Raw genomic sequence first — 144,179 nt, 5'->3', positions numbered from 1 at the left:
ATCTGCACTTCAAAAACTGTAAAACACTTCACTTAGTAAGAGTGAATAGATTGGTGTTGCAGATCATCCGTGTTGTGAAGCATGGATCGTTGAGAATCTATAAGGCCCAGTGCATTTCACACTAAAGAGCGAACTGATCTAACCCTGGTGGTCTCTGAGTAAAACAGCCTATTGTTTGGAACTCAGATAACAAGACAGCAAGTAAAGCATTTGAAAATCAATATAGAATAAAAACCGGCTCTTAGAAGCCTGAAAGTATGTCCAGGAGCTACCTCGCTTCCAATTCACCCTGCTGCCGCGTAGCCTGTCTGTTCTCAGTTGTTCTTTGCTCCGACTATCTTTCTTTTCCCCCTCCCTCAGTCCTGAGGGCCCAGAGGCCCAAGCGGTGCAATCTTGATTTGGAATGCGCTCTTATTTGTAAAGATTCCTGACAGCTCCACGCGTCTTGCCAGCAAAGTGTTGGAAATGAAGCGCGCTGATGATGTACAGAGACAGTCTTTCACGGCCCCTCAGTCTTTGTTTCTGTCACTCGTTCTCGCTCCCTCTCTCTCCTGACACTTTTGCATGCGCTCAGTCTTACCTGTCAGCTCGCAGCACAAAAGTTGTTCTCATCACTGTAGTCGGCCACACCGAAGATGCAGCATATGCACTCTTGACGGAGGAACGCTGATTGATGTTCCACTGTACCACCATCATTTCCTATTTAGCTCCATAGCTGCCTCTGTGTAACCCCTGCATATATTACACACCACACTGGAGCAGCATATCTGACTTTGCAGTATATGGGTTATACGCAGTATGTAACCACATTTGATTATATAGATTTTAAAAAAGTTTCCCTTTTAAATGTCAATGGAATTTCTCCTGGGGCTTCTGGTCCTTCAAATGACACAATTATATTACTTTGAAGTTGGTGGTGTTAAAGCCTAATAGTGCTCTCTGGGCACTCTTTGTTTTGCTCTGGCATTATCTAATTCTACTAATTTTGTACCAGCTATGCCTCAAGTTCATTATTTTACAGGTAAAGCTGGGGATATGTACACTACAGTTAAAAAGTGGCTCATTAGAAAAACATACCTGTGTCAAAATTTTAAAATAACGTACACCTACACTAAACCCTAAACCTACCCAATAGTGTTAAAGCTGCTGTCCATAACTTTTTTTGGTTAAAAATAATCCAATATCAATTTTTGAGCATGTACATAACCAGCCAGTGTTCAAATCTATCTCCTCACCTTAGCCTGATTCACAACGGTAAGCTTGTAATAATGTTTTATAATTCAGGTGGTACTGGTGGGTAAATTTGAGCAGGTCACCGTTTGTCTTTGCGTCATTGTGTCACGTCTGTATACATAAAGAACGAGTCCCAGCTAGTAGGCTATATCGCATGTGGATCATTTATAGCCTTTTCTCACAGCAGCTGCAATAATTAAACTTATCATTTTGATGGCGGATTGTATGGTATGACAAATTAATGTTAGAGATAAGATTGTACAGAAATTGAAATCTACAGGTAACGCTAATACACACTAAATACACATAGTCGTGCAATGCTGATGTTGTTAACATTAACAATTTGAGAACAAAGTATAACAATAATAATAATTTGCATGGTTTGATGTGATCCAAGCTAAGCGATTGTTAGATTTAATCACCAGTGTCAGCGCGATTTATTGTAATGCTTTTATTTTTTTATCTCAGTTAGTCAGAACAAAAGTGGCAGACATGTTACTTACTTTTTCAGGTGACATTCTCCGGTGAAAATTCTTATTTTGGTCGTACTTCCAAGGCTACAATCTGTGATTCCGAAGTACAGTATCCACACCGATGTGGTGATTGAAAGCAAACATTACATTCATCCGCGCTGAGGAGCCGTGCCGAGGCACAACGCACGTAAAGATAATAATTCCGCAAACAACTGCAATTGAAAGTTTCAAACAGAGATGGCGACAAAGAGGCAAAATTACGGACTGCAGCTTTAACAAAAGCAAATGTGACAAAAAACGCAATCGTAAACATGCCATTTTTTTGAACTCTTATCTTTGAGCTCTTTTACCATGACTCGTCTTTCACAGGATTACCCTAGCTCTTCGCATCGCATGTACAATTTTGTACCAGCGAGCTACCGAGCAAGCTTAGTACGTCATTAAAACTGAAGTGATGCAAACTCCAAAATATATTCGTTTACAAATCATGCACTATGGTAAAAAGTGTTTTGAGTTCATAACATAATTGTGCAAGGAGCAGCGTGAAAATAAGTCTTTATTAATCCATAATCTGGCCCTGTAATCATAATTGTGTGTGAAAACGATTAAAAGTGCTTGCTGTTTTACTGCCTCTAGTGTTCATTTATGTTAGAAACTGCAGTTATGTGTACGTATTGGTACATATTTTGCGTTTTGCAAAAATGTTGACACAGGTAAGCCTACGTTTTTCCAATGAGCCTGTGTTGAGCCCCATTAGATTTATCAGAAGTGACAGTAAAGACATTTATAATGTTGCAAAAGATTTCTATTTCAAATAAATGCTGTTCTTGTGAACTGAAAAAATGTCACTGTTTATACAAAAATATTAATCAGCACAACTGTTTTCAACATTGATAATAATAAGAAATGTTTCTTGAGCAGCAAATTAGCATATTTGAATGATTTTTGAAAGATCGTGTGACACTGAAGACTGCAGTAATGATGCTGAAAATTCAGCTTTGCCACTACAGAATTACAATACATTCAAATAGAAAAGAGTTCTTTGAAAATGCAATAATTTTTCACAATATTACTGTTTTTAAGTGCAACCATGGTGAACATAAGAGACTTCTTTCAAAAGCATAAAAATAAAATTGTACCGACCACAAACGTTTGAACGTTGATGTACATTAAAAGGCTTTTTGTCCACCTCATGTACTGAAAGACTAATGCAGTGCTTGCAGTTTGAAAGGGCTTTGTAGTCAGTCTTTGTTGCATTTAAGATTAGTGCTCTTTGCTGGGATTCCTGTACGTTGTGGATTAGGAGTTACAAGTATCCTGTTTATGAAGGGATTTGAAGAATTAGGGATGAAACAGAATGGTATACACGTAATGCAAATGTGCCCATTACCTTCTCCAGCACAAATACATATGTAAATGAATGCAGTTTTGTAGAAACCTCTTGTTATATCTATTTGCATGATATAAAATGTGCTGGTGAAACTTGCAGCATGTCAAAAGAAGGTTTTACTGTACTGCTTGTGAGAAAGCAGCTATTATTCAGTTGTCTTCTCATAAAGGTTTCATTTGCAGTAAGACGTACCACAACAATGCACAGCCACAAATGGAGGTTATTGATTCAGTCAATTGCCATAAAATCACATCCATTTCCTGCCTATTCAGCAGTCAGCTGCATAGAGTGTGGTGAATGAAATATCCACACAAGCCCATTACCGAGCCAAAATCCGAATGGAAAAAAGAGCACATCAGGCCATCAAGACGAGAATAATCTAATATCTGCCTGCAATTGAAAATTCCTCCATTCAGCGAAATGTCCCTTTTTAAATTTGAAGCCTGACTAGATAGATTAACAGAGCATATTATAGTGGTAATTTGTGTGGAGAGTAAAAGCTTTACCTAGACCTATTACCAAGACAAATAGGAAGGCTGATGCATTTTGCAGGAGAGGATGGTGGGGCTAGGGAGGGGAGGCATCTTGGCGGTCGGAAAAGATGGAGAAATCAAACTGCAAATAGCATTTCTCGAGCAAACAAGATTTAAAAGCCTGTTGAGTCCACCTTTGTTGATGGCCAATGATGATATTTTTACTATGCAAATATGTATTATGGAGAGGTATGTACTTGGTTTCTTTTCAACAGCATGGCGACTGGAGTGTGTAATTGCTTTGTTTAAGATGGGAGCTACATAAGTGTATCAAGCTATTATTTTTCCTCATCTGTTCCCATATTCTTCTGTTTTTATGATGGTTAACTACGGGCAAAACATTTTATTACTTGGCGACGAGGGGGATGAGGAATATGTTCACTCTAGCATTATCACTATAAAGCTCCATTTACTTTCATGAGATCCAGCATGACAACGCGGGGCCGGACGCGGGTCGTTATAATTATATGATACATAGATGATTCCACTCAGGCTGAGAATTGCCAGCAACAGCAAAGCTGGAGAGCATGACACCCACTAGAATGAGATCATTAAATGAGATGTATTCTGGGAGGGGAACCATCTGTCTAGTGCGCACTGGCTGGCTTTTTCTTCTTCCATTACCAGGGATGGGTCGCTGCCACCTCACAACTCTGCAGCCACTTTAAATGCGAATGATTGTGTGGCCTGGGCGTGCCTTTGGCACAGCTGAATTAGATGTTCAGTTTGAACCCAATGTTTCTCTTTCAAATATTTATAGAGTCTTTGACTACTTTTATGCGATATCCATGGCTAATGTAAGGAGAATTATTTAGTTCTTGAGAAATGCTGAAGCAGAGAATCTGAAAGAAAAATAATAGCGTGTATGTGGATATGTTTACAAATTCTTCTTTTAAAGAGAAGATAATCTTTTCTTTCTTTTTTTTTTCTCTTTCTATTTATTTATTTATTTTTGTACTGTGAAGTGAACTTGATAATTATAGTCAAGGAATCAAACATACTGCAGTTCCACATAACCATTTTCCCCTTTTGGTACTGTAGCTTTAAACAATTCTGTCATTTACTCACCTTCATGTAGTTCCAACCCATATTTTTTATTAAATCTGAGAGCTTTCTGTCCCTCCATTGAAAGTATATTAGACCAAAATTATGACACTTCAAAAAGTTCACAAAGAAATCATAAAAGAAATCCATATGAATTAAGCTGTTTAATCCAAGTTTTCAGAAGAGACGTGATCACTTTATATGATGCACAGGTTTAATTTTGGCTTTTATTCCCATATAAACATCGACCAGCAGCGCACATATAACAAAAGTCTTAAGGATTTGGAACGACATGAGGGTGAGTAATTGATAGAATTTTCATTTTTAAACTCCCTTTAAAGTGCCCCTGTTATGCTATTTGTAAGGTCCCTAATTCTGTTTAGGTCTCCTACAAAAGGTTTACATGCATCAAAGATAAAAAAACTTTAATTTTCTCATGATATGCATTGCACATCACATTTTTAAATGATTCTAAAACGACTCGTCAGATGAATCAGTCTCTCTAAATCCCTCCTTTCCGTGAGCCTGCTCTGCTCTGATTGGCCAGACGGCTCAATCTGTTGTGATTGGTCAACCGTTTACACCACAAGTCAGAAACAAACGTCCATTACCATAACAACCGATTCAGCTCCGGAGGCTTCCTAAAGCTCAGCGATTGTACACACTGTAAAGACAGTAACGATGGCGTCGATTTTACCATATCAATCTGAGCGTGAGTCCCATGATGAAATATTGAAAGAACTAGTTATTCAAACCGAGCCTCCATCTCAAGGACGACTTGAGCAGGACGTTTCTCAGTGATACGCTGCTTAGTTTGACTTTCATCATGAGATGTTGCAACTGTAATTTCTCATCATCAGCATTAACAAGTGTATGTCCATCAACAAACCAATTTGTATATTTCTGATTTATTGCAGTGCACATGTGGGAACTGTATTATTAACAGTATCAATAAATGTATTTAAATTAGTGCGTGAAAATAGAGCACTTTAAGTACATTATGGAAGTGTACTTTTTTTTCACCTGGGCTAACATGAATGACTGATGAACATTAAAGTTTGTCTCCAACCTTTATCATTACTGCATGAAAGGAAATTTTCAAAAATCCATAATAGGGGCATTTTAAGATAAATGTAAATCCCTTTTATTAGGAATGGCATGTGAAAGTGATCATGTGAATGGTCATGTGTTAACTTGCTTATAATTCTGACATCATAATGATTCCACATGATAATTGAATTTTGTGAAAGGAGCTGAATGATTAAAATATGTCTGCACAGTATGTTGAATTGATTTATTTAAAAAAAGGAAAATCATACTTCTGTGATATGTTCCATTTTTAAACATTGAGCAAACATGTTTACCACCCATGGTTCGGTAAGCAGTTCATCTCAGGTCTAAAGACATGTATGAAAACGTGTATGAATTGTAAAGTGTCACTTTTCCAAAGTATAATTACAGATAATGTATCGAAAACAAAGACAAAGAACATATGAGTAGCAGCAGTCAAGACCATGTGTGCATCAATACAAACAAGTTTTCATTCATACAAATGAAAGTCAGTGGGATCCAGAACAAAAAATCATCTTAGTGTTCCAGTGAAGAAAGGTAAACAACATAATTGAGTAAATCATGACAGAATTCCCAAGTAAATGTGATAAAATGAATTAATTTTTTGTTAATACTACTACTACTACTACTAATAATAATAATGTTGGTATGAAATTAAAATTCATCCTATCCATTTTGTAAATGGATGTTGTTGTTCTTATTGTGAGTAATTCATCTATGTAGTTTCTTTTTTGACCTTTGAAATCAAAGTACTTAAATTGATCTTCTGGTGAAACCACTGACTTCTCTTTGGTGTTGTATGCCAGACTTTTTCCAATCATTTGGTTAACTTAAACCTGCCATTTTCTTACAATTGACTGCAAATTCACATTCAGATCTCCCTCCATCCAATAAACAACCAATAGATATTGCCAAATCCCACCCTACATTTTATTTTTCACCAATCCATTACACTCAGAGAAGAATAGATCTGATGCTTCTTCTGTTTCATTGTAACTAAAAATAAATATTGGTTATCGGTACAAATTTTCTAACCGGCACACCCCTAATGGCGACATACCAAGCATTTACCAAACTGTGCCACAACCGTGACTACTGAATCATGAAAAATCTGAAGCATTACTCTTGAAGTAAACAGACTGAAAGGAACCATCATGAAACCTCTCTATGGGAAAAAAAGTTTCTGAGGGAGCCCATGTCTAGACTGGAGATGGATTCTCACGATCAAACATTTTCATTGTTGCGGGATGAATTGTAAGATTAAACTCTTTGACCACAGAGTATCGTGTTCAGTCTGGCAGAAGAAACATGGGTCCCAGAGTTAATGCAGGACACCAGGCATCGATCAGTCTGTCTGAGCCTGAGACTGCAGCCCAAGCACTGGCTATCACTTTAGGTATTGGTTGCATCAGGGGGAGATAGTGAGTAGCTTCCTGTTTTCTTCCAGGTTGTCTTGCATTGATTTCTTTTTCTCTCCTCCTCTTGATTTTGTCGCGGGATTGAAGGCTGACGCCTCCTCTCTGTGTTTGAATGTGATATCTCATGCCCGCTGAGCACAAAGGGCACGAGAGGGGGTTGTTTTCCAGCAGGATCAGGGTCATCTTCAAACAATCACCTTCACCACAGCATTTGGCTGTATTGTTTATATCCGCGCATACACGACCACAGGCATTGATCTGCTGTCAATACCAAGGCACTCGCTTCTGAACACACTGCCATCTGATTCCTTGTGTCTTTCCCTCTCTATCTCTCCCATTACTGCGCCATCAGTCTCCCGTGACCTCTGCTTATGTCGCTGGATTTTTTAATCATGTTCTGAGCCTCAAATCCTAGATTCTGTATTGAAAACCACAAGAAGAGCTGCATGTGTGCTTAATGAAATGACATTTGAAGTGGATATTCCACAAAATCATATTCAGTCGCAAAACAGTAACCTCTCAATGGATATTTGTACAATCAGTCTGCCTTCCTACATGGTTGTGCACAGAGCTTGATTATACTTTAGAGGTTTTATTTTTTTAAAGTTTAAATATTGATTCGTTTTCAAATTCTTATTGATTCTTTTTCAATTTTTTTTTTTTTAAACCGTAAATTTCATGTAAAGTAAATATAAATTCTACAGCATGTGTTATTCACTGTGTTTAAATTATTGTCACGTACGGTTGCAGGAAGGAGAAGGTGATGCAGGATCTACATGCAGCAGCAATCTTAATAATAGTAATGAACAATAAAACAAACAAACAAACACACAGGAGCTTGGAGAATACAGACGCACAGGAGAATAACAACAACTAAACAAAGAAGAGAACGGACAAATGAGAACATGAAATGAAGGCCATAAATGGACAGAAACCAAATGGCATAACATGGAGCAGGTGATACAAATTAATCAAAGAATGAGTCACCATAGAAACAAAGGGGAACATGCTTTGAAACCATAGAAACAAAAGGGAAATACAGAGCTACAAACTAATAGTTCAGGAAAACAAAACTGCAACTGAACCTAACTGTTACAGTTAGGCTATCTACTAGTGTAATTTTAAATATAACAGACATCAGCCACCCTGCTATCTAAGATATCGGCAACGGCCATCAAAAAAAAAAAAAAAAAAAAATCCATATCAGTTGACCACTGTAGTTTAATGTATTGGCCACCTATTTCATATTCATGACATTGAATGTGAATGGATAGTTCTTAGATTAAAGGGTTAGTTCACTCAAAAATGAAATTTTTGTCATTTATTACTCACCCTCATGTCGTTCCACACCCGTAAAACCTTCGTTAATCTTCGGAACACAAATTAAGATATTTTTGATGAAATCTGAGGGTATCGGATTCACACGTAGGCAGCAACGTCATTGCACCTTTTGATGTCCAGAAAGGTAGTTGAAAACATGGTTAAAAAAGTCAACGTGACTACAGTGGTTCAACCTTAATGTTATGAAGCGACGAGAATACTTTTTGTGCGCAAAAACAAAATAAAAATAACGACTTTATTCAACAATTTGAACCGTTGTCTTACGTAGTGAAGTCAGTGCAGGCTTTCTTGCTTACGTCCGAACGCCAACACTAGCTGGTGTGAGTCTTTGTCTTTAGTCTTTGTCCAGTGGAAGCAAGAGGGTAGACTGTCTTGTCAAGCAGGTACAGAAGAGAATACCGACAGTTTATGAGTGCCGGCAATATCTAAGGATAATTTCCGGTCCTGAATAGAATAGCCCAAAATTGCTGGTATTCTGTTCCTGCGAGTACCGTCCCACTTCGTGTACCAGCTGTACATCAGTAGACATATATTGCTGCATAAGCAGGCGAAGTATATTTTTCTTTTCCCCAAGCATGTTTTTGTTGGAGGATTTATTGCCATCAGGCAAATGCCATAAGTCCCCCATCAGTGTAGCAGTTGTGCCCATTGAGATCATTTAGCGATGATGATTTCATTAACATGGTGGTAATTGTCATATGAACAGATACAATGACAATTATGAAATGGATTTGTTGTGCCACGTGCGCAAGTGGGTATTTTTCCAGATCTCTTGGGGTTGTCAGGTAATTGCTGCTTTACTTAGCTGCCTGGTGTAATCGGTGCCACAGCTTACAGTACAGTATGTTCATAAAGGGCTGATTTTCTCTGAGCTTAGTGAGTGCTGCTATTTTTGTACCGACACAGGTCTCCACAATTACCATTTGCTATCTTAGAACTAGTCGACTGAACTGAATGGGAACACGCCGTAACAAACCATTTTCATAATCAGTATTTTTGTCTTGTTTTCCAGTACAAATATCTAAACATCCTTAAAACCAGTTTCAGTTACTAGAGAAGCAAAATTGTGTATGATAATAAAACATGTTTTAAGAAAATATAATATGTATAAGAATATTTAATAATAATTAAATTTTATTACCCCAGTGGCAAATTTTTTAAACAAGAAAAAAACAAGTGAAAAAAATATAATTTTTTTAATTCAAAACATTGTTTTAATTCAAGATAAGTTCTCTGAAAACAAATTATATTGTCCATACAATCTTTATAATCTGCTTCCAGTAAAATTGTAAGGGATAATGTACAGTTAGAGAAGTGGTGGGGTTTTGTATATGCCTTAAAGGGGTTTATTTACTAATAGTCTAGAGATAAGAAAAAAGTTTTTGCAGTACATGGATTCCCTAGCTTCACTGTATTCATTTCCTTATGATGAAGAGAAGTGAAAGATCATAATATAAGTGCTATTTGAATTCGGTTGTGAAATTATATGTGCCACTGTAGTGCACACAGTTGATCATCTTGCATATTGAATTCTTCTAAGTGCTTTTACTCTCCAGTCAATTCATTTTATTGACTTCACACATATGTGCTATATTCATAGCTTGTAGTGTTTCATTTAAGAGCAGGCACACAGAGCTTGAAGAGACATGCAGTTGTAGCTCTTTCATCTTTAATATAGTTATTTTCTCACTTCCTGTCACTTGATATATTCCTCTCTGTCATATCCTCTTCTGGGACCTGAGTACAATGACTTAGTGTGCTGCTTGGGTTACAACATGACAACTACAGCCCATTCACAAAGCTCTTTTTTTTTTTTTTTTTTTTTTTTTTTTTGTGCATATTTACAGAATTTTTGCACTCTTGATACTGGGCTCTTGGTTGGCTATAGGCAATATAGAAAGGTTAGTATTAGATTATGTGCAGATGCTTTTTATCCAGTGGAATTTACAGTATATTTGATAGGGAGCAAAGCCCCTGGAGTAACCTAGGGTTAAGTGCATTGCACACGGACACAATAGTAATACAGAAAACCAACCATTCCCCAGTTCACATTCACTTCCTCTTGAGTTTGAATCTAAGTTTCCAATCTTTACCCCCACATTATTACCATTCATTGAAGAGAAGAGATCATATAACACTAACCCAAGATAATGTATATATAGCATATTGGTGTTTGCAAATTTTTTTCATATTCAGGTTTATTCAATTTTAATATTTTTTTTATTGATGTCTTTTATTAATTTATTTTATTACATTTTACCTTATTACCATATTACCTTTACCAATCTTATTAATCTTTTCTTGCTTTAAGTTACAAGATTATTCTTTTACGCATAATCTGATTTCACCAAGTGCAACGTGTTCCTGGATCAACATCTTTGTTGATCTTGGAACAAAATTCCAATCAACCAATCAGATGTGAGGGACAAGTTTACAGTTTATGTCAAGTTTACACTTCACTTTAAGCTTCAAAGCTTCATGAAGCAGTGTTTTGAAATCGCCCATCACTAGATATTGTGGAATAAAGTCACTATTTAGTTTTTTTTGCCGCACAAAAAGTATTCTCGTCGCATTATAATATTAAGGTTAAACCACTGTAGTCACATGAACTGTTTTAGATATGTTTTTTAGTAGCTTTCTGTGCATTGAAAAAGGGAGTGTTATTGCTGACGATGCAGGTCTCACTGAGCCATCGGATTTTATCAAAAATATCTTAATTTGTGTTCCGAAGATGAACGAAGGTCTTACGGGCGTGGAACGACATGAGGGTAATTATTGACAGAATTTTCATTTTTGGGTGAACTAACCTTTTAATCAATTCTCATTTTTGATGAACTGATATAGATTCTTAAATCCCATCCAATAAATCGCAATAAACTTTGTGCTTTATTAGTTTTAATATGAAACAAAGTCTCCACTTTCAGTTTCAGTAACTTTTTGGTGCTCTTTAATGTGGCTTGACAGATCGTTGTAGCCGCCTCAGTTCAAGAGAAGCGGCAGAACGAAGCACATGTGAACTGATCATCTGTTCTTATTTACTACTAGTTATAGCACAAAATAAACATGAATGAACACCAAAAGGTATGTTGAAAAATACAGTACAACCTACTGAAATATAATATCGTGCAATCAGTGTTTAAACGTAACTTTTACCGCAGAAAAGCCATTTAATGACCATTACTGGCATTCTGACACAGTGAGCTTCATGCTTTCTAACCTTAACTCCACTTTTCTTTTTTTTTTTCTTTTTGTTTGCATTATTTGCATGCCTTCTTCTACAACAGCCCGTGACAGATGACCAGACCAAAAAATGGATTACGTGAATAAGTTTCACGCTGTGGCTCAGATGAGCCACAACCTGTTGGACTTCACTCATTGTTTTTATCGTCTTCTTGCCATCACCCGTCCTTACGATGACGAAACACTAATCATCACAGCTGTTCATCTTTTAGCTCATCACCATTGTGTATTTAAGTTCCTCCTGTTCACTCAGTGTTTGTCTGGTCACCGTTACATTTAGTGTGTGTTACCCTGCCTGTTTGCCTGCCGTTTGGATTATTGTCATTAAACTTTGTGTTGGAACTTATTCTTCATCTTTGTGCCTTATTCTGCAACAGCCCGTGACACCTGTACAGTTTATAGCATTAGTTGAGAGATTTTTATCCTTGGGAAAAATTTACATGTACTGTACTTGATGAAATGAATTGAAATCAGAATTGAATTGAATCGCAAGCTTGTGAATCTAAATCAAATTGAATCATGAAATTTGTGTCAGTGCTCTAATATAGTATATGTACCTATACAACAGTTTTAGATTTTTAATTGTGCATGCTCATTTATCCTAATTTTACATTTAGATTACCTTTGCTTTAGTCAAACACCTTATTTAAAAGAACAGTTCACCCCATCTTTTACTCAGCCTCATGAGGGCTGTTCACACTGAGCTTAACCCCGGGTTATTGTCGTTCTAAACACTGCTTTTAACCCTGTGTAAAGGAACATTTCACACTTGTAATTTAGAAGCGGGGTTAGCACCGCTTTTTACTCTGGAGCAGGGTTAGCACTGTTTTGTGGTGTTAACCCCGTATTGCAGTGCCAAACTTGTACAGTGTGAAACAATGCAGTGTTAGAATGTTACAGCTAGACGCTTAGCAACAGACAACCAATCGCATACTCATATTTGCCTGCTTTGGACAGTCAAGGAAAGACTGCACATATAAACTGTAAATTCAGAGTTTGAGAGAAAAAAATTCAAATGCTGACAGAAAACGTGACAATTTGAGTGAAGTAGAGATAATTTCATTCTTTCCCTTTATAGTCCGAAATGTCCATTGAGTACAAACTTGATAGTACAGAGGATGCGCAATGCTAGAGCTATGTAAACAGGTCGCGTGCTATGTTTATCTAATCAATGACACTGACACCGCAAATATGCAAATAAGAATGTTAACCCAGGGTTCAGAAATGTACAATGTGAAATGTCAGCTTATGAATACCCAGAATTAATTTTTAACCCCCGGGTAAATTATGAGCAGTGTGAAACGTGAATCAAGATAACCCAGGATTAACGTTTACCTGGGGTTTAAAATGACCCAGGGTTAACTATTTCAAGTGTGAAAACCTGTATGACTTACTTTCTTAAGTGGAACATAAAATATTTTTTTTGAAGACAGCACAGGGCCTCTGCTCCTACAGTAGACACACAGGAACCTAGCAATTACAGAAAAGAGCAATTTCACAACATCAAATGTTTAGATATCACTAAACATAAATCTCCTATCAACTGATATTGATCCATCATAATCTGTAGAAAGACATTACACCTTGAGAGAGAGAGACATTATCAATAAATGGACGTTAATCTGTCAGCAGTATATCTGTCACTGATGGATGCTACCAAATCCTCTCAGTGTTTGTTAAAAGCTTCTCAGTGGTCCGTTTTTCGCTGTTTTGCCCAGGGGGTGTTATAGCAATATACATGACTGTGGTCACTCAGTATGTTTGTTTTTGGGAGGTGCAGATATTCCATTACCCACAGCTGCGCATGAACACCTCCAAACTCTCCAGCCGGGAGGATCAGCACTCCTTTCAGTGGTAGATGAATGAGATGAACTAAGATAGGGCAGAGCTCTGGGGGAGATGCTATCATATAGTCCCTGTTGATGCAGAAACGATAAAAATCCCTGCTGCCTCAGAGGAAGAGGACGCATTTAACCATGGACTCGTGGCAAGAATCCTGAATAACATCCAGTAAACCATTTTAGGTTAAATCCCAATGGACATGAGTAGGTTTACTTATGAGCACAGATGTTATTAATTGGCAATATGTGATAGGAATTGAATCTTTGGGTAAGTTAGTTTAACTTGCACTGTGCTTGTGTAATTTCCCATTTTTAATGGTTTGTTAAAAAAAGAACATTTTTCTTATTTTACTCTGCCATGCATAATTTAGATAGCTGAGGCGAAAGTCTTCAGTGCTGCAAATTCCACCAAATAATGTGACAATGTTCAGTAAACAGAACACATAAAAATCCTTTAGCTTTATATTGGGTTACTGTGTCTTACATCACTTTTTTTTTTCTTTTTCATTCGCCTCTAAAAATGCTTTCTGTGTGTATTCACTGAATCATGCACATGTAATGAATGATTTGGTGCAATTTGAATTTTAAACCACTTGAAAGGATTTAGGATTTTCCACAGGAACATGGCAGTTGGCATGTTTCCTGTGCTGGCTTTGCTCATGTTGTATGGATATTAAACAATGACAAAACTAGTATGTGCAGAACAAAACCCATTTCTGGAGGATGAGGAGGTGTTGGGGTTTCTCCACACTAGTTTCACCTCTGTAATTTGTGTCTGAACCCCTGAGGACTTGGAAATGGAAATACTTGGGAAATATTGATTAAAAATTGAAAATATACATATTGAGGGAGGAATGGGGGTCCTATTGTAATATTTATTTGATTAATTGTATTTATAATTATTAAAATATAAATGTACTTAAACTAAATGATTAAGGCAAAAACATTTTGATGTGAAAGACTGGCTGTGTGATGCCTTGAATATGAAATGGCTTTTAGACAATCAATATTGTTGATTAATTTTTGGTGTCTCCCCCGCTCACTTTATTATGCTTCAGCGTCACAATTGATTTGTTTTTCTTGTTCAAGTAGCAAAACATTAATCTGTTTCCCTGACATACCCACTTTGAATATTGATAGAGATTATACATCTGCTTTTTTCTCCTCAGATGAACATTCCTCCAGTGATGAATGTGAGATTTTAAAGCAAATTATAAATCACTTTTATCCACCTTAGCAAAATCACATCACCTTTCACTGTAATTTATGTAAAAAAAACTGGCCTCTGTTCATTTTTTTTCCCTCAAAGTGTTTGAGAGCTCATGAGTGTCACTGCTTGTATGTTAAGAGGATGACTCTGCTTCTTCTAGACTCAGGAGTCCTGACATGGGGCCATAGACCGATTCAGAATGAGGTGATGTCTTTTTAACATACATGTTTGCTCTCCCCAGAGACTCTAAATGGAGGCACAATATGTATGCTAATGTGGCCTGTCTGCTATGATAAGGATGATATTACTCAAATGTAAGAAATACAGCACAAAAAAGACATTGCACTGCAGGAATTCTGTTTCTATTCACTTGTGCATATCCAATATTTTTTGTTATGTCTTTCAACCACTGTGTTGTTTTACATTCTTCGTGTAATTTATTCCCATATAATAGAAATTTGTTATAAAGTATGTTTGACAACAGTGTTGGGGAGTAACTCCTTAAAACTGAATTTTTCAGTAACTTGCCAGTAGCTCGGATGTTTTGAAATGATTATAATATCATATTCCCAGTAACAAGCTACAAGCCCTTTCTGTCGGTCACTTTCGACATTGTGTCAAAATACTGACACTAGGGGTCACCCTTGAGAGCCCCGAACACCTCTGACGTATTCAGAAAAGGCCAGTGGAATTGGCGTGTGGAATATGCATGCCAGGCCATGCCCCCCGGGTATATAAGGCAGGCCGGCTGCACACACATTTCAGGTTTGTTCTGAGGAGCCTAAGCACAGCGTCTCTTCACCATGCGAGCATGCCACCTCTCCGCGTTCTTCTGCAACCGGTCTTCACAGAGCAGGTAAGTGTGATTAGTATCGACAAGGCCCGGCTTCTTCGACTGTCAGCAGTCAGCGCCACAGCTGACCCAGAAAGCAAGGTAGGTGTTTCAACACATCATTTGCTACAAGTAACGAGGGACGAGGAACTCCCCACCTCAGATACTACGGATATCGTTCTGTTGGTGCTGCTCGTACAGAGTTTGGATGCATGGCTAGAGCTGCCCAGCCCATCGTACTGGTTTATCAGAAAGATCCATTTTGGCTACACAATTCTATTCTTCAGGTGCCTGCCCAGTTACAGTGGAGTACTTTCCACCTCACTAAGAGGCAAGAACGCTCCTGTCCTTCAGGTGGAGATTGCTGTCCAAGATGAAGAAGGGGTTTTACAGCCCTTACTTCATTGTACCAAAGAAAGGAGAAAGGTTGAGACCAATCTTAGATCTGCAAGTTTTGAACCTGGTCCTCAAGCACCTAGCCCGATTGGGACTTCGGGTCACGCTGTCTCTCTCACGTTGTCCTGAGACAATCTGTCTAGTGCTCCATATGTAGTGGTTCCCTAATGGTGACCCCATACAATGTATTTTCTACTGTTCAGTTTCCCTAGCAGTGAACCCAGTGTCTTCTCCTGGACGGAGATAGCTCTGTCACCAGTCGATGTGAAGCCGGTAGTCTCCCCCTCGTCAGGTGGGGCCCACCAAAGGGACTCTTCCCTATGTAGTACTCCCCTCTGGTGAGTCCATAGGATGTACTCTCCACATATAAACCTTCCCCTTTGGGTAGGATGTGGTCTCTGTAGTGTTCCTTTCTCAGCAAGAAGGAGAACACTTCCCAAAGTTAATAACCAGGTTTACTTGGGCATAAAAAAAATAAACTTTTCTCTGAAAATCAGAAGACTTGAGTGACCTCTCCCTAGAGTAGATTCGGAGACCTGAGGTCATTACCCTAGACCTTGGTAGGTCGCGAGTTAATGTAGTTGTACTTGCTGTTGACAATTGGAGGCTTGCCCGCATTTGCACCGCCATGCCTCGTGAAGCAGTTCAAGTTGCGTCGTTTAGTATACGGACAAGGGTTTAGTATAGACACAACATCGAAAGTGACCAACAGAAAGGGAATGTCTCGGTTATTAGTGTAACCCTCATTCCCTGATGAAGGGAGCGGAGACATTGTGACCCTCCTGCCACAACTTGAACTGCCTCTGAGGGGTTAAGATGCTTTCTCGGATCCTCAGAACAAACCTGAAGTGTGTGTGCAGCGGGCTTGCCTTATATACTTGTATGTTGGGGGCATGGCCTTGCATGCAAATTCCACACACCAAATCAATTGGCCTCTTCTGAATACGTCAGGACTCTCAAGTGCGACCCCTAGTGTTGGTATTTCGACACTCCATAGGGAACGAGGTAACCAAGACATTTTCCAACAAGAAATGTCACAAAATGCTACGTCGCTATTTTTGTCACATTGTTTTGTCACATTCAAATTGCTTTAATTTCTAGCGATATACAAAATAATAACAGGCCTAAAAGTAATGTTGCTGTTCATCATAGTTTTAAACTCTGTTTGCAAGATATGGATGGTCATGTGATCACAATATGGCAGCACCCATGAGAGAGAAACCCACTGTAGAGGAGAGAGGTCAGAGAAAAGAATGGCCAGACTTGTTTGAGTTGATAGAAAGGCAGCAGTAACACAAATAATCACTTACAACCGAGGTATGCAGAGGAGCATCTCTGAATGCACAACATGTCAAACATTGAAGCAAATGGGCTACAGCAGCAGAAGACCACATCAGGTGGCACTCCTGTCAGCTTCAAATGGGGCAACAATTGACAAAGGAGCTCACCAAAATTGGACAATAGAAAATTGAAAAAATGTTGCCTGGTCTGATGACGGTTTCTGCTGCGACATTCAGAAGGTAGGGTTAGAATTTGGCGTAAACAACATGAAAGCATGGATACATCCTGCATTGTATTAATGGCTCAGGCTGCTGGTGGTTATGGTTTGTTGCTAACCATATTCATCCCACAGTGCACCCATCTTCTGATGGCTACTTCCAACAGGATAACATGCCATGTCACAAAGCTCAAATCATCTCAAACTGGTTTCTTGAACACAACAATGAGTTGGCCTCCATAGTCACCAGATCTCAATCCAGTAGAGCACCTTTGGGATGTGGTGGAACAGGAGATTTGCATCATGGATGTGCAGCTGTGTGATGATATCATGTCAATATGGAATCTGAGGTATGTTCCCAGCACCTTGTTGAATCTATGCCACAAAGAATTAAGGCAGTTCTGAAGGCAAAAGTGTGTACCCGGTACTAGCAAGGGTGTACCTAATAAAGTAGACAGTAACAGTACAAAGACTCCAATTATATCAGTGGCCTAGGCCACTGATATAATTGGAGTCTTTATCTTATGCAAGTGCATGTTATTTTAGTAGTAAAATGTCAAAAGTACTAACAATTTCTTCATGTATCAAACTTTTCTAATTAGGAAAACAACCTATACTGCATGCATTTCAATCAATTCTGCTGTCAGCTCTGATGTGTTTGGATGTACTGACTCAATCATTAGTCATCTTAACAATCATGCTGAGAATGTAAAGAGGTGCTTGCTTAGATCTGTAGTGCTTAAACAATAAATAATTCAGAAATAAAGTGAGGACATTGTGTGTCTTAAATTGGGGCTAAAAACTGGTGTGACCACAGTCAAACTCAGAAAAACACATGGACAATATTGTGTTTGAAAGGACATACATTCTACTTTTTTCGAAGGAAATAATTATGCAGTATGTATACACATTATACAGATTTTTTGTGTGCATAGAACAGTTGGATGACCATTTGATAAAATGTAAAGTACTGTATTACATGCAATGCACTTGATTGGTCCTTCCATTTCCATTGAGAGGTATTCACAAGAATCTATATCAATCTATTTTTAATAATGCTTTCTTGTCTCATTATTTAGTTCAGTTGCCAGAAGTTAAGAGAAGATCACAAAAATCATGTTATTTTTGTCAAGAGTGGACATTACATTAACTTTAATACAATAACTGATGTGATCCTGTTATCAGCATGATCACAGAGGGTTTTTTCACATAGCCTACCTGACTGAAAGGGCTCATTATGCGGGTCCCTGTCTTCTCAGGTGTGAATCACAGCATTATTCATGAAGATTCATGCCTCCATGCATACTGTGTTTCTTGACAAAAAGTGTCTTACAAAATTTAAATGAATATATTGTTTTATATGAACGAGTAGGCAGGATAATTTCACATCATTTTGAAGCAAAAACTCTAGTCTACAACCTCCAATACCCAGATGTCTTGTGAACACATATATAATATTAGTTTTGTGGCCTTATTTCAGTGACTTAAGTTTTTTGTTTTTTCAATAACCACGCATAAACGTTATTCCTTCAAAAATCGAACATGTACATACATGTTCCTCACATATTATGGTAGCCTAGTTTGTGCTGAATACAGTGTAATGACACCTTTTCCATTAATATGTTTATGAACAACTGAAAAATGCACAAATGTCAGGGCATTTCAAAACTTCTCCAGGGCCCCAAAAATCCTCAGACCCCAGAGGGTTAAAAGAGACATTTTCACAAAAGTGGAATAAAAATGTGAAGTTCATTACTCAACACCATTCACTGAATCGAACATGCAGCAAAGTGGAATCATACAACAACAACACAGCATAATTTACTACTGTTCAAAATATTTAGCTTTGCATAATGCATACGGTTTCACATACTCTAAAACATCAAGCAGTATGCTAGTAATTCTGAACATGGCATCACACAGGGCAGTAGAGAGCACCATATAGCTTGCACGCATTTCAACTTGTGTTGAGGAAGATGGAAGGTAGAAACCACCACAATACCAGCAATTGTGTGACAAAGACACTTGAAGCCACTAGCTGTCATTTTTTTATGCCATCCTGCCTGAATCACTCCATCGTCAGAGAAGATCCTCAGTGCTGTGAAGTGTCATTTACAGATTTCTTGCATGCAGGGAGGGTGTGCGCTTTGTACAGCCACTGCTGAGTATTTTTAGTATCCACCTTTGTAGTTGCCGTGGAAGCTGTGCTAATAAACTGCTCGTCTCTGAGGCCCGTCAACTTTTCTGCTCAGAAGTGAGGCGAGAGCGGCTTCGGTGATGCTAGATTAGCACCCATAGGAATTTCAGACTCTGATATCAAGTCAGCCAGAGACGACTGTGTCCAGATCAATAATTTTCTAAAGGGTAAAGTGATTACTGTGCGTTTATTGAATTTTAGCTGCAACTGCAACACAGAAGTCCATTTACGCACCAACTGTAAAACTGGGTTAGAAATGACAATTTTCCGATATGACTTCACCTCAGATGTGGACCCATCCATTTAACTAATTAGTTTGTCTCTGTGCTTTTCGCTTTAGCTACCGTCATAGTTATTTTCATAAATCGTAATAAGGCTACAGACATGTGTGGCATCAAAGCTGTTTCCCTTTGAACTCTGTTTCTCAGGGTTTCTTCAAAGGTTCAGCTGACCTTCCGTAAGCGACTCTATTAAGACTCTATCAGAGTTGTTTCACAGGCTGTCACGACCCATTATGTCAGACTTGCATGATAGCATTAGGACGACATCATGACAGACATGTTCAAATAAACTTGAATACGACAGACTGTGACATGAGTTAAACAATTTTCAAATGTTCCCTTGTGCTACAAAATTAACGACTTAATTAATTTGGGAGCAGGCTACGGTTCAGAACACCACAGCCTGATGTCCATATGGCACACCGAGAGGAAAGCTTCCGTTCTTATCTGCCATACAGTATAAAACAAATTCTGCAATCCAAATGTGCTAGAAAATGAGTTATAGTTTTGCTCTTGGAAGCTATTATTGGATAATGCTGTTCGACTAATGGAACACCTCAGTATAAAGTGGCTACAGGGTTTCTTTAGTTGCTCTTACACTAAGATCTTTATACCCCAGCACCTCGAGAGACTTTCTGCAAATATTTCTGAGATTAAGTGGGGTAGAATCTTCCAGCTGGTCAGACCCTCTGACATTGTCTGTTCTCCTGTCAGCTGGGTGAAGTTTGAGTAGTTTTCCCCGAGCAGCGGTCGGCTCATTGCTCCATATGTACTCTTGAGCTCAGAGCTTTAAATCTGTCGGAGCTGTGTGGTTGTTGCCAAAAAGTTCCCTTGTTTAACAAAGCTCTCTGTGTGTTATCCTTTTAGATTCACTTCTCTCCCTTTGCCAACAAGAGCCACTGTAGCGAAACAACATGGCATAGCTTCTGTTCAATTCAAAGGGAGAAAATACCCCATGGTTATGCATTTTTAGCTCTGAATCTATATATTTAGATGTTAGGATGGTTGCACACACTCTACATTAACTCTGCACACTGTAAATATTACAGCAGTATATGCGTGTTATTATGGTTGTGCTTGAAGCCTGCACGCAGTAGTGGTGTTTCATTCATGAATGAATCAGTGTTTTAGAAAAAAAAAAGTTATCAAATTGAATAAAAATAAAAATAAAAAAAGATACATCTTTGTTAGATCTTCTTTGTTGTCATTTACAGGATGCTTAAACACTTTTTTTCCTGGAGTCTCTTAAAATTTGTACATATAAATTTTAATAAAGGATATTAAAGTCAGCATGAAATGGAAATCTATTCTCTGAATGAATGGTATAGATCTTATTGTGAATGAATTGTCCATGGCATGTAGTTTTTTTTCTTTTTTTTTCTTTTACTTTATACATCTAAATCCGGGTGATCACTTATATCAATGTTATATACATCGTCATATCGTCCAGCCCTAAAACTTGTATAGTTTTTGTCAGTGTTCATTTAAAAACACCAAATTATGCAGAATATAAATATTTAATTGATGAGTTGTCAATACAATATATAACAATACAATATATAGGGTGTGATTTTACCCCAAAATCCTACATAACTGCAAATCCATGTTTTGCTGCCTGGAGTCCAGTTGTTTCTGTGAATTGCAGCGATCCATTCATTCAGCCATTCTTTAGCTTTCGGCAGTTTGTAAAAATATACCTCAGATTTCGTGTCAAATCTATTTGTACAGTCAATCGCAAAGCTTTTTCCCGTTTTAGATGTGTTTTGTGTGTGTTTCGCGGCATTCACGGTGAAAATCATTGCTGCCACTCAGTCTTTTTGCCACTCAGTGGGCGTAACCGCAGTTACAACGGCTGTCACGTGAATACCCTCTATAACGCTCGTGCACACACACACTCATACTCGCACACGCTCTCTCTCTCTCACACACGCTCACATGCTGTAAATGTTAAAATAGTGAGTGCATTTTTTTATTAATCGCTTTTATATTTCGCCTCCCTCTGCCATTTTTCTCTAGCACGAGAAGCGCGTATGTGACGAATGACATCAGAGGCTAATCGATTATGATCTGTTACTACATCGATGCAGAATCATCCACGTCCGCATCGCGATGCTATGTCGAAATGATTCAACACACCTATTACTTAATAATTTTTTAATAAAAATGTCAAAACCTGATTTTCCAGTGAAACGACAGACTTCTCTCTGTTAATGTATGCCATACTTCTCCAATCATTTATTCTTCTTAAACCTCGCCCCTATCTTACAATCGACCACAAGCTCACATTCAGATATGCCTTCATCCAATCAACAGCCGATGCAATCCGTTACAAGATCTGTCAGTTGCATCGTGACTTTAAGAGTTGTTTTAGTTATGAATGAACCAGTTGGGTGAATGATTCCATGATTTACTTGTGCAACAGTGTGGCATCAAAATAATGCCATAAATTACATGCATATTGGTTTAACCCGTAGTAAGGATCAGTGAACAAATCTGAACTAATCATTTTACTGAATGGATTCAAAAGAATAGAGTTACTGACATAAATTAAAATCACCACGCCACTTAAACACACCACTCATTTTACATGTATTAGCTTTATTTTATATAAACATTATAATAAAGAGTAAATCATTTAATTTATTATACAAGGAATTTTTTCTATATGGACACTACAAATATAGTAGTTACACTACGTGGTTTAAAGTCACCATGAAATCAAAATTGACAATTCTTATTTTTTTTTAATGAAATATTGCTGTATTTATAATAAACCATTTATCCATGAACGTCATATTTAAAAAAATAAAAAAAATAAAAAAAAAATTTAATTTGCCCTCATAATCTTTAATCAAAGTAACTTCCCTCCTCTTTTGCAGTGACATCTCTTCTCTTCTGATGTTTACTGGCATGAGGGCGGGACTACCTGTCACTCACATGACATCACAGCAATAGCAAACCACGACCATCCAATGATTCAATCAATTCCTGTTGGACAAAATCAAGTCCCACCCTAATTTTTTTTTCGAGAAGCCTTTTCACTCGGATATATCCCATTAAGGAAGAAAAGACTTTCTCGTCTTTCCCTTCATGCCAACTTTAAGCCCCGTCCACAATTGGTTATGTTGGAATACAGAATATGAACCTCTCAGCAGAAATCCTGTTCTTCTAACAACATCACTTCTGTTGAAAGTTTTCTGTCATGCTGGCAAAAACTTTTCTACTACCTCTGAACCACACAGGGGAAGATGACAGCAGATCTGTTTAATTGCCATGTTCACAATTCCTGGAACTGCTGTGCTAACACATAAGAGAAATGAAAGTTGTTGCATGCATGGCTGCATATTATAGAAGAATAATGGGGTTTTGTAATTTTCTGGTTTATGAAATGTCATGCATGTTGGGTGGGAGGCAGCGCCGAGGCGATCGCACAGGTAGCAATCAGTCAAAGCTAATTTTGTGTTTGTGCACTCGGCTCATTGTTCAGATCTGAATGCCATTATTATAAAGAACAAAGCCTGTCCTTTCCAACAACTGTGCTTTATCATCAGACCATGAAACAGCACTGTAGTTACAAGATTTGGCTGTGTAGCTATGTCTTTGTTGGGGAGTAACTGAGAGAAATTACTTTGGATTGTGTCTGTATGTATAGTGGATATTAAAAAATAAAAAGACAGCACCTTTTACTGCGGGTTGTTGATAATGAACAGACACGTCCTGCTTTCCAAGATATAGTCATCATAAGTCTGCTGATTGCAGAATATATTAACATTGTTTTCTGAGAAGAATCGAACCACCCACACGCAAGTTATTTCTAAAGCCTTTACTGGTTGCACATTATCTTGAACTGCAGAGGTTGGTGGGCAGCTCAACGAGTATTGACAGAAAGACAGATGGAAACAGGGGCCCAATCTGCCTTATGTGCATGCCCTTAACTGAATACCACTGTATGCTGCATGACCACACCAATAGCACCAGCGAAGTGCAGCTTTTCACTTGGAACAAATCTCCCTGACAGCTGACAGGTCAAACTATAGGAGTTCTGAGGAAAACTTTCTTCCTCCACTTCCTTACGGTTGCAGTTATTATTCAGTGGTATTTCTCTCCACAGAATTGGCTGTTACTGCAAGGAGAGTGGTTCATTCGACGTTGTTTCCATTAGTTTACTAATAATGGTCTCCTTGTGGTTGCAGTTATCGGCTGGTTAAGGGGAATAGATGCTTCTTTATCGGAAATGCATTTGATGTTTTCTCTCAGCGAAATGGTCCACACCACACTCATTACAAACCTAATGATTTAGTGGTCAATAAATGCATTTAGATAAATGAATGATGATTTGTTTAAGCAATTTATATGCCATCTCAAAATCATCAATCTTTTGAAAATACGATACGTTTTCATTTTTGTGTAGGTATTGCTGAATTTAATCAAAGCTGAATGCTGTTATTTATTAGGGTAAATCTGTTTTTGTACATAAGAACATAAGCATCGCGCTGGGCTATATGATATGTGTTAGTAGAAATGTGTTAACCAGTAAATATTCTGCTATACTATTTATACAGCAGTATATACATGGTGAGATTTTAAAAATCAGCTACTAAGCATAAAGCGGCAACTTAAATATTATTATATGTGACCCTGGACCACAAAACCAGTCATAAGTCACACGGGTATATTTGTAGCATTAGCCAACAATACATTGTATGGGTCAAAATTATCAATCTTTTCTTTTATGCAAAAAATCATTAGGATCAGTGTTGGGTGTAATGCGTTACTAAGTAATGCATTACTGTAATTAAATTACTTATCCACTGAAAAAGTAAAGTAAGGGATTACTGTTCATTTTAAGGTAATTTAATTACAGTTACTTATAATGTACTTGCGTTACATACTGTAAATTAGTTCAACAGTTCTGTTTAAATCAATATTGAATTTAAAATCTAAATTTGTCGTCTAAAGGTAAAAGTGAACGCTGCCTCTTTAAAACCGTTAGCGGCAGTGCAGTTGCGCGTGAGTTCGCAACTTCGCACCAGTTGGCTGCGTAGTCACTGAAGATGTCGGCAGAAGCGAGTGGCTGTTTTGCAGAATGGAAATATTCCAATTACTTCACTTTTTGACACAGGTAGGCAAGAACATTACGGTAAAATGTAAGCTATGTCCTAGAGAGAAAAAACTGTGCGCGCTCCTTGAGAGACGTCTTCAGTTAGTGCGCTCTCGACCAAAGCGCACACACATAGCCGCCTCTCGCGAGTGTCAGATTTTCGCGGTTTATTACATATAAACGTTCAAATACACGCACAGTTATGTAAAAATGCCCGTCTTGGCGTATATTCGCGTTGGTTATGTGAATGTGAACAGCATGTGTAACAGCATATTGTCTCCGTCCATTAGGTCTTAGTGACAGCAGCCTTAAAAACATGCTATTGGCTGTCTGTATTATAAATGATAATCAAACAATAAAAGAAAAGCTTTAATAAGGATTAATCTATATTTAATTTATACAGTTATGACTATGCAGAGTTATTTTATATTTGATTATTCAATTTCTGTGGTATTTTTACTTACTACTATTAGACCTACCTGGAAAAAAAAAATATAGCATTGTTTTATTTGTATTTTATATATTTTTACCGTGGTATCGAGTAATGTGCACGTTTGGTGGTATCTGTACTGTCTACTAGATTTTTGGTATAGACATCCCTATTTGTTACTAAAAAAAATGTAAGTATTATAATGTAAATAAAAGTATTATAGTATATGTTTTAATAAAGTTAAAATGTTTTAAAAAGCTATAAAAGGCTAAACTATTCCATGTTTGACTAAATTATTAAAAGTTTCCTTTCTATTGTCTATCCGGTCAAGGTTAGTAATTAGTAATTAATTACTTTTTTGAAGTAACTTACCCAACACTGATTAGGATATTAAGTAAAGATGATGTTCCATGAACATATTTTGTAAATTTCCTACCATAAATATATCAAAAATGTATTTTTGTGAGTGGATATGCATTGCTAAGGACTTCATTTGGACAACTTTAAAGGCAATTTCTCAATATTTTATATATATATTTAAAATTACTAAATCACCGTTTCAAAGTTCTCTAGGCTGTTCTAGGACGAATTTTCTTTGAATTGTCGCCTAGACTCCCTCTGCATTAAAGAACAATTTTCAAGAGCAGGTTCAAACACTTATGAAACGAATAACAGCATTTGTTCTCTCATTTGAAATCAGCCCCTGATGGTTCATTCTAATTGGCAGTTGGTCACAGTGCTTTCCAAGATATCTGTCTTCCACTCCAATCAATTATGCTGCAGTCTCAAACATGCCAAGACGTCTTCCTGTCGCTGTAGTTTTCATTAATATAATCCACAAATGACATATTTCCCATCGTTTTATTTTTTATTGCAAAGTTACCAGTTACAATGTCTCTTACCATATTGAAAGACACATTTGTACACATTTGTACATGTGTGCACCCACTCGTCTTGCCCCTTACATCTGCCTCTCCTACTGTATGCAATTTAGAATTGATTCAGAAACTGCGTTGCTTAGTTACGAGGCTTTATTGCTCTTCTAAAATTGGGGGGTGGGAAGGGAACTCTCTTTCTCTCCCTGGCATGTTTCATGCATCCACATGCTCTGTAGAAGCTAGTACTGTTCTCTTTCTAACTCGTTCTGTTTAGTGCTGCAGTCAGTGTAGTCCTTAAATAGGCATGCAATGCATCTAGAGAACTCTGACACAGGATTCCTAATACTCAAACAGCGCTCTGTTTTGAAGCTTGTTTTTTCCAGTCTTCATTAAAATAAAATGAGTTAAAAATTGCTGTTTGATCTTTCTTCAGTTAGCATCTATAATGTAATTTTCTTCATAAAGAAGTCATGAGTCTTCAGTTCCATCATATCAGCATGTGATTATAGCAGTGGTTTTATAGATTTCTACAGTTTCTCATTAGGAAATACCCTTTGTGTGTAAACTTCACCACCTGGGACTTTTGATTTTCAGGTATCTGTGTCCGTAGAACATATAAATCTTTTTATAGCAGCTCTCGCACACATTAACCTGATAAAAGATGGATGATAGTGGATGTAACACATACCGAAGCGTCTCTCTCAGCGCCTCAGCCTTCCTTTACCTGCTCCTGAGTGCTGCCTCAGCTCCTTCCTGAGAAAGAACGCGCTCACGAGAGAGAGAGAGAGAGAGAGAGAGAGAGAGAGAGAGGACTAATGAGGGAGAGAGAGGGGGTGTGTGAGAGGAAAAAGATGCCGAATCCTGGTTGGCTGGAGAGTAGAGGCTGACTCAGTGTATCTGGAAAAGCAGCATGTGACAGATGCAATTCTCATCCCAGTCCTCGCCATCAGACCAGGGGCTTGTTCGCCATTGGCCCCGTTCATTGGACCGGCAACGCGCGGTGCGCTATAACACCATGCTTTCCTTTGCCAGACCCAGCGGAGCTCTCTCACTAGTGCGTATCACTTGCGCATCGAGCAGGAGACTCAACCCAGACACACTTCAGCCCAGCGCAGAGAGCCGAGACTGAGGAAGAGGAAAGAACGAGTGAGCAGCTCTGCCTTACTCTCATTGCCGCTGTACGGAAGAGAAGAGAGCGGGATAACGCATTTGCTGGAGGCTACTATAAGAACCAGAGGCACACCAGATAAAGCCCCCAAAGTGACTGTAACAGACCGAGCTGAAATGACTGATGTTTGAGGATCCGAGAGGATGAGGGAACACACTCGCTCCGTTCCTGACTGAGGGAAAGTGAGCTTGTGCCTTTCATCTGAAACAGAGAAACAAAAGAAAAGGCTTGTTGGGTGGACTTGTTTCTCTCTCTCTTTGGCTGGACTCTGTGCATGGAAGCTTCGGGTCCCCCATGGCGTGTTACTACATTGTCATCAGCTCCACTCACCTCAGCAATGGACACTTTCGAAACATCAAGGGAGTTTTCCGAGGTCCCCTCAGCAAGAATGGCAACAAAAACTTGGTAACTACCACGTCTCCCTTACGAATGTGTGTTTGATCATGTGCTTAGGAAGTGTTTGCATCTGTTTTGAAGCCAGGAATCTTGCCTCTGGAAACTTTTCTGTACTGTGGTAACACATCTTATACATTTGACTATAAATAATAAGTATAGCAAGAATACTGTGATTACTATAGTACAACAATCTGTATAAGTACACTATAAAAAGTGGTAACCTGCAAGTGTTACCTTAATGAGCTATTGTTGGTATGAATGAATGAATTTAGGTTGATTCAGTGATGTTAAATAATGTTTTTGACTTGAATAAAACCAGTTAATTTAGATGTTACCATTTTTTTCAGTGTAGATGGATCAAATTGTAATTATAATGATAGATTATAAGTGTTCCACAAGCAATCACACTGTAACAGAAGCACTAAAATGAAACTGCTCAAGGAATGATCCTTCTAGAAAAGTGTTGCGAAATGAGTACATTTTCAGTACTTCCTGTTTATGAGGAAAGTTGCGGATGGAGAAAGTAAGTGCCGCTCTAGTCTGTGACCATAACTAAATTCCTAACAGATGGATAGGGATCAAATTAATCTGTACTCACAGTCATGGCCTGGGATTTAGTCTAACCGTACTTTTCTGGCCTTGCCCTCGAAATAATCCTCCTGTTTGTGCTCCCACAAAACTGCCTCTATTTCCTCACAAACTCTCTGATATAAACCCGCCATATCTAGGGCAGCACAAAAGGGAATTTTAAAACAAAATCAGTGTTAGTAAAATATTATTTTTCATAATTACTCTAAAAGCAGTCTGAAGATTGTTTTTCAATTCGTTGGCGAGTTAAGCAGGATTATAAATACAAAGTAATACGATGCATGATGCAGCCGTACAGTGTAATTTAATTAAAGCGCTCTGCTGCTGAAAGGAAGCATCTTTCAAAGCTTTTAAATGTGGAAGTGAAATTTCATACTCTCTTTCACCGCTTTCTTCTCAAGCTTTCCCGTGTCATCTCTGTCAGTTGGGGGGGAACAGAGATTTCTTGACAGCAGCCTCCTCCTTTCAAAAGAATCAAAAATGATTGGAGATGAAATATTGAAGCTCTTGGCTCAGGGATCAAGCGCCAATCCTGCTCATCTGCCTCCCGCCTCCAGCTGAAAGGCTAATGCTGAGGGAACATTTGGGTGGCGTAACTGTGAATGCAGCAACAGATTGTTTCTTAAGCATGAACGAAAATTAGAATGAGGTTTCAGTGGCCGTTGTCGGCTCGATCTCAATGCAATTATCAGATTTGACACATCTCCCACTCTGTTGCGGGGAGAACCTGGTGTCAGTGAATGTAAAATTACGGCGGAGCATTGTGTGCATCGCTGCCACTGCTCTGTAACAGTAAATTTCGTTCATTACTCCCTCTGCTGCATAGAGCAGCTGTAAATCTCATATACTTGTGCACACACACTCTCAGATGTATGGGTATGAAAGGCAGACTAAGAAAGCTGTGCTTATCCCAGCGCTGGTGCAGTGCCATCTGGCTCTCTTTCCTGGTGCAGTGATATTTTAGTCCAGAAGAAAAGCTTTGTGCTGTAGAACATTTGTTCAGCGTGGCTCAGATGCAGAGGAAAGGAGAGGAGGAAGGATAATAACGATATAACTGCGAGAGTGTGAGTGCTCCCATAGTCACTCTTATGGTTCTGTGGACTTTTGCGCTATGAAATACAGAGCCACTCAGTGAAATCCATCTCTGTAATTAGAAGTATTGCTCTCCCGGATTGCTCTCCCGGCTTTCTCAGCGCATTAAACAAAAGAGTTAACTTGTTGATTATGTTGAGAGAAAAAAGAAAACAAAACAAGTTGTGCGTATCTCTATTGAATGACCCAACAAGGAATTTGAACTAGTGTTGTCATACTCAAGACCGGTCTTAAGACAATTTTTTGAAGGTCTTGGTCTTGTCTTGGTCTCAGACTAAAAGGACTCAGGATTATATTTTAAGACCGGTCAAGATAGCAAGATATTGCTAAATTGCCGTTGCATTGTCTGATTTCTTTGTTAACATCATTAATTTGATTGGATGTAAAAACTTCCTGCTTCAAATGCAATCAACTTATTTCTAATTTCATTTGTTACTGTTGTGCCGGTCAGAAATCAACAAGGCATTATGTCAAAAATGTCACCAAAATAAGTACAAATGCCCACAAAATTCAAGGTATGATTCCAAAAAAAGTTTTTGTATAAGATCTTGATATTTATATTATAACATGATATAATTAAGCAATATCACAAGAAAGAGGGCTGTTTTTTTTACAAATATGAGCACAATTGCAAACGCGATATTGATTTTTTTTTTACAAATGTTCAACAAAATTTTATTTATCTCAACATTATTTATGCATTTGTAATTGTACCAATTCAGATGCAACTTCTGTTCCACCTCTGCAGTGTAAAGATGAATTTTGTTGTTAGTGATTCCTATTGATTGGTAACAGCTCTATATAGTGTCTTATTATTCTAATTATAATTATTGATTAAAAATAAGACATTTCTCAGGCAGTAAATGTGGATCTTTCAGATGAATTTGAGGAGTGTTAGTCTGGTCTTGGTCTTGACTCTGTCTCGACTTGTCTTGGTCTTGTCTTGGTCTCAGCCCCCCGAAGTCTTGGTCTCAACTTGGTCTCGGTTTAGGTGGTCTTGACTACAACACTAATTTGACCCTAACCATGTTCTACTTTAGACAGCTGTCGAAAAAAGATTAGAAAATTGCATGAAACCCTGTTATATATATATATACCCTGTTAATATAACAAATTGGAAGAGAAGCAAAGAATTAACTTAATATTGTATATTGTATACTGTCTTTGTTTTGTTTTGTTTTGCTTTTTTCTTTTTTCTTTTTTAAGTCCAGTAAAAAAATCATACTGATGTATTAAACTGAATGAGTACCTGTTTGGAGCTGTGCCATATCAGTGGGCTCTTATAAAGTCAGACACTGAATGAGCACAAGCGCCTGAGTGGAATTTTGCCCCTTGCTTTAGCTCCAATGAATATGCATATCAACGGGGTTATTTCAACGCTCGTATTGATTTCCTCACAGTCGCTGCTAAGTCAGCCCATCTCCCCGCTGAGCTGTGATGTGAGCATCCATTTCCACTCAGTGATGCCCCTTTTAGACACCACTGTGCTCTGGGAAAGGATCCTTATGTTGAATATCTATACAGTATGTATGGTCACAGTGCCTCTATTGGCAGATGCATGGCGGAGTGAACAGGTGTTATAATCAGCTCTTGTGTTGATTGCGCAGGGGATTGTGTAGATTGGATGTTGCTAACGTGATATGCATAGAATTAAATTGCCACTGTCGCTCTCATATTCCTTTTTGTCTCATGTATTGTGCTCTTTGTAGTGTACCATGATCCTGTAGCTTGCTATCTTCATGTCACCATCTAAAGCACAAAAGTCTGTGAAGCCCTAATCACCACTGAATTTGTCCATGAGCTGAGGCAGCAGCAGACTGGCTTAATCGCAGAAAGAGCGAGAGAAAGAGACTAAAATAGAGGGAGGAGAGGGAATGAAAAAGGGCAAAATGTTATTATGTTCCTCTTACCCTTTGTCTTTCCCTGCTGGGAAAGCTGGCCTGACAATTTGCATTGTGGGAGCACAATGTGTGTGTGTGCGGACGCACTCTGAGTTCCTTCCTAATTGAGAATTACAGCAGAAATCCAGCTCTAGCCGTGACCAGGCCCCGTGCATGGGCTCTGCTGTGGGGTAATTAATGTAGTGGCGCGGACGATTAGCCTCTGCAACCTTTCACCGCGTTTTACCGCTCGGCCCCATCCAGGTGTGAGGGAGAAACTAGCGTTTAGATATCACACCATGCAGCATGCATTATTTACAGACGGGGAGAACCCAAGGCTTGTCATCACTGCCGAATGCAGACAGATGTAGTTAACTTTACGCACGCCCGAGACAAATGTGTGGCACGCTCGCACTCGGCTGATTAAAATTCACTCCATTCATGGCCTTCTGTTACTCATAAACGCCAGGTTCATTTAAATACCCTGAACGTGGCGTTTTGCCTTCTAGTGCTGCATCAATTTCATTTCACAGTGCTGTTAACTTTATAACAATGGAATCATTCTCTCTGAACCCCGCAGACACGGTGTTTGTTTCTTTGTGTGTGTGTGTTTTGGAGGTATTCACTGTGACAAATCAAATCTCTTGCCCTGGTTGTGTTGTTCTCCTCCTCTCTGCACAAAAGAGGCACGGTGCAGATTCCAGGGGCCCTTATAAAAGTGCTAATCCCATGTTTTCTACTGACGGTGAACCCATTTTCACACCGATTCACAGAAAATACCCCATTGAATAAACTGTGTACTTAGAAGGCACAAAGGCACAGCGGGGTTTCACTGTAGGCTTGCTGCTGAGGTATAATAGCACAATTACACAGTAGCATGGCAGCTTTACCCTTTCTCCTTCCTGTGTTCGGCTCACCTGATGTTCGGAGATGAAACGTTCATGGCGATTCAATGCCGTCAACCCATTGTTGTCATCTTACCCTCATAAATATTTAAGTCGCTGCCCACAAGGAACTATAATTTACCCGCTGTTTAAATGCGGAAAAATCTAACTCGGTGAGACCGATCTCCTGCTCCAAAGCGCTTGCCTCTATATAATCGCTTGAACTTTGCCAGGCATTTTTTTACGCATCGGAAGGGTTTTGCACTCGTAAGCAGTGGAGTAAAAATACCCTGCCAGCCCTGAGCTCTGGCCTTGTACAACTGAAGGGCAGCATATAGTGAGGCTTCCTTACAGCGTTCCTGCCTCCTGAGGGACGCTTTCTGCCATATCATTGCCTGTGACACATCCACTCTGACCCTGAAAGCATATCACTCTGAAAGGCATTGTTCACCCAGAAATGAAAATTTTGTCATTATTTACCCGTATGTTGATCCAAACCTGCATGCTGTTATTTTTTTCCAGTGGATTGCAAACAAAGAATTTTTGAGGAATATTTATGTCGCTGTTTTCTATTCAAAGACATTTAATAGTGACCACAAGCTTCAGAAAGTAAAAGAAAAAATGTGATTTTAATTGTTAACTTTTTTTGTATGCATTTGGCAGATGCTTTTATACATTTGCTTACATTATACTTACACTATCATTCAAAAGTTTGAGGTCAGTGGGATTAAAAAGAAGTTAATAAACATATTCAGCAAGGATACATTACATTGTATCAAAATTGACAGTGAAGACATTTGTAATGTTACAAAAGTGGAATAATGATTTCTGTTACTAAAAATGCTGTTCTTTTAAACTTTCTATGCATCAAAGAATCCTGATAAAATGTATCGTGGTTTCCACAACTATATATTATGCAGCACAGCCGTTTTAAACAGTGATAATAATAATAAGAGATGTTTCTTGAGCACCAAATCAGCATATTAAAATGATTTCCGAAGGATCATGTGACACTGAAATAATAGCTGCTGAAAATTCATGGTTCTAATCACAGGAATAAATTAAATTTTAAAATACATTCAAATAGATAAGTTATTTTAAATTGTAATAATATTTCACAATATTACTGTTTTTTACTGTATTTTCGATTAACTAAATGCAGCATTGGTGAGAATAAGAGACGTATATCAAAAAAAAAAAAGTAATAATAATTAAAAAAAATCATACCAACCCCAAACTTGACATTTTATCCTCTTTATTTTTTTTATTTTTTATTTATTTATTTATTTTTTTTTGCTGTTTGAGTTGCAAAAAAAAAGATCATAAAAGTACACCAAAACTTTTAATTTGTTTTTATTCACCAATTTATTCATTATTGTAGCATCTCTGGTTCCATGGCATGATATTTGGTCACGAGATCCAATGCATTTACTGTTAATTACTTAAAAAAAAAAAAATAAATAAATCAAAAGTGTAACATCAGAAGTCTTCAAATATAGGCTTTGAAAAAAAAAAATATTCAAAATTCTCCTTTTTGTTTAACAGAAAATTAACAGCATACAAGTTCGGAATGACGTGGGTGTGTAAAAAAAGACAATTTTTTTTTTTTTTTTGTGAACTATCCCTTTAATCACTCCTTATGCTTTTGTGTTCATGCTAAATAATACAGATGCAGGGTGAAGTATGCAGCGCAATAAATGCAGTAGGTATGGGAAGGTACAGGTGCAGCGCTGGAAAGAGAGCCCTGTGGTTGTGCCAGTAATTGAACGAGTCCCCATCGTTGCTCATAGCCACTCACCGCAATATGAGTGCTGAGAGCCTTTTAATGTTCCCCATTCCTTTGAGTGATATTATAATGCAGAGCATCCCAGCTGCCTCGTCTCACTTGATTTGATGCTTGATAGAAGTGAAGCGCTTCTTTTCCTCCTTTTCAAAAAAATGTGCTACAGCAGGCAGAGCAAGCTTGTGAACACTGAGTAACACAGCGGCAGACCCTCACCTCATTGAGCTTCACCGCTGCCCACCTCCCACATTACCGGAACCGATCACGGGGAGACAATCGCCATTGGGCCGTGTTTGAGAATGAGCACAGATATGGATGCAGGGAAAGAGGCGGACTGTGAGAAGTCCTCCAGGTGACCACAGTGTTTCTGATGAGCTCTAAGTTAAGTGTGTAGGTGTTCACTGAACCTCCTACCTCTCTCTGTCTCTCGTTTTATCTGTCTAGTATTCAGATACTTCAGCAAGCAATGATATTATTAAAATGCTGAATACTAGTAGGCCCTTTGTCTTTGACTGAAGTCAATTAACTTCTGCTCTGCTCTCATCCTGCTCTTTCATTCTCTCTCTTTCTCTCACCTCCTCTCACTCTGCCTTGTTACACTCTCTTTTTTCACTTTCTTTCTAAATCCAACCTGATCTCATTACTATTCATTAATATTCGTGTGGTTCTGGCACACATACATTTTCGTACATTTGGAGAGACACCAAAACGTACAGTATTGTTATTCATGTAATGACAGCATCTATAATTCATGGATTTTTTAGCTTGATTTTATTGTATTTATAATAAATGAGATATAGATGTAAATGGATAAGTAAAATGCTAAAAACTAAAATCATATTTAACACACTTAATTTTACACTTATTTTCACACATTATACTTAATTCCATGTGATTTCTGATCTGTGTGAAGTCTGAAGCACTGTGCCAGTGGATGTTAGAATGTTAGACTGTAACATGAATGCTGTTTCACATGTATTTCATACTTGTTGAGCTTTAATGATAATTAAATTCCCATCAGAATTCATTTTATAAATAAATTTGCCATTTTAAGGTCATCATACAGAGTTTCTCGCTCTGATAATAGTTAGGATTGTGTCTTAATACTGAAATATGCTGGTTTGGTGCTCAAGAAACATTTCTTATTATCATCAATGTTGAAAACATTTGTGTTGTGCTGCTTAATATTTTGTCGAAACCATAATACATTTTTTCAGGATTTTTTGATAAATAGAAAGTTCAAAAGACAGCATTTATTTGAAACAGAAATCTTTACTCTCATGTTTGATCAGTTTAATGCATCCTTGCTGAATAAAATTATTTTCTTAAAAAACAAACTTGGTTACACTTGGTTAGGCTTAGGGTTGACATATAGTTGCAAAGTTACTTACAATGTCTGCTGGGGGACCATCAAAATAAAGTGTTAGTGGATATTAAGCAGACAGTCTCCTAATTGTCACAGTTATGATTTGTTAGTTTTGTTATTCACAGACTTTTTTGGTATGCTTTCATTAGTTTCCTGTTTCCTTTGTTTAGTTTTCCCACTTCTCATTTGTTTACATTGGTTTCAGCTGTTTAATTAATTAGTCTCGTTTGTGTTCCTACTTAAAGGGATAGTTCACCCAAAGATGAAAATTATCCCATGATTTATTCACCCTCAAGCCATCCTAGGTGTATATATATATCTTCTTTCAGATGAACACAATCGGAGATATATTTAAAAATATCCTTGCTCCTCCGAGCTTTATAAAGGTTGTGAATGGGGGGGCCACATTTTGAAGCAAAAGAAAAAATGCAATAGATTTTCTATGGGGTTAAGGTCAGGTGAGTTTGCTGGCCAATTAAGAACAGGGATACCATGGTCCTTAAACCAGGTACTGGTAGCTTTGGCACTGTGTGCAGGTGCCAAGTCCTGTTGGAAAATGAAATCTGCATCTCCATATAGTTGGTCAGCAGCAGGAAGCATGAAGAGCTCTAAAACTTCCTGGTATACGGCTGCGTTGACCTTGGACCTCAGTAAACACAGTGGACCAACACCAGCAGATGACATGGCACCCCAAACCATCACTGACTGTGGAAACTTTACACTGGACCTCAAGCAACGTGGATTGTGTGCCTCTCCTCTCTTCCTCCAGACTCTGGGACCCTGATTTCCAAAGGAAATGCAAAATTTTCTTTCATCAGAGAACATAACTTTGGACCACTCAGCAGCAGTCCAGTCCTTTTTGTCTTTAGCCCAGACGAGACGCTTCTGACGCTGTCTGTTGTTCAAGAGTGGCTTGACACGACAGCTGAAACCCACGTCTTGCATACGTCTGTGCATAGTGGTTCTTGAAGCACTGACTCCAGCTGCAGTCCACTCTTTGTGAATCTCCCCCACATTTTTGAATGGGTTTTGTTTCACAATCCTCTCCAGGGTGCGGTTATCCCTATTGCTTGTACACTTTTTTCTACCACATCTTTTCCTTCCCTTCACCTCTCTATTAATGTGCTTGGACACAGAGCTCTGTGAACAGCCAGCCTCTTTTGCAATGACCTTTTGTGTCTTGCCCTCCTTGTGCAAGGTGTCAATGGTCGTCTTTTGGACAACTGTCAAGTCAGCAGTCTTCCCCATGATTGTGTAGCCTACAGAACTAGACTGAGAGACCATTTAAAGGCCTTTGCAGGTGTTTTGAGTTAATTAGCTGATTAGAGTGTGGCACCAGGTGTCTTCAATATTGAACCTTTTCACAATATTCTAATTTTCTGAGATACTGAATTTGGGATTTTTCTTAGTTGTCAGTTATAATCATCAAACTTAAAAGAAATAAACATTTGAAATATATCAGTCTGTATGTAATGAATGAATATAATATACAAGTTTCACTTTTTGAATGGAATTAGTGAAATAAATCAACTTTTTGATGATATTCTAATTATATGACCAGCACCTGTATATATATCTTCTTTCAGATGAACACAATCGGAGATATATTTAAAAATATCCTTGCTCCTCCGAGCTTTATAAAGGTTGTGAATCCATCCATAATCAAAGTAACCCATACAGCTCCAGTGGGTTAATAAAGGCCTTCTGAAGTGAAGCAATGGGTTTTTGTAAGAAAAATATCCATATTTATAACTTTATTAACTATAATAACTAGCTTTCGGCAGACGGCCGTACGCATTGATTTGTGGCGGAAGAGTATCCTCTGACCCGACGCATGACACAATGACGAATGCGGAAGCGCAGAGGATAGAGCAAAACAAAACACCGGTCTAAAACAAGATGTTTTAAAGAGAAATGTCGGAGGATTTTGATATAAGAGAAGAGGAGCTTGAGTTTGTTGCCCAGCTTTATTTGTTTGAACCACAAGAGGCGGTTCAAGGTAAGCTTACGCTACTCCTACATCCTGCGTCATACATCGCTTCAGGGGTTACTCATTTGCCGCAAGTCGACTTGCGCATTCTGTGTACGGTTGTCTGCCGGAAGCTAGTTATTTGAACTTTGAAATTTTTAAATATGGATTTTTTTCTTACAAAAACGCATTGCTTTGCTTTAAAAGGCCTTTATTAACCCTCTGGAGCCATATGGATTACTTTGATTATGAATGGAATGAATGAATTTTTTTTTTGCTTCAAAATGTGGCCCCCCATTCACAACCATTCTAAAGCTCGGAGGAGCAAGGATATTTTTAAATATATCTCTGATTGTGTTCGTTTGAAAGAAGATAGTCATATACACCTAGGATGGCTTGAGGGTGAATAAATCATGGGATCATTTTCATTTTTGGGTGAACTATCCCTCTCTTTAATTCTCTGTTTGTTCATGTTTATGTTTGGTTTGTTTCTCTGCCCTGTATTGGATTACTGCCTGTTTGCATTAAAACTTCATATTGGAATTTTATCCTTCTGAATCTTCATTTGTCTGTCTGCTACGCAAATCCACTGACTAGTTGTTATCCAGTACGGGCCATCTGAAATGGACACTAAATCTGAGCAGGTCCGGTGCATGCTGCTGAATCATAAATGTCCCAGAGATGCTAGAGTGATGGTAGTTATACTTTACTGTAAAATGTAGCAGTGGCACATTTACAGCACATTTTATTGTCAGCAAGTAGCATGGTGTGCTTTTGTTGTATATTTGAGTGAATAAAACTTTTACCTTAAACTTGGGTTGCATTTTTTTTTTTTTTTTTTTTTAGTATAGTGCATTTTCTGATAAAGTGTAGTATGCATCATGTAAGCAAAGGGGTGCTATATTAGGAGTCTAACTAAATTAGCATCCTAATAAATAAAAAACACTGAAACTAAAACTGAATACAGAATAAAATTTGAATAAAAACTAAAAGTATAATAACACTGATCTTTGTGCCTGGAAAGTATGCCGGTATTTCTAAGAGTGGCTTTCCTGTCTCCCAATGTTCTATTTTCTTCTTCTACTCCAGAGAGAGAGAGAGAGAGAGAGAGAGAGAGAGAGCGGCTTAAAGTCTTTATTTGTGGTTGTTAATTATTCAAGTGTCGTCACCTTCGTCTCTGGGTAAAATGGAGTCAGACTGGGGAGGCAGCGCCTCTGCTGTCTCCTGCCAGCCGCCTCTTAATCTGCAATCATTTAGATCTGGGAGGCGGAGTCAGGGTCAGACACTAGCACTTGAGCTTGATAGCAGACTGATTTATGTTTAAGTGTACAAAATAACTGTAGGAAATAGATCCATCAGAACTACCTAATCACCATAAACATTCACTACAAAATGCTGATTATATTTTTCTGGCTACAATTTCAAAACACTTTCCTGTTTGAGACATTTATTTAGCTGTTGAATATTGAACTGCAGCTTGTGTTTGTGTATGTGTGTGAACCTGGTTGTGTACTTGTGTCTGTGCCTTGTTTTCTTATTTCTCCTGTGTGTGTTTGTGCACGTCAATGTGTTTGTGTTCCAAACGCATTTAAAACCTCTCACCAGGGTTTGCTGGGAGACTGAGCTCTGCACGTGAGCAGTTTCTAATGATCAGAACAAGAACTAATTGATGGAGGTCACTGTGTGTTTAAAGATCATGAGATGTCAGAGAGAAAAAAAACTCACGCTACCTGACATTTTAGCCTTGGCCTGTCTGATTTGGGCAGTGTTATTTGTAACTAGAACACAGATAGTGTTAGTGTTCAAAGAGGTATTGAAATCACTGATGAAATGACTAGATTATATCATTTTTTTTCAGAAGCCATTTCTCCAGTATTCAGTGTCACATGATCCTTCATTCTAATATGCTGATTTTATTTCATCAATTTTAAAAACAGTTGTGCTACTTAAAAGGTTAGTTCACCCAAAAATTAAAATAATTACTCACCCTCATGTCGTTCCACACCCGTAAGGCCTTCGTTCATCTTCGTAACACAAATTAAGATATTTTTGATCTATTAAATTAAGATATATTTGGCTCAGTGAGGCCTCCATTGCCAGCGATGTCACTGAACCTCTCAAGATCCAGAAAGGTACTAAAGACATATTTAAAACAGTTCATGTGAGTACAGTGGTTCTACCTTAATGTTATAATGCGATGAGAATACTTTTTGTGAGCCCAAAAAAATAAAAAAATAAAAAAAAATAACGACTTTTCAACAATATCTAGTGATGGGCGATTTCAAAACACTGCTTTGAAGCTTTATGAATCTTTTGTTTTGAATCAGTGGTTCGGAGTGCCAAAGTCACGTGATTTCAGTAAACGAGGCTTCGTTTACGCGATCCGAACTACTGATTCGAAACAAATGATTCGTAAAGCTTCGAAGCAGTGTTTTGAAATCGGCCATCACTAGATATTGTTGAAAAGTTGTTATTTTGTTTTTTTGCTGTACAAAAAGTATTTTTAGGTATAATATTAAGGTTGAACCACTGTACTCACATGAACTGTTTTAAATATGTCTTTAGTAGCTTCCTAGTTCTTGAGAGGTTCAGTGACATTGCTGGCAATGGAGGCCTCACTGAGCCATCGGATTTCATTAAAAATATCTTAATTTGTGTTCCAAAGATGAACGAAGGTCTTACGGGTGTGGAACGACATGAGGGTGAGTAATTAATGACATTATTTTCATTTTTAGGTGAACTAACCCTTTAATATTTTTATGGAAACTGTGATTTCAGAAAGTTCAAAAGAACAGCATTTATTTTAAACAGAAATCTAATGTAAAAATGTAAATTTCTTTACTGTAAATTTTGATCAGTTTAATGCATCCTTTCTGAATAAAAGTACTAATAAAACAAATAAAAATATTTAACTGACCCCAAGCTTTTGAACAAATGCTAATTAACTTATAATATTCAACAATATTTGAAATCCGCTGGTTAGATCATTTCCGATCGCTTCCCCATAATTACGTCTTCTCATTCTGTGATGGCTATCATCTGGACTTTAGAGAGGAGAAAACCACCAGCCCTTTCATGTGGTATCCATGGCGATTATTGACATTTAAAGCCCTGTTTCAAAGCTTTAATAAATACCTAAGCAGATAACAAAGCGATCTATGTTGAGGTTCGGTTCAGAAAACCAGTTGACTTACGACTCGTCGTCGGTGCCTGTCATGCGTTTAAAGCCTGTGGTGTTTCACTTCATATATTGCACGTGCACACGATCACAGCAATTTCACGCCTTCTGCCCCTGAGCTCTGGTGTGAGACTGCTTGTCTTGCGGTGTGCTTGGAGAGATGAAAGTTTTACAAACAAATGTACACACACAGCCAAATAAGAGAGTGCTGTGACAAGCTTTCAGCCATAAACTCCATAGCATTTGAAATCGGGTTGAAAAGTACAGCTGTTATTGCGTTATAGGCCGTTTTTTATTATATCACACAGGTTGAGAGACAGTGTGAAAAATAAGTTTTAATATGTGCATATTTCACACCGCAGAGGCATACGTTGCATCAGACAGGTCTCTCTGATTTGGGACACAGAAATACTGCAGGATCTCTCTCAGCCTCTGAGGCTGACCAAAGGATGGTGTATGTGTGTGTACACACGCTATCCCATAATCCCCCTCTCCCTCCTGATGGCATTCTGGGACAGTCCCCAAAGCAACCCTTGAATGACCCCTGTAATCTCTCCTTTTTAATGACATCACCAAACTTTCTTCTCAAGCATTTTTATTGTAGACAGTGCTGTCAGCACCGGTCCAATAATCAATATCACACATACAAGCGGGGCTTTAAATCTGAAGATAGATGTATCTGAGAGCCAAAAAAGTAAGATTGAGTATCTGTATTTGTGAGTGAGATGCTCACCGTGCCAGAAGAGACTGATGACAACAACAAACCCTCGTATGTTTCAGCTCTGACCATTAATTCAGCATCTTGTCGACATGCGTTATTCACCTAATGCAAATAGAGCATCTGACTGACAAACAGATGCCTTAAAAGTGCCCGTTTGACACATTAGAGCGAGAGGCTTCTTTATTTTGCGTAACACCCTCAATTAGTTCTTTCTTTAGCTTTACACAAAAGGTTCTGAAGATCACATAGAGCTTCAAATGCTCTAAACCTGCCGGTGATTTGTAAGGCTAGTTCCTCTGTACCTTCATTAGAATTCTCCCATAGAAAAAGCATTGATTTTTTTAGTCTGGCAGCCTAGCAGATCCTCAGAATTTATCTTCCTCTGGCCTCTCATTTAATCTCTGCTTGAAACAACAGCAGCGGTAATGGCAGTGGAAGGATCCCGGGGAATGTGCATGGTCAGCGTGAAGAGAGATAGAGTTGGTGCTGGCTGTGTAAATTAAAGCAGCGGAGCTCAAAGAGACAGTTTTATGGAGCAGGTCCCTGTGTGTGAGAGAAAGTATCTGTGTTTGTGTGTTTCGATTTCTGCGTGCGGGGTTTCTGTGTGTGTGGTGCTGCGGTTGAGAGCGTAAATGTCATTTCAAACACTTATCCTCTTTATTAGAATGTTTCCACCTGTGTGAAAACATTATCTCCGTTATAACTTCCCATTTTCTCTTCTATTCTCGATGAATAGCGAATTTGACCCCGTTTCTATACCTACAGCCTCTTTCACCTTAATACATATTCAGTACTGATTTGAAATGCATTTTTAGGTCCTGCAACTCTCAATATCCAGCTCATGAATTGACTTCACCGCAGTGCTGGGTTTGCAAGAGCAGACCACCTTGAGATTGCTTTAATGGGATAGCTCATTTACTCACCCTTGTTTTGTTCTAAACTCAAATGACTTTATTTTGTGTAACACAATTTTTGTTTAATATTCAATATTTTGAGGATTGTTCCAGCTGCTTTTTTTTTTTTTTTTTTTTTTTCATATTATGAAAGTCAAAGGGGTCCAACACTTTCTCAAAAAAAAGGACATGAAGGTAACGTAAAATTAAGTCTTCTGAGGCAACACAATCGTATACTGCTAGAACAAAATGTGCAAAAATTATACCTTTAGGGGTACAACAGCTTGTCACTGGGGAAGAACCATTTAAGGGACAAATTGTACCTTATCTGTCCTTAAACTGTATATTAGTGTCTTAGATTAGTAATGTGAATCCTTAAGGTATACTATGAACCTTTTAGGGGTAGATAAGGTACAAAAGTATCCCTTTAAGTGTAAAGCTGTTGTACCACTAAAGGTAGAATTTTTGCACATTTTTTCTTATGGCTCATTTCCACTGAGTGGTACGGTTTGGTTCAGTTCAGCACAGTACAGTACGATTTGAGATGGTAAACCCTGATCTGGCTTGCGTTTCCACCGCCAACAGTACACTTACTTGATAGGCGTGGTGTATGCCGGAAAGTAGCAATCAACGTCATTATCGCGTGAAGAAGAAAGTGACAGTAAACAACATTGGAGGACATACAGCAGCTTTGTTTGACCAAAGGCTGAAGGCTGCAAGGAAAAACAGCTGAAAAATACATATTGTGTTGCAACGGTATTGTGTTGTCATTCTCCTTATAGCACGCATAAGTGACGATTCTCTGTCAACCAATCAATGTTCTGCAGTGAGTGTAGCTCCACCCTTTTGGTACCGATACTATTGGTACTATTGTGCTAGGTACCCTAAGTGCTACGGTATACGGTTCGGTATTTTGGTACCATTCACAACTTCTGACAATGGAAACGGAAATAATTGCTTACCATACTGTACTGAACCGTACCACTCTGTGGAAACGAGCCATTAGAGTGTATGATAGATTTAATTTAGGTATTTATTCACTCTCAAATTAAATAAAAACATTGATCAATGCATAAATACACAGACTATATTAAATATGACATTAATCATTGTTTTGATTTGATTTGATTTGAGAGGCTTACATTTTAAACTGTTCATGACACAAAGGAAGCATACTGCTGTGAGCATCCAGAAAGGTTGGAATATACCAGTCAAGTCATATGGATCAAATTCACTATGTCCATTTTGGAGCTTGAAATGTTCAAACCCCACTAACTTTCATTGTATGTACAAAAACAGTTGTTCAAAATATCTCCTTTTGTTGTTTCGGAGAAGTCATGTAGGTCTGGAACAACATGAGGTTAAGAAACAGAATTTTCATTCAACTATCCTTTTAATACATATTCAAAACTGATTTAAAATGCATTCTTGGTTTTTGCAACACTCCGTATCCAGCTCATAAATTGAGTGCTTTACCGCAGTGCTGGGTTTGAAAGTGCAGACCACCTTGAGATGTTTTGGGATACATTTAATACATTGTTTTAGTTTCCTTGCTGCAGTGTTTATCTGTGTAGTGGCTCTGCTCAAAAGCTCCGGTGCACTTGTAGAGTGGTGGACTAAAATTACATGAAGGGGAGGGGGTAGGCTAGGACCCAGGGGAGGGGTCGGGTTCGGCTCAGGGCCTGGGCAGGTGCCAGGAGTTGGCTTATGTTCTCGCAGTATCAGCAGAGAGCTCCGACTCGCAGAAGGTAAAAGCATTTCTGCGACCCCAAAGACTTTCTTCGCAGTTATCCCACACCCGCTTCATTAAAAGAAGACTGCTGGGATGCAGGAGAATGTACGTTCCCAGCAGTATGATGGCTGTCATTGTCTACATAATGAGTAGCTTTGCAGGGCATCTTTGTGTGTTTTATAAAGTCTTTGCTGGAGGCTGTATCTTTGTTGGACTACCCACGCAGCTAGCCTCCCTCTCCACCCACTCCCCTCCTCTCATCTGTCAGAGTAGTGCCCACATATCAGGCCACTTTCTTGTTTAATGAAATTCATTAGCCAGAGCATCTTAAAAGCTGGAAGACTAATTAAGCTTCTTTTTGAAATGCATGACAGAGGGAACATGTATTGGGATTCTACATCGCTGCCAGAGGCATGATTCCCTGCACTATAGTAGTCAACAACAGACCCTAGTGAGACGAAAGGGTCGTTTTTGCAAACAAAAGGAAACAAAACATTGTTTTATCTATATTATTAAGCAAACAATTATTGACTTGGAAGCTTTGAAGGGATTTTCACCTCTTCATTGCGGTCCAGAGGCATTGTGTCGGCCATTGTGCTTGCACAATGCTTTTGTAAATATTGGCGCGTTCGCCTGAATACTGTGCTCCCGTGGTCTTGCTTTAAATGGCACAATGACTACAGCTGTCACCGCAAAGCGGGGCGATGTTCGCCCTCACATTGCTTGCTCACTATCCAGCCTCGATTGTTTGCCTCAAAATAACCTAAGCACAAGTTGCTGCAGTTTAATGGAGACGTGCAATCTTTCAGTATCTTGCTGTGTGGTGTGTACAAGCTCTTCGATTGCCCAAATTTATCTCAGGTTCAGGGGCACTTAAGGGTCCTATTTGTGAGGTTCAGATAGCATCTCCTCGCCGCCGTAGAGGTGTATCTGCAGTGTGCATTTATAAGCCTGATATCTCCGTGTTTAATTATTAATGTGTGGTCAGTGTTTCTCTAGCACTTACAGCCGTCCCCTGTAAAAGCAGATTTGATTTGCCATTCTGGATTGCCCCAATCAGAAGCTCGGGGAGCCGATCATGCACCGACTCTGACATATGCGATGTGGAGCTAATGTTAGAACTGTTCTGGCGCCTGTCCAGGTAGCGCTTGGTTATTGTATTGGGCTGAGTGCGCTCATCGCTAATGCAATTCATCTTTGAAGAGCAGTAGTAATAAACAGAGGCATTGAGGCTATGAACTGACTTAAAACCCACGCACATAAAAATAGAGCTGGGGTAATAAAGGGGCCAGTTGAACAGGTTGTGGTATTATGACACTGCATGCTCCTGAATTGAAATGTGAAGTGAAATTTTAGTTTGAATGAGGAAAAAAAAGCAATGCTTCACTATAATCCTTACAGTGATGCACTTACTTTACTACTGTTACATGTTGCGCACTGTTTGAATAGTATAGTCACAAATAATGTATAACAATATATCTGTTAACACATTTCCAGTTATTTACTAACCTTTTCTGTGTGAAGTTATATTTAAATTTTCAACTTGTTGCCATGACAACATAACATCTAAAACCCTATAACGACCGCTTTAATGATTTAACAGAAGAATTAATGTAAGTGCTTCATTAAATTATAAGCTTCTGCGTTTTCATTTTAAGTGCCTGGTGCCTTTTAAATGAAAAAAAAAAAAAAAAAAAAACACAAGGCATAAGTTGTTTTATTTTAAATTAATTATATTTTCTGCTCATCAACCTTATGCCACAAATGTTGTTGAGCTGAGCTCAACTTGTTTTGAACCTCCTGAAATATTCCTTTAAGGCCACTTGTTTACATATTTGGCCCCGCTTTTTTATCATTTTCCATCTGTGTCTATATCTGTGATTACATATAGGCAATGTGTCATTTCAAGATTTATATTTAGTAAGAAATTAAATGCAATCTGTCATTCAGCAGATGCTTGTATAATGTACTTTATAACAGCGACACTCCTCCTGGAGCAACCTGAGGTTAGGTACATGCACATACACACACGCACACACACAGATTATTTTTATATCATGTTGGGGACTTCATAGAAACCTGTCTACATTTTTAGATTTTCATTAAGACAATATTTAGTATGTTTATTGAGCTGTTATACTCATGGGGACCATTGGCTGCCTCATAATGTTAGTGATTTCAGGTTTTACTATTCTTGTGGGGAAATTTGGTCCCCACAGTGTAGACAAAACCTGATCTAGAAGAATCTGAATTAACAATAAAATTCATGTTCATTGACAAAACAAGTATAGTTACAATTAATATGCATCTAATCATCAATTTGTGTATCGCTTGGATTGTACATTATAGGGTTAAGGTGTTGAATACAGGATCACGTATCATATAATTGACTTATCTGCCCTTTACCTGTGGTAAATCATCTGTTTGCAATCAAATGGCTTCTCTGTCAATCTTTGTTCTGTTTTTTTCATGCTATGATCACACCCTGTGCACATCAGCAGTTCGGAGGTAATTCTCTCACGCTGCTGATCCCAGACAGATATCCGCTGGAGCAGTGGCCTCCAACTTAATGTCTTTATCCTCTCAGATGTCATAGGCTAATCAAAGCCCTCATTTCCATAGGATCGAGCCTATCGGATCTGTTTCCGAGGCCAGGGGTGCAGCACATGAACCTGAGTCAGTCTCCGCCACGCGCTACTAATTAATGCAGAACGTGTTTGTACCTGACAGTGTGATCTATTATTGATCAAAGAGCTTATTACTGTTGATTTTGGGTCTTGTGACATTTGCAACCGCAGTTATTTTTCTCTGCAGAAACGGGTGGCATTTGTGCTCTCATTTAAGAGGGAAAGACACTTGGCTGATGACTGATTAAGAGGGCTACTCAGTAACAACAGCCTGATTCTCTGAAGGTAGAGTCATGAATTCTAAGTAAAGAACAGTGCAAAACCATTATAACAATGGATTTTACTGGCTAATTCACCCATTTATAAATTGTGGCAAGCAGGACATAATTACTGATGAGCGCCACCTGCGTACTGCACCGGTCTCGAGTTTCTCACGGAGGAGCTCTGGGAGCATAAAAGGAGGAGTGATGACAGTGAAGGACGAGAGAGGACATGGCATGGACTTTACATTATGTTTTGTTTATATGTGTGTCTTTTACTTTCGTTTTGGTGTTAGTTTATTTTATGATTATTAAAGTGTGTTTGAACGTTCGCCGGTTCCCACCTCCTTCCCTTATCTACTTACCTCATTACATTCAGTGCTTGAAGTGGAAAAATAAAAGTGCTGGTACTCCCGATGTTCCTGAATAACGGAGGGCGCAGCAGGCTTCCATCCATGCAACATGTCGGAAGTGCCAGAACGCAAGGAAAACTGGCGGTACTCTAAAGGTAAAAACAGAGAAGTACTGCGTACCGGCCCATTTCAAGAACTGATTACATTGGTACCGAAGCCCGGGAGGAATGAAGAATGAGCCTTCGCCACTGTGGGGAATCCGCAGTGCCATCAAGCATGGCTGAGCAGAGTCTGACGAGAATACTTTTTGTGCACAAAAACAAAACAAAAGTAGCGACTTTATTCAACAAATTCATTTCTCCCCGTCATTCTCATAAGCTATTAACGTTGCAGCGCTTCAAGGTTCTATGTCCGAATGCCGGCTCAGTATTATCAAAGACTATAGAATAACACAAGTCGCGTCACTCGTATTGTTTTGAATGGGAGAAAGTGAAACGCGCAATATGGCGGAATAAGTCCTGCCTTCTAAATAAGAGCCAATCGCCGACTGGTAAAGTCATCGCGTCACTGCAGAGGCCATTAGAAGCACCGGTTTCTATAGAAACAGTCAGACGCGTGCCTCCGAAATGAGGCACAGGAGACGCGCATTTACGTCTGCGCATGCGCATTAGCTTGATCCAGCTTAAAAAATACAGTTTTTTTTTTTTTTTTTTGTCATGATTCGAGCATTTGGAAAAAAATTTATGAGACCGTTGTTGTTATTTTTGATTGGTGACTAAAAATATGAAATTTAATCGAAAGCTTGGCAAACAGCTTTGGAGAATATGATGTTTCCCCATTCAAAGAGATAGGAGTTGCACTTGCATGCCCAAGAGGCGTTTCAAAGATGGCTGCCGAGTGAAATGACTTGTCTTAAAGGGACTTTGGTATTATTGGCCAACTCCTGCATCATCATCACATGCATGCGTTATGCTGTTCACGTGACAGGAGCCGGCCAATACTGAGCCCGCGTTCGGACGTAAACACTGAAGCTCTGCAACGTAAATAACGTAGCAGAATGACAGGGGAGAGACAAATTTGTTGAATAAAGTCCTTATTTTTATTTTTTTTAGCACAAAAAGTATTCTCGTCGCTTCATAACATTAAGATTGAACCACTGTAGTCACGTTGACTATTTTAACTATGTTTTTACTACTTTTCTGGACCTTTAATGACGGTAATTTCGTTGCTTTCAGTGGAGGATAAAAAAAAGAACCTCTCGGATTTAAAATCAAAATATCTTAATTTATGTTCCGAAGATGAATGAAGGTCTTATGGGTGTGGAATGACATGAGGAGGGTGAGTAATTGGAGAAAGTTACTTTTAAAAATAATGCATTACAATATTGCGTTACTCTCCCTAAAAAAGTAATTAATTGTGTTAGTTACTTTTTATGAAAATTAATGCGTTAAATTACTTTTGTGTTACTTTTTCTCACCTGGGCTGGGCTGCTTGTTTGTTTTTATTTTTGGCAAATGTTAAGGCCCTTTCACACCAAAAGTGAAATGAATAAGCCTCAGGCTGAAGGAAATGCATATTTACACCTGTACAGTAGAGGGCGCAGCTCAAACAAACCTTTCAGCTGTGCTGCCATTCTGGATTAAAGAAGAGTAGGATACAGGAGAAGGAGGTTCAACATCTTATTTCTAAATCTAATTTTTGCTTATTAGTATGTTTGAATTAGATCATTAAAGATCAGCAGCAAAGACATTGGTTAATAAAGTGAGATTAAATACATAAAGTATATTTGTGTAATTTAATATTGTTAATGATTACAGGTTTGCATAAAACTCTGAGATTGCATTTCACTGTTTTTATTCATTTTGAGGAATACTGAATGTTTTTGTGCAAGTGAGATGAGTAAATGCATGTTCACATTTAGTCTAGAACTACAATAACCATCATGTTCACACAGCGCACACGATACCTCTGCACTTTATTTCTCTGAACATGGGGACAGGAGAGCTGTCAATCAATAAATGTGAAAAAGTAGCTTGCGTTACTTATTTGAAAAAGTAACTTAGATATTTTATTGTAAATTTAAAAAGTAATGCGTTACTTTACTAGTTACTAGAAAAAGTAATCTGATTACGTAACTCAAGTTACTTGTAATGAGTTACCCCCAACACTGGTAATTAATGACAGAAATTTCATTTTTGGGTGAACTAACCCTTTAAAGATGCAATGTATCAGAAGTAGTGACAGATTTTTTTCTCCCATATTGTGACGTACATCGATAATGAAAATAATGTGGGGCAGGGCTTGGTTCTACTGTATATATTGGTTGTTGATTGGATGGAGGCAGTTCAAACAATCTCACAGGAAAATGTAACTATTTTACAAGGTGGTAATTTTGTATGAATTCCTATGATATAAATTGCATGGCATACAACAACAACAAAAAAGAATATTTAAACATGAGGGTCCATCCTTAAACAGCTCATTTTTTTCCAGAATTAGCCACCAGTTCACCAAAATGTAAAATACATACTAATTACCATAAGATCTGAATGCAAGCTTGTAGTCAATTGTAAGAAAGGGGCAGGTTTAAGTGAATTAAGTGACTGGAGAAGTCCAGCAGTCATTATTCACTGAAAGTCTTGACATCTACCAGAGCTCACCTTGTAGTTCATTAGAGAAGAAAAGGTAGTTCATGTAGTTCATGAAAAAAAAATTGTTCTTTTGAGTCAGATCTTTTCAATGCATTGACTAATCCAATTCACAGAACTGGTCTGAATGGTTTGTTAACTCAATGATTAACTCACTGACTCGATGATGCTATGATCCGGTCATAGCAGTGAACAACCACTGAAGTGGAAGATTGTCTCAAAACGATTACTTTAATTTCTGCCTTCACACAGCATGTGAGTAATATGTACATCATTTATGCTACATTTCTGGTGATTTTCTGTGTGTGTGTGTGTTTTTAACAATCCTCATTCATTGTTACTGCATGGAAAAGACCAACCAGTATGTTATTCAGAATTTCTTCTTTTGCATTCCACGGTAGAAAAAAAATATATATATGGGTTTGGAACAACATTAGGGTGAGTAAATAATGACAATTATCTTTTTTCCTGAACTATTCAGATGACCAATTAAATATTTGTATACAAGCGTCTCCTATCACGCTCTTTTTGAGGTTATTTTCAGGCAGACACCCACAGGGAGACAGAAATGCCCTCTCTTGGCGGGCGTCTTGTTTGCTGCCAACCCCTCGATCAGACATGTAGTGAAATAAAATTGCAGAGTGCAATATCTGCAGCTGTTGTTCAGCTAGTGTCAGCTGAAGGTCTGATATGGAAGAGAAATGGGTTTTCCAAGATCCAGCGTGGAGTCTGCAACCTATCAATTCACTCCTTTCATTTCACATCCACTGTCCTGTATCTAAATAATGTGTATTATATACTTCCTCATACGTGAGAGGGAAAAGCAATCCTCCTCCAGTTGATAGATTCTCCTGGGCACAATACTAGCACCTCTTCTTCTGTCTGGCGAAAAAGACACAATTTACTGATTAAACTGGACTCGTAGGAGCTTGATGCCTGTGCAGGCACCTTGGGAATTTAAGATCCACCGAATAAGTGTGAATAATTTGCAGACGGACAGAAAAAGTGACAGGGTTCTGTTCAAAAGACAAATGGCTGTGTAAGAGGAAGAAGGCTACAATGAGTATTGATTTCTTTTGTGATGGGAATTCATTTTGTCACAACTAGCACCAGATTGGCATATTGTCTCCGTGCAGGCTCGCTTTCCATTAAAAATCACCTTGTTTGACCTTTACTCCATTGTTCATCCTCACTGGTGGTTGCCTTTCTGTCAGGTCTTACAAATCCGATGGAGGTCAAGACTGACTTTCTTGCTACATCAAGGTACATTCATTCATTTACTTATTCATTTCTCATTACTTTATAAATGAGGAACGTTGTACATGCTGAAATGTGACCCTCTGTCGGCTCAACAGAGGAATGACAGATTTCTATAGGCTCAACCTCACTGGGTGGTACGGTGCAGCTCCAGAAGGCAGGAGACACCCTCAGCGTGTGGCCCAGTCGTGGTGCTTTATCATCTCATTTCAGCTACGTCCCAGCATGCCCCACTGTGTGCATGAAGCAGGCAGTAGGCATATGAGCAGTTAGCAGAGCTCAATGTTAAAAAAATTAATTGGACTAAAATAATCTACATACAGTATATATGATATGCCTAATGTGATCTGACTAATTTTGCAGACTGAATGAATTATGTGACATGGAACTCAAAGGTTTTTTTTTTTTTTTATGCATTACATACACAGAAGATGAAATGTTTGCATACATCAACAAAATTCTTATCCTGTGGACGGCATCAAAGACTATAGATATAGAAAGCTAGTTCACTTCTATTAGTTATGAATGGGAGAAACTGCAACGCGCAATATGGCGATATAGGTCCCGCCTTCTAAGTAAAAGAGCCAATCGCTGATAAAGTCATTGTGTCACTGCAGCTGCCGTTAGAGGCTCAGGTTTCTATGGGAACCTGAGACTCACGCTTAGGACTGCACATGCGCATTGGCTCGCCTAGCCTGAAAAATAAGCTTTTTTAATGCTATTTGAGCCTAAAAAACAACATTTATGGGGCAGTTCATGTCAGATTTTGTTGCTGATTTGAAATATGTTATTTAATGGTGAGTTTGATGAGCAGTTTTTGAGATTTCAGGATTCCCCCATTTAAATAGATAGGACTTGGTTTTGGATGCCCGAAATAGCTGGCTGAAGGTGTTGCAAATATGGCTGCCGAGTGAACAGACTTTCCTTGAAAGGGACTTTGATGGCATGCACAATTTGTTTACAAAAGTTGCTTTGTGAATTACGAAAAAAAAATTTTCCCCAGGATTTTTTTATACCTTGCATTGTCACAAAATGCATTGTTGCATTGTTCTTTTTGTCCATGAAATATGTTTTTTGACTATGTATTTTGTGACAACCTCTTCTGTAAACAAAATGCATATGCCCTCCTCAGAAGGAGCATTGTGAGCATTTTGTGACATGCTGATTCACAAAATGGAATGGTTTTTTTTTTTTTTTTTTTTTACATTTTGTGGACAAATTACATATCTCATTCAAAGCATTTTGTGACATGCTTGGTACATTTTGTGCGGTTTTGAGTTTAGTGCTGACTTTACAATTCCAGTGACAAAATGCAACTGGCTCTTGTCTTTCTGTGTACAAAATGCATTAAAGTAACATGAAGTATTATGTTTCCTATCACATAATTCATTTAGTCAACGTTGTGATGCGAAATCGTGATATGGCTTAAGGTGCGTTCACGCCATATCGTCATTACTGTAACTACGAGATTCTGGCTCGTGAAAAGCGTCCATGTCCTCGTAGAGCTCGTAATTACAGTTTGTAAGCTGGGAGTTTTCTGAAAGCTCCCACATGTACCACGTGGCCACTGTACCACTTGACCGCTGTAGATTCATTTAGCCGTTAATAGTGGTGCCATAGAAACGCATAATTCCCAGTCCGATGACGTGAACAGCTCTGAATATAACATCACGTGTTGTCATCTCAAGATTATGGTAATTATGCGGTGGCGTGAATGCAGCTTTAGTGCAGTGGTTCCCAAACTGGGTGGCGCTCGGAGTTATTAAGAGGGGGGCACGGCAAGCTAAGTCCTGTACAGTCAGGGTGATACAAGACCCCAATCCTGCTTATAATGCGGCTACTAGTCACATAAGTAAAGAACTGAACTCAAAACATTAGTTTGACTATTTTTATTACCTCAAGATGACTTGCAGAACCCACGTATAAGTCAGTTGTAGTGGTTGTTGTCTTGCAATAACAGACCGCTAGATGGCACGATTTAAGGATCAGAATTGAGTATTGCAGGGAGCCGTGTAAAAACATATTAATATGTTTTTACTGCACTAAGCAGTAAAGTTTGTGAAAGGACTGCCAGGTAAATGTAAAGCAGATGATGAATCTACTTCAAGCGTCATTAGCGTCACTACCAAAACAATAGCCCTTTCTCAATGTGTTCTTTTCTGTACTTGTGTTCTTGTGGACTTGTGAAACGCCATCAGTCGCTGCAAAAGTCCTGTTCCAATTCAACGTTCACATCTAACCAAGTACAGTTCAAAATCCTTGAATGTGTTCTTGCTCCACCCCTTTTATCAAGGATGCATCATGAGGTGACTTGTGTGAACTTGAGACAGCCAGGTATACCAGAATGCATCCCGCACCAACCAGAAAGGTTCAATGGCAGAGGAGAAAACCCGCAAAATGTTAAAAATACTACTGCTATTGCCACAATGTAGTTTTAAGAGTTTTTCAGGCGAGAATGTAGTTGTTTAAAGCTCAAATCTGCGGTTTAATTATAAAGATACTGCCTATTTAAAAATTTGCTCCAACGTTTTTGGAGTTGTGAGTTCCAGGTGATCAGCGCACATGTTGCTTTTTTTTTTTTTTTTGCATTTTTAATCGGTCTCACTGTTTTATCAGAAAAATCGCAATTAGATTTACATATAGCCTTACTTACAGGTCTGTTTATATCCTAATGTCAGAACTGAAGCAGAATCTGCAAGTTCAAAATTTTAGGTAAATGCATTTTTCTTCATTTTCTTAGAGTGAAGTGGGGGTTTTTTTGTAAACCCTTTTTTTTTTTTTTTGGTGGAATCTAAAAAGTGCCATTGCCGTACAGAGTAAAACTACCAATTAGTAGAGGGCCGGTCCCTTCACTCATTTTTTTTCCTTTCTTCTTCAAATTCTCACTCTCTCTTCAAATGTCGCACATTCTTGTCGAGCAAGCTGTGGCGAGTTCACAGTACAGTGAATTAGAGTGCCTGTATCTCTCAGAAAGGGCTTTAGGGAACATCCCACGCCACCGTCACACACTGGCAGTCCTGGACAGATTAGATACGGTAACCCTAGCAAAACTCGCTTTTATCCAATTATCTCTGTTGTTTTGCTGCTATCTGGGCCAACAACAGCCACTCTCTCCTCTCCCTTTCAATCAGCTATCTCTTTATCTGCGGCTCAGATTCTGTTACACCCATACATTGCGAATCTTTGTAGTGTGTCTCTGTAGAGGCAGGGCAGAGTGACTATGACCATATTAAATATGCTAGAGCTGAAGTATTCACTCTGATCCTCTCTGCCACATCACAAGACAGAAATACACTCTCTCTCTCTGCTATGGCAACCTCGCATTCAGAGTTCTTTTGATTGCTATCCTTTATAGAATGACGGCGCTTGTAATGCGGTCCCTGCTGACTTGCAACGGAGCAGAGTAGGTTAGTTACAAAGGCATTAGTATATTTTTAGTGCTCAGTCCTCCAGCATTTAATCTTTCCTCACTCTTGTGAATGTGCTTCATGCTGTTTGAGGCTCATAATGGAGTCTTTTCCTTTTTTTGCTGCATAGGAATATCTGTTGCATGACCGTGTGGGTTGCTTCACGGGCCGTTTGCATATGTGTGTGTGTTTCTCTGTGTTCGGGTGTGGCTAGTCTTTGTGTATGCCTCCACGTCTCGTACTCCAGAGGGTCTGTTACAGAGACCCTTAATTGGGGGGGGTGTGTGGATGGGAGAGAATGTGGTTACAGATGAGCAGAGTCTGAGTGTAGAGGGATTGAGAGAGAGGAATGCAGACGCTCTGGGATGGAGGCAAGAAGTCATTATCAGTCAGCGTGGAAACAAGCTAAGAGGAACAACTAAATCACGCTAACCCACCCGCACAAGCTAAGGATAATCTTATAAGAATATTACACAAGTAAACAGACAAATGCGTAAACAATTATTTTTGAAATGCATTAAAAAGAATTCACAAAAGTAAAGGTGTGCGCAGTAATTCTTTTTGTTGTGTTGTCTTGGTTTTTCTAGTTAGCCTGTTTGCCTCCAAGTACATTATCATATTCTTTATCTGTAAACCTTTTTAATAAGAAAAAATTCTTTGTGCACCTTGAAATACCCTATTTAAATATAAATGTTCTGGTTTAAAATTTTGATTGGATAGGCCACGCTCCTTGTAATGTAGCAGATATGAACACCTGTGATCACACATCAGTTTCTACTAATTATCAAGCTAATCTCTCTTTTATTAAGTTGCTTGGAAACCATAAATGGCCTACAGTAGACTAATGCAATATATTATTGGTATTTACAGAAAAATTTTGATTCTTGTTATAAATAAACACATTTATTTACTGAACAGGTTATTTATCATATTGTTGTTGCGATCCTTCACGTTGTGCCTAAGCAACTTTTTGTACTATAAAATCACTGTAATGCAAAGCCTCTTGAGACTTAGGCCTCGTTTCCACTGAAGTTACCCGGTACAATTTGTCCCAGGAACTTTTTTTCCCCCCCAGACCTGTTGCTGTTTGTGTTTCCATAGCGTTCTAAAGTACTGTGAAGATAAGTCTGGTAACATATAGGACTGCGTGCAACTTTCCAGTTCCCGCTGGATTTCGTCCTCCACATATAAGCTTAATAAAGCCTAAAGCTCGTCGTTGGTCCATCGGTCGTATTTTTAAACTCCAATGTTGATTCGAATAGCAAACAACTCTTACTGCACGCACCACAACAGACTTTTAAAAATGGTTGAAATAAAATGCTGCGTGGAGTAAACCAATCAGCATGTTCAGCTCCCAAGTCCTACCCCCGAAAGTTCCTGAACTTTAAAAAGTACTACCTCGTGAGCAGGGACTTTTTGAGGGGAGAATTTTTACCCTGAACTTTATTTAGACTCTGGTTCCTGCGGTCAAAACACACCGAGTACCACCCCAAAGTCCCTAGTTCCTGGGGAAAGTTCCTGCGGTGGAAATGGGGCTTTATTGTTTTAATTTACATTAATAGGAGATCGTCATTACAGCAGTGATACAGGAGCACATTCAAAGCTCCACCACCTAAGTCATCCGACACCATTATACCTTGACGAGAGGTTTGCTCACCTTCAGTCTTTAATGTAAGGCATGTAGAGGTTCAAGATTACATGCAAAGGACTTTAAAATGTAATGATCCCCTGGGTGGCGTGGGGGTTACAGACATGCTGATTGTGACATCACAAAATAGCAGCAGCTTATTGATATTAATTAGGCTTATGAATATTAATTACATTATGCACAGAACTATTTGGATAAATAGATTTCATGTTTGTAGTAGAGTATTTGCTCATTAAGTGGAACTGAAATGTAAACAACCACATTATAAAAACACCCAGGCTCATTGGAAAAAACAAGCCTGTGGCAAAATTTTTGCAAAATGATATTAGATTGCTTCTTGCAAGTTTCATGAAACTTTCAAAGTGAAATGTCCAGGGAGTCGTGCTAATAGCACGACCAGTTTTAATACGAAACATATGAATGGAATCTGTCAATGTTTTATTATGTTGGTTGTTGTAGATATCACAGCAGTTTGGAAATGAAATATCTGGTGAGTAGCGCTAAAAGGGTTAATGCTTTATCGCTTTTGAAAATAAAATACCTCACACAATAAACCTTACCCTAACCGAACCCCACCAAGCGAATGCCAAATAAATACACATTTGGTGAAGCAACCATGCCATTTTAGAAGCCTTTGAGCTCTTTTCTCGTGACTTTCTTGTGAATGCTGTACCTGGTGAGCTACCTAGCAAGTTTACTATGTCAGAAAAGTCAAATATGTGGGGTTGGTTATCTTATGCAAATGACAAAATGTATTAGTATACAAATCATGCACACTGGTAAAAGTGTTTTGAGGTCATAACATTATATTGCGTAAAAAAAAAAAGTCTTGATTAATTGATAATCTGCCCCTGTAATCATAATTTGTGTGAAAAGGAATAAAAATTGTTGGAGTTTTACTGCCACTAGTGTTCATTTCAGCTAAAAGCCGCTGGAGTTTTCAAAATATGTAGGTACAGGCACGTTTTTCCAATGAGCCACGATTGGATAAAAACAGTTGTATGTCTGCATGTCAATGGATGTGAATCAGTTGTGGGAATGCATTTGTTTGCAAATTGATTTTTGTTATTTCATACATGTAGAGAGCCATTGACAAGTAATAAACCAAACTGTGTGAGAACATATTGTCGCTATTCCCTTCTGCTTGCTTTTCTGATAACGATTGCAACCACTCAGCAAAACATTAAAACATTTCCAGTGCCACTCATTGTAAAACAAGCGAATGAACTGAAATGAAAACTCTTGCTCGACAAATGGAGATGCTTCCTCTGTATTAGATTTATCAGACATTGAAAGAAGTGGTGAGGGCATGTCTCCACCTTCCTGTAGCAGACGCATTTTTTCAACATAAAAAAATAACACACTGACTTATGAATTGTGACATGTTGGAGATTAATTGTGTTGTGTTGTGACTGTGTTGCCTGATGGCTTTTTTGGCATCCCGCTGATTGACACTGTGAGTTTTGAATGTCTTGCTCTCACCACTATTACACAATGTGGCCTTAGCAAAATGTTAAGTTGGGGTATAATGATATAATATTGTTCCAAGCCCAGACCGGACACATAATTAGATAAGCTATAAAACACACACACAGACACACACACACAATTTGACAGATAGAAAGAGAGGATGGTCATAAAAAAAACACATTACTAGCCAGATTCAAATGGCTTGGAGCTTCTTGTAAAAACCCAATCATGATATGGCCTCAGCTCACACAAGAGCAGCGCTCACAGATGTAAGCATCAGAGGGGATAAGAAAAAAAATCCATAAAGCAAAATGAGATCAGATTAAGAGAGAATGTTGCTGTTCTAGCCCCTATAGCGCAGGACTCAGGGGAGTAGATGGGGAATTCCTGTGTGCTTAGATCTCAAAACCACTTCTATAACTCGCAGTATAACAACAACTCCCCCACAAAACAAAATCTTTGTTCGTGTTGTTGCTGTCAACATGTGTCCACATTTTTGATAGCAATTCTGAACAAAGCCATCCATCGCTGTGTGTAACTCAATGAATAGACTCTAAAACTGCAATTACTGACCTTTAGGATCTGGCCTGTGGTTCTGTTTTCTGTGTTTGGGTTTGCAGTACTGCCATTGGTTCAGTTTTAAACTCGAGATTGCAGACTCTATTTCAAAGTGGCTAAAAAAAAACAAAACCTTTGATCACTTTGGCTGCGTGCACAGAAAATGGAACTATAAACTAGATTCATTCTCTAGCTCTAGCATCTTTCCCATGCAGTTCCGTATTAATATTTAAGCATTAACCAAGAAAGAATTTGTATTTAGAGGGTGGTTTGAAAGCAAACGCTCTCTGACTGAGACGGAAAGCTCAGTTTACATCCAACTCTCTGATTTTTTTCTTATGTTTTTGAGATGGCCAGTGAGAATTTCACATCAAATGTCATTTCATTCTAAATACGAACATGTTGTTTCACAGTTGCTGTCAGATCAGTCAAGGCCCTCGATTCTAGTAACGTTTTAGGAACAGATGAATAATTAGTTGCTTACATACTGTACCTTTTCACTCTGTCAGACTGTGTACATCATGTGAATAAATTCATTGTCATGGTGCCCAGCGTGAAGTGGAGCGAATGTCTTTCCAGTATCCAATGCCAATTTTTCCACATGCACTGATAGGAAAACACATTTTCATTGATTGCTTTCTCATCACTTGCAGTGAACTTGCAAAAATAATTGGTCAGAGAAAAAGACAGTCCCGGCCCCAACTAAATGCCATTGGTTGATGCTCAGATTGGTTGATGCTTAAATTGGTTGATGCCCAAACATAGAGCAGTGCAAATTCTGTCATCATTTACTGTTTACATTTTACAATTTTATGCACAAAATGAGCTCATTTCAAATTTGATGCCTGCTACAGGTCTCAAAATAGTTGGGACGGGGGCAAATTTGGACTCGTCTGACCATAGAACACTTTTTCACTTGCTCTAAAACCTTTATATAACTTTTAGCATTCATAGTGACTTCCAAAACATGCAAGCTGCCCATACCGTATGCACTTATGCACCCCCATACCATCAGAGAATGCTTGCTTTTGAACTGAACGCTGATAACACGCTGGAAGGTCTCCTTCCTCTTTAGCCTGGAGGACACGGCGTCTGTGATTTCCAACAAGAATGTCAAATTTGGACTTGTCTGACCATAGAACACTTTTCCACTTTGAAACAGTCCATTTTAAATAAGCCTTGACCCACAGAACATGACGGCGCTTCTGGACCATGTTCACATATGGCTTCCTTTTTGCATGATAGAGCTTTAGTTGGCATCTGCAGATGGCACAGCGGATTGTGTTTACCAACAGTGGTTTCTGGAAGTATTCCTGGGCCCATTTAGTAATGTCATTGACACAATCATGCCGATGAATGATGCGGTGTCGTCTGAGGGCCCGAAGACCACGGGCATCCAATAAAGGTCTTTGGCCTTGTCCCTTAAGCACAGATTTCTCCAGTTTCTCTGAATCTTTTGATGATGTTATGCACTGTAGATGATGAGATTTGCACAGCCATTGCAATTTGACGTTGAGGAACATTGTTTTTAAAGTATTTTGTTTATTAAAGCCGTTTGTTGCCCCCGTGTCAACTATTTTGACACCTGAAGCAGGCATCAAATTTGAAATGAGCTCATTTTGTGCATAAAATTGTAAAATTTCTCAGTTTAAACATTTGTTATGTTATGTTCTATTGTAAATAAAATATTGGCTCATGTGATTTGAAATTCTTTTAGTTTTCATTTTATTCAAATTTAAAAAACATCCCAACTTTTCCGGAATTCGGGTTGTACAATTCAGTGTTGTTTTCAGCCCATTGACTTTCATTGTATGGACAAAAAAAGAAGGAAGTAAATCATGTGGGTTTGAAACTAAATGATGACAGAATTTTTGGTCGAAATATGCACTTCAGCTTTGAGAATGAGTAAAAAATACCTGATTTTTTTTCATATGTTCAGTTTAAAACTAATAATTGGTCTAGACAAATCTTTCTTAGAAGTAAAATGATAGATCATCAGGTACAAACACTGCACAGTCTTTGGTGATATGCTTGAAAATTCACATGCCATGTCTCTTATTATCAACATCAGATACAGTTTTTTTTTCCTCACTGCTGGTGGAAGTTTAACATTAACAGCAGGAAACATCTGCTACAACGATAAATCACAAGAATCGATGGCTTTTTATCTTTCCTCTGCTTCAGAAGTACAAACACATTCCTGTACAGGTATGACAAGAAGCAATGTCGATTGCTGTAAAATGAACTTGGCATAAGACTGAATAATAGAGAGTCTATAAAAGTGTGTCAGATTTGATAGAACCATAAGAACTATTAGAGCAGCTATACTTGTGTCAGTATACTTGCCATTGTGCTTTTATTTTTGTCACTATATTTCTATGCATACTCTGAATTCTCTTTAACTGTGGTAGCGTTTCCTATAAATCCACTTACAATTCTCACAGCTTCTCACAGCTGTATGAAATTGAGTTTCGTTCCTTTAAACCCTCTAAAACAGTTCATTGCCAGCACTCCCATCTTAACCCGTTTCTGAGGTCAGTAAAGGTCATATTAAAAGGAGATTTTGAGAGCTTTCACCTTTTATTTCCCCTTGGAACGGCAGAGATGCCTGTATCAGTTCCTGTGATTGTGGCAGTCAAAACAGAGCTGACATTTCAAAATGAACCGAGGACTGAAACCGATGCAGTCAAAAGGGGCCAACACTTTTATGTGCAAAGCCATAGCCTTTTAGACATTTCACAGTCAGTTGTGTGCTTTAACTCTGTTTGGGCTTAAAGGGTGCTATTGCACTGTCACCTAACCTCAACACATATACACTTGCTCTTCTTTTTATGCCTTGAAGAGATGGTTCACCCAAAAATCTGTCATTATTTACTGTCATTTATTTATTTATTATGTTCTTCCAAGCCTGTATGACTTTCTTTCTTTGGCAAAATACAAGATATTTTGAAGAACTTTTTAACAATGTTGCACCACGAATCAAATCAAAACCAAAACTGCAATATGGATTAGTGCAATTATTAAATTGCAAAGGCTTTAATAAAATAAATTCATGCACTGCATGTTTCAGAGTAAAGCACAGCACTGTGTATATTTTCAGTGTCTGAACATTTGGAAATAAAGAAATTAAAACAACTATAAATATGTTGCACTGTAAAATGAAATTACTATATTATTTATTAAATATTACTTTTTTTTAATTTTACAGTGAAATGTTTACATTAGTAATATTTACAATGGTACATTTCTTATTTTGTTTAATATTTTAATTTATTATTATTAATAATAATAATGTGTTATTATCATTATTATAATTATAATTATTATTATTAACACATATTATTATTATTATTATTATTATTATTATTTTATAGTCATATTTGAATATAATCACAATGATTTTGGCCAAATTGTGCAGCTCTACCAAAAAGCATAGCAAACCTGGACTTTTTTTTTTTTTTTATTACATTTTAAATAGCAATCACATTTTATTCAAATATTTTTTTTTATTATTTGTAGAATGAAACAACATCATTGGTCTCCATGGATTTTCATTGGACATTTTTCAAAATATGTTACATTCCATAGATGAAAGAAAGTCAGACAGGTGTAGAATGAAATGAAGGTGAGTAAATGATGACAGAATTTTCATTTCTATCACTAAGCCCAAACATTAAGCCCAAATATAGTTCACTTTTTATGCGTACACGAGGGTCAGCGTACAGTGCACTGCCGGATTTTTGTAACCGCGTGTACTTGTACACACAGGTCGCACATGCGCATTTAATTTTTTTTGCAGTAATTTGTTTATCCACAAGGTGGCAACCATGCCTTGGGGGCGTCTATTCACAAGGTAGTCAAAGAAAAACTGCAAAAACAGAACAGACCAGAACGCATGCAAGCTACAACAACAATGAAGGCCTACATAGATGAGAGATTGTGCGAAGAGGTTAGAAAGTACCCTCATTTGTACAACTCTAGCATGAAAGAATACAAAGATGTTTACATGGGTTGTAACTCGTGGCGAGAGCTTGCTCAAAACTGCGCATGCGTCGAATGCCTGTGTACGCGTACGAGTCAAATGGAGTATACTTTCCAAGTCTGTGCATTCGACTGTGCGCATACACTAGCATACGCATAAAAAAACGAAGTATACCCAGGGCTTTGTTACATATTGATTTTAATAATTGGCTTTTGTTGGAGTAGACTGTGAGGGATCAGACACAATTGATACCAATGGGGCACAGAGCAAAGCACTCATCACGCTAAAGGCAAAAGATCTGATTTTGTTGCTAATATGTCAGAGTAATGTCTTTTTACATGGGTTGCAGTTGTGGTTGCTCAGATAGACGGATTGAGTCAGTGTTGTCAGTAGAGCAGCATGTGATATCATTGATGTACAGATGTACCCCATGTCCTCAGAGACCTCCGGCCCAGATGCTTCATCTTCCTCCCCTGACCGCCTGCACGCAGCTGCCTGATCGTGGACTCTCCCAGCGAACATAGCCCCCGCTGTTGCTAATAACCCACGACAGGATCCCAAACAACAGACTGCGCGCAGCTAGCGCCCGAGCCGCAATGTTTATAGCTCCTGACACCTGATTCCCGTTGTCCTTGGGACTTATCAGTCGACGCTTATTCGCTCTGTTGTTGCTCGTGTACCACTGAGACCTCTGTATACCTCCCCCCCCCCCAAAAAATCTCAGATTCCTCCATGATGAGATTAAAAGTCTGCATCCTTAATCAAATTCCCTCTAGCAGTGCTATTTCATTAACTTGATAAGAGCATGCTGAACGAGGGGAGCCCGGGTGCTTTGTGTGCAAACTAGGCTGTGAGCGCTCATAATCATCATTCAGTCCTGGAGTGAACATCTTTGAACATCTGGAGAGATTCTTTTGTTGCTGAGGACCAGGGTGTCATGGAAAAAGTTGTTCACGCACATTAGTTCTGCTTGTGATGTGGTTTACACGTTAGAATTTGAACTCATTTCCAGTGATGGCTTCTCAAAGGTAGATAATTTGTCAGTGGGGCGCAAGATGAAAAAATTATTGAGTGTACTTTTAGATTGTTCATTAGAGCATACTGAGCAGATTCCTTATTTCAGAGATTTTGTTCTCTTTGTTTACTTGTAAATATGTGCAACCAATAAGATTTATGACTTTTTTCTGCACTGCAAAACATTTTCTTGTTTTCTGGTAAAAAAAAAAAAGTTTCTTTAAAATGAGACCAATTTAATTGTGAATCAAAATTATACTGTGAAGCAAAATTATAAGAATACATTAAGTTATATTATAAATTATATTAATATATTAGAACTTTTGGTAACACTTTACTTTAAAGCCTTTATGTATAATGCATTGTAAAGTTATTCATAATGTATGTTATAATGCATTATATCTTTTCATAAATAATTGTAACCAAAAATAAAATGCATTTTAATATTCACAGATTCCTTGTTACATCTGAAATCGGTTGTTTGTCATGTTTTAATACATTATACTTTCTAAAGGTGTATTATAATATATTATAACTGTGGTTAAAATTATTATTGAGGCCATGCAATGCATTATAAGGTGCATTACAAGGAATAATTAATGCATTGAAATAATTTTATAATGCATTATACATAAAAGCTTTAAGTGTTAGCCATGCAATTTTACTTCACAGTAACATTTATCTTCTTTTAAGGATGATTAGATATTTTGGTCCCACTTTATATTAGGTGGCCTTAACTATGTACTTACATCAAAAAATAAGTACAATGTACTTATTGTGTTCATATTGTGTTGCAAAACACTTTTGCTGCTATTGAGGTGGATGCAGGTAAGGTTAGGGACAGGTTTGGTGGTATAGTTAGGTGAGTTAAGGTGTAAGGAATGGGTCAACAGTGTAATTATACATGTAATTACAGAAATTAATTACGGATGTAATTACATGCAGGTAATTTTTAAAATATAAGTATGTAAAAACATGTATGTACACAATAAGTGCATTGCATCAAATGATTCATTTAAAGGGTTAGTTCACCCAAAAATGAAAATTATCCCATGATTTACTCACCCTCAAGCCATCCTAGGTGTATTTGACTATCTTCTTTCAGACAAACACAATCTGAGATATATTTAAAAATATCCAAGCTTTATAATGGTTGTGAATGGGGGCCACATTTTGAAGCGACTTGCGCAGTATATGCGTACGGTCGTCTGCCAGAAGCTAGTTATTTTAAATGATTAAGTTTTAAATATGGATATTTTCTTACAAAAATGCATCGCTTCGCTTCAGATGGCCTTTATTAAACCCCTGGAACCGTAAGGATTACTTTTATTATGGATGGATGGACCAAAGGCAGCTGGACAAACTTTAGTGTTTTGTTTTCTTTCCAAAATGTCAAAAACTTTTTCCGAAAGAAGTATTTTATTTTTAGCAATTATCTAAGCTCATCTGTTTTCCAATGGTAAATCTTGAGAACCTTGGCGGTGCATTGTGTTGGCATAGCTGAGGGTTGGGATGCGGAGCTCAAGCAGACTTCAGATGAGACAAGACACAGAAGACACATTATCACATCTCTGATCACATCTACACACAGTTCAGAAATACCACTCCAAACGCTCTCTTTGCTGCTTTACGTGAACGCGGGTCTTGTGTGGAAAGATGTTTTTTTTTTTCTGTTTCCATGGTTGCTTGTCTTAAGCCAGGTTTTGATAAAGCAAACACTTCCCCAAGAGATGGAGACAGCGAGGATTAAAAGAATAAATAGAGGAGCACGAAATTTCTCTCTGAATCCAAACTGCGGATGACAGTGGGTCCTGTAACCATTGTTCCAGTCTATGACACTTATTTTATTAACTACAGAGAATTATTCCATCTTCTACAATTTCCATCACGCTGTGAGAAGAGAAAGGCACCCACTTGTTTAATTGCCTCTCACTCGCAAACAAAGGCAGATAGCTTGCAATCAGTTATAGAGAAAGAAGAATACACAGCCTTTTGTCAATTTGAGGGGGGTTCCCTTTAAAGCGTTGACACACGTGTTCATTCTCAAGTTGCCCGTGAAAGTTGCCGAGAGGAAAATGAGGCTTCCAGCATGGCTAATTGATTCATTTGACAATCAGAATAATTCACGTCTGGTTGATTTCTTTCAAAGGTTAGCATGGCCCTTTGTTGGGATTTGATTGTAGTTCATCTACATTACCCTGCATGTGAAATGGAACAGAGGAGCACATGCTGTTACTAACGTGGATTTTGGCTAGCTGTAATGTAATGCTTATGCACTTTATTAATTATCTTTGCTCATTATCCTAGCTTCTATGGCCTACATACTGTATTCTCATTATTTGGTCGAGATAATAGTTTTCATTGCCATTGGAATTACTGTTTCAGTAATTTTGCACCCTAATGATACTCTTGACGTGTAATTTACTTTTTATAGAACCTTGGTGGGGACTGTCTTTGAGAGAACCTGCCTCGCAGCTGAAAGGGAAGCCAGCCATAATTACAGCTCCAAGCTTGCTTACTGATGGGGACAAAATTTTTTATGTAACGAACAGCGAAACCAGAAAAAGAAAAAAAGAGTTCATATTTGAAAGTGTTTAAAACAAAAACTATAAACAACCAAAAAGAAATAAAAAATGTTACACTTTATTTTAGTGATGTTGTTATAGTGTAATTATACAAAAAAGTACTGAGTAATATTAATTAACAACATATATAATTAGGGTTAGTTGCTTGTAATTACACTCTAAAAAACAGTGGGTTAAAACAACCCAAGGGCTGGGTAAATATAGGACAGAACACATGTTGGGTTAAATTTACCCAGCAAATTAGGTTGTTTATTTAACCCAGCAATAGGTTGATTCATTTTTTTCTATAATACTAGCTTATTTTTTTCTTTTACTTCATGAGGTAATGTTTACGGATTAACTTAAATCTTCTGAACTTTTTTAAATACTCCACACAACCACTGGTTTGCATGATAATTCCCTTATTTTCGATCATATTTTATAGTATAGAATATTTTTTAATACATATTGCCTACATTTAAGCTCATTTAACAAATATTAAACAATTAATATTTTCTTAATAACAATATTCTTAATAACAATTATTAAGTAACGGTGCTGGATCTCCATGATGCCGGAAATGACTTGCGTTCGGGGAACTGCTAACTTCAGACGGCCGCCCTGCATTTCACTCGTTGCCAAAAAATGTTGTGACTGGCTCCATAACCTGTCCATAAATAATCAGTTTACAATTCTGAGAACAAATTTTAACATCCTAAGTATTTATATTCTCTATGTTTTTGAATAAAATCATACAATTTTATGCAAGGCGTCAGGCATTTCCATCACACGAAAAGACAGACTCACATCGTGCCCCTGTATGTCGTTTAATTTAGCATAAAATTAAACGATATACATAACAATAACAAATTTTTAGATAAAATAAAGCGTACACAAACTTGTGTTTTACCGAAGATATGAACCAAGTTGACAGAGCTGCACTGCTCTCTCCTGAAGAGGTCACAAAAAGCCCGCGATAAAAAAACTCAACCCCTGGGTTATTACGTCTGACCCAGAAGCTCGGTAACACAAAAACTACCCAAACACTGGGAAAATAACCCAAAAAAACCCCAAAAGGCTCAACCCAGGACTTGGGTAGTGTATATGCATAATTAACTGTTATTACTATAGTAACTACTTGTAAGATGTGTAAGAGCGACACTGAAAGTGTTACCAAAAGAAATCTTTCCTTATTATATTATATTATTTCTTATTATAATATTCCTTATTATAATTATTATAATAATTTATATTATTTTGAATTATGACCCTAATTTAATGTTATTATTCAATAATATGGTCATGCTATTAGGTAATATAACCCATGCTGTAATATAATAATCATTATAATAATTTAATAAAACATTATAATATTCTTTCATTTTTTCTAATTGTATCCATTTTTAAAAAATAATTGTATTAAATTAATTAAATTTTATTAATCAATAAAATGGTCTACTAATATTTATTTATTTGTTTGTTTGTGGTATCTCTGTGTCTCCTGAACACAAATGTAGAATATATTAACCTTTTATATTTTAGCCTCTCTTATTCTGTGTTCTCGCATCAGCTACAGAGATGAAATCTCAGTCTTCATGGGGCCTACAAAGGTTATGAGTTACCATATAATGCCATCACAGCTAAATCACAGCTGTCAAGTCTATGTCACAGTAATTGTTTGCAGAGGCTATCTGAGACACATTCATTACTGGACCACTGATCATTCATCACTGAATGAATCAAACTGTTTTATGGGTAATCCATGTCCTGTGACAGCTTGTAATGCAATGCCAATGGCATAATCTATTCCATATCCATTCGCAAACCAAATCTTTTTGAATGTCTACTTTTACAGGAAATATTTATGAATTAATCAAACAGATTTCCCTTTGCAGATTGCAAAGAGGAGTTAGAATATCAGGACATTAGTTTATGGAAATGTAGTTCGTGAATCATTTTGTCAGAACCCTTGAGTGAATTCCCTCAAAGCATCGCTAAATCTATGGCCGTACAAGCTGGATCTGGATCCACCATTTATTTGTTTAATCCCCCACTTTTGAATGACCTATTATGACCTATAATAATAATGTCATTAAAACATGTTAAAAAATCTAAAACAAAAACTAGCGATGCAGATTGTTTTTAATAGCACATATGCTTGCACGGATGAAACAAAATAAACTTCTGTTCATCTTAATGCACGAAAGAGAAAATCTTCTTTGCTAGTAGAATTAGTTATTTACACTGCTTTATCCTAATACAAGTGGTTAGGAAACTCACCACCTCTTTTTTTGCATATAATTTACATTACAAGCTAATGTCACAACGCAACACAGTTATCAACAAACCTGTCGAATTCATCACCAGTCCTTTTTCCGGGTCCTCATAATTTAGAAATTAAACGCTGTCTGTGTGTATGCATGCAAACCCTCCTCAGATATTAAATGATGCCGAGATAATGATGACAACAGAAATATCAGCTTCCATTGATCTCAGCCCACTGATCTTGAAGTTGTTTTGCGTATTCCTCCTCAGTCCTGCACTCTTCTCTACCTAGAGCCCTGTTATTATAATCCTGCATACAGATCCCTGTAAGAGAGCTCTGGGGAAAGAGAGTAGAAGTAGGTCATTAGAATTATTTTACATTTTTCCCCCCTCATTTTTGTTCTTTTCGGTCTCTGCTCCAGTTCTTGGGGGGTGGGAGGGGCAGAAATTGGGCCTCAGGATATTCAAATGGTAATCACATATCATGTCATCAAAGCCAAGACACTCTTTTTGTGCTTTGAAGTTTGTTTGTGCCTGTTGTTTTTCTGTGCTGTCGGCATATTCGATTTGACCAGCACTTCAAAATCAAATGGTATTCTCCATGCTACAGGGAAGATATATCTGGAGAAAGCTGTCTGTTAGCATTCCTCTTCATCTCAATGGCACTTGCCTGGCCAGCACAAGACCCCAACCCAAAGAAAAACCCACCCAAAAAAAAACAGAGTGTCTATTTACACTAAGTGCCAATAGCGTCTCTTGTTGGCAAACGCTATTTACACTAGCTCCGCCCACCAATGTCTGGTTGGGCCACTCAAGTTTTAAAAAAGATTCAACGTCATCAGTGGTGCAGCAGTAGCGATTAAGGCTCGCTGGCTTTTAACGTGATTGAGGCAGGTTCGAATCCGCCTTTTGCCAAGCTCACGTTTATTTTCAATAAAAATCAAAATAATGTTCTAAAAGTGGAAATAAACTGTGAACGAGTGTTTAATAATATTAAAAGTGTTTATTGGGTAGGGTTAAGGAAGGGTGTAGGGAAGGTTTTTCTACTCCCAATAAGGCAGCATCCATTTAATAATTTTAATAAATATATTCATTTACACTCAGTGATATTATTGCATCCTGTAATGTACAAAAATACTGAGGTGCAAATAGTATCTGCCAATATAAAGTATAGATAGCATCTAATTACTATTTACTCTTATTGCAAAGAACTGATACTTTTACGTGGTGTAAATAGAATATATCGCTATTTTCACCTAGCGTAAATAGCATAGCGTTAAGAAAATCCCGCTATTGTCATTAGTGTAAATAGAATATATTGCTATGTTCACTTAGTGTAAATAGCATCTATCGCTAAGAAAATATGCTATTTTCACATAGTGTAAATAGCATCAACAGCTATTTGCACTTAGTGTAAATAGCATCTATCACTAAGAAAATATGCTATTTTCACTTAGTGTAAATAGCATCTACCAAAAAAAAAAAAAGAAAAAAGGGGGGGTCAGTTACATTTTTCAGCATCTTATGCTTAAGCAGGTCAGTAACAGTAATATTGTGAAATATTACATTTTTAAAAAAGCTCTTTTCTATTTTAATATATTTTAAAAAGTAGTTTATTTCTTTGATGGCAAAGCTGAATTTTCATTCTTCAGTGTCACAAGATCCTTCAGAAATCATTCTAATATGCTCATTTGCTGCTCAAGAAACATTTCTTCTTCTTATTATTATTAGTTGCTTAATATTTTTGTGAAAACCGTGATACATTTTTGTTATGATTCTTGGATGAATTAAAAGTTCAAAAGAACAGCATTTATGTGAAATAGAAATCTTTTTTAACAATGTAAATGGATTTTCTTGCTGAATAAAAGTATTAATTTCTTTCAAACAAACAAACAAGAAATCTTACTGACCCTAAACTTTTGAACGGTAGTATATGTGATTTGAAAAATGCCATCTTTGCTAATGAGCGCTCAGTTTTGTTGCTAGGTTATATTGATCCAATCAAACAGTGTCATAAATGCCATGATTGGCAGATGGCACTACTATAATGTACACAGTCCCAACCCCTTTGCTATCCTGAGATTTGACATGAAAAGCAACAGACAGGAAAAAAGTCATTTCCATTTCCAAAATCCATTTCACGCTTTTAAGAGCCCTTCATGGTAAACATCTGCTATGCTAAAATGAAATATTTATCATTTAAATGTTGCTCCCAAAAAATAAGTAAGAAAACATGGATACTTTTGAATGGTCATCAATGGAGAAATATGCTTTCTGCTGTCAGACATTATTACTTGTACGTTTGATTGTAGCCTGGGAAGTCACTCAATCCTTCAACCCAGGGATGTTCTGTCTGAATAGATTGATTCACATTTTTTTCATTCTGAATAGCTTGATTCTCATTTTCTGATTTAACAGGACAAGCAGCTCAGTCTTGCTTGTAGAGTTAACAGACTGAAAGCATTTTCTGAGGACCCTTCAGACCTTTGTGCTCTCCCCTTGGCCTTTATGTGATATGTGTGGCGTATGTGTCTCCTGGCCCGTTTCTCTGTGTCATGCTGTGATTAAATGGTTGTTTCAGTGGCTGGGTCATGAGGCCTTTCGACATTATTAAGACAGAAGTGGCTGGCAGGGGCCGGCTGGCGCGATTGGAAGGATTAATTACAGCCTGTCTCATTTCGGCAGAGTCTCTCTTATTATTATCGATTGAGGTGGTGGAGATGAGACTTCGAAGATGCTGCTCATTTGAAGCAGAACGCTGATGCATAGGCAGCGCTAGCCGCTACCAAACTGAGGCTACTCATTCATTACAGAGGGACTGCGGAGCCTAAACTTAGATTAAACCCCGTCACGTTGTGCTTTAGTGTGGCTCACATGCACATATGCTACACTAAACAACATAGCGTGATGTGAGGGATGAAAGGTGGGGCTTGGCTTCATGCGCTCAGTCACAGAGTGAGAATAGCAGCAGACTCAAAGCTCACTGGAAAGGCATCACATAGCTCTGACGATCGAAAAGCTTATTGAAGTCATATTATAGCTTAGATGTGGTTCAAATACACCTCCATTAACCTGCAGTGAAATCTTCACCTGATGTGGTTGAAAACAAGAGGTCAAGGTTTGGATAGTTAGCACAGCAGTTTTAGCTTCTGCTGCTAGATGCTGTCATCTGGTTTGCAAAAATGTCTTTGTCCATTAATGGCCATCTAAATAAATAAATACTTGAAAGGAACATACACTACCGTTCAAAAGTTTGGGGTCAGTAAGATTTTTTCTTTAAAGAAATGACGGTAATACTTTAGAATAAACTTTAACCCTTTCAGACCCTGTGTCCATTGGAATTGACATCACGTCTATTTTTTTAAATAAGTAATGCTTGGTCACTGATTGGTCCCTGATTAACCAATCACAATGAAGATATGACCCCCTACTTAATCTGATCGAGCTTCAAACATCACACATTATTAATATGGTTTTATTTATGTCTTCAAAATGACCATGAACTGTCAATCAGTTTTTCATTGGTTTTAGTGAGAAACAGCCAGAGTGGATGTGAGATGAATGAATACACAGCAACACACACACTCACACACCCTCCACACAAATTGATGTCTTGATGCTATAATACACACAACCATATATTATTCATCAAAATAACCAGCAAGTACAAATAAACACTTCCACAAACACAAAGACATTTAAGCCCCTTTCACACAGAAAAATACACGGATAATGTGTCCCGGGATTTGTTCAGGTATCGTTTGATTTTGGTTCATTCACACTGCCAGTAATTTTCTGGAATCTGTGCGTGCCTTCACACACATCATGTAAAGATCCCGCAAAGACACGTGACATCAGGATGTTATGTGTAATGTCTCTACAGCATCTCAAGTTTGCTTGAGTTTGCTTCAGGTTTTCTCTCGAGAGAAACCAAGCTTGTGTTTTTTTTTTTCTGATTCGGTCATAAACTAGTTAGCGCATCGCGTACCTTTCCAATAATAAGCTGGCGAACGATCTTCAGCGTCATCACTACGACACACCCCTTATGGCATCGGTCCTGCTATTTGTTCACACAGAGCGCTTTCCGGGACTGATCCCGGTGTTGTGCCGAATTCCTACCCCCACCAAATTATTACCCCCATAGGTTTAGGATTAGGTGTGGGGGAGGGGTTAGGATTAGGGGTGGGGTTAGGATTAGGCAATCAGGTAGCGACTTCAACGAGGGGGGTACTAATTTGGCAGGTAGTCGAGATTCGGCACAACACCAGCAATGTTACTAGGTCCCTATCCCGGAATCAATCCCGGGACATGTTTGTGTTCATATAGAAGGCACTTTAGCAATTTTACGGCAATTTTCTGGGATCAATGCGCTGTGTGAAAGGGGCTATACACATATACTTAGATTGACCCACTTCAACCAACCAGTTCAACCAACAAAAAGAATCAAAGTTTTTTGAGACTTCATATCCTCTTACTTTTTTTATTACAGTCTTATTGCATTGCTCACTCTTACAGTCTTCTTTTCAAAATCTTCAACAGTAGTTCACAAGCTGTAGTTCACAAGTATGATTAAAATAGAGTATTTTTATGTATGGCGTCTAGCTCAAATGTTGTCTTTTAACACTAGGTAATGCTCTGTGAACTGATATGAACATTTTTATTAACTAGCCTCATATATATATATATATATATATATTGTCACAGTCTGTTAAGTTTCAGTTTAAGGACTTTCAGTTTGTTTTCATTTGTCACATGTTCCTTTGTTCAGTTTCCCGCCATCATCTGTTACCGTCATCATTAGTTCATTTGTATCACCTGTGTTCCATTAATTACCCCTGTTAAGTTTGCTACTTAAGTTCCTCCCGTTCACTCAGTCTTTGTCCGTTCACCGTCCGATTATGTTGTGTTGCACCTGACTGCCTGTCTTCCTGTTGGATTATTCATTAAACCACTATTTTGGATTTATTCTCTTCGTCTGTGTTTCCCTTCCTTCAACCCAGCGTGACTAATATATATATATAATCGCAATTTTTTTCATTGTTTCATTCAATTTTTTTCATAACTGAGCCCCCTTTTTGTTTGTCCACACTAAATGTGAAATTGCAGAGTGACGTAATCAATCCTAAAACAGCCAATCAAAACAGTTCTCTCTGTATTGCATGCTTTTATGGTTTTCCTTGTAGAACTTGAGGGGTTTGTTCTTCACTTGCACAATAAGTCTCTCCTCGTCCATCTTTGATGTTTAATACAGATGATGAGTGGTCCAATTTTGGTGAGGACAGAAAGTTCCCAAAGCAAAACTCCAAAGCTCTTGGCCAACTGACCAGCTGAGATAAATGAAAATGATCATTTATAATTTCTCCAGATATTATAAACCTCCAAATGTGATTGAGAAAATGTGTAGAGTTTGATTATGAGATATCTACAGTAAATGTGTGAGATTCAAACCTAGTAAAAAAAAAACACTTAAAATCAAATAAGGCACTAGTAATGGCCTTGTTTACAAGCTTGAAGCTTACAAGCTGCAGAAACACTCAGACCTGTAAGTCCTGCACTTCACACTCTCAGCACACCATCATGCCAATGAGGGAATTAGCAAATTAGTCATCTTTCATCGTCACTGTCGTTTGTGGGTTGCTTTTAATCTTGTTTGTTCCAGCTCACATTCTATTGCCGTTTTTACAAGCATGCCACTGAATGAAAATGTGCTACAAACCCACTATGCACATGTTTTTGTGACTTATTTGCTTGCCACAATGTGATTGTGCAAGAACTACTCATGTTGATTTTGAGTAGAGTGCTGCATATGCCATTTCCTTTTTTGTTCTGCTGCCAAACATTTGGTTTTATTTTCAGACCTGGAAAATCATTTTCGGTTCATACTGCATTTCAGCTTCAGTGTGAAGCAATAATAATGACAATACCAGCATGTAATTATTTATGAATATGTATGCTTAAGATGAATATGCATGCATGAAATGAATATGCATGCATGAGTTGACTTTGATTTCCTAGGCACACCGTAGATCAATAATTAGCGCACACGGGATCAATACAAACCGAATATTACCTGTTAGGGATGAAAGGGAATCATGAGTAACTTGAATTGTGTCTTTGAGCGTGTTTCTCTATTTTTGACAGGTTGCTTTAGCGCTCACTGTTCTTTCCTCAGATACAACTTCCACAGCACCTGACTACAGCTGCGTTTTTTTTTTTTTTTTTTTTTTGGAGACATTTGGGAAAGGCTTATCAAGCTCAGCTTCATCAAGCAGAAAAACGTCCCTCTAATTGCTGCATGCTCCCTGTGATTTATCCAAGCTCCCGTGTCGTGTCTCTGAAAAGCCAAAGAAAAACATACGCTGTTCCCTTCATAACCTCAGTTGATTGCAGATGATAATTATCACATCTCTCCCTCCCTCACAATAGGAGGGCAACCTTAGGAAAATTAGCAGCTGTCAAACGGAGGCACATCTCCTCTGACTGCTTGTCAGCGTAGTCCCACACCCTTTCTCTTCTTTTTTTGTGTCTTTCTTACTTTTTACCTTGTCAATGGGTGCTGTGCAACTTTCCTATAGGAATTACAGCTGCAAGTCAAGGGCATTTGATCGTAGTCTTTACAAGAGAATTCCACAGGCACAAAGCGGATGGAAACCAGCTTTTAACTCAGCCCTGCGTATAAGTGTGTGTGTGTGTGTGATCTCCCTCTACTCTTTTGTCTTAATTCAACTACATCCTTTCCCAGTGCCGGCCGGGGGGCTAGCGCTTATAGAGGCCAAATTGTAATGCAGATCACTTTGGTACAAAACCTCACATGAGACTCTTACAGATCCCTGATGTATAAACCAAGAGTATAAGGCTGAATTTCTCATCTAGCACCTAAATCGGCCTTGTCCCAGTCAACTTATCATTTACTTGGGTCTTCAGGGATTCTTCTCTCTCCAGGCTTTGTGTCTACAGTCTACACAGCCTCCAATTACAACCCACTCTCTACAACTACCAGAAGCTAAAAAAAAAAAAAATGCTTGGAAATTGGTGCAAACACAGCAAATATATGATGTTTAGTTAACTCTTTCGTTTAGGGAGCACATATACTATTAACTACGACTTTTCCCTTAATAAACGCTAATTTACTGCTTATTAATAATTAGTAACTTAGCTAAGTTTAGGTATTTGGTAGGATTAAGAATGTAGAATAAGGTCATGCAGAATAAGGCATTAATATGTGCTTTATAAGTATTAATAAATAGCCAATATTCAAGTAATATGCATGCTAATAAGCAACTAGTTAAAAGACCCTAAAAAAAAAGTGTTACTGATTTTTAAAAGTGGTGCATGAATAAGGAACTGATGTACAGGGTTGTGGACTATTGGATATGGACTATTATGCTCAACAACTACAATGTGCACATACTGTGATGTGAAATAAAGAGCTTTAATTTAGCAGGAACAAATCATAACAATGTTTTCAGAGATCATTTTCTTACTCCTTTTTGTATTGATGTCCAGTAAAAATATTGAAACACAATTAAAACAACAATTAAGTCTATTAAAACAACAATTAAGATTATGTTACCATATTGGCATTTATCATAAACCTCATTAAAACAAGGAAAAAAAACAAGGAAAAAAACTCCAGTGGAGTAAGAAAAAAAAAAAAAAGCATTTAATTAAATATGTTCTCTGAAATAAATAATATCTTGGGCAATTGCTTTTACTTTTATCTTGTTTTAAGGATGTTTATATATATATATATATATATATATATATATATATATTTTTTTTTTTTTTTTTTTTTTTTTTTTTTGAAAATTTAGTGCAAAAATACTGATTTAGAAAATGATTTTTACAGGGTAGAGATTGCTCTGACAATATTCTTACAATATGCTTTAAAAAATTGGAATGAAAATATTATTTTGAGTTCAGTTACAGTACCAAGACAAACAAGTTTCAATCTTTGACTTCCAAATGATCAATCATCTACCAAAGAAATCAAACTCTCATGGCAGTTTAATTTATTGTTGATAGTTTTTATAATAAAAGCGTGAAGAAACATACATGCAAAAGCACACTGTTTGTTTATGCATTCATAGCATGAACTTGCAGCTAATGAATATGAATAGTATTCAGTGACATGTGCACTGTTATACAGTGTGCGATACTGTATATCCCCCTCAGCAATGTTTATTCAGAGGTAATGGTAATGCCTGGCTCAGATATGAAGTGCTTCACATGACAAAACACAGCTAAAGGCTGTTTTGAAACCCTGTGCCAAATGAAGCTGATGTACCCTCTTCGCCTTAATAGAATAAATGCATTCCAAGTTAGTCAAGTTACAATATACAAAGTTCAAGAGCGATTCTCTTGTGATTTACTTAAGCCTGGGGAAACAGTAACTTGCCTTACCATCAATTTACAATTCAGTGCAAATCAATGGTACATCTGACGTTTAGCTTCTTACATAAATGTACACAGATTCACTAAAATGATCCAAATTATCCTAAAACAACATTCACATAGTATACTTTCTAGTCAGGGGTGCACATAAGTGGTACACAGGTGCGCATGAATGGTAAAAATAAACAATGCGCACCAGAAAACATGGAGGGAAGCACTTTTGAGTACCAACATTTTTGAGGACCGGTTCACGGGGACACGTTTACTTACTGGAGTAGGATTTTTCTCCATCTCTGGTAAGATAGCAATCATGATGATAAGTGTGTTCTTTAATTATTAGGTGTGCAACGGATCACAGTTAATCCGTGATCCGTACGGATAAGGTCCAACAGTTCGGCACGCATGTGATTCGCGGATTAACTGCTAAATTTAACCTTCATAGAGTGAAAGTTTATCATTTGGACGTGTTTTGTCTCGCCAATTAACACATTCAAACGATTTTAAAAGCGGAAGAAGAGGCGAAAATCAGGACTCTTGAGCTGTTATCTGTGCGCACACAGCCTCACACCCCCCGAAACAGTAGTAAGACAGTGCTCAAACACCGAATGAATTCCTCTTTCGCGTTTACTTGCACTTGAACAGACACATACACACAAAATTATGTCAAAATACCTGTCTCGGAAAGTATTCTCTCGGTTATGTCATAAGTGAACAGTTGAGAAAGAAACCGGATGTGTGTCAGTTGTTCGGTCCGTGCTTTCCTTCTTAAAGTGACAGCAGCCTAATATTCTTGCTGTTTTAATGTTAGTAAACAAATTAAATAAAAAATCATTATCATCTTCTACAATGTTCGAGAGAAAAGAAGATCAGTCAGAAGGAAAGTGATGAGGACAGCTTTTAGGATAAGTGTGTCGCATAAAGTGTACCAAGCAACATCTCCAGGTGCTCCCTTGAAAACCAGACCAAAAATGTTATGTGCACCCCTGTTTCTAGTGCAGCTTCGAGTGCAGTTACATTGTCCTAGGAGCAGTGTGCCATTGTGTTGTTGGCTGAAAATTGTGTTATCACAAATCTTATCAAATGTGTTGCTCCCTAGACACCCACAACACTTTTTCTTAATCCTCATACAATTACGTGTCGTAATCAGGTGGTCATTGGAAGAGCACATTAGAGCAAGCGAGAGCTGGAGACAAATGCAGGAGCTCCCATCATGCCCTCTAGAGGAGACTCTTCAGTCAATAATGGAGATAGATTCTGTGTGTGTCAGCAATTTAGAAACAACAGCCAACAGGAATCCCACCAGAAGGGATACAATTAATCACAACAGGCGAGATGTAAGCGTCTGCTCGGAGAGATCTCGCTCTCCCGCAGTCTTCAGCGTAAAATGCCACTGCATCATTATTAAGGCTGGAGCCTATTGGGTTTATTACGCTGCTTCAAAGTCAGAGTGCAGTTTCTGAAAATGGCTTCAACTTGCATTGCCGTGAAGTGTGGCTTGAACCTTGTATTGTCTCGTCTATAAACTGTAGAAGTAGTAGTGAGTGGTGTGCTATTAGAGGAGTTTGTATTGAGAACGGTACAGTCAATGTTCCATCACAACCGATCTGCTCGAGGAAGAGTAAAATTACTCCTATAAAAAAACTACTTGAGTGGGCAGAAACAAGCGGATCATGTCAAAATACATTTACGCTACTGTTCCGCCAGCCAGCAGAGTCAGTGTTGTGGTTTTTTGCTGTTTGCTGTAGCTTGAAGTGGAACTAGTGTACACAGTGTGTATTTTAATTATAATTTTAATTTTAAAAGACGTGAAAGATGAGAAAATGTGATACTTAATCAAGAACTGAATCAGGCTCTTTGATGACTGACACTGTTTAAACACAGAACAATGTAATTAGATGAAGAATGTAAAAGTAACTGTGTAAAAGGGCCATATGCAATCATTTTTTAAATCTTATCCTACTAGAATTAAATTTTTTCCCCACTTATAATGTTAGTCAAGGTTTCTTGCACCCATATTAATAATAATGAGTATTATTGATGTAATTATAATACATAATTAATATTAATTAATTTAGGCTAATAGAATAGTTTTATTCTAAGTATATTTTTATTGTATTAGCAATTATATTTAAAGCTGCAGTCCGTAAGTTTTTTTTGCTAAAAATGATCCTCAATCAATTTTTGAGCAAGTACATAACCAGCCAATGTTCAAAACTATCTCCTTACCTTAGCCCGCAACGGTAAGCTTGTAATAATGTTTTATAATTCGGGTGGTACTGGTAGGTTTCTGCGGGAAATTCGAGCCGCCGATGCCGCCGTTCGTCTTTGCGTCATTACGTCACGTCTGTTTACATACAGAAGGAGTCTCAGCTAGTAGATTATATGGGATGTGAGGATGCTGCTGGTAGCGGATCATTTATAGCCTTTTCTCACAGCAGCTGGAATAATTAAACTTATCATTTTGATGGCGGATTATAATCCAGAAAGGTCCAAATGACAATCATCAGTGACAACTGGAGATTCACCCGTAGTGAAAAGCAAAAGACTTCGGGCTACAGAAATTGAAATCTACAGGTAACACTAATACACACTAAATACACATAGTCACACAATGCTGATAACATTAACAATTTGAGAACAAAGTATATCAATAAAAATAATTTGCACGGTTTGACGTGATCCGAGCTAAGCAATCGTTAGATTTAGTCAGAATTGGTAGCGCGATTTATTATAATTTTTTTTCCCCTAGTTGGTCAGAACAGCAAACATTAGATTCATCCGCACTGAGGAGCCGTGCCGATGCACAACCCACGTAAAGATGATAATTCCGCAAACAACTGCAATTGCAGGTTTCAAACAGAGATGGCGACAAAGAGGCAAAACTTACAGACTGCAGCTTTAAATGACATCTGGTAGGATTGACTCGTGTGTATCAGTGTTGCTGAATACTAAGTAGGTTTGGTATGTATATATGTATATGTATAAATGGGCAATCACATGTTGCTGTGCTCATGACATTATTATTACAATCAGCTCTGATTTATGTGATTTGTCACAAAGTGTTCCCATCACTGCTGGTTATTGTAAAAGACTTTAGAGTCTTCATTAGAACTGGCTGAAAATATGCATGAGATTTACAACAGATTTGCCCATGAGCAATGTGCAAAGTTAATATTTTCTATTTCCTCATAAATTATGCGAGAATCTGTAAAAATGAAATGATCCCTGATGAAATTGCATTTTTGATTTTCTTGACTAGATATTGTTCTAAGGCTTCAGGAAAAGTGCATTAATTAATCAACATGTTGTTTTTAATTAATTTCATTTGAGACAGGGTTTATTTTACTGTTTAATTCATGAATCGCTTAATGTGATTTTGTGAAGGACCATCTTTATTGTGTCTACTTGGACCAAAATATGCTCTCTCAAACCTCTGCTCAGAAATTGCCCCTTTTCTCTGCCACATAAAAGACATCACTCATAACCCAGGTGTGCTATAAAAAGAGCAATCACAGGCTCTCTGATCACCACTCATGTACCCTCATGTCAATCATATTTTGTCTTTATGTTTCAATAAATTTCTGATGTGAGGTGGCTCTGTGGTTCCCACCCTTGTGGTTGACCTTGTTAGGCAGTCCCGCAAATGCATAAAGAGCTACTTGATCTTCAACGGTTCGTGTTCTCGTGCTTGATGTTCAGTACAAAAGAGAAGCCATGTTAAGTAGCGCTTCAGATTTTGGAGATGCATTGTGATGCTTCAAAAGTGTGCTATTTATATGAACACCCCCTGTGTGTCAACCCATCACAGGATTTGTTTTAAGTCAGGCAGTAATCCACTGTATGTAAATACCCTTGTCTTTTGATGTTTTAATAGAATGCCAGACTGAAGTCTGCTGCTACAAATATTAAACAAAAGACAGATGTTTAGTTTGCAAAATGTTTCTAAATGTGGCCCGCATTAATTATCCCTGTATTAAATTAGTCTTGAGACTATGTAAAAGAGATAAGCTAGTCTAGTCCATAAGCAGGACCTTCTTTAGTACATTGTACCTTAACATCTACTGAGTTGAGATTGGAGTTTCCGTTAGGGCATCGAAGGTGGCAAATGTACCACAAAATTTGTTTACACTGGTTTTATAATGCACATAGTCTGCAATCACTTACACTGGAATCACAAAAGCAGGCAACAGTGTTTAATGTGCTGGAAAGTTTTGATTGATTGTTGATTTTTGGGCATGGCCTACAGAAAACAACAAAAGGATAGACTGGTGCTTTGAGACTGAAGTGCCAGTACAAAAGCAAACTTTATAATGTAAGCAATATAGTACACTGTTATTAGTTTAGTCACAAAAATAATTTATTTTACCCATATATTTATTTATTTATGATTAGCTAGGTATTGCAATGCTGTTGGGTGGTGGCTTGGGTGTTGCTAGGTGGTTGCCAGGGCCAGTGTTGGGGGTAACACATTACAAATAACTTGAGTTACGTAATCAGATTACTTTTTCAAGTAACTAGTAAAGTAATGCATTACTTTTTCAATTTACAGCAAAATATCGGAGTTACTTTTTCACATTTATTGACTGACAGCTCTCCTGTCCCCATGTTGAGAGAAATAAAGTGCAGAGGTGTCGTTTGCGCTGTGTGAACATGATTGTAGTTCTAGACTAAATGTGAACATACATTTACTCATCTCACTTGCATGAAAACATTCAGTATTCCTCAAAATGAATAAAAGCAGTGAAATGCAATCTCAGAGTTTTATGCAAACCTGTAATAATTAACTATATTAAATGACACAAATATACTTTATTTATTTAATCTCACTTTATTAACCATTCTCTTTGCTGCTGACCTTCAATGATTCAATTCAACTATACTAATAAGCAAAAATTACCTTAGATTAGATTTAGAAATAAGAGTGTTGTTGAACTTCCTTTATCCTACTCTTCTTTAATCCAGAATGGCAGCACAGCTGAAAGGTTTGTTTGAGCTGCGCCCTCTACTGTACAGGTGTAAATATGCATTTCCTTCAGCCTGAGGCTTATTCATTTCACTTTTGGTGTAAAAGGGCCTTTACATTTGATTTACTTTTTTTGATGTTATTAAAAAAACAAACAAGCAAGCCCAGCCCAGGTTAGAAAAAGTAACGCAAAAGTAACGTAACACATTATTTTTTTAATAAAAAGTAACTAAGTAACGCAATTAGTTACTTTTTTAGGGAGTAACGCAATATTGTATGCATTACTTTTAAAAGTAAACACTGGCCAGGGCACTAGCACAAAAGCCCTCCCCCAAAATTATATAATATTCTATTCACTAGATATGGTTTTGGCCCCTCCTTAAATGCAAGTCTATGGGGTTTTTTGTCACCTGTTTTATTGTCTGCCAGGCAAAACTCAGATAAATTCTGCAACAACTTCAGAAATCTGCATGGTTTCAAGTATCAATTATGTCCCTATAAACAGTGGGAGACGCATTATGTGCGGTAATTTAATACTAAGTATTGTTCTAAGTGCTAGAAACAGTAATAGTGATGTTTGCCTAAGAAAGTACCACAAAAAATCATGAGTTTTATTTGTTTTTTATTGTTGTAATGTTTTTTATTACCCTCAGATTTTGCCTATGGTCACATGCCCTTGAGAACAACCTCATTCTATTTTGAAATATTGAAAGGAACAGAGGTATGGGGGATTTCTCAGCTTGACACAAAGTTGTTGTTAAGTGGCTGCTTTCCCCCATGCAGTGATTAGATCTATCTGCTGTGTAAATGAGTTCACAGCTTCACACCACATCACTTGCTTTTGGTGTTTTTTCTTCTTCTTTCCACATATGAGTTCTGTTGTTTAATTTCACTCCCAGACACTTTCAAGTAGAAAAAAAGTTGCTAAAGCCAACTTGGATTGTTTTTTTGTTTTGTTTTTGTTTTTGTTTTTTTATGTGAAAACTCCCTTGACTCCACTGTTATGTTCAGATCCAGGGGGTTGCTAATAAGTCTATAAAAACAAGAGTGTGCTTCACAACAGTCCAGGTGCTCACAGAAGGACTTTCCTAGAAGAAGTAACCATTTCCTGATATAGAGCAAACGATTTTGGTCTAACCTTTCAGTGCTACTGAGTTAAAGAAAATAAGGGTCACTTTCCCTAGCACATCCAGCTAATCAAGCGATTCAGTTCTCATTACCTGTAAGCTAGCCACTTATTAAGTACAATTACACGGCAATTGTTTCATGCTGTCTCACAGTGGGAGTGAGTGAGAGGGATGTTATTATTTTTGCATATCACAGACGTGTGTTTAGCGGTAGCGTATTCTCACCTAAGATGAGTGAGAGACAGACTATTTTCACAAGGCATCAGATCATTTGAATGGGCCGGGGTTCCCTGTTTCTCAGTCTGATGGGTTTGATGCGGTTGTGAAAAGCTCACGATCATGTCAGTAATAACAGCAGACATATGTTTGTCAGCTTTGACAATCATATATCATTTACTGGCCATCTCATTCTGGTTGACAAGTTTGATAGTTGACTTAATCATCCTTGGCTGATTTACTAGTCATTCTCTGCATGCTGTTTTTCACAGTAATGACAGGCTCACATTTGACTCTACAATGAGTTTTATGGTATACTGATTCCAATTAAAATGGAAGTGCTTTTCCTCTTCCCTGTGGTCATTTGGATTGGAGACCTTTTGGGAATAGATCTTAGATCTGTAAGTTTCCATACATCCAGAGCTTTAAAGAAATTAGATTTGAAATACAATCTGCCCCTGGTGAAAGTATTCCCATCTAAGATTTGTTGTAAATCAATATTTAATAAAGAGTATTAAAGAAGAGGAAGAAAATGAGGCTGGCATCATGGGAACTGCGTTTGGTTTTATGAGCATCATTTTCAAAGAAAAGCATCACAAATATTCACCCTCTCAAATTATGAATATATATCAGTATGACAGCAACATGTGTACTGTGTATATATAAATTTGTCTACCAATATCTGTGTGTATATTTGTGAGTTTATTTGACCATATCTAACTAAAAGAGTTTCTTGAGGGACAAGAGTCTTTCTCTATTAATAGGAAAAGTTCTCACTTATGACTATACGTGTATAGAAACATAATTGAAAAGGACATTTCAATTTCTGTCTTGTATTATGGTTTTCCCCATCAATTTAGTTTTTAGTATATTTATATGTTGTTGAGTCATTAGGAAGACAAAAACACTAAAACATCTACTACATCTCAAGGATATTACATTAAGTGTCTCTCTAAATTATGTGATTTCATAAAATGTTTTTAAACAAGTTGAAAGCTATTATCCTGATGGATTATGATGTTTACTTTTGCTACAGGATTATGCTGAGACGGGGAAAACCTTGGCCAAAGCCCTGGAGGACCTCAAGGCCAACTTCTACTGTGAGCTGTGTGACAAACAGTATTACAAGCATCAAGAGTTTGACAACCACATCAACTCGTATGACCACGCTCACAAGCAGGTAATGGGCCTGTTGTCTGCCCCTTGAGATTTCCTCTGATGCAATGCATAGCAATAATAGAGTGTTTTAGAAGATGACAACAAATGGATTTTGTAGCACACGTGTGCAGCACAAGACAAATGGCTTCCCCTTCGACTCAGAGTCAGTAGAGTGGTGGTGGTCTTATGGAGTTTTAATTTAGGAGGCCATAGATCAAAAGCAGGCAGGACAATTGGAAGTCCTAGTGCTTTGTTGTTGTTTGTTCCTGTTGTTTATCCCCTTTTCTCAGGACAATGTTAAACCTCATTCCCTGCATGATGCATAAACAAGTTAGTGTGCTAGTTTTGTTGACCTGTTCTTAAAGGGATAGTTCACCCAAAAATGAAAATTTGATGTTTATCTGCTTACCCCCAGGGCATCCAAGATGTAGGTGACTTTGTTTCTTCAGTAGAACACAAATGATGATTTTTAACTCCAACCGTTGCGGTCTGTCAGTCGTATAATGCTTGTCAATGGTAACTCCATCTATAAGAGTCAAAAAACATGCACAGACAAATCCAAATTAAACCCTGTGGCTCGTGACGACACATTGATGTCCTAAGACACGAAACGATCGGTTTGTGCGAGAAACCGAACAGTATTTATATCATTTTTTACCTCTAAAACACCACTATGTCCAACTGCCTTGTGCATCCGGTTGGTGAGGTCTGAATGCGCTCTGACAACGGAAGTGATGTCTCGCATTCATTGAAGTGTAAGTGCGAGACATCACTTCTGTCATCAGAACGCGTTTTCAGACCTCACCAACCAGATGCGCAAGGCAGTTGGACATAGTGGTGTTTTAGAGGTGAAAAATGATATAAATACTGTTCGGTTTCTCGCACAAACCGATCGTTTCGTGTCTTAGGACATCAATGTGTCGTCACGAGCTGCAGGGTTTAATTTGGATTTGTCTGTGCATGTTTTTTTTTACTCTTATAGATGGAGTTCCCATTGACAAGCCTTATACAACTGATAGACCGCAATGGTTGGAGTTAAAAATCATCATTTGTGTTCTACTGAAGAAACAAAGTCACCTACATCTTGGATGCCCTGGGGGTACGCAGATAAACATAAAATTTTCATTTTTGGGTGAACTATCCCTTTAAGCACTGCAAATGTATTGGGCCATAAAGCCAACGTGCATGAATTTTTGCTGAGAATAGTTTAATAGTACCACCCATATCCAGATCCACTTACACACATTTCAATGTTATGAGTTAACAAAAGTGCTAGTTTGCAAACAAATCACATGAAGCAACAAAAACATGTGTTTGCAGCACTGTTGTGCACTGTAAAACTCAATAAGTTCAGAATACTCAAAACATTTGAGGAAACTTATTACCTCAAAACATTTAAGTAAACTAACTCTTTTTTTTTTTTTTAAGTTAGTAGAACTTAAAATTTTGGGGGCAGGGCCGAGAGTCGTGGAAGCGGAGCAGGGCCAATGTGGTGCACAGGTGTCTCTCATTAACAATCACGTCACCGGCATTCCTTCGCTCCCACAGTTCTCAGCCTCGCCCCACTCATCATAATGTTAATCACATACAGCTCATTTACATAAACATCACATTCAGATCTTGGTTTAATGTTAGATAGCAAATAAAACATGCAATTTTAACTATCAAAGAGGCTGTCATTATATACTTGTATGTATATAATCAAACAACATACAATTTTGCAGAGGCTCAACAAAACCACAGGCTCTACTCTTCACCAAATGGTATAACCTTACAAAACTAACATTACAGAACTCCCTGTAAATCCCAAACACAGCACAACATTAAACACTAACTTATGTCTCCCTATGTTAATCTTGAGCCAAAACACACAAAATAACACTTAATTTCAACATTTATTTTCCTTATACAGTCTGACGCAAAGCATGCTGGGAATTAGAAATCTGCTGCAACACAATAATATTGAGTTCAGCTTACTACAATCAAATTTTGAGTTCACACAACTTTTTTTCTATTAAGTACAATGAACTTTAATTATTATTTGAGTGAAATTAACTCATTTTATTTAATTTCACTGTTCAGTTTTACAGTGTGCATCAATCAAACGTTAATTGACAAAAAAACTTTCGGATGGATGGATGGATGGATGGATGGAGGTAGGTAGGTAGGTAGGTAGAGCAGGGTGGAAGAACACTCAGTATATGTTGATTTAAGAACCAGCAACATCCAAAAATAGCAGTGTAACCTTTAATAGCAAGTTAAAGCTTTAATTCCACCACTTGTCCTGCTGTTTGATATCGGCCCTGACCCCTGTGCTCTGACTCACTCAGAAACTAAATGCATGGAGTCTCTGGGGCCTGCTGCGCTGTCAATAACAGGGCTCACTGAACTATTGACTGAACACCATCTACAAACCCTCCACCCATGACCTTGCTATTGAACACTGCAAAAGGAGCGAAATGAATGGATTATGAAGGAAAAAGCCACTCCCCCTCACTCTCTGATATGGGTGCTACACTTGCTAGTTTGTGTCATTCAGATGTGTTTGTCGCATGGCCTCCTATCTGCACAGTTCAAACTATTCTACAGCACGAGCACATGCTACCCTTTAGCTTCTCAACGAATTGGGTTGATGGATGAATAGCACAATTTCCCAGCAACCCTCTGGAGCCGGCAGAGCATGTCTGCTGAGAATATAATAGAGTATGGGAGACTCACTGCCCCACAGGAAGCCCAGAGCTACAGAAAAGCCTGGTGTTCCTGTCAATGTGTGAATCACCACTGCCAAGCCTTCACTGTCTGCCTTTGACTGGTCTCAATGTTGCTTTTAATTAAGGATACATGTCCGGTCAAAAAATTACTGTGTTAAAATTTTCATTCATTCTCAAGTGGCCTGTCAGTCATGTCTGCCCCCACTTTACATGAAAGGATTTCACAGGGTATTTGCAGTACAGCTCTCTCACATCAGGGCAGCATCCTACTATAAATGATGTAACCACATCCAGTCATGTGAAATACAAGCTACATGCATTAACAGCTCATTCCAGAGCTTCTCTCACCAAATACATTAACAATCAATGAAGAGCAGCTCCTCCAAGCAATGCACCTGAGAGTCAAATAAATATAGCCCACGCCAACCTGTTTGCTATTTTCTGCAAGGCTGGCTGACAGTGAACCAGCGCAGAGGATCAGGCCTGAGTTTGCCCATACTGTGCCAGCAGAGAGCGACAAGATAGGTGCTGAAAGATAGAGGGCAGGTGCACAAAGAGACCCTATCCTGATGGGATCAAACTAGTTACCCTGATGTGCCCACTCCACACTGAGCGGCCCTTTAACATGACAAAATTATATCTGATGTGACCGCCTCGCATTCCCCTGACTATGAGCCCCAGCCACGGTAAATGCAATCACTGAAGCCTTCTCAAATAGGAGAGGTTACAGCGCCACTGAACTGTGTATAACTGTGCAACCTGAGTGGAATGCGTAATGTTGGGCCAGATGACTCTTCTTGGCTGCCTGGTGAAACCATTGTTGTTTTTACTCTCAGCTATCGCTAGCACAAAGTCTACCTTGCCCAAGTACAACACTTAGTCCGTTCTGCTATAAAAATGCTTTTCAGAAGAGCTCGTCATCTGTCTTAAAGCTAAGCATCAACTATTAATGGATAATTGAAAGAAAGCTTTCAGGATTAATTGGATGTGATAACTATTCTAGAGCTGGTTGTTGCTTGGAGACATCTAGTGCTTTCAAAAGGAGTGTAGTCTTTAAACACCCATAAATATCATATCCTTGTGAATTTTTAATGGAAGTTAATTTAGATTATCACTGCATGTACAGACGTAATCCTAATCAATACATATCACTGCTTGAGATGCACTTAAGGCCCTAGCATTAGACCTTCATGGCAGCTTCCATCAATCTTGCATTCAAAGCACAAAGCCTTTCAGACCAGGAAACAAATGCAAATTAGCATCACTGAGTTTTATCTAAAATAAATAGGACAATTTCATGGAGTTTAGCAACCTCATCCTCAGCTTCTTTTCATTTGCACAGAAAATGGATTTGATGAAACATAACATTGGTGTGCAAACACCTTAATTACCTTCCTTCTCTCTTGAAGAGATTTTTAATCTTTTTTGTTGTGTATACCTCAATGTGTGATACACAGCAATACCCAGTCTTCATAATAAAAGGTTGTTAAAGCATGGAAAAAAGATTCATGGTCTCTAAGAGGATTATTATTCAAATAACTTTTGTTGCTTTGGCGTAGTTGACATACTGAGATAGGTGAATGAACTAGAGATTCTTTGTCCCCCCTCAGAGGCTGAAGGAACTGAAGCAGAGAGAGTTTGCCCGCAACGTGGCCTCCAAATCCAGGAAGGATGAGAGGAAACAGGAGAGAGCTCTCAGACGCCTACACGAGCTTGCTGAACAACGCAGAGAGGTGCAATGGTGGGGGACATTTTGTTAAATTGTTATTTCCATATCCATATACAATGTACCATATATACATATACATATATATATATATATATATATAGAATGGGGTCTAAAAGTAAAAAAAAAATCTGCTCTTTTTCATCTGAAACATTCTTTTAAACATGGAAATAAAGAGAATAATATTAAAAAGGTAAATAAAGATTTAAAAAGTCACTAATCAAATAAGCAATTTTGTCACATTGATCTTGTTCACTCCTTTGTATAAATTGTCAGATGTTCATGTTTCCATTGAAGCACATGAAGCACAAGATGTTATTTGATTCTGAAGTAATTTTGGATACCATGGCACAATCATCATGTTTCCCTGTGGATTCCAATCCTCATTTCCTCCCTATTCTGGTTAGTTAAAACTGTAGATGAATCTGCCACATGCATTTCATGTTTTTTGTCTGTCTTTTCTTCCTCTCTTTTCTGATGCAGTGCCCCAGGAAGTGGTCCTATGTTTAAGTCTACTACGGTGGCAGTGGAGGGTTCTTTCAGGGAGTCCTGCTGTGATGATGCCCAAGAAGAGAACCACAGCTGTGCGGCTCAAGATTCAGGGGGTCAGATCCATTCCAGCAGTTGTGGCTTAGCTAGTAAGCAGTCACCATGGTCATACAATGGGAGGGCCAAAAAGCAAACTTTCAGACGCAAAATTGCATTCTCTTTTTCCTTTCCAAAGAAAGCATCTATTAAGCTTGAGTCATCAGCGGCGGTATTCTGTGAGAGTATGGAGGAGGGATCGATGGAGCGGAGCCGCAGACAAAGACTCAGAGCACCCCCTGTCGAGCTTGACCTCCCCGGCTCCCCCATTGAGGAAAAAGTACTAAATTGTGAGGAGGCAATTTACAGCACTGGCACACAGCAGGGCAAGCACTTCCAAGAAAGTGACAGCACCGGAAGTCAGGGGTCATCAGATATGCCTGTGGCGAGGGAGAGCCCCTCGTCAACGGCCTCAGATTTGTGTGCTTTGCTCGTTTACTCAGAGGATGTGCCCAGTCCCGCCGTCTCCCTCATAAACACTTCCCCCTTTCGTTTAAACAGTGCTGATATTGTTCTTGACTCTGAGGACTCTGTTGAGAGCCTGAAAAGCAGCATTGCTGAAAGTAAACCTGAGACCTCTGAGGATGTGACACTAGAGGACAACAGCATTTCAGAGGAGGGGCACTCAACCATCACTGAACCTCCGGAAAAGACTTTCTCAGATGTGTCACCTAAGAATGACTCTGCTCAAAAACAAACACAAGCGGAGGATGCAACTTCAAAGACATCTTACTCTTTCATAAAACCCAGCCAGCCTTTTTTCTCTGTCCTAAGCAGAGATGGTAACACCATCTTCCAGTGGCCCTCCGAGATGGTGACCTTTACAAGGACAGAGCCATCCCTGTCTTTCAGTTGCAACCCCCTCCATTTTGATTTTAAGAGGTCACGGATTAGAAGGTCTGCTGACACTCAGGAGATGACTGAGCCCAAAACTGATGAGGAATTATCTGTCTGCTCAGGTTTCAAATCCTGCCACTCTGACAAGCACATTGAGGAATCCACAGCCAGCCTTAGAAACAGTCCCAGCCAAGGACCTGAAGGCAAGGTCAGAAAGTGTTATCAGTATTCAAGTGACACAGAGAGTTGTGTCAGGCTGAAAACACATGACAGGTGTAGACATTCAAAAGATTGGATTCATGCAAGTAAGAGGGCGGAAAAGAAATTGCGGACCAGGGATCGACGTCATTACAGGAGCCACTGCAAAAGGAAGCGAAGAAGACGGAAGAGGAGGAGAGACAGATACCGGGAAACAGAAAGCAATATGGTGAAATCTAAGAAATTCCACAGACGACCTGAGTGTGTGGAAGGACTTGATAGCCAATTTAGCGGCACCACTTCACAGCAAGTGCATCCATTAGAGAAGTCAAAGCAATCAGCTCAAAATCAGGCTGAGGACAGCAGCACAGCTCCCGTAGTTGAGGAAGGGTTGGGAGGCAGGAGGCAGGAGGCAGCAGCCGATGTAAACGGCTCAGCGGGCTGCACCATTCTCTCTGATGAGTTCTGTGCTGATGGTGAAAAGGTGCTTAGAAACAGCAGGGAAAAGCCTGACAATCCAACTGCAGGGGAGCTAACGACCATAGGACAGTGTTCTCGCAGCCAGGACACATCTCACTCTCAGAGATCCAGTGCAGCTGAAGGGTGCCGAGAGGAGACACCTTCATCACCAGAGACCAACAGAGATGGACCGTGTGAAGGACAAAGTTCGAAAAGACGACGAACAGATTCTCTAAGTGATGGAGATGAGTCTTATGACCCCTGTCAGTCGCCGGCAGAGATTTCTGATGGGTGCACAGAACTTACCTGTTGTGAGCAAGGGATTGGGAGAAAAAGGAAGAGGCGGTCACATGTCCAAGATCAAACCCCATGTCTTGCAAATGAATGTCCTGTTGTTAAAAACAGTGTTCTGGAAGAACAGGACAAGGCTGTGGAGGAGTCAAGCATAAAATGCCTTGTTTTAAAAGGCGTGTGTGACAGCTCGAATGGGTCAGACCAAATCTCATGCAGTATTGATGATGTAGAGAGCAGTGCGGTTGATCCTCAGACATTTACTTCCATTAGCAGTGCCCTGGGTCATACTGTGGTGGAGAGCAGTGACTGGCAACGGAGCTCCTCCTCTGAGATCAATGCTTCATGCACCAAGGACAGTCTAACTCTACTGGAGACAGATTCAAAGCTCTCGAAAGAGCCGACAAAGGAGAGTAGTAACATCCTCAGTAGCGAGTCTAAAGCAGCACAAACCCCCTTAAAGAACTGTAACAAGTATTCAGCGGCTGCTCAGGCCTGCCTGCTCGATGTGAGAGAGTTAGCCCTGCAGAGGACTGAAAAAGCCACTCACGACAAATCATGTCAGCACAGCATTCAAACCCCACCGCAGAGATTTCACCTAGGCATTCAGGCTGAGGAGAAGTTGAGCAGGGAGTGCTTCCACACCACCAGCAACCTGTTCCAACCCTCTGCATCTTTTCAGGCCCCCTCAGAAAGCATGGAGAGACACTGTCTCCTGCAGATCCAGAGCCATGGACAGGTGCTACACCAGCAGGTGTTCCCCACCAAGCTCAAATCTGTCCTATCCAGGCCACATCTGCCCATGTCATCTGCTGTTCTCCATCCAGTTCACCTGCCATCCTCCTTGCCTTCTGGCTCCATCACAATACGTCACACCATTCTACAGCACCACAGTGCTTTTCTGCCCCCGCAACCCCCTATCTACCCCCAGGTAGTGCCTGTTTCTCGACTCCCCCTAGGGCCGGAGATCTGTCGGCCCGCTGCACCTCCCTTCGTGACCCCTCCGCAGGTATCGGTAGTGGCTCCCCCTAGTATTCACCCAATGACTGTGACGTTTCATGCCCTGCCACGACCTGCCATGTTTCCGCCCATGTTGCCCCCTCATCATGCTGTCATTCCCCTTCAGCCTCTCTTCTAGCTCCACAGCTATTTCTGTGTGTAACAAAAAATGTATTTTATACTGCAGTATAAAATAAGCATATACAACTAAGGCAATTCCCCTTCTTAATTCATTAATATTTTTGGTTTGATTTACATATTACATGTAGAAAAAAACCCATTACAATCCATGGTGATAAAATGCTGGTAATATGATTAATTCTAACAAATATTTAACTGAAATTTATTGAAATCTTGCTTCAGGGTAACTCCAAAACAGAAGTTTGGTTTTGTTAGCAAAGGATTCAATTTCTCCTGCTTGCATCAGATGAAAGAGATTAAACTCAAGAGAAGGATTCATTTACTTATTTAAAATACTAACTTCTAAGATATTTGAATCCAAAAGCAAGTCAAGTTAGCTAGAGAAGAACAGTTGAAATTCTGTGTCTTTGAATTCTCACAATCCTTTTATTTTCAAAGGAGATGTGTTGAACTGGAATAAATGACTTAGCTTTATTGATTTTGCAAATAGCCATATGGAAAGTAGACTGTACTTAATTCTTGATAATTATGCTCAACCATATGTTTTTTTATTAGATATCTTTTTATTTAAAACAGAAAAATGAATAAATAAAAAGCTATACAGCTTCACAATGATATTGCACCACCGCTAGTGAACAGGACTTAGAAATCAAGGTTATTTCAAATTAAACAATAATAACAACAATAATAAATATTAACAGGTAATAGCTGTATTCAATGCCTAATGAGTAAATAATAATAATGAATCTGTTAATGTTAAGTAGACTGATTCTATATTAGAAATGCCCCAGTGGAGGAATTTAAGCAGAGCTTTTTTTTTTTTTTTCTGAATATATTAAAAGCATGTAATTTCATTACTTAATGTACACATTTGCATCAAAATGAGGTGGTCTATGAAAATAAAAGTGGTGTAGAGAAAGAGAGAGACTGGTGTTTCTGTAACATCTGTTCAACAAAGCCCCGAATACCACCAGACTGCCCCTTCTTAATGTTGATTCTTGAATCCTAAACACATAGGAAATTGTGTAAATGCACAATGTTATACTTTTTTTTCCCGCAGTCGAAAAAACATGCTTTGGAAAATTGTATATGCTGTAAATCAGTACTATTTATAAATCATGTAATATGTAATGTACATGTACATATGTTTTATGTTTTTATTGTGCCAGGTACCCTGTATGTATGAATTATTTAGATAAGATAAAACAACTATGTTTTTTACGCCACTTTGCCAACTGAATGATGCTAAAGTACTATGTAATAAAACAAAGAAACTAGCACTTGCTTTCATGTGTGTCCATTTAAGATGTGTTTTTGGGTTCACAACACACTCAGGTGAAAAAGTCCACAGTATATGAGTACAAACACACTGGAAATGCATGCTTTTTGAAGCCGGGGAAAATCCAGGGTTTTTGTCACTGCTAGGAAAGAACTGTTGAATATTTCATCTTAAGGTCTCGCACAAGCGATGCAGAGGTTATTGAGCGAGACAGCTATGGTCATTTTCTAGCAACTTTGAGGCAGTGTTAGACCATTGGAAGCTTGAGCTTCTACTACGCGCGGCTTAAAATTCACACTCCAGTCGGCAGCCTCCTGCAGCAGCTCTCTGAGAGAGTGACATCATTATGCAGAATTATTCTGCCATCCTGTATGAGACTGATTAGCTCAGATGTTCCGCCGTTATTTCCCCTCCAGTCCTTGAGTCACATCTCTCCAAGGCTCCTCTGTTGTTAGACAGCATTACCTTCTTTCTGCTCGGCTACAATCGGAGGCTCTCTGAGCCGTTTTGTGTGCCGACCTTTTTCACTCAAAACAGCGCTCAGTAGATTTCCTCATACTTTGTGACTCATAGGCCCAGTCACAGCACTCCCTTGTGCCATTTTGTTTCCCTGGAACGGATGCAAACGATTTCTCACCCGCTACCTCTATCCCACAGAGCTAAAACATGGTCTTCCTGCTGTCCACACTACTGTTTAAGCACCTCTCCCTGAACCTGGACGACCCGGATGATAGCTGTCGGGCTCATGTACTTGTGAGAAATCAGCTAAACAACTAACAGCCATACTTATTTCCTTTTACCTGCACTGACACGCAGCATTTGCATAAAGCCTTTGTTATATAAAAGCAGCAAATTGCAACATTTTGCAATCTAGAATGTTATGTTTCCTCGGAGCGTATCTTGCCTGCAGACTTATGGACCATCTCTTTACAAACACCCACGTACGGCACAGCCTCTCACAGCCAGGGATAAACAAATGCCTGGCTACCCTCAGACAAAAGGATTCTCTGCAATCTGAGCATTGTACCGGTCTAATCATGGTTTCGTATTCATCAGAATCGGAGCATTATCGTAGTCATCTTGTTTGTTCGTTGATCAGAGTCTCACGTTCAGAGGATGGATCCTATATTGGGGATGCAATTAACAATCCAGGCATCTCATTTGTGTCGTCTCGTTATCCTTTTTGTTTGTTGCCTTTCTTTTTGTTTTCCTCACAAGGTCAAGGAAATACACAAGAGAGTGATGCAGGAAACTGCAAAACACACAGACTCACGCAGGACTGTCAAGCTTTTAAATAAAGTTTAATTAACGCTTCCATTCTCTTAGAACGGGTTTTTTATTACTAAACGAAGATGAGCTCCTGGATAATTTCACCCTCATTATTATAGAATGAAAGGATAGTCTGTGTGGCTCTGAATGGCAAGAGAAGCATCTGAATTAGGGACTATAAACTATTAAATCTGGCTTCGGTTTTTATTAGACACCGTCTGTGGTGAGTATTAAAGTCTGACCTCAAGTGAAGCTCTTTGTAGCTTTTCTTCATAGGGACTGCCTGGGACTCTTAAAGTGCTCGTGTTACAGCGAATCCCACAGTAAGTCAAATAAATTGTCAAGAAAGTTATTGCTAACCTCAATAAGAGCGGATTTGACAGTAGCAAGCTTACAAATTTCATTGCCTGAAGTCTCCGCATGAAAAATTAATAGCGTATAAAGAAATATCAAATACTATAAACATCTAAACACATTCAAGAATCAGGGTTTCCAGGCTAATGAATATGAAACCAATAAACCATGACAGGCCATTCATTTTACCACAGCTAAAACATGTTCTTAGACAGAGTATGAACTGGATTGCCTAATACCCCTTTACCCATGTAAAATCACTGACTTATGTGCAGTAAAGTGTTATTATTAGTAATTATTGGAATAAACAATTCTTCCACCATATAGTTGATTATAGTAACAGTAGGCGGTTTCCGATTGCCTAGCAACTTAGCACAATAATATGCAGCACTGCATAGATTGTAGAATAAATGCACAGTGGACTATATAAATATTAGATTTGGTAGGGTCTGTGCTAACATGAGATATGTAAAAATGTTTTCTGAATCAGAAATTAGTATCTGAACTATCAGTTTTATAATTTGTCATGCAGCAAAAAAATAAATGAATAAATGTACTGCATATCATATTGCCTGTAATTCTCATAAAAATGTGCATATATACCATGACTGTAAATGCTATGCAATTTATATAAAGTGGGTGTATAATTATCTGATGAGTGATCAGATCAGCAGGATTTGAATCTTGTATGATTTGTTACAGAGATACACATATTCTTTAGTTTGAATACACTGTAAAAAGTAATACTCTCTATCTACTCAATAAAATTGTGGCAAAAGATTACAAGCGATATTATTAATTAAATTTGACATATAAGTTTTGAGTTAGAATGAATCAAATTAGTTCCTTAAAGGTCAACCATTTAAAATGTGTAAAATTAGCAAACACCATTACAAAAACCACAAACTGACATAAAAAGCAAAGAGTCAAACTGCCCAACTAAATGAAACACCGATCACCATAATGGCGACCAAACATTTTCAATAAAACCAACATCAACCTCTAAACCTCTGTTAATTCTTGTGTTTCTCTTTCCTTCAGTGATTCTGCTTGTTATCATCAGGTGTCTTCAGTGTTGGCAATAAAAAATAAAGAGTTCTTAATTCATCTTTGACATCTGTCTGTTATTCAAATATTTTTGTTTAAATTTTACTTAAATTTTACTCGTTTTAAATGGTTGACATTTAAGGAATTAATTTGATTAATTCTAACTCAGTTCTATTTGTTGATATAGCATATTACTTTTTACAGTGTAGGTTTTTAACTTCAAATCAGTTTTTTATTTAGTAGTTCAAACTGTTAGTAACTATTGCTGTATCTGAATCCCTGTATATGAACTGAATTTAATGTAGATCTTACATCTGAACCATTTATGAAGTACATGCATACTATACAGGTGTGTCGTATATATTCTACATCTATTCTACATATTCTACAATCTATTGGCATTGTCCAGTGTGATCTTTGGTCCACTGGCACTGATGAAGTGCATCAGATGACATGCATCATCCAGGTATCACCTTATGATTTCTTTTTGCATACTGCATGTAGCAGGGAATGTATTGTGCTGTTTCATCACATCAGAGAGCTGTAGACATCTCCCCTGTGAGAGGAAGGAGGTCACAGGATCTTAACACCCTGAATGGTTTGTGATGGCTATGAATTGCCTAGTTGCTCTCATGACACAGGCTATCTTCATACTGGCCCCAATGACTGTCCCCTTAGATCACTTTATTGATCCTGCTGTCACTGATCTAAATGCACTGCACTAGTACTGAGATGATTTCTGTCAAAATAGGGGTCAGGGGCTAGTAATTTCACTAAGTTTTTCAATATAGAGCACTCAACCTAAGATGACAGTATATATTGCATGTATATATTGTCAATTTTTTTATTTGCATTATTTGCTTTTTAAAAAAATACAGTAAAAAGAGTAATACTGTGAAATACAATCTTCAGTGTCACATGGTGCTTCAGAAACCATTTGCTGATTTAGTGTTTAAGAAACATTTATTACTATTATAAACGTTGAAAAAAGTGCTGCTTTATATTTTTGTGGGAAACGTTTAAAAGATGAGCATTTATTTGAAACAGAACAATGTAATGTCTTTACTGTCACTGTTCTATTTCTTTATTTAAAAAAAGATTATCATTAGGAATGCAGATTATTATATTATAATGTAACAGCAGAATACAAGCAGCATGCTCAGCCCAGATATAGCATTTGTTAGTCTATATCATTCATTTATCTACCGGTACTGCTACTGGAGTTTTATGAAGTTTATTGTACATCATACAAAAGATGAAGTATCCGTTTTCACTCCAGAAAATCACAGTAAGAGCTGAATAAAACATAGTACAAGAAGTGCGCATTAAAGTCTTATACATAAATTCTCTCTCCCTTGCATTATCATCAACATACTCAGCGAATTACATAAAAACACTTTTCTGAGGGTGTTTAATAAACTAGTAAACTGGTAAAACAACCCGATTAAATGTAATAAAGTCATGCGCTCTCCCTTTCATTACTGCCAGTATCGCCAGTGTTGCTCCGGAGACTATAAGCTGGATCACGAACAGTTGGTACTGATCCATCCTTGAATAACAACTTTTTAGCAAAAACTTATTTTCTATTGTCCTTTTTTATTGACCCTCGTTCACAAAGCAGTCTGGTGTAAAATGATTTGCGCAGACATAAACAAATTTAGGTATGTGGGGGCGCATTCTCTTCAGAAACAAAACAAATCCACTGCGTCATGTACTGGCCTACATATTCATATTGTTCTTGACCGAACACCAAACCTCTGGGCAGTATTGAGTATTGTGTTGAGAACGTTTCACATTTAGATTTTCATAGTGCAGTTAATTCTAGAAATAATTTCTATTTGCTTTTGTTATTCATTGTTTTTGTCAAAAAAAAAAAAAAGTTTAATGAAAATGCTCCATTTCATTTCCCCTCTGTGTAAGTTTAACTGAAAGAACTTCCTCTTACACCTTTTCATGAGGAACATGCATGACAGTTTCACTCTATTTATTTTCAGATCACCGACAATTTACACAATTAAGGTAATTTAAGTTTTTCACATTAATAACCTGATGTCACTTGGTATTGGTCCTAACAGTACTTTAGGCTATCTTTAATTAAATGCCAAAATATTCCCCAACTGTGGGGGGAAATATGCGAGCATTCTTAAAATAGTGTTGCCTTAAGTAATACTATGCTTCATTTACAAATGTGCCATTGACTGGCTTTGGCAGTAACTCTTAAGAATGTTCAAGGGCTGTTAAACAGCATTTTTCTCTGGCTGAAATCATGTAGCATAATTTTACAAAGTTTGAAAGCTGTTTAAAAATAAAGTCACGTTAACCCCACTGATAGTTTATGTAATAGGAGAAAATACAATGAAAAGAATAACACATGGTAGATATATGCTTATGCAGATGGTAACTCAAGAAATGCAGCTATATTTTTTGACAAGACTACCAAAAATAACAGTATATAAGGATAATTACTTAAACAGCAATTATATCAATGTGATGTCCTGTCATTTGAAGTTCTCATAATTGAGAGTAATTAAGTGCAGTAGGTATCTGACAGTTACTCGACTTTGCGGTGAAATTACAATATGCTTAAAATAATGCTCTCAGAATGCACTGCTTTTGTATTAAAAAACATAATGCAAGCAAAGTGAAAACCACTGTTGCCTTGGTGAAGTGCAAGTCAAACGGCCATGTTAAATGAGCCACCGTGAATAACATTCTATGCTCTTTTAGAGAACCACTACATGCAAATTTCTCCCCAGTATTTTTACCATCGTTGTCCTAACCATGCCAGAACAGAATGTCTCTGCTTCACAAAAAATACATTATTTAATTAAACTTTGCCCTCGCAAGTGCGATGCAAATAAAATAAAGAATAAATAAATAAATAAATAAATAAATAAATACTGCTTCTCAGTGCTTCAATGTATTCACTCAGTGGACCAAGATCAAGCGTTGTTCACCATTGTATGATGAGGGAAAGGGCAAGAGGTAGCTATTAACTGGGGATTGGCTGTTATCTCCTTCCCCTGCAAAACAGGCTCAGCCAGAATGGAAGTGGCTGAATGCGTGTGTCATAAATGCAGGCTCAGAGAGGACTGAATATGCTTAATGTTCTCTAATAGGGCCAATTCAACATAATGGAGACATTCCTACAGATTGACAGCTATTTTCTTTATTGTCTTATATCAGAAATAGGCTGTCGCTGCCTGTAAATCACGTATTATAATATGATGAAAATCACAAGCACCACATAAAGTGAAGTTCATATAGACTGCAAGGGCATTATGCATTGGGGCACCAGTGACAGTCCTGCCTAGACAAGAAAAACAACAACAACAATATAATATTCTTAATGAAAGCAAAAAGGTATGATCACATTGGTGAAATTTCACTGGCAAAAAAAGGTATGTTCTAAAACAAGTTTGAAAATAAGCAAAATCTGCATAGGGAACTTTTTCGCTCTAATGGATACTCCTAATTGAGCAGATTCCTATTGAAATAACTGGAAATTGCCAACAAAAATTTATTAGTGAAATTCTGCAGCCAAAAAGGTCAATTCCCTGTTGAAAAAAACAACATATGCTGTTTAGGTATGTTTTGAAGCATGGCAGCTGGTTTGAGCTGGTTTAAACTGGTCCTTCGTTGGTCTTTAGCTGGTCATGAGCTGGTTTAAAGGAGTGGTAGATTATGATTTCACTTTTTTAACTTTAGTTAGTGTGTAATGTTGCTGTTAGAGCATAAACAACATCTGCAAAGTTAGGACGCTCAAAGTTCAAAGCAAAGGGAGATATTTTCTTTTAAAGAATTCTCTGTTTAAGGACTACAACAAACGGCTGGTAGGAACTACAATGAGCTTCTTCCCGGGTTGGTGACATCACTAACCCTAAAATTTAAACCCTGCCCCCGAGAACATGCAACAAAGGGGTGAGGCCATGTTATTGCAATACAGTAACACAAATGCAATAGCATGTCATAACAGCAAGATGACAACATGACAACCGTAATTAAACTAAACTATACCTGTTCTATCTTCATGCAGCATATATTCTCTGGCTCTGTAGGATCTTACAACAGTTCCCACACGAGCCATTTATAGATTATCATGACAGAATATGCTAATCAATGACTTTAAGATAGTTAACTCCACATCAACTACATAAATTCATCAACTAACCATTCAGAAACGTCCTGTTGCATTCTACATGTTGTCACTTCTTCCTGAGTCTACATATTTTTTAATTATGTTTCAATTAAAGCAGTATTCCATGTTAAAATAGAGACAAGGCATTTAAAAATCCATTTTTTTTTTTGAAGGTAGATTAGTGCCATCTGGTGGGGGTAAAAAAAGAAAAACTTATGTAATGCCATGGTGTAACCACTAGATTCCTATATAGTTCTATATAAAGTGGCTTATAAATTCTCTAGTGGTTTTTAGACACAAATACTTATTTTTATTAAGTTTTGGATTTGGATTTATACTTAGACATTATACTTAGACTACTTTTTGTCAAGGTTTAGATTTTTTGGTTTGAAATGTTGATTTGAAGTGTCAGTTTTTGCATTAATTTTACTACAGTCAATCCTGAACACAGAGGAGGGCATTTTGTTACACATTACATCAATTCAATAAAAAACATAACAAAAATGAACAGCTATGTTTTATTACAGCTTAATAAATCTGGGTCTGATCTGATTTCAAGCTCTTATTTGAGTTTTGGCTCAATTTTACCATATTGTTACAGCCACACCGGTTCATTTATAATGGTGTGTGTGTGTGTGTGTGTGTGTGTCTGTGAATGTGTGTAAGTGAGTGTGTGTTTGAGTGTGTGTTTCTGTTTTGTACTCTCGATGTTTTTGAGTGTAACCTCTTTCTTGCTGTTCATTTTTTTAACTGCTTTGTAGCTGAATTATTGATTTTATTTCACACATTTGCATAAACTTGCTCTGTCTTATAGTCGTGCTAGTTCATATATATGTGTGTGGGGGGGGGTCACCCCTTCATTGCTGTGCACTTTTTTTCTGCACAAGTGGCTGATTTGGAGCTTGTACCAACAAAAGATTCTCTGAGTTTTCGTGTTTTTTTGTATTTCCCATTCATTTCCTATGTCTGTCATTTTTGACCGCAAAGAAGGTAAGTGTGACTACTTTTTTTTTTTTTTTTTTTTGACCCTTTAACATGTGCGATTTTTTTGTGTGTTCATATTGCTAATGCAACAAAAGTCACAAAGTGTCATCTCATTCCGATGAAGCTATATTTCAAAATATACCATTTTTCGGTCAAAAATGACTGAAGAGGGCTTAAAGGGACACACACAAAAATGGAGCGTTTTTGCTCACCCTCAAAAAGTGACAAATTTAACATGCTATAAAAAATTATCTGTAGGGTATTTTGAGCTAAAACTTCACATACACACTTTGGGGACATCAGAGACTTATTTTACATCTTGTAAAAGTGGTATTATATGACCCCTTTAAGCTGGTCAAGTGCTGGTCCTAAGCTGGTCCTAAGCAACTAGCTCCAGCTCAGGACCAGCTTAAACCAGCTCATGACCAACTAAGGACCAGCATAAAGCAGCTCAAACCAGCTGCCATGCTTCAAAACATACCTAACCAGCATATGCTGTTTTTTTCAACAGGGTTGTCTATTGTCTGTGGTGTAGTGATATATGAAACACAGCTAATACAGAAGTCATCTTCATACCAAGCAGCTTTCTGTTGGCTAACGCTGTGAATTCATGTGACCAACTTGAGCATGTTGCAAAATCCGCGTGTAGAAATCTATCATGCAAAATTCACAGTTGTGTGAATTCTGATTGAAATTACTAGATTTTGCCCTTGAATATTGGCCAATCAATGGTAAGTGTGAGTACACATTAAGATGTGTTAGTCTAGCGGTAAATTGTTTGGTTATTGTGCAAATGCAACTTAAATATCAAAGATACAACATACACTAGGCACCAACTCTGAGTGGGTCACATGGGGCCCCTTCAGTTTGAACAGGAGTGATGCTTCTGACTGCAAATATCTTACTCTAAAGAATCTTACTGTGGAGCAATGTTACCTGACTGTGTGGGGACATATTGATATCCAGGTCATGGAGAGGTCTCAGCATTCCCTCAAGAGAACAGCTGTCATCAGGTGTTCTACATGAATGACTCGTACAGCATCCGTCGCATTCCTAACAAAAAACAACACATGTTAAAGTGTTAGTGCATCCAAAAATTAAAATTCTCTCATTATTTACTCACCCTCATTCCAAAACTGTGACTTTTTTCTGCCAAACACAAAAGAAGATATTTGAAGGATTTTGTTTGTGTCCATGGAATACTTTCATTTTTTTCATTGTTAAAATGTTCTTTTCTGTTCCACAGAAGAAGCAAAGTCATGTTTTGAATGAACTATCCCTTTATGGTCAGGTATTTTACATTCATCACTTAAAGTACATAGTTGAAAAACATCAAAATGACAAGGAAACCAAAACATGTTCAATGCTTTACTCCATATAGAACTAAATCCTTTAAGGGTACTTTTTACTAAACTCCCAATCTATTTCAGCTCTCTCTCTTTCACAAAAGCACTCTGATCTAAACAGTCTCAGATAAGCTTGTGGATGTGTTTTGTGGTAATGTGTGACGGAAGCAGGTACAAGTGACAGGTGCAGATTTGCAGTATCAGAAAATCAACAGTATGACTCAGGCTTTCCCGCTCGGCTTGCTCTGCTAATGGCCTTCATTTTGGTCCAATTGCTCTTGACAGCTGCAGAGATAAAAATGCTGTTGCAACTCTATAACATAAAGCTTTATGATAGATTTTCACTCAAGGGGTATTTTTTTTTTCATGCGAGCAACTCTCGGAATGGCAATGTGTGAGCAGTTTGATTTCTCTAACGATACTGTCACGTATTAATGAAACGAGTCATGCATTCATAAATGAAAAATTAACTCCATCGGCATTGACATGGCAACTTCAGGGAGATCTGCTGAAACATGTCTATCATTATGCTTCATTTGAAAGAGCAATCATAATTGCGGTGATTCGCACTCGCTCGTTGTCCATTCAGTCAGCTAATAACTGAGCTTAGCATAAATGACTGCAGTACAAGTGGTTGGCTAGATTAAGCGGAAATGCGCTATGATTGAGCGTGACCCTAATGTGAGAGAGCCCCCATAAGGGGTGTGTGTGAAAGAGAGTGAGGTTTGAGCTTGTGTGTGTTGGGAGCTTCTCTAACACACTTTTCTCCCATGAGCGCTCCAAGTATTTAATTGCATTTAATTAATTGTGGAAAAAAATTAGCACTCAGAAAACTTGACCCCATCGCCCCAGGGAGGAAAGTCCCAGCCGGAAAGTGTCCTGGTATCAGGACTACTTAGATAAAAGTAATTATGTGGAATTATCCAGAAATCGATGATGGAAAAATCAACAGTGTGTTTAAGGAAGCTGAGTAGGTGAAGCCTGGCCTGAGTACTTGTGTTTCAGTCCCACTGTGGCAAACGTAATAAATATTCAGCAAACACCCTCCACTGACAAACCTATAAGCACATGCTAAAATTCAAACAGCAAGATTGCGTGTGATACAACAGTTCAATATACAATAAGTTAATGGTGATTAACCTAGATTTTAGACACAGTATTAGTTAATTTGTCTATTTTTGCTCCATCAATGAAAAGGTCCAAATGAAGCCACAGAAGAATCAATAGCCACTTTTCCACTGTCGGGCCAGTGTGAGCCAGGGCTTTCAACGGGCCGGGCTGGGCTAATAGCCTCACACCGAGGCCAAAACCACTCAGCGCTTCACTAAAATCCACCCGTAACACTGTTCTCTGGAACAACATCACACAAACTCATCATTTCACCAACAAATGGAAGTTTTATCAAAAAACAAATCAGAAAGAAATCACTGGAAACTAGCGAGATCGTAAAACAAACATGGTTTTGTACGCTGCAAAAAAGAATTGTTGGTTTAACTTAAAAATGTAAGTTACATGGTTGCCTTAAAATTTAAGTTCATTGAAATAAAACATTTGACTTAATACAATGAAGGCGATTGTTTAATGAACAGAAACTCAAAATATTGTTATCTGAACTACATTAATTATTGAAGTTGATTTGACAAAAGAAAAAATGTTGTGATAAATTATGAAAATAATTTTTTACAGTGTAGACATTTTTTATTTAAAGATTTAATACACAAGCATCGATGTTTTACAATAATAAGTGATACATTGATCAGTTAATTTGTGTGCAGAGCAAACACTGGGGTATTTTTGGCCGGATCTGTGTTATTAAACAAAATGTTTCAATGAATCTTTCATAATACTGTTTCGTTCCTGAAGGAATTAATAATTATTGTGAATGAATCTATTGAGTGAACGAGTCAATGAAAAATACCATAGGCTACTACTGTACTGTTACTATTTCTGCCACATAAAGATAGAAGATAAACTATGTGGTGAACATAGTAAGAGTACACTAAAATGCTATTTTAAATTGGTTTCTGAATGAATCAGTGTTTTTGAACAAGCCAATGACTCATTCATGCAGTAAAGATCTACGTAGTCACTACCTACTGCCGTATCGATGTAATAGCGATTATAAGAATTATGATGGTGTTGATGAAAATGATGGGATTTTACAAGATGTAAATAAGTCTCTGATGTCCCCAGAGTGTGTATGTGAAGTTTTAGCTCAAAATTCCACACAGATCATTTTTTATAGCATGTTAAATTTGTCACTTTTGAGGGTGAGCAAAAACGCTTCGTTTTTGTGTGTGTTCCTTTAAATGCAAATGAGCTGCTGCTCCCAAGAAGAGGGCGGAGTTTCAAGAGCTAGTGTTAGCAGCGCCAATTACCTCACGTAGACTCACTGAAAATGTCAGAAACTGTTCAGCCTTTTATGTTCAAACCACTCAGTCAGACAATGATGGAGAGACTCAAGAAGAAGTGACAACATGTAGAACAACATGATGTTTCTGAATGGTTAGTTGATTAATTTATGTAGCTGATGTGGAGTTAACTATCTTAAAGTCATTGATTAGCATATTCTGTCATGATAATCTTTAAATCGCTTGTGTGGGAACTGTTGTAAGATCCTACAGAGCCAGAGAATATATGCTGCATGAAGATAGAACAAGTATTGTTTAGTTTAATTACGGTTATGTTGTCATCTTGCTTTTATGATATGCTATTGCATTTGTCTTATGTACTGTATTGCAATAACATGGCCTCACCCCTTTGTTGCGTGTTCTCGGGGGCAGGGTTTATGTAAATTATAGGGTTAGTGATGTCACCAACCCGGAAAGAAGCTTGTTGTAGTCCCTACCAGTGTTAATTTCGTTAACGAAAACTATGACGAAAAATGTTCGTTGACGACCTTTTTTTCAATGACTAAGACGAGACGATGAGAGATGACACCAATCTCATTTACTGATAACGTGACTAAAACAACACGTGCAAAATACGCGAAAAAAGACGAGACTGAAATGTGGCTAAAAGACTAAAAACTTTACCAAAATCACTCTTTTGAAATCACTTTTTGTTTTTGTCGAATAAAGGAGACAAAACATTGCACTGTTTTTACGAGTGTTCATGCTTATGGTTGCCAGATTTCCAGAATTTAAAGCTTGGATGATCTGAAATCACAGACAAGTAAGCTGGAGTTCAGTGATCTTCATTTGAGATTTTCTACTTCAGTCTTCATTCAGTCGGTCTATATTGCGCTGCTAGTTTGCTGACTAAATCTGCGACCATATTGCAGGCCGATATCCAGCAGTGGTTCTCAAACTGACGTACGCGAACAAAATGTTTTGCCGTTTATTTTTATTTCTACACCACCTTAAAATAACATTAGAACTGAGCATGTAGATACTGAGCAGGTAAAAAAAAAACTGAGCAGGTAAAATGCCATAAATACTCGACATTCGGTCAAATTATCTCATCTTTCGCCGTCAAAACTGACTGCATCCACGCTAGCAAATCGCGCTACATTAGTGCTGTTCTCGACAATATACCTTTGTAAAAGTGGGGATTTAGCACTTACTAACATGAAGAACAAATATAGACACAGACTGCACAGAGCTTTAAGATTAAAACTCTCTTCGATACAAAAACATACCCTTTGAGTTATTGTTTTTAATGTTGATCATATTATACGAGCACGAATGCAATGTTTCCCGAATATCTACACGATTTCAAATGTGACATTAATTTTATACACCAGTTCAACAAACAAAAGGTTAAGTGAGTACATTTTAAACAGTATTGTCAGTATTTTTGCTCTATTTTGCAACGAAAGCCACAGCAGAACTGCAGCACACAAGCTGTTTCATGAACGAATCTGTGGCTTTGAACGAATAGTCAATGATTCAATGACCCATTCATAAATACAGCCGCTTGCTTTGATACTGAAAGAATGAATGACTCGATGATTCACTCATAAAAACAGTGACTTACCGCCACCTACTGACGGATTTAATGTAATATTTAAAAGTATCACTTCATTTTTATCATCTTTGTATTTATAGAATTTTTTTCTTTATTTAAAGTATTATTTATTTTATTAAGATATTATAAAGGTAAAAAAAAAAAACACTGGAAAAATCGATTTGAGAAGGCAAATATTGTCCCTTAATGGAAAAGGTGTAACTGCAGAAAAGAGAGGTACGCAGAAGAATGTTAAATCCTTCAGGGGGTACGACACTCTAAAAAGTTTGAGAACCACTGAAAGAGGATATGTAGAATTGCACAAGTGCTACTGCTAAGAGTGCAATGTCAATACAGCCTGTTACCTTGATTCAAATTTTTTATAAGCTTAAATGAATTGGTCTAAAGAGAAAAATTATAATGACTTTTGTCTAAAGACTACACATAAAATAGCTATCAAAATTAATGTCGGTAACTGTAGTTTGACTAAAAGTAATGACTAAGACTTGACAAAAATGCAATGACTTTTCGTCGACTAAAACTAGACTAAAATATTAAAGACAAAAATGTGACTAAGACTAAAGAGCATTTTTATCTGAAGATAAAGACTAAGACTAAATCAAAAATGGCTGCCAAAATTAACACTGGTCCCTACCAGCCGTTTGTTGTAGTCCTTAAACAGAGAATTCTTTAAAAGAAAATATCTCCCTTTGCTTTCAGCTTTGAGCGTCATAACTTTGCAGATGTTGTTTATGCTCTAACAGCAACATTACACACTAACTAAAGTTAAAAAAAGTGAAAACATAATCAACCACCCCTTTAAGTTAAGACTTTTCTTCTTAATATCTTCTGACCATCTGTTGTCCAAGACTTGGAAGATGGTGTATAAAGAAACAAAATGGCAACTGGCCACTGTTTTTGTGAAACTCTTTTAAAATATAAAAAGATAAATGGGACATACAATTTATGGTTTCATGGACTTTTTGGAGACATGCACACGGGAACCATCCCAGAACCACAAGTGCATATTAAGTGTGCCATCTGGGACACGGCCGTGCACTTAGATCTTGGTGAATATTGTTATTGCTCTTAATAAATAGATTACATTTTGTGTTTTTGTACTTTAACATTGTAGAATTTGCACAGATAGCGGTAATGCTCTCCCGGGCTTCTCTGCAGCAGTAGATAAGGCTTTAGCAAATTGCACTTGAAGGGTGTCACTTGAGGTGTTGAGCCCTAATCAGTGGGGAGTTCTCAGTGCAAATCCAGCATTATGATTGGGCTTCTCCAAGACCCACTGCCCTGTGACAGAGTAATCTCAGCTTTTAGAAACACTGCCGACATGGCCGTATTTTAGGATTTGCCAGTATCACTATGACCTAATTGCTATGGAAACTACTAACTGAGGCAGGCGTTGACTCTCGCATACTCTCCAAACTTGTTATTATTTCAGTTGTAATCAGATCTGACACAGACTGAACGGCACTGTCACATTAACCGTGACGCACATCGAATCTATCTTTCTCATTTTCATTTGACAGTGATTTTATATTCAGTATTACTTGTGCACTTCACTGGCAGTGTTAAAGGGACAGTTTACTCAAAAATGAAAATTCTGGGTATCACTTTATTTTACAGTGCCTGTAGTATGTACTTACTATAGTAATAACACTAAATTACGCATAATTACAAGTAACTAACCCTAAACCAAACCCTAACCCTTACTGCAACTCTATAGTAACTACATGTAGTTAATTAATAGTACTCAGTACTTATTTGAGTAATTACAATGTAACTATGGCACTGTAAAATAAAGTGTAACCAAATTCTGTCATCATTTATTCATCCTCATGTTGTTTCAAACCTGTATGACTTACTTTCTTCTGTGGGACATAAAAGATATTTTGACATTTTTTTTTTTTTTTTTTTTTTTTTTTATCCTAACCCAATATTTAGAAATATTGCAAAAAACCAAATGACTAAAAATTAAAGTAAAATTAACATGAAAACTGAAAATATAAAAATAAAAGCTAATTCAAAATATTAATAAAAACTATAATAGTATATAAATAATGCTGTTGGTTACAAACAACCTTCAAAATATCTTTTGTGTCATACGGGTTTTGAATGACATGTAGGAGAGAAAATAATGATCATTTTAATTTTGGGGTAAACTATCCCTTTAAAGATACCTTTTTTCAATCTATTTAAGATTAGACTTGTTCTATTAAATAGACACTTGATTAATTATTTATTAAGCAAAAAAAAATCCTATTTTCAGTCCTATTGTTGGAAGAAATTAAAAAAAGAGTGCAAATGTGTTCTATTCTTTTCCCTGTTGTATTGCTGAAAGTCAATATTGATGGTCATCTATAGACAAAGGCCAGATGAGGCCTGCATATGTTTTCCAGCCCTCTCCACATTACACAATTATTTAGTCTTCATCCTAATGACTGTATTTTACAAATAGTGGTGGTCTACAGCATAATAGCAATTTCACACAATCTCTGCCATCTCCATATGGTAGCTAATGGCCTAACAATCAGATTAGGCGAGATAGAGATGGACGATTCAAGAAGCTATTGTTATTGTCTAATGGTGTAATCAGTATAATGCTGGGAGAGGATGATACTTCTGTATTGTCGTTCGAGGTTGTATACCAGCAGATAAAAAATTCCAAATTGTCTTGACTTCCTTCCCATGCCTTGTTCAAGAGAGGTTAGATGCTTGCAGATGATCTAATTGAATGGCTGACAGTCATACTACGTCGGGTGAAATATTTCTCCCTTTATAGATAAGATGTCTTGGTACTGGTCAACCTGAAGTCTCTCATATTTCCTCTTCACACTGCAGAGACAAAAGTGCATGGCCTGAAGAATGAAAAATGGCCCGCCATCTGCGTCATTAAAAATTACCTCTCTTATCCCTGAATGTCATACACCAATGGACCTATAATGGCAAATCAGAGCACTACATTTTCATTAACGCAATAAAAATCAGAGATCAACTTCAAACTATTACCCATTCCATGTGGCAATCTCCTCCCCATCTCTATTTAAATGGGCAAGGTTATTAGAATTGGTAATTGCATCGAGCACATTACGCCACGTTAATGCAGTTCAATAGGTACTGTAATTGTTTGCTTGCGGGCACTGAAAGAGAAACCAAACACTTGAGACAGATCAGCTGAGAGGAGAATTAGAGAGTATTGTTCAATGCATCTTAATATTACAATTGCCGCAACGCGGGCCGCGTGGGTCCTCGCGGTGCTTCCCTCCCCCATCGCAACACCCAGTCTATTTGTCCAGATCACACAGACAGCCTCCATTATGGAAATGTCGGCTCAGAGCGGCGTGTTTTTCCAGTCTGGTCAGGCCCGGCTCTGCCATGCCCTGAAGATGGAACTTTCTCTACTCACTGACCATAAAGACCAAGCTACTGTTCACTGCACACCGCTTATGCTCTGGGGCAAAACACAGACCAATTCCCAACTCACATTTTCCAAGGTGTTGAATCTTCCCTCGTAGGGATTCACATGATTTCACATTTCTAGGTGATTGGATGGATGCTTGGCCAGCCCCTGGTGCATGACTCTCATCAAGCTAATGCATGGAAAAAGACCATCAGAAAGGCTCAGAGCATGCATTGTGAATGCCGACAGATTGTACGGACCACACATCATATAACATACACTCTGTCTCTCCAAAACCCGGGCTCTTCACATCAGCGTCTGTGGTGATGTCTGATAAAGGTTGCACTTCCCTCAAGAGCCCGAGTTAAAAGGGCCAGATAACAAGCAGCTGCACCCACTCAAAAATTGCACTTGATTTTTTTTTCTTTTCCCTGCACCCTAGAGAAAGAGGCCCAGTTACTGAGCGCGACTTTAATTTAAACATTCTGACGTTCCAAGCCCAGGGCCGCTTTGATCTATTTTTGATTTGTTCTTCCTTTTCAGGCCTGCGTGTATGAGAAAAGCCACTGGACACAAAAAGCTAAGCTAATTCAGAAACCACAATATAGCGAGATTTGTTTATGACTAATAATGCCTTCTACGTTTCTATATCCTTAACATGATTTACGCAAGTAGGACATGCTCCTGGATCAACATTCTTTGTTTTTCCTGGAAAAACATTTCTATCAATCATTCTTCTCTGATATCCAGGGTAAAGTTGGAATAGGGTAAGGATTTGTTGACATGAATGCTGTCCCAGAAACAATAAAATATGTTATTCCAAGAACATGTCCTACTTGCGTGAACCACATTGTGCATATGCATATTAAGTGTAATACCATATTGCTTGTTCAATAGAACCTTAAAATTTGAGATGACATGAGATGCATTCCTTGAGATGCTTTTGAGATGACATAAGAATTTATAGCTTTCCTTGAATATCTGATCCCAATTTTAAGTAACAGCACTGAAAATGCATTAGTGATGGGCATGATTATCCAACTTTCAAAAATGTTTGCATATCTTCAAAGCATCTCATTTTTAATATTATGTTTGGTTATAGGGGGTTGTTATGATGTTTTTGCCCAGTTATGCAAAATAAACGGTTAATAAAATGTTAAAATAAAATGTTCAAAAGAAGTTGAACATCATACACATATTCACAATTCACATACACAGTTCATAATTTATGCTACGCATGTCGGCACATAAAACAAGTCTTACCTTATGTTGATACAAATGTGTTTTTGCAGTCAGGAGTGTTAAATCATACACAAAAACAAAACTGTAAAACTTATTACTGAATGCAAAAATAAATAAAACTGTTTGCATATGCACCAAAAATATCATAAATGAAAAGTTGTATCTATTTTTTTTTCAGACAAATGTAAACAGTTGCAATTTATCTGTGTATTAATCTAATAATCTGTTTTGTGGAGTGTATGTTAATATTTATTGTTTCTGTGCTTTAATATGTGCATTTTCGAGAGGTTTTCATATAGTCCATGTGGATCTTGTGCATAGGCCTACATATGTTAACTGCATAATGTGCATATGCAACCCTAGTTCTTCAGCATTCTGTCTTTAATCTAAAAAAGTATCTTCATATTTACCAGTGTTGCCAACCGCTTTTAGTTGAAAGTAGCAAAAACTAGCTAAATGTCACTAGATGACATAATGGCAAATTCATTGATCTATATAAATATGAATATAGATCAATGGGCAATTAAGAATCTAGATAAGGTTTGTCCAAGAAGTTGCTAGATTTGTCTGTAAACTTTTGAAAAAAGTCTCAAAAAAGGGCGGTGAAGTCACTAAACAAAATGACACTGACAGTCACTGACAAAATCCCTAATTGGCAACACTGATATTTACTGAAAACAATGGTAGTCATCTATGAATGATCTTCATTAAACATGATAGTCATTAAAGCTACAATATGTAAAAATTTTCGCCGCTAGAGGTCGCCTATTCAAAACAAAGGCGTAGCTTGATGACGCCGAGTTTGAGCGCGGAATCTTGGGAGATGTTGTCTTCACCTCACAGCCAGTGAAATAGAATCGGGACGGAACTCGAGCAGAAATCATGTTCATGGATGAGATTATTAACGTTATTGCAGTATGAAGCAGCACAGGGCCGAGTGAGAGACGAACGCGACACACGCCTCGCGAGCAGTGGAACTTTTATTATGCTGCAGTCGCCGGCGCCGTTTCTTCCGGTCAAGCGTATGAGGTAACACGGCGCTGTTTAACTTCGCAGATGTTGTTTATGCTCTAACAGCAACATTACACACTAACTAAAGTTAAAAAAAAAAAAAAGTGAAATCATAATCAACCACCACTTTAAGTTAAGATTTTCTTCTTAATATCTTCTGACCATCTGCTTAAAGTTTAAACGTCATTTGGAGAAACAAGGGACGAGTAAATGACAGCATTTTCATTTAGGGTAAACTATTACAGAACATTTTCATTCTTTAATTTTCATTGCTGTGGTTGGTTTTTCTTTCATTGTTCATTAGAAAAATGTAAAGCTAAAAGGAAATCAAGAAAATTAACACACACACACACACACACATATTCAATAGGCCTATAAGCAAATATGGAGAAAATGCATGAGAAATATCCTTCTGGATCTGGAACCAAGGCCACTAAACAAAGTATGTGAATATTGTTGCACTATATAGTCTCTACATTCTGCAACCTGGCCCAACGCAGGTAGAGCCCTCACCACTTTAAATGGTTGAGGTCCTTTTTGAACTGGAATAGAGCATTGTGGAAAAGTTCTGCATGTGTCTGTTGGTTTTGGTTTGGATTGTTTTAAAACATTTTACAGAGGGTAGAGCAATGGAGAGAGAACAGTGTGCACTTAATATTCAGCATTTATGAATGAGCATCTGGTCCATGACATGCTATGGGGCTAATGATGCTGTATTATGTGTTGATTCCCGGTGAGCCTCAGGCTTCTTGTGTTTTAGTGCTTTCAGGTCCAGCTCTGTGATGTCTCTCAGACTCCTGTTGAAATCCCGTTTGTTCCACTGAGCATCATTATAGAGTCTGAATGCAAATGGTACACAGTGAGATGTGTTGATTGCTGTGTTTAAGGTGGCAGGGAATCGCTTGGCTGTTCTCTTGCTGCACCTGCTATCTTTCAAAAACTTGTTTATTCTCAGCAAATACATTTAACATATGTAAATATAGGCAAAGAAGGATCACTTGATATATTGGAAGATATTAGTTGATTTTTGCTTTAAGTTTGAACAAGGGATATTATGTAAAAACATCTGTACTTCTAACTCAGCAATTAAATATTTGACTGAGTAGGCTTTGTTTTAAAAATTAGACTTGATCTTGAAGGATATGATTAAGTAGATGATTCTGTATATCTAAATTGTTAATCTAGACAGAGATTATATTTAATTACACATGAAACGCATTTAAACATTTAGGCAGGAATTCACTGAGAATGAATTGTACTCGCTGATGGTGGTGTTTATTTATATGTGCTGTCTGCATTGTAGCAGTTCACTAAAGGAATTATGCAAATCTGATAATGGTGCAAACAAATCTGTGCTGCACTTTGCGCAGTGCAATTCCCAATATTGTGGGTCAGTTCTGATTGTTAAAGGGGCACTCAGTGATATTTCAAATCCACTGTTTGGAAGTTAGTCGGGCCAAGTCCAACAACAAACGTCTAACCAATCAGCATCAGGGGGCGTATGACGGTCGAGGAGAGAGAACGAGTAAGAGGGAGATTTGAAAATAAGAAAAAAAAACTGCAGAACGAGAAATGGGACACAATACAAAACGGCTCAAAAGAATATCATTGGAATGAAGGTTTATGACTGGGCAAGCGCTTTAGGACCCGGTTTTTATTAGGAAAGCTTTCCAGCGCTGGAGAGAGCTAAGTGGAAAGGCCTGAAAACTGCTTTGATCCCGCTTCTCATGTGAGTAACACTGGGTTTTGATTGTCTGGAGCTGCTGTGCTGTTTGTGACTAACAATGAACACTTTGTATTTATTCCTGTGTACTGTATGTTCATTTTTTGTGCTTCCTTGTCGTTTTATTTGTGCTTTATTTTTCGTGAAGCATTTTGTTGTGCGTCAGCTGTGATAAACAGACATCCACTCGCAATGCGTGTGTAACAGCGGCCAGATAGTGAGAATTCTGCAGTTAAACCACTGCACACTGACGGCCGTTAGACAATGAGTCATTGCGTCATTGGTAGTGCTTTCGCCTCACATGTCAGCAGCGATTGGGCCGGGGTTCAGGACCAACTCGGAGCAGGGTGGTTAGGATTGGAGTGTGAGTTTTGGAGGCGGAGCAATGAAGAGAGAGGTGGGTTTGTTTGGGTTGATTTCAAATATCAACAATGTCCAACAGCGTTGTTCAAATACCACTTACTGCACCTTTAAGTTGCAGGATGGAGCATTTATATATTTGCATTATTTATTTGCAGTTGATTAAAAAATTCAGATCAAATTGTGCTGAAGTGAAGTACAAGTAATACATTTTATGTAATGATTATGAAAGTGACAACTGACATGTTTTATAGGCCTTATTTGTTGGTGAATTTACTCAAATTAAGCAAAGTGATTTTGTCATATGAGGTACTGTTGCTAAAGTTGTTTATATTAGCAGATAGTGTGTCTACATATTGACATACCTATGCCTATATAGTGTATCTTTATTCAGATAAAGACAGAAAAATTATATATGTAATATATTAATATATTATTACAGGCTCAGCTGTAGCCTATGTGACAACAACGACAAATAAGCTCCATCAACAACAGTTCGGTTATAATTATAATATGCATTTCTAGTACACCAGATTTGTGTGCCACAAAACAAGATCACACAGAGCTGTCTGTGTGTGCCCATTGAGATGATGTGCTTTCTTTTGATGGATGTTCTAATTTTGAAGTGCAGCTACTCTGTCCACCTTATTTTGTCTGTCCAACTGAAATAAAATGACTTTATTTGAATGAATAAATTATATGAATGAAAATATTATATGGAGTAATTGATTGCTATGTAATGTAGTCTTTATATATTTATAACTTCTGTCAAAGACAGATTAGCCGCTTTTCCACTGTCAGGCCAGTGCGAGCCAGGGCTAAGAACATGCAGAGCGGGACTGGAGCCCCGAGGCCAAAATCAAGCTGCGTTTCCACTGTTGGGCCAGTAGCCCCGCAGCGCTACCCTAAAACCCGCTCTTAACATGCCTCTGTAGAACAACGTCACACAACCCCACCATTTCACAATGCTGAATGCTGAATCAAACCATTATTTCACATAAAAAGAGAACACATACTTATACATGATCACAGGAATGTACAAAACAATGTTAAGGCTTTTAAGTCCAAAGGCTTACACATTTTAAAAATATTGATAAAATATCAGATGTTTACGTCAAATTTCTTTAGGAAGAATGAGCATTTCTATACATTTTTCATGAAATTATGCGAACTGAGGAGGTTTGCGCGATCTCTCCCGTCTCACTATACTGTTATCCTTTCAGTCAGAGCAACAGAGGGAGCTCGTGAGCAAAAAACAGGAGTTATATAATTTATGACATACACGAATGTAGAAGTCTGGTATCAACAAAGGCACAGGGAAAATACTGATGAAACATGAAATCAAATAATTACACTACTATAATGAAGCAGTCGTTAGCATAAGTAGCAGAGCTGAAATTTGTGTCTTTAATGTTGAGGTTAGCTGGTAGCCTGATATGAAAACATGGGAAACGAGCATTGGTGTTAACTCTCTCAAACTCCACCTTTGTTCATAACCACTCCTCAAGCCTCAGTTGGCCCGCTTTGTACCAGGGAACTTGGCGGGCCAAAAAACCCTGGCCATTGGCCCTAAGGAAGCCCCCAAGAGGTCCGATCAAGCCCCGGAAGTGACAGTGGAAACGCATCTGGCCCTGGCATGCACTAGCACCTCGCTTTTGGCCCAACAGTGGAAACTATTGTGATGTTTCTGGTCTCTTAATGAGACAGAGCAGAATCTCAGGCATCATTAGTCCACTAAACATGCAGAGCAGCAGTATGCTAGATATAAGGGTGAGATATGTCAAAATTACTATGGAACATCTACAAGTCTAGAGATTTTCAGTCAGCATATGTAACAATGTGTAGGCTACTCTTTCTCCATGTTACCTGAACCCAGATCTCCCAGTTTATTTTTCAGCTAAAGTCTGTTGGATGATGCTAAACTTTTGACAGCTCTAGAGCTTTTGTAAAAACTACAGATCGTAATCTTGCTTATGGACAGTCTGATCGAGCCCAATGCATTATGGGTGTTGAAGTTTCCCTAGCCCTTTTTTCTCAGTTTTCGCTAGTCATGTAGCACTGCCTTCTTCCTGCATAGACCAGGGTTGCCAGGTTTTCACAATAAAACCCGCCAAATTGCTACTCAAAACTAACGCAAAACTAGCCCAATTGTGTTTTAGGGGGGTCCCCTGGTAAAAAAATTGCGTTCCGGGGGTAAAATACGCGTTTTTGGCAAGGTTCCTTTGGTAAAATTTGCATTCCATGGGATAAATATCATGTTATTTGGGGTTGCTTCAACCCGCGGACATGAAAAACAACCCACAGCAACAGTGTTAAAGTAGCCCAATTCCGCGGGAAAACCGCAGACTTGGCAACACTGGCATAGTCAGCCAAGTTTTATTAAAAGCCCATCTTGCCATAATCAGCCCTTTAACATAGAATTCCAAACAAGTTGTTTTGTGTGGCACAACAGAATTAAAAAAGAGTGATAAACTCAAACAAGAACCCCCTGTTTTGGGTTCTTTTTTGACAAAGGTTTTTTAATGGAACTCTATCTTTTCATTGCTGGTATACTGTGCAATGCTGGTCTAGACATAATGTCTGCTCCACTGTCTTATTAATATCTTAATAATGGGTAACTGGCAACAAGCCTGAGAGCTCAGTGTGTCTTCAGACCCTCCCCGCATTCTGTTCCATTCCATTGTGCTCCGTCTAGCTGTTTTTGAATGCAAGGATGCATGCTGTGTACACCAACTTTAATTTCCCTCTTTTTCAACATCTGTTTATTTTGTTCAGGTCATCAACATAAAACCATTTCAGTTATGCTGCTTTGAAGAACATGCTCCAAGTGCCTCATTTCCATGCAGCTCTATTAGCTCTATAAACTAATCTAAGTAATGAAGACGGAGTGTGCTGACCCTCGCGACCTGCCGATTTATTGTTCTTTCCTTTAGGGTGCTATCCTGCAATGTTGTAAGTTACTAGCGCTTTCGATTTGCACAGCACCGTTATACGAGCAGATGGCAAGGTTATATATTTACTGTCAGATATTATTAAGGCCTGGACATGTGGTCAGCTGCGATAGCAAGCATATGTTTGTGCCACAAAACAGTGCCCTCCAAAGGAGGCTGATTGAGCTGACACCAACAAGGGCAAATTCTCCTTCGTTGTCACTTCTTTTTCACTTCAGTGCTAGCAGATAATGCACAAGTCTCGACTTCAAAAGGCCATATCCAATGTGCTTATTCAAAATGTATTTTTAAATGTCTACAGATTATAGCTAATGTCAGTCTTTATTTTCATGCTTTCGTATGTCTCTTTCATCCCTGGCAAATTGAACAGTTAGGACGCTATTTTTGTTTTCATGACGATACGGGCAAAGTTCCAAGCTTTATAGTGTGAAAAATCATACAGTTTTCAATCGTTACTAAATCTTCTTTTGCAAAGCCATAACAGATCAGGCCATAACTTGGGTTCAATTTACAGAAACCCAAACAGAAGAGGATTTTAAAATCCATTTGATGGGGAAAGCTTAATAATTAACAGAGGAAATTTCGAGTGCCATTTCCCATGCATGGTGCAAATGATTTAGACAGATCACCCTCTTTACTGACTGCATTTGAGCTCAGTTGTTAAAAAATGATTCAATCTGTGATAATTAGCAAAGTGGTTGAGGAGCTCCCTTCTGCTGCAGTATTCAGAGCCATGAGTCATGCATTCAGACGCTGAATATGAAAACGATCTTTATGCACTGAGAAAAATGTCTCTGACAAATCTGACTCCACGTATGCGTGCGCCCAAATTCACAGTCAAGATCGCAAGTCTCTTGTGTTCATTCTTACAAACTAAACAACAGAGGAGTTTGACAATAACAAAGGGAGGCGAAGACTCGCAATTTGAGATGAGCGTGTAAACAGGCGTTCACGAATGCTGAAGAGCAGCTCACCTCCAGACTGTCAGTCTCCCAGGGGGTTTCAGATTCTCAGTAAAGCAAACCACATTCATTACGCCAACTTCTGTTTTTACTATCAGTACCTCACACAAACTGGAGGTCTATTTCAGCTCCAAATGTTTTCCTTCTCAAGTGCTCATGAATACTGGTAGACTGTCGCTATGCGTTGTCTCTTTGAATTTGCTGTATATTAGGAGCGGTGCTTGGCGAAGCAAATACCTTTCATTATTGTGTACCGTCTAAACCTCCTGGTACACAGGGCCTATTATGTGGTACCTCCCTTACTAAAGACATAAAAACAGTATGTAATGGCTCTTGCTTTCCAGAGTCCATTGAACACAGTCCTTTCAGAGGAAAGTACAGATTCTAACGTCTTGTATTCAGTGGGGGTGTATTCTTCGAGAAAGAGGTATGGCGTACAGTGCATTATGGAATTTATGTAGCATTACCTCCCTCTATAATGTAAGTCGCTAGGCGTCAAAATGTTTGACAAGTGTGCGGTGTGGCGGGGAGAGCGAAGACAGACGCATATATATGTGTGAATATATGTGATCTTTTGTGTAAACCACTGTAATATTGTGATACCTAAATACATTTTAAACCATTTTATTATTATTATCTTACCCTTATCCCACCTCAATAACAGTAAAAGTGTTTTGCAATACAACAAGAATGCAATAAGTACATTGTACCTAACAATATATTTATATATTAGGGGTGCAACGGTTCAGATTACACACGGTTTGTTTTAGGCTCACGGTTTCGGTACGGTTTGGTATGTGCTATGTTTAGGTAAAAAAATTACTACTGTCAAATAAAAATAAAGAAAATAAGAACAAATAATTGAACAGCACAAATAAATACAGTAAAGCAAAGATACAAATAAATAAAGGTTTTCATGTATCCAGTTTTCAGGGACAGAAATTGAATAAAGTAGCTAATATGTAAAACAACATTGCACGTAATCTTCACTGTATAAATTAAATAAAGATCAATCATTATTAATTATTAAGTTACTATTTAGTCATGAGCAATGAGTGATTTCCTTGTCTTTTGTTAACATTAAAAACACATTCAGACAGCAGGAATGCAAGGGCTGCTGTCTCTTTAAGACATAATACACGGATCAGTACACTGATACTGAACACATGCGTTCTCGAGTGTATAAGTTCACTTAAGACATAACCGACTATGTTTGCTAGGATACTCACCAAGACGGGCATGTTGACATAATTTTGTGTGAATTTGTCCATTCAAGCACAAGACTTGAAAGAGACCTCAATATTTGCGCCCTGTACACGCGCTTCGGATCAGCGCATAAATCTTCTCACAGTGCGCGCATAAGTTCTCTTTCGAGCCTTGCACTCGAATGTTTAAATTGGCAAGGCTTAAATGAGTTTAGTTTAAATGCAGATAGGAACGTGTGCTGTTCATATCTCACCTGTGCTCGCGCGCTATCAACACCCGGGTGATGACGGCGTAAAAGACTGGCCAGATAGAGCATACGGCACTCGCGTTGAACAAAGTTTAGGGGAAGCCAGAATGCGTATCCATCGACAGAAACATACATTAGCCTAACTCTCTCTGTCTGTTTTATTTATTTTCAAAAACCATATTATAGATGTGTATGTGTCGTCAGATATGAGTTGAACCGTGGTGCAAGTGTGTGCAGAATGGTACGGTTCGTTTTTTTACAGAGAACCATTTCACCCCTAATAAATATATACAGTATCTCACAGAAGTGAGTACACCCCTCACATTTTTGTAAATATTTTATATCTTTTCATGTGACAACACTGAAGAAATGACACTTTGCTACAATGTAAAATAGTGAGTGTACAGCTTGTATAACAGTGTAAATTTGCTGTCCCCTCAAAATAACTCAACACACAGCCATTAATGTCTAAACCGCTGGCCACAAAAGTACACCACTAAGTGAAAATGTCCAAATTGGGCCCAATTAGCCATTTTCTCTCCCCGGTGTCATGTGACTCGTTAGTGTTACAAGGCCTCATGTGCGAATAGGGAGCAGGTGTGTTAAATTTGGTGTTATCGCTCTCGCTCTCTCATACTGGTCACTGGAAGTTCAACATGGCACCTCATGGCAAAGAACTCTCTGAGGATCTGAAAAAAAGACCAGACCATACGCCGCACACTGCATCAAATTAGTCTGCATGGCTGTCGTCCCAGAAGGAAGCCTCTTCTAAAGATGATGCACAAGAAAGCCCACAAACAGTTTGCTGAAGACAAGCAGACTAAGGACATGGATTACTGGAACCATGTCCTGTGGTCTGATGAGACCAAGATAAACTTATTTGGTTCAGGTGGTGTCAAGCGTGTGGCGGCAACCAGGTGAGGAGTACAAAGACAAGTGTGTCTTGACTGCAGTCAAGCATGGTGGTGGGAGTGTCATGGTCTGGGGCTGCATGAGTGCTGCCGGCACTGGGGAGCTACAGTTCATTGAGGGAACCATGAATGCCAAAATGTACTGTGACATACTGAAGCAGAGCATGATCCCCTCCCTTCGGAGACTGGGCTGCAGGGCAGTATTCCAACATGATAACGACCCCAAACATACCTCCAAGACAACCACTGCCTTGCTAAAGAAGCTGAGGGTAAAGGTGATGGACTGGCCAAGCATGTCTCCAGACCTAATCACTTCAGTTCCATATCACTTGGCCAAATGTTCAGTTATTTCAATAGGTCCTTACAGCCTATAACAGCAAAAGAACCAAAACCCACAACAACACCAACCAAGCAAATAAATATAGTAAACAATAGGATGAAAACGACAAATTATTATCATGGTTTTTGCCACAAAATATGTTTTGTGTCCTGAAAGCGCATACTCTCTTGCGCACACTCTCTCTCTTTCAAACGTACACACGTACATAGTACGGACACACACTCGCACAGAAACGTTCTGTCAGCGCTGCTCTGACCAATTAATCAGTAAAATAGTTTAGCAACTTTAGATACATGACTCAACAGTGAGGTAATAACTGTGCGGTTCTTGAGATAAACTTATAGTTTCGCTATTAGTAGAGACACTGCTGCCGCTTATTCTCTCTCTCTCAACTGCGTTAATAACTGTATCAACTGTATTATTCTGCTATCAAGGCTCAAGCCTCCGTAACTAGTTCTGAAATGACATTTTGGAATTAGCAACGGAGGCTTGGGATGAGATGCGTAAGAAATTAGTCCCACACACAAGAGTGTTTTAAGGACAAAAACCTCACAAATGTCTTAAAATACAACATTGGAACAGTGTCTTGAGGTGTGGTAACCGTAGTATAAGCGGAATAATTGACTCCGGGCCATTGAATTCGTAGAAAATAATGCACACTCCGCTTAGCGTCGTGGCCGCATTACCACCTCGGGTGTGCATTATTTTCTAAGAATTCAATGGTCCGTCATCAATTATTCCTTACATATTTTTTTTTGATGTAAGTACATAGTAGTTATAGTAGTAGACACTTAATATAAAGTGTGGCCATAAATTTTATTTCAGAATTTGAATCTCTTATTTATTTATTTTCCCTCATTTATTACCTTTTGTGATGAATTCCCCATTCACACTATATACAATGGTCTACAGAGCTGAATGCATAATATTTATTTACAAAACAAGATCTTTCTTACAGCCGTTGGGCTTAATGTCAGACTTGCGTGTCTTTAGAGGTCATAGTCATTTTGTGGATAAGGGCCGTCTCTCAGAAAGGGGAAAGTCTTTTGTTTCTAAGTTCTGGTCATGGTGAGCCGGGCTGCAGAGAAGATCAATGGCCGAGACTGTGAGAGGACTGGTGCTGTGTGCAGGTCAGACTGAGAGGCGGTGTGAAGCCTTTTCATAGTGACAGAACCCCTGCCAGCTTCAACAACAGAAACACAGCATCAACAGCGCTCGTGGGGAGACAACAACAAGGCACTCACAATTTCAAGCAACACACACAGAGAAATGGATTTTTATTGTGACATTGAGGAGATCATCAATACCTGTTGTGCGTGATGGGGAAAATATCAAGGAGAGTTGTCGATACATGATGAAAGGGCAAACTCTTTGTATTAACGTCTTTCTCAAAGTCATAAAAGTATATGTTTCTCTATTTCTTTCTGAAAGGGCCATGTAACTTTTGTTAAATTGTTCAAATTCTTAAAAATGAGTCCAAGAAGGGGGGAGTGTGTTGCAGCTGATGGGCCAGGCCACCATTTTGCGACCTGGTTTTATTCAATTCTAATGTTCCTAGTGAAGTTAAAAAATTTCATGTGGAGAGAAGAGGGAGCAAAATAGAGTTCACAATGTCCACACGTGTGCAGTTCAAATAAAAGATTGAAGGTAGTAAAGAGCCAGACCATTGGCGAAAATATAGGACAGAAACATGCACTACCTGCCATGTCATGTCATTTACAACTATCTTGAGTTTAAGACTAGCAGCCATCTGGGCCTGTAGTGATTTAATCAACAATTGCAGTATTTTGATCTAACTGAGGTTGTTCAATATAATCATGGTAATTGTGTAGTTTAAATTCCAATCACAAATTTTGCTGTGGGGAAATTAAGGGAAATTTTAACCGTGTCAGTAAATGCCATCAAAAGCACGTTGTATTGTATATATAATTGTTGTTATGTAAAAAGAAATGTACAAACAAATTATAAACAATACAACAAATACTATAGATACAAATTAAATAAACTTGTTTGTCAGATACAGTAGGTTTATTTACCATGTATACATTTATTTAACGTCTTTTGTTGTTTTATTAACATTAATGACAAATATTTAATTAGGCTATGGTCCCTTTAAGACCGAATCCATGGAAACTGACACATGTCCTGTTTCCACCCAAATGTTTACGTCAACTTAAGCCATAACCGACTGTATTTACATGAGATACTCCACACGATGGACATTTTGACAGCTATGTGTGCATTTGACCATTCAGGCGCAAGGAGAACTGATCGCGCGCTGTCTGAGAGAACTGGGATCGCGCGCAAGAAAAAGAGCACGCGAGAGAGAGCGTGCTTCTGGTCTGTGTCATTCAGCGCGATTCCGCCTATCCCGCCTTCACTAATCGATAACGAATTGTGATTGAAAGCATGCAGTTCACAATGTGTGGGTTGTCATCATTCATTTTGAAGTATTTACACACCTCTGAGGCTGACATTGTTTCTGCTGCTGCCGTCAGTGTCTCTGTGCACGGAAAATTCTGTCAGTTGAGGTATCATCACATGAGGTATCGGGGGTATTTTTACGAGTACGAGTACAAGTACGTGAGCTTGGTATCGGCCCGATACCGGTGCATCCCTACTTTGCACTAAACTCACACAAAAGATGATAATCAAGAATCATTGAGCATAATTGGTCGCTTTAGAGTGGAGAGGTAAAGAAAGGAAGGATTGGTTATTTTACTAAAGGAACAGGTTGAAAAGAAGGTAAGAAGGAATTACATTTTTGGGATGCTAAAGAAACTCAGTTCATGTTGACAATGTTGCGCGACATTAATATAATGCACTATATTGATGGTCAAAAAACAGTAAACAGTGGCCAATAACATACTTACTGTATCTGAGTTCATCATTTGTGCTGTGCATTGAGTGAATAATGGTGGTAAAAATAACCACAGTTCTTAGTGAATAATCAGAATAGTGAAAATTGCATGTAAACAGGAATAAAGAGGTTCACTTGTGTCATGTAAATATTCTTTGTGCAATTAAGTCCTTACTCTGATTATTGGAAATAATCACATTGTTGAACACGTTATTGTTATTGTTGAAACTTAGCCATTGTTTGGAGTCAAGCAGGTTGATTAAATGTGACGCAAGTCGCACAGATAGTCCAGCAGGTTGTTATTGACTAGAAATGTTGATTACAACATGTTCCAAAATAATTGCTTAAAAAGTTAGAAAAGAGTGAGTCCAGCTTTTAGATTCTAGAGGTTTAGAGAGATTAAATCTATTTTAAAGGCTAATGGGACAGAACTTCTAGTAAGGTGTGTGTTTACACCACAGAAGAAGAGGTAAATATCATGATTGCAGGCAATGTCAGATGCATCAAGGAAGGTGAGCACTTGCAGAATTGGCTAAAGGCACATTCAAGGCTCTCTTGGATGTGAAGTAGAGATGGGCATGAGATTAGGCATTGAGTTGTGTGAGAATGTGCTCAAGATGATGACCACAATTTGTAGAACAAATTCAGAAGTTCTCAGGGTGAAAAAATAGATTTGAGGCTAGGGGCAGAAGATTTCAGTTTCTACTAAGTTAAGTCTCTGTGCGCAAAAAAAAAAAAAAAAAAAACTGCAGAGATGTTAGGAGGGATATGAAAATGGAAATGGCATTGGAGAAATGGCACTGGGGAAATCTTAAAATTTCACTTTAGTATGACTTGCAGTGGGTAAAAGCGTGTGGAGGTGTCGTGGGAGTTGTGATGAATGGTGCAGTTCCTTTAAAATCATTGTTGTTTTGTCTCTACGATTGCTGGTTTACATCTGCATCTGGTGTCCTTGAGGTCCACATCCAGGCAGACACAAAGCGATGACTGCCATGTACCTCTGGACCTTCCCTACACAATCCAGCAGTCATTTCTGACAAGGAGGATACCATCATTCCCAATGGACTTGCACACCTTCTTGGCCCCTGATTATTTTCCTTTTTATTTAGTTTTTGTTATATTCACTTCTTTGAACTGTATCACCACAAATCCCACAGTCTTTGTCTTCACTGTTTGTTCCACTGCAAGTGGGAATGAGATGAAGTAGTCAGACATATGGCCTAAGGTAACAGGAACTGGTGTGGGACAGTTTCTTGTAAACAAAATCAAATTGTTTTCCCACCTTGAGAGTCACAGTTGAGTTGGAGAGCGGATGATAGACATTTGATGTTGAAGGGCAGCTGGGAGCATCAGCCTGAATATTGAAATCAGCTCAGAAGAATGTCCACCTTATTCAGAAATGTGCCTAGGCGGCCATGGGGACAAGGATTTGTCTTTGTTTTTGTTTTTTTTCCAAGAGCGACAACTACAAGATATAACTCTACACACTGTAAGAAAAAATCTGTGAAATTTACAGTAGAAAACTGGCAGCTGTGGTTGCTTTACCATAAAAAGCAACACTGTAAGTTTTACAGATTGAACTTAAATTTAGAGAGTGTTTTTTTACCTTTATATTATACTAATAACAACCTTAAAAACACAAGTGATGAAGAGAAAGTCACATGTTTAATCAAAGTTCATGACAAGTACAGTAGCTTTTCTGAGGTAAAAACTTATACAAAACACTATCATGGTAACACACAGACATTACACTAAAATAATGCAATAAACATTAATTTAGCAACATAAGATGTAACAAAACCTGAATTTTGAAAACCCATTAGATGTGAGCTGTCACACAGAGGATTCTGGGAATGTCACTAGTTCTTTTTCACTTCCAAAAATTGAACATTTAACTTTTTTTTACTGTATAATTACATGAAATGTTTCATTAGATCTACTACAGTTTATCAGTTTAGAGTAAGGGAACTTACCATTAACCAATTAATAGGTTTTTATCATAGCATTTTACATAGCATTTTTTTTTTTTTTAGCATGAAATAATACCTGTTCCACAACCTCAACATGAAGCCCAGAAAGTCTTGGCAAAGGCCTAGGTAAAGTCTCCCTCCTTCACAACAGATAAGCAGTCCCGTAGATGTCACCGTACTGAGAAATCTCTAGTAGTTAGTGAAGGATAGATTAAGTGGGATGGGATTCTTCATTTGTGGTCTGAAATGAGGTATGCAACAGACTGGAATAGCGGGAAGAGGATCTTTTTTTGTGACAACAGGAGAGAGCTTACATAAAGTGCTTATAGTTGTAGGGCAGAAGAACTAGAATCTCCATTAGCCTTCCTCACTGAACTCCCACAGACAGACTCTGATGAGGCTGAGTAGGACGAGGCTGCTGCTGCAGTGCAGATGCACTGAGCGTATAATGCTGATGATTAATGGCTGATTGGTTGGCAGGTGTGAGAGAAGAAAGGGAATTCAGGCAAATGAGAAGCCACTCTAATGCTTAAAGAAAACAAATAATCTAGATACTGTGCCTAAAATGGGCCATGTCAAAGAAAATTTCTTATTTTGCTGGTTAGTCTAAGACTAGATAAGAAGGTTCAGAAAAGAGCAAAGTGATTCTTACCTGTAGTTCTTCAACAGGTTAGAAACCAATCTGAAAGAAGTGCTTTCTTAAATGTAGCAAAAATTCTAGGTCCCATAAATTACCACAATACTGATAATTGTTTTGATCATAGTATATCAAACCCCTGTCATTAATTAATGAATTATTTTCATTCTGTATTTAACTGAGTGAATGGGTAAGAAAAACTTTGACTAAATATTTTAAGGTAAGCTTTTTTTGATGACTTTTAGATTATTAAACTTTATGTTGGGCGAGCCCTTGAAAATATTTATGCTAAAATGGAAAAACTAATTGAAATGAAATAATTTAAAATTCATCAAATATTAGCTTTAAGAATCTAAGCTGTTCTTGAGCATGTTTTTTGATTGTTTTATTGAGCATTTTATTGTTGCTGTCACTTTTGGTGAGTTCTGTGTCATGACATTGATACTCTCCAGCCTTTTAAGCTCCACCATTTTGTATGCTAACCTTGCAACGCACTTTTTTCAGGATTTTCTCACGAAAAAAAAAGAAAGTCCATCAACATTTCTCTGGTCAGCGGTAAGCTATTTAGTCAGCATCTCTTAAATATCTTTCTATAACCATGCAGATGTTCCAGTCCCTTGAGTTGACTGGCAGTAAAATTGACCACATGTTCAGAGTCTGTACAGTGTCTATAAGATTATAAAGTTGTAGCCTTCTCGTCAAGTGTCGGGCACTGATTTTAAAGTGGTCTATTACTGGAAAACATCAAGCTGTTTCAGCTTGAGTGAGTTTCTGATTAAAATTAAAATGTGTTCAGCAGTATATATATTGCACTTTTATTAATCAAATGGCTTTTATTATGTCCAGGACCCCCCACACAAAAAACAAAAACAAAACAAGAAAATACAACATTTTGTTGATAGATGTCCTACATATCACTTTAAGTAAGACTGCTACAGTACTCCAGTATTTACAGAGAAAGCAGCAGTTAAGAAAGCATAATAGCGATATGCACCAGCTGCAATTCACCGGCATCATGTCGACAGATGAGATAAATACAATTACGGTTAAGATAGTTTGTTTATAAAGTATATTTGAGACTATAAACTATATAGTTCAGGCTATGTGAGATTATAGAGACTATTAATCCCTTTTCTTTGCATGACACATCGACATTACAGTAAGGAATGGTTCTTTCGGCATTATCCTGAACATTGTATAAGCATTCATTTCATGTGTCATTGAACAGAAGAGAGGCTCTTGGGAACACGCATAAATGTCACATCCTTTTGATTTTCCTGGCGAAACCAGCCCGAGTCCTTCACATAAAAATCAGTCAGGCTTTCATAGACAACCTAGGAAGTCAGGGAAGGTCTCGTTTTTTAAGTTTCATTATAAGCTGTTCATACATTAGCAACAAAAAAAGTGATTAATACATGGAAATTCTTATAGCCCCTTTAAAGTGGCCAAAACAATCAATACTTTGGGAGAAAAACGGACTGAAGTATTTTTCTCTGTCTTTAAAAAGACACTTGAGAAACCCTGATGAGATGTAACAAAAATCCTAAAGATTAGTCATTTCACTATGTGTGTTGTAATTTTACTAATGACATAAGAATATTCAGTCACATTTTATAGTAAGTTTCTTTAACTACTATGTACTCAAAAAAAAAAGTACAATGTACTTATTGTGTTGTGTTGTATTGCAAAATACTTTTGCTGTTACTGAGGTGGGATTCGGGTTAAGGTTAGCAACAGGTTGGGTGGTATGGATAGGTTTAAGGGTGTATTAAGGGGTAGGGGAAGGGTCATTAGTGTAAAGTGTAATTATAGAAGTAATTACAGAAATTGATTACAGATGTAATTACATGCATGTATTTAAAAAAATAATAATAGTACAATGTAAAAATATGTATCTACACAATAAGTGCTTTGTATCAAATGACAGTACATAGTAGCTAAAGACACCATAAAGTGGGACCAAATATTATAACTTCTGGGAAATGTTATTGTTATGCAGCAAATACCGTAAAAAAAATATTTTAAAGGCCACTCTGTGCAATGTAAGGTACTCTTAAATGCTATAAGAAAATATCTCTGTCTTCTCTAAGGTTTGTTTCAGTGTGCTGACCTCAGCAGATCAATGTCTGAAGGGACACAAACATTTTTTTTTTTTTCTCTGCAAGAAATACTGAGCATATGGTGAGATGACAAGTTCACCTTCAAAATTCATTTGAACACATTCTGTAAAAAATAAAATGAAATTAAGCTTGTGTTTTCACATGCGTTGCTCTTCTTTAAAAGGCCAGGAAAAGATTAGTTAAGTTTGGTAGGATACCATTGATCTGAATTTGACATTTAAAGTCTGCAGATATTTCTTGCATGCTGTGAAGTTCAAAGAGTTGGTGACAGGTGCTCCACATAAGCATATATTCATAATTTTTTTGACACCGGCCATTCAATAGCGCATATGGATGCATATTTGTGACCTGCATATGTTCAGTTCCTGTTTAAGAATGCCTCCTCCTACTCAACACAATTAGAGGTGAAAAAGTTGCTTCACTTTTCTTTTGCCCAAATGAAGTGATAATAATGTGAGAGCTTGTTATATTTTCCAGAGTGTTAGATTCAGGCAAATGTGTTGTTTCAATCCAAAGAAATTTGTTTTTAGAAGAGAATAGTCCTTCATAGTTTTGAATGAGCTTAGATTTTGTAAAATTTAGAACATATTCTATGAAATTAAAATGTTATTTATACTAATTTGCAGATATTTGACCTTATGAATGCCTACCCATGTTTTCCTATTGAGAATCAGACAAGGAGCAAACAGATTTTTTTTTTTTTTTTTTTTTTTTTATTATTATTATTTATTTACCTTTAGTAATTTTGGATGTACAAAAAATCCCTATTTATTTAGAATATCTTGAAAAAAATAATGATTTAATATGTTAATTATAAAAAAAATTAATTATTGTTAAGACTCTGTAGTCACTGAGAGTGTCTGGCCTTCCTCAGATAATAATTTAAAATACAAAAACATGAACCAATTATCTGATCATCAAATTTGTCATCAAACTAACATTATTAAACATTTGACACATTTTATGTTGCAAAATTTATTCCATATAATCAGTCGTCTTTTTTTGTTCCCACTTGCCTTTCCACACATCCAGCTGTCATTGCAGACATCAGAGATGTGATCTTCCCTCTGTCCTGAATGAATGTGAACAAGACTTGGGCTGCTTTGATAATTCACTTTGTAAAGACATCATTATTATGCATTGAGTTGCAGGAAAATGTCAGATAATGAGACAATGACACAGTGAATGTGTATGGAGATATTTTGTGGCAGTCGGAGACTAGAGACGGCTCATTTCTGATTCTTTTTGATGTGTTGTCCTGACATGAGATCCTGATGTTGTTGGACATGTCACTAGCTTGTTCTCCATCTTCGTTGTCCTGTCGTTTGGTGCAGTGCCTGCATTATAGATTGTGAATATGCACATGAAGTTCTTGAAAATTATTATAGTGAACGAGCTGATTGCATAAGTAATCTGCCGTTGACCTAAAACAATCTCTAAATTGGACTTGAATACTGAAGGGGCTCCAGTATATAAGAGAGAAAATATATTGTATCTATTGCCTTTACTTCCATTATTTAAAAAAAAAAATAAATAAATAGTTTTATACAGTATACATAAATGATTATTGTGTTATAAACTAAGTTGGTTGTTATTGTGAAGAATTCAATTTGGAGCTACAGACATCATTTTCCTACCAGACATATCAATCTAGGGAATAATGTTTTCATTATTGCACTTGCCAAAGTGCACTTGACACTCCCTAGCAGCCTGTCTCAGGGACCTGACAGCTGTTCACGAAATAAAATTTATTGTCATTACAGAGAATCACCAACTCGATCCACGATCTGAGTATCATCATAATTAATCATGACATCCCCATACTGGGTGTCATTTGTAATCTAACTTCTCTGTTTTGGTCAGCTCAAAATAAGAACATTACAGCATTGTGAAGCAGCTACATGGTCAAGCCAGTAATGCACAAAATGGACGTCTCTTGAATAAAGGATGTATTACTGCGATTTGTGGTTTTACTGATTATCTCTGGTTAAAACTGAAGGATTCTTTCCCTTATTACTCTGTATAGGCTTCCTGCCTTTGATCTCCTCATGGTTTTGAATTCATCTCACAGCAGGCTTGATATGAAGAAGCTGCATTGCTAATTCTGACAAATTTTCACAGATGATAGTGGCCCAAGCTGAATTCTCCAAATAGTTGTATAGTTAAGGGTAAAGATGAAATGTAAGCTACCTCAGAAAACCCTTCTCACTTTAATTAATGGTGGGTGGCTTCATGACACTTCTAAAACCACAAACTTTTTGACAGTGTTTTATGACATGAAAGCTAAGCTAACTTTGAATCCTCTTCAGAGGGACTTTGAAAGCTCCAGACACTTGCACCCCATCCTATTTCCCCACAGGCAAGGGGAAGTATGGAGGCAAGTTTTGAGACAAAGCAATAAAAAGAGGTGGCTGAGGTGATTTTCTGTCTTTTTATAAACCCCACAGCCCCATGAGTAAGGCTCAAGTACCTCTTCATCAATACCAAATCTGAAATTTTATTGTTTTCATGCATTACAAACGCATGCCTTGCCGTTGTTAGCATGACTTGCTGTTTTGTATCTTGCATTGGATATTTTTTTTCCCATAAAACATTGTTTGCGTTTCCCATGTATAATTTTAAGTATATTTTATGAATTACACTGCTTGTAAACATACTTTATAACTATAAAAAATTGCAATAACCTGTTAAACGTGAGTATTATGCAATAATTTAAGACATTTCTTAGAACATTTTTGGCATAATGCATTCTTTAAAATTGAGTCATGAACCCTAGGGTTCTATATAGAACTCCATTGAACCTTTTTTTTAGTTAACTCTTAGAATAAAAGGTTCTTAGAACATGGTGTTACATGGTGTTTGGACATAAATGTGTGTTGGCAGTGTGTCTACACAACCACCCTATAATGATAAAAATCCACCCATTGTTTTTTTTGTTTTTTTTAATCCCCAACACGTTTTAGCATAGACCCGCCCTAAGTGAGCTGTAAACAGTCCGCCATTGTTTCGACGCCGCACAGGTATAGACAAGAATGTCTCCAAAGCAACTGAGGCGTTTTGTTATTGGATATAAGAATGAACATAGCAGTCGTCCTTTACTCTCGACATCTGAGCCGCTGAAGACGCAGTGGATTAATTTTGTTTTTGAAAGGAATGCCCCCCCAGATCTACCTATATGCGTTTATGTCTGCGCTAAAAAGTTTATGTTTTGCTAAAAAGTTCCTGAAGGATGGGTCAGTACCTCCAGAAGACGTGAGTAACGTTATAGGTTTTTTATGAATCTTTGCAAATCGCCTTTCCTAATAATGTGCTAATTAGCAAGTTACACGACGAATGTGGCTAAAGTTAAAGGGGACCTATTATGCCCCCATTTACAAGATGTAAAATAAGTCTCTGATGTCCCCAGAGTGTGTATGTGAAGTTTTAGCTTAAAATACCCCACAGATAATTTGTTATAGCATGTTAAAATTGCTGCCGTTTCAGTGTGTGCCCTTTAAATGCAAATGAGCTGCTGCGCTCGGCCTAAGAGGGCGAAGCTTCAAGAGCTCGTTCTCCGGTGTCAGGATTCAGTCAGGACGCACTATAATGTCAGAAACCGTGAATATATGCTGCATGGAGATAGAACAGGTATAGTTTAGTTCCATTACGGTTATAACTTATATTGTCTTCTTGTTTTTATCCACTATATTAGTACAAACCAGTTTACCAATGAGATTTATAACATTTATTGTACTTCACACAAAATATGAAGTGTCTGTTTTCACTCTATCACTGTAAGAGCTTAATAAAACACAGAGCAAGTGTGCATTAAAATATTATCCATAAACTCTCTCTCTCTCCTTTGCATTATCATCAAGATACACAGCGAAGTACACAGAAACACTCCTTACAACTAACAGTAAACAAATATATAAAGACATTATGCCTTTTCGGGTGGTGCTTAATAAACTGGTAAACTTTATATCCGTAAATCAACTCCGATGAACTGTAATAAAGTGCCCTCACCTTTATTACTGCCGTATCCAGTATCACTCTGGAGACTGTATGTTTATTGACATTCTTCACAAAGCAGTCCGGTGTGAAATGATTCGCGCAGACATAAACAAATTTCGGTAGAGTTGAGAGAGCATTTTCTTCTAAAACAAAATAATTCCACCTCGTCTTCAGCGGCTCAGATTTCGGGAGTAAATGGAGAGAGCTATGTGGATTAATCCATCCAGCTACAGAACACCTAAAACGCTTGGGAGACGTTCTCGTCAGTGCAGTACTGGCGGACTGTGAACTCGCTCAGGGCGGTTCTATGTTAAAACGGCAGTGTCTGTCAACATTCGTGGGCGGGGCCTGTGGCTTTTGTGACGTCACACTGCCAGGGATTTGGAAACGGCTTGTTCTGAGAAACTGCTTATGATTTATGGGGATTAAAAAAAAGGAGTGGTTGGATTTTTATCATTATAGGGTGGTTGTGTACATACACTGCCAACACACATTTATGTCCAAACGTGAATTTTGCATAATAGGTCCTCTTTAAAGGCCAGTTCACACCGCACAGATAAACGCCAACACGTCTGTTGGAGTTTGTTGGATCAGGACGCAGCCTCCGAAATGAGATGCAGCTAGTGTGATACCCCTGTCGGTGTCTGTTGCTGTTGGTCGGAGTTTGTTTTTACCCGACTTAACATTTTTAATCGGAGTTTGTTGGGTCGGGGAATGTCTGAGCAGTGTGTTATGATTTTCCAACAAACGACAACAAACTCTGACGTAATCTGACCTGGCCACGAACCGTTGCCATGACGATGAGGCAAGTCCCCTGCAAAGACTGCTGTTTGATCGCGCCGGCGCCTCACCCACACACAACAAAGCACTGCAAACGTGACATCGCAGCTTGTTCATTATCAAAATAATACAGTCGAACAAACATATTTGTCGTCATTTCTATTTAGAACCTTCTCACTGTAATTCATAACTGCATGTTTATAATGAACAATGCATTAAGGTGATTGTCTTATTACAAACTGTGTACATTTTATGTAAAGATAACATGGTAACACTACAATAAGGTTTATAAAGGTGTTAGTTAGTGACTAACAAGTAATTTTCAAATGTATTTTAATCGTTTAATCGTTGAGCATTTATAACTGCATAAATAAGAATGGTGAGTTCAAAATGCAGTCCCTGCCAAATAGTGTTTACAGCCCGCCCATGGAAGATAGGGTGGGGTGAACAGTAGCTCATTATCATTTAAAGGGACATGCACCGAAACAGCTCGCTGTGAACAGAGCTGTTTTTGACAAGGTTTTTTCACAACCATTAAGAAATTTTAATTAAAGTATGTTATAGACTTTTCATGAAGACCCTAAAGAATCATACTAACTTGTGGAAAATTGGCATCCGATGTCCCCTTTAAAGGCTTAGTTCACCCAAAAATTAAAATTCTGTCATTAATTATTCACCCTCATGTCGTTCCACACCCGTAAGACCTTCGTTCATCTTCAGAACACAAATTAAGATATTTTTGATGAAATCTGAGAGCTCTCTGACTCCTCTGTGTACTACGTCAGAACGCCAGCTCTGTGCTTACTGCATCAACTGCGAAAGGAGAATGACAGGTAAGAGAAAAGATTGTTGAATAAAGTAATTGTTTTGTTTTTGCACACCAAAAGTATTCTCGTCGCTTCATAACATTTAAGGTTGAACCACTGTAGTCAAATGGACTTTTTTAACAATGTCTTTAGTACCTTTCTGGACCTTGACAGTGGTAATTAAATTGCTGTCTATGGAGGAGTCATATACCTCTCAGATTTCATCAAAAATATCTTCATTTGTTTTCCGAAGATGAATGAAGGTCTTACGGGTGTAGAACAACATGAGGGTGAGTAATTAATGACAGAATTTTCATTTTTGGGTGAACTAACTCTTTAAAGGGTTCTGTCAGGCACTTCATATATAGAGCCTTTTAGGTTTCCCATCATGGGAAAGGCGGTACTGAAATTTTAAAAATGTGATGCTTTGAGCACTGTTGAGCAGATTTTTAAACACCTCTGATTGGCCATTGTGTTCAATGTGTTCAATGTGTTCAAACCCCTCTAAAAGTGTAGAATAATGTACCCATTTATTTTCTTTCTTGACCGGAAAGTAATGAAAAAGTTCTTTATATAAGACAGGAGGCTCTGAGTCATAAAATATTATTTTAATCTATTGGCAGCTCTTATATTTTAAAGTCGTAATTTCTTTTTATGGGTCTACAAAAGCAAAATCTTTCCAAGTTTCTCTTGGTATAATATGTACCTCTGGTTTAGATCATGTGATGCTGATTGACATGGATAATGTTATGATTTGGAGCCTCCTGTGTCTTATGCCAATCTTCTGGTTTGGATGTCATGCCATCAGAGTTCTAAGCAACATCTGAGCTTGTTCTTCTGTCACATTGATGGGTTGAAGATATAGATGTTAACAAAAATTGATGCCCTACCTGGGGGTCTGCATTAACGAGACTCTCCTAATGAATGGAACTACACTAAAAGGCATCCTCTTTCCATTCATGCATCAACTCCTTGACAGACAGGAAAGGTAAATGTCTCTCTTTTTCTTTTTTGCTCATTGACTGATACCACCTCCTCCTTAGCTGCCAGGGTTATTCTTAGTGGCCGCTTTTTGACTTCTTGTCTTGCTCTGTCAAAGCAAAACGCTATATCCAAGTCCATTAGCTTTGGGAAAAAAATTTCATTACCACTTAGACTGACTGTATGGAGTGTGCCAGGATTTTCTGCCATCCTGCAGGTTCTTCATTTCCGACAAGAGGAAGGTATTACATGACTTTCAAAAGGAACTGAAATTAAACCAGAAATTTGAGTTCATGTCCTCGAGACACATCTGAATGTTAAGGTTGTGGGCTCCTCTGCTTTGATCGAGTCTAAAGTTGGCCTGGCTAATCACTGATCAGTGGCTAATCATTGATTATAAATGGTTAGAGAGGAGGGTATTTCCCCTGAGGGTGCAGCCACTTGGCCTCCGACTGTGGAAAAAAAGAGCCACCATTAGTGTTATTAGAGGTTTAGATTTAATTCCAGCCCATTCTTCATTAAGGCAATTGATTGAGGGAAAGATTGATGCATGGAGCATGCTAGTCCTTGTGCCAGAATCACGTTGGCTCCATAGGATGTCATTTCCCTTTAGCTCCAGTCCCTTGCTGCAGTGCTCGATGCAGGAGACGCTTTTAGTCACCAAGCCTTGGGTTAAATGGACACTGCTAGCATACAGACGAGGAGAGGAAGGAACCAGATATAGATTTGGACAGGAAGCTCTGCTTTAGTTTTCAGTCTCCACAGTTTTTGCTGGTACAGCCTCTCCAGAGAAGCCCAGAGACAAAACAGTAGTGACTAATTTAGCTGTTTTTTTTTTTTTTTCTTTTTCTTTTAGATAGCCATGTTGAGTCATTTGTGCTATGTGTTCATTCAGTATTTTTAGTGTTGGAAATTAAACGGAGAATCCTCTAGCTCCCTCCAGCCCACTTAGTGCTCTTCTTGTTTAACATCTCATATTGTTTCACATTGTCATGAGTTTTGGAGTGCTGAGCTTGATTAGATGCTTACATTCCCTTTTCTCTAGTGTACTTTTGTCTACTTGATGATTTTTAGTTCACACTTGCGCTTGGCACAATGCTCTCAGGTTCACTGGAGGTTTAGAGTTTGACTAAAATGGTAAAACGAATGAAGTGGCAATTTAGAATAGCTAACGCTATTGTATGTCTAAGCTAACAGCTAATGTAAACATATTTTTACACAAACAGGAACATGTTCTACAAGCCTGCACATTTATGAGTGAGGGTGCTGTGCAGGCAGTGTGCATGAGTTCAGCTCATGCCCCAGTTAGAGCTTAGTCAAGGTGTTTAGGCCCCAGGTGAGCCTCAAGCAACGGGAAAAGCCAAATCCCAGTGGACCACACAGAATGAGGGACTGTTTAACCTGGGTTAACACTCGAGGATGTCAAGGATGAAACCAATAAAATTAAGCTGTTTACCCCTGGATCTAAGTGGAATCAAGTTAAAAAAAAAAAATAAATAAATAAAAATACAACACTTCGGTCAGAATATTTATTTTTAACATTTACTTAAAGGTGCAATGTGTGAAATTTGGCAGGATCTATTGACAGAAATGCAATATAATATACATTACTATGTTTTCAGTGGTACATTACATAATGATCCGTTATGTTTTTATTACCTTAGAATGAGCCATTTCTATCACATACACCGCGGGTCCCCCCTCCATGTCAAGCCGCCATTATGCGCCGGCATGTTTCTACAGCAGCCCTAAACGGACAAACACTCTACAGAGTGCGTTTCGTCACTATGTTGTTCTTCTTCTAAATGGTTTGTGTTTTTAGAGGCAGCTTGCATCGTCACTACGTTGAATATGCACAAAGTAGTAGTAGTAGTAGTAGTAGTAGTAGTAGTAGTCGTCTGGTTTATTAGAAGCAGAGACCTTTCTTTGTTAGAAGAAGAAACCTCATTGCTTCACACAAGCTACTCTCTGCTCTCTTAGACGACGACATGTCAGCCAGACGGCCACCGTAGCTTGTCCGCAAGGGAGGGGTGCGCGCCGTTAGTTGCAGTTTGCAACCTCACCGCTAGATGCCGCTAAAATTTACACACTGCACCTTTAAACCAGTTTTCTTTTTTGCATTGGTAATAAACATATACTATTTAATATACTAATTTAAAAATATTATATTCATTTGAGATTTACCACTGATTTACTTAAAATAGATTTGTAAATTTTTTGATAATGATGACTATATTAGTAGTAGTAGTGATGGTGGTGGTGTCATCATCATCATCATTTTTAAATGAATATATTTTATATAAAGACAGCAGCATTTAAACAGAAGGAAAAATTTATGAGAAATGTGATACCAATATGTAGTAATGAAATCAATATAGTAACATACCTATTTTTTGTGTGTGTGTGATTCTATATCAATATGACGATAATAATTATTATTAACTCTATTATTTATTATTATTAATAAATTACAATTTTAAACAATACAATTATTACTATTGTAATATTTCAATGTAAAATAAAAAATGAGTAATAATAATAATAATAAAAAAGAACACAGTGCCAAGCTTTACTCTGAAACAACTGAGCGATATTGACTTAATTTCAATTAATCGTGCAGTCCTAATTTCAATTATTATGCTAAATTATATCCCATATAAGCTCCAAAACCGTAAAGCATGCTAGCAAATTAATAAACTTTATTTATATCATGAATACACTTTAACTACACTGTAAATAAAAGCATCTGCACAAATTTAATTATAATAAAACTTAAAAAAATATTAAATTGTTTTGTATCTTGGTAGAGAAACTATTTACTTGAAACATAAAATATAAATTAAATTTTTTTGTGAATATGTTTGTTTAATGGAGTGTGCATTGCGCTACAATATCTTCTCTAACGCAACACTGCGTCACACACTTTTCATGCATAGCCCAAAACCGTATCCGTATGGTAATTTGTGAAAGTGGTTGTCTCGTAAATATCAGCTACAAGGTCTGCACCATGGCTCCAGGAGACACAGTGTTTCATATCTTCTCCTACCACACAGCAGAGAAATGACAGTAAAGTGACTGAGACTTTGACTTGAAATTAATTGTCTTGTCAATCCAATCAGCCGCTCAGTTTGTCGTCATGTTCATGTCAGTCTTTCCTCCATTTCTTGGGGCTTGTTTTTAGTTTAGTTAAAGCATATTATTATCTCCGGTCTTTGCAGCTCTGCTACGCCATTGCCCTGTGGTACTCTACACTTTGTGCGTGTTATGGTCAACAGAAGACCTATAGTTCTGGCATTGTATCCTGTCATCATAACTCAGATGCATCTTCTCCAACGAGTCAGACTCAACTAAGACCCAGAAATGAGCACCCATTCCCCTGACAGTTGACATATGTCTCTTCCTGTCTCCAGCACTGTCCTCAGAGAGCTCCTGTGGCTAATAACTAATACTATGCCAGCCTCAAAGGCAACGATTCTGGTGGAAGATTTGTGGGTAACTGAATTACAGGTGGCACCTAATTTGAGGAGGCATGTGCAGAGGACTGACTCCTCTCTTCCGTCTCAATTCTTCTGTGTGAAAATGGTAATTTATTTCACTCCAGTCTGCCCTGCCGATGGCTTGTGGAGTCTGTCCTCTCCTGGCCAGAGCTGTTAGACTAATTCTCAGTGTGCTGTAAATGAATGTAGCGCTGCACCTGGGCTCCACAGGTGGGGAACCGCTGGAATGACAGCTCACATCACAAACATAATCAGCAGACTTCTTCAGAAGTAGTGCCCGCCTCCAGAGGCTGTCAGGTGGGCACAGAGGGCAGAGGAAAGCTGTCATGTGGAACATTGCTGTATGCTGCAGCATGCTGGGAATTTTTACAGAAAATCCTCATAACTAGAATGGCTCTCGCAAACTTTTAGCTAGTGAATCATTTAGAGCTGACCAGAGGTAGCTTGTTTGTTTGTTTGTTTGATAGCTGCTTCAACATATAACCTCAAATGTCTCAGGAATGAATTTATAAACACCTGTCTATCTGAATCTACTGTCTGAAAGTTGATAAGCCTTATTCATTCAGCAGGAGCAGAATACATTTCTGTGTAAATCTTTCATAAATCCATTTGTACATAAATTGTCGCTTTTAAATCAAATGGAAATTTTGGTCAGAGGGAGACGAGAGATCACGCATCATGTTAGTTTTCGTTATTTTGCAAAAAGCACATCATTTTGTTTTTACTCTGAGTGTACACAAATAAAAGAAGATATTCCACAAATTTTAATGGTGTATAACTCTTAATTATATGTGCAACATTGACGGAGTATTTTGAGTCTCTTTCACACTGGTAAGAAAAAAACCGAGGTGGTATCGCCGGCGTGACCGCCGACCCGAGGGAGTTAAAGGAATAGTTCACCCATAGTGACTTTCTTCTTTCAGACAAACACAATCAGAGATATATTTAAAAATATCCTTAGTCCTCCAAGGTTTATAATGGTTGTGAATGGGGGGGGGCCACATTTTGAAGTAAAAAATAATGCATCCATCCATTAAAAAAAGTAATCCATACGACTCCAGGGGTTAATAAAGGCCTTCTGAAGCGAAGCAATGCGTTTTTGTAAGAAAAATATCCATATTTAAAACTTTATAAATTCAAATATCTAGCTTCCGGCAGACGACCATACACAGAATGCTCAAGTCGATTTGAAGAGTATCCTTTGACCTGAAGTACAATGTAATGACGAACGCGGAGGCGCAGAGGATAGAGCAAAACAAATCACTGGTCATGGAGTGTAAGTCTAAAACGATAATTTTTAAAGAGATATTTCCGAGGATTTCGATATAAGAGAAGGAGCTTAAATTTGTTGCACAGCCCTATTTGTTTGAACCATGAGAGGCATCTAAGCTTACAATACTCCTACATCCTGCGTCATACATCGCACGTCAAGTGTTACTCATTTGGCGCAAGTTGACTTGCACATTCTGCGTACGGTCGTCTGCCGGAAGCTAGTAATTTAAATTTATAAAGTTTTAAATATGGACATTTTTCTCACAAAAATGCATTGATTCGCTTCAAAAGGCCTTTATTAACCCCCTGGAGTCGTATGGATTACTTTTTTTATGGATGGATGCATTATTTTTTACTTCAAAACGCAGCCCCCATTTCACAACCATTATAAACCTTGGAAGACTAAGGATATTTTTTAAATATATCTCTAATTGTGTTCGTCTGAAAGAAGAAAGTCATATACACCTTGGCTTGAGGGTGAGTAAATCTTGGGAAAATGTTCATTTTTGGGTGAACTATCCCTTTAAGTGACGACAGGATTTTCATTTTTGGTTGGAGTATCTCTTTTAACATTGAAATCATATTTATTTGATATATTTGCTCAAAACTCTTCACTTTAAGAATGATACAGAAAAGAGGGCAACAATCATGGAGTTGCTGACTTGATTGTTTAATACTATTGTTAAATGTTTTGTAGGCTACTTGCTTTTTCTTTCATTATAGCCAGCAAATGAAATTGTCAGGACATCCGTTACCATCTTAAAATATTGTGAATGCTGCATATTCATTATTTTGGCTCTGAAGATTTGATCAAGTCCTATGCAGATGTTGAGTCCAAATGGAGTTTTGAATGAGATGCCAGGTGGCATGTTGTAGATGGGAAATGAGATTCACAATATCTTTTTACTTCACATTGATTTATTTGTCTATTTCTTCTAAATTAATTTCACATTCAGGTTCACGTGCAGGTCAGTGTATTTGAGGTTGCATTCTTTCCAAGACATGTTCCTCTCTCATGCTTATTAATATTAATTATTTGCCAATTGAACCGGAATGGAAATTTATATATAATAATTCAGATCAGCTCACTAGTCTGTGCAATATGACAGATTGAATATTTGATGACTATATCTGGTAACTACAGCTGTTATACTTTCAAATCAGCTCAAGGAATAATTGAAAACCTCACTCATTTTTGCAGTATGTGCTGTTTCTTCAGCTGTTATGCAATGGAGAGAAAAAGACAACTTGAAAAAAGATGAACAATAAACAATGCCTTCTCGAGTGTGCTGTTAATATGGGAGATATTTTGAATAGAGTAATTAAAAAAGAGGATATTCTTAGTCAGTAGTCATCATTCAGATACAGTCTAACTAATTTACTGGTTCAGCACTTTGCATTTGTAACAATTTTGATAAATTGGCATGCAAACAAAAGAAACAATTACATGGATTTGAGCTATAATTATAGACATGAAAAGGGCCACAGCACACCACCATGCTAGTCTCAAATACAGCTGTTTCATCCGGATGAGAAATAATTTTTATCATCGTCCTAAATAGTTGAACAATTGTAAATGCTGTTTTTGTCTGTCCTAATTATTTTTAATGTCTTCATCATTAAAGTTATTGCCAAATACTGAGGGATTCCAGCCCTGAGGCATTCTGCCATCATGAGTTTTATCAGCTTCAAAATTCTCTACATTATCCCAGCTGAGGAATAAGTGTCTTGTCTAGTGAAACTATCGGTCATTTTCTAAAAAAAAAAAAAAAAAAAAAAAAAAAAAAATGTACATACTTTATAACCACAAATGCTCGTCTTGCACTAGCTCTGCAATGCGCCACGCATTACGTAATCATGTTGGAAAGGTCATGCATGGCGGATCACAGAGCTAGTGCAAGATGAGCATTTGTGCTTAAAAAGTATATACATTTTTATTTATTTTTTTTAGAAAATGACCGATCGTTTCGCTAGATAAGACCCTTATTCCTCGACTGGGATCGTGTAGAGCCCTTTGAAGCTGCATTGAAACAGCAATTTGGACCTTCATCCCGTTGTACCCCAGTGAAGTCCATTATATGAAGAAAAATCCTGGAATGTTTTCCTCAAAAACCTTAATTTCTTTACAACTGAAGAAAGAAAGACATCTTGGATGACATGGGGGTGAGTAAATTATCAGGAAATTTTAATTCTGAAGTGAACGAATCCTTTAACTGAAGAAATGGGATATAAGCCAAAGAACATCATTTGAGTTCTTTTCTGTTTGCCTATACTGTGAATTTCACACATTTCTACCTCAGATTTGTGTAATGTGTACAAAATATGCAAGTAGTCCCCTACTGAGATGACATACACATCATAAACATTTTATTCTCACATCTTTATTATCAGCATAAGTGTGGTAGTCATTATAGTAATTTTATGTAAAAAATAAATTTTTTAATAAAATTCAAAGTCATCTCTGAATCTAATAACTGTACCCCAGTTCTCCTGATATTTGAGGCCCTTTTGTCACTCCATATTTCTCAATTTTGTCTTCCATGTCAATAATCTCTTGGCCTCACCTGTCTACGCGAATCCTCGCAAAGTAATCTAAGCATCAAGCGCATCCACTTTCCTTCAAACTGATGCGATTGCGGCGGCGCGACGAGGATGCGGGTGGCCCAGGTGACCTTGTTCCATATTCAATTTAGCTGGCCCCACATTCTCGTGGACAGGTCCTCTGCCAGCTGCTCTCCCTGTCGCACAGTTCCTTGTGCAACACAGAGAACATCAGTCTAGGGACGACTTCGAGAGCCCTTATTGATGGTGTTGTCACGGCGAGGGTGAGAGCAACTTAATCTCTCTCAATTAATGCCCCCGCCTGCGGCCACCGCGTCCCAGTGCTCAGTGGCCCTTTTCCTCTGTACAGCCCCTGAGCTCCATGTTGACACTCACCTCTCTAGTTCTAATGAGTCCCTCTCTGATTAGCTGCCGTCGCTCCAGGCCTAAAAATCGCCCCTAATCCCAACACATCCCTGGCTCTGTGTAAGTCCCCACCACGTGAAGATGCTAAGAAAGAGGCGTCTGTAAAAGTGTATTATGGACCCTTTTCACAGACTTCGATGACGTTTCCACTGTTGTTAACATTTGTAAATCTAGCCATTTTTTTAATAAATATATTTTCATTTGTAAAATAACCTGGTATTAAATTACAGAAAACTAGTTAGCACTGCTGAGTGAGTGTTTTTTAATACAACGGCTGAGAGAATTATGGCAAATTTGACATCTTTCTCTCTTTTGACCAATGTAATCAATCTCTCAATATTTTTTTCACTTTGGAAAGTCATAGAAACACTTTGGCTATTGGGGCAAATGGGAAAGCAAAAATTATGTTTGTTGTACCAACCCAATCTCACGGCAATTTGTATGTATTTTACGAGGGGGCTAATTCGTACGAATTTGTACGACCTCACTCGTACGAATTCATACGTTTTTTGCCAAATCGTGCGTATTTTACGAGTTGCCAAATTTGTGCGAATGACCTCCCCCTAACCCCACCCCTAAACCTACCCATCACTGGGGTTTAGACAAATCATATGAATTCGTATGAGTGAGGTTGTACGAATTTGTACGAATTAGCCACCTCGTAAAATACGTACGAATTGGTCATGAGATAGCGTTGGTTGTACCTGTAGTTTTTTAATTTGCCACTATAGAATGACGTCTTCTGCTTTTGAGAACCCTGTAAATGTGAAAATGGTCCATTGGACAGCAGTCTCTCGAGAAGCGGACATGATCGGGGGAAGTATTTATAATGTATTATCAGGGTAAATGATTTACCCATTGGTTCGGTCCTGTTTTGCTATCCGAAGGATTTATAACTAACTACCCCCTTCTAGTCATTTGGCAGCAGATGTCTAACAAAGTTACTTTGAAAAATGCATTATGTATAATCTTTAGAATCAGTATAATGATTATTTCCAGACATTTTTCCTGGAAATGTATTAGATATACAGACATAATCTTATAAAATGTGCCCATGTAACTGTATGTTCATGGGGGAAGATTGTTGTTCTTGTCCTGGGGTGAGCGCTGAGATAGTATTCCCAGTTATGTCTTTCCTGCACATCTGCTTTTGGGCTCTGTACCAACTTCAAATTAGGAAACACAAAGTGGGATTGATAGGACAGCTGTCAGACAGGGCCGGCCAGAAAAACTCATCACTGGCCCAGAGCCTCTGTGCTCTTTGATTGGCTCCTCAACTGGAAACATGGCTTCATCCAGCCAAACAAATGGCCCATGAGGAACAGGAGGAGAGTGCTGGCAGGACCGCTGGTAATGTTGAGGGAAAACATCTTGAGTCTTGTCCTGCATGCTTTTCCATCATTTAAAATCTGATGATAACTTTGCTGTTCACTGCAGTTAGATTCTCTACAGTGTCTATCACTGTCAGAAATGTTTGGAAAAAAAAAAAAAAAAAGTCCACAACACAGTTTCATGTGCTATTGTGAAAGTTTTATAAAACAGACAAATGTGTTTTAGCTAGCATTCTGACATCCTCCAGTACTCATTAAAATATCTGAAGATTATTTCTACATTTAGATTTGGCTTTAGCATTGTGGTTTAATTTCTGCAT

At 38.0% G+C, this 144,179-nt stretch overlaps 1 protein-coding gene across 1 annotated transcript; it reads left to right on the top strand.

The window, feature by feature from the left end:
• The first annotated feature begins 27,236 nt into the window (after nt 1-27,236).
• Nucleotides 27,237-93,192, top strand: znf804a (zinc finger protein 804A). The gene is made up of 4 exons (XM_051904622.1): nt 27,237-27,980; nt 83,847-83,990; nt 88,290-88,420; nt 88,889-93,192. Exons 1-4 carry the CDS (start codon nt 27,870-27,872, stop codon nt 91,911-91,913), a joined length of 3,411 nt encoding a protein of 1,136 aa, XP_051760582.1. The 5' UTR covers nt 27,237-27,869; the 3' UTR covers nt 91,914-93,192.
• The last annotated feature ends 50,987 nt before the right edge of the window (nt 93,193-144,179 follow it).

This window comes from Ctenopharyngodon idella, chromosome 9, assembly GCF_019924925.1.
Source record: "Ctenopharyngodon idella isolate HZGC_01 chromosome 9, HZGC01, whole genome shotgun sequence".
Classification (NCBI taxonomy): Eukaryota; Metazoa; Chordata; class Actinopteri; order Cypriniformes; family Xenocyprididae; genus Ctenopharyngodon; species Ctenopharyngodon idella.
Note: the sequence above shows the minus strand (reverse complement) of the source record. Positions and strands in the feature narration are given on the sequence as shown.

Excerpts from the sequence above, each read along its gene's own strand:
- znf804a (XM_051904622.1), top strand. The coding sequence starts at position 27,870 with ATGGCGTGTTACTACATTGTCATCAGCTCCACTCACCTCAGCAATGGA. Across the intron at positions 83,991-88,289 it reads ATGACCACGCTCACAAGCAG|AGGCTGAAGGAACTGAAGCA; the intron begins GTAATGGGCCTG and ends GTCCCCCCTCAG. Across the intron at positions 88,421-88,888 it reads CAACGCAGAGAGGTGCAATG|TGCCCCAGGAAGTGGTCCTA; the intron begins GTGGGGGACATT and ends TTTCTGATGCAG.